The sequence below is a fragment of the Channa argus genome, chromosome 2, assembly GCF_033026475.1.
Source record: "Channa argus isolate prfri chromosome 2, Channa argus male v1.0, whole genome shotgun sequence".
Taxonomy (NCBI): domain Eukaryota; kingdom Metazoa; phylum Chordata; class Actinopteri; order Anabantiformes; family Channidae; genus Channa; species Channa argus.
The window spans coordinates 9,871,371-9,991,046 of NC_090198.1; the positions used below are offsets into that span (position 1 = coordinate 9,871,371).

Below are 119,676 nucleotides of genomic sequence, written 5' to 3' on the forward strand. Positions count from 1 at the left end.
TGCTGTGTAAACTGATTAGATATTGATTTGGACGCACATCTGCTGCACAATCTACATCTTCACCCTGACGAGTTTACTTTGCAAACGGTGTGGCAAGATTTCGTCTCTCTGAAACTAGTGTGAAGCTGTTTTTTACTAATATATGTTTTTTATTATATTACATAAATAGGTCATTCAATGTTTTAGTGAGGGCCCATTTTGTTTTCTTTTTCACCTGACCTCCTGTCCTAATTTATAAAAGCATGAGCAAACTGAATTATTATAACTCTAGCAGGAAAAGATTTAGATTTTCTGACTAAATTTAAATCCGGACCACCACTAAAACAATACCTGAAAATAGTAGACAGACGCACAAAACGTCATTTCAGGTCGTATTTGTGGGATTATGCTTGTAATAAAAGTCGAAATGAGGGCAACTCAGGTTGAATTGTGAGGCCCTGTGGTCATTCTGTGTCATTGGCCATAAGCAAAGCTGTCAGTAATGCTTCAAGCCTGGTAAATCCAGGATGAGGATGAGGAAGGTCAGAAATAAAAATTCAGACCTGTTTAGTTTTTTTTCTAGATCATTTTACTTCCTTTGTTGTTAATCCGATGTCTAATAAATCGCCTGCAATGGGCAGAGGGCAAAACTAATGTAAACTTACTAAAGGCAATAACACCTGAATGGCCTCGGCTTTTCAAATGTCCAAATGTTGTGGCAATAACACATAAAGGTAATTCTGTACTAACAGCAACACTGGGAAGTTATTTAGAAAAAGGGAACAAAATATGTGCAGGAACATAAAGTGGACTCCCCCACATGTGTAGCAAGAACAGCAGCTCTTAATGGTGTTTCCAAGTCATGATCACTCAGTCGAACAATACTGCAACAGTCCACCTGATAATGACAAGCGGCTAACAGGGAGACTCACTCTTCCTCCTCAGCCGTAATCAGTCCTGACGACTGACCCGTTGCTCTGTACATTAAAATGTAGGGTAGGTGTGTATCCAATACAACCAGATTTAAATAAATTGGGGGCTGTAAAGAAAAGCTGCCTTATGCTCTTGAAGCTAATGATTCGTTAACAATGGGATTACCAGCATGCCCACATATACCTGGGGGAAAGCACTGATAATGGCCATGGTGGGCTCATATAACAATGTATGCCTGAAGCTGCTAACAGGTCAATTAGTGTTATTGTGGTCCTATACACAGTGTGATACATATGGCTAAAGCCTCAGCACGGAGGAGACACAGTCGACAGCCAGATGTAAATGTAAGCTGATGTTTACGCTATGGATCAGAAACCCCGTTATTGATATTCACATCTATTGCACAGGGAAAATAAACACTTCGATCAATTCAATAAAATAATCTAAAGTGAAAGTAAGGATAAACACATTTGACGGTTTTGATGGTGGTGGACATTTGGGGAGGGGATAGATAAGATATTTTGCTTGTTTTACATGTTTAATCTGCAGCCAGACATGAAATCTGTGGCAAACGTTACTCAATAATAAGTTTCTTATAGGTGGCATATATATACACGCAACTAAATCTCCCTAATACACGTCTTCTTCTTGGTAAATTACATTTTTCATTAGGGAGGGGGGTAGGGGGGTGGGGCATGCCAATGAGAGCATGTTTGCATAATCCGAAACAGATTTTAGATAATCTGTGAATGACGCACAAATATGCCACAAAAAAAAAAAAAAAACAAGCAATGGTAAACATGTGTACTTAAATAGGTTTGACATGATTAATGTGTGCAGCCCTTGAATGAAAGCAGAAGGTGTCTTTTATGTGTCTGTTATTACTTCGCACCTCCATAAATGTACATTCATCCCCAAACCCCTCCTCTGCTGTCATGGCTCATTGACCCTTTCTGGGCCAAGTTGTTGCGTTCACCCTATGCTCTTTTCCAGTCAATACGCCAGCTGACTGTCAGAAATAACAGGTGTTTAGTAAAGCCCATATTTGGAACACATAACACTCAGACACGTACAGTATATAAACAAGACAATATTAATCAGGATCATGTAACCTGCAGCTCCACTCTGAAACAAAGGGTAAATACTGTGTAACATTTTACAGAAAATACATAAGTAAATCATTTGATGAGCGAGAGTGAGGGATTAATAGTGTGCCTGCTTTTCTCTTTATTTTTTTTGTCTTTGAGAGAAAAAAAATCAGATATCAGAATTACATTTAACACAAATAATTTATTAGTTGTAGCTTAATAAAAGTGACAGTGTTCTTTCATGCTGCAGTATTTAAAATATCTCAGCTTCTATAAATGTATTCAGGCCTTTTTAAAATGCAGTCATTTGCCAATGCACTGTCAAGCCAGTTTTTAATAACTCCAAAGACACTTGTTACTAGTTTGTATGTTATACATGAAACATTTAAACATTATAGCTTCATGACTTTTGAATGCCGGAGGAAAATAATTACTTTGCAGTAGAGTGGGCTTGTTGTTCCTCAACTTTTTGGAACTGGAGAAAAGTTCTTTATTCACACATTAAAATGGGAAATAAACTCGTACTGCACATTTTAAAAGGAACGTGGATCAGAGGTAAGTACGTGTGTTGGCTCTCAGTGGAATGAGAGTGAGCTACACATTTAATATTGTATTTCTCTTAACCACGGGCTTTAAGGGGCTGAGAATGCTTCAACAATGACTGTTATTGTGGTATGTTGTGTAATATAATGCTTTAGGTCAATGAGGGGTTAACCTCTGACAAAGCACTGTCAGGGACATCCATCACAAGTGCACTTTGGGCCCCCACTTAATGAGCATGTGCCTGCAACGTAAAAGAATATGAATTATTCTGACACGATAGCAATGACCTCTTTGTATAAATAGGAGCCACAACAACAACAACAACAACAACAAGAATAACAACGCCAACAACATCTGAAACAATAATTTGCCCTCTAGTCTGACAAAAGAGCCAGCATGGAGGTGCCATTTGATGTGTCCCACAATGTCAGCTATGGCTCATAAAACAAAGTCTGTACCAATGGCTCAGGGTTCAGATGAGGGGGACAATATGCACACTTCATTACATTTTGTCAAAAGGCGCAATGAAATGTGTGTGGGACATTGTTTCTGTGCATGTCTCCCTCCATGGAATTTCAGATTGCCGATGTTGCTACAAGGTCTCCGCTAATGAGTTTTGTCAAAGACAATTATGGACTTGGTGGAATGGTCAGAGAAGGGATGAAAAGCTGGCTTTGTGTAGTTTGGGTGGATGTTGCATTGCGACCCCTGCTTCTTTCTATACCCTGTGTTTGACCTGTGCTTCATGTCCAAAATAGAAAAAGAAAAATCCAGGCCTCTGTTTCATTATCAGTGCTGTACTCGAGGCAGAGTGATCTGCTCCAGATCTCTTTATTCTTCATGTCCCCATGTCCTCAACCTGATCCCAGTGTCCTAGGCAGGCATTTCCCAGTCTTCTGTAGACCTCAGACTTTTTAGAGTAAGCTGGGTCTTGATGTCTTCACGCCTGTTGAGTAAAGACTTGTGACTCAAAGGTTTCACCTCACGTCATCATGTTTTGTCTCACTAATGCTAAGCTAAACGTTGCACACTCCTGTTTATTCTTTACCTCGTCCTGCTGGACTTGCAGTTCTGACCAATAATCTTTGCCATTTTGATGCCCTTTAATAATCCCCTGAATCTCGTTTTTACCCCCACAGCTTTTAAACAGGACATATCTTATCATTGTGTGACTACAAAAAGTTTATAAACCACAAATTCTACACGCTACAAGGCATGTAGCTGCTGAATATCATAAAACAAATTCTTGTAATGAAACAAAAAATGTCATGCTGTAACATGAATCACATTAAGGAGAGGGCAGAGATTGTGTATAGGCCCTGTCTGGATATTAGCCATCTGTGTAGTCGATGAGCACTTGCTCCAATTCATTTCACATCTCACATATACTTTCTACTAGAGAAATTTATTTTATCAAAATCATGTGGACAGAAACTCGATTACTCGATTTAAGTGATAATTTGGTATCATGTCTGACATTGTATTTACTAATACAGCCAAAACTGTTCATAGATGGAAAGTAACTAAGTAAAATTACTCAAGTACTGACTTGAGTACGATTTGAGGTACTTACATAGGATTCACATTTAATGTCGCTTTCACTTTTATTTCTCTACAATTCAGAGGAAATTCTTAAACTTGCTCTGCTAATTTTATTTTACAACTTTAGTTAGTAGTTATTTTATGAAGATTTTGATTCTTATAAAACTAACAATTAAACAATATTGATGTGTCATTATGGGTTAACACCGTCAGCACATAAAGTTAAGTCCACTCCACCTTTACCTACTTATGTTTTTGTAGGTGTTTTGTAGTGTGTAGGTCACAAAGGTTTTTGACACAATTTTCTTAAATTAATTAGTATACTATTTTTTGCCATAATTTTCACCCTTTTAGAATTTGTTGAACAAATCCAGACTAGACATGGATGCTTATGTTATCAACAGCATCAATTACAGTATGTTTAAAATATTTTGCTTTCTTTGTGGAATACTTTGAATAAAATTTAGAATGTGTACTTACTTTGACTTGAGTAAAAAAAGTTGTACCGTTAGCAGGGTACATGTTTAGGCCAATATTGCCCTGTACTTGAGTGCTGTGTAATTTTACCACCTCCACCACCACTGTTTATCAGTTGGATTCTAATTTGAACTTTGTGTGAGAGCGACAGCCACTGATGTAAGGAAGCTGGGTGTCTGCAGAGCGGTGTGCAGGATGAAATAATTCTCCACTGTTTGAGTTTTTTCAGATTATAGATATTTATGAGAACAAGGCCCTACATTAAAATACATAAAGTTCTGTCACTTTTCATAGTATTGTAATGTTTTTACAAAAATTAAACTTCTGAAGCTATAAAAATTAGTAGATATGTGAAAAGCAAAGATTTAAAATATCTGTAATGCATGTAATGAGCCATACACACAAACACGGACACACACACACACACACACACACACACACACACACACACACACACACACACACACACACACACACACACACACACACACATAATTTTAACTCCACAGTACATGGACAAAAATCACATTCAAGGTTGAACTTTTGGTTTACACTGATTTAGGATGATTTTTGTGGAGTTGTATAAGTGACAGCTTGTGGAGTGGTTCATTTGGACTGCAGACAATAACAATGTTCAGCAACAGCACTCTGCAAAGCAGCAGCAGGACTATCAATTCTCTTCAATTTATGTCTCCAATTTCCTGAGTTCAGCCGGTGCCAGCACCACTGCAGATTTGACAGATGATGTCCAGCATATGAATCCAGCAGCTTGTCTCTCTTGGAGACTCTACACCTTTCTTTCCCCTTCATCACGGACATACAGTACAATGAGTAGCAGTAGCAGTAGCACCTATAATGAACAGCCTCCTGCACCTGAACATAGTATTTCCACTACATTAGTTTCATTGGCATCATGCAGACAAGAGGAAAACTCACAGCAGTGCTCTGTAACAGTATGGTGTCGACAGCACTCTTCTCCACTGGGCTCTGCTTGGGGGCCTGCCTCTCTGTGTGCCGCTCCGGTGTAGGATTAGACACCGGTGTGCAAGTCAAATGATTGCTAGCTTTAATGGAGTCTCCACACCTGCCTGATGTCTACATCGGCTCTGCTCACTGTTACTCATAGCCCTCGTATATCAAGCAGACACACCAAGGAATGCAGAGGCATTTCCAAGAACGGTATATCCATGATTACAGAACTTATCATTACTTTGACAACACTGACCTCAAAAACCTCTGCATGCAAAGTGACTAAAAATGACTGAAGTGCACCTTGAAGCAATTATGTCATGTCGAATACTTGCAGAAGGCATGTGATCAAAAACAGAACTAATTTATGGCACTGGAGATAGCCTTTAGCCTGTAAATCAAACTGCATGCTTTAAATACATTGTATGGATGCCACGAAAAGTGAAAAATGGTTTTGTTTGTCACAAACAAACTGAATGGGCCCTCATCAAGAGACATCGGTGCACATAGGCTGTAAAGCGTTCCACAACAAGCAAGCGGGGTGGCTGAAAACAAGGTGAGGTTGTTGTGGTGTCATGCCAGTCATGATGTGGCTTTGATATAGCGAAGCAATAAGAGGCATCAAAGAGGGGCAGTAACAACACGCTCCACATTCTACAGCAGCAAGGTAAACAGCTGAGGGGAGAGGAGGAGGAGAAGAAAGGAGGTGGCGGGAAAGCAGGGGGGGGGTGGACACAGACCACACATTTTCAAAGTTCACTCTTCACTCACAGTGTGCTCATAAAAGTACTGGTCCCATTATTCACGGGTGGGATTTCGCTCTCTCTCCCTTAGCATGCATGCAAATATTCCAAACCTTGAAGCTGTGTCAAATGATGGAGCATCATAATTACGCCCTTTTTATTGGCCATCTTATTCCAGCCATGACTGATGCAGCTCCCAACCCTAAGTGTTTCCATTTGCACTTTCATGTGGCAAACAGGCAGAGAAGCCACGGCTCGCCTGTCTTTCAAAGGTGGGCTGACAAATATTTATGAGCTGATGTGAAGGTACATTTAATCAGGGTCGGTGGCCTGTTCCTGAGGTATCTGGCCGCTGGAAAATGCTTATCTTCTGTAATACATGAGCCTTCAGAAAGCCGACTGTGCTTACATTATGTGGTTGTCTAAAAATAATAACTGACACGTTTCTTTAGAATCACTCATGATCAGGAACCCAGAGGAGTCGAATACAGGTCCCTGCTGTAGCACGACAGAAATAAATGAGTGACCTCCCTCTACTGGTCAGAGGTTAAACTACAGTAGAGTGATTTACCAGCCCTCTGACTGTCTGCTTTTATGACCAGAGGAGAAAAATGCAGGTGACACTGTGGTCATCAATCAAGCATTCTGTTGACATTAAATGGGCCCGATAATATCTGTTTTTCTTTAACTATATTTGTTTAAAATATTGCATTTGTTTTGTGAGGCTATTTAAGGAAATTGAAATTGCACAAAAGTACATCAACACACAACAGGAAGAAGGATGAAAACCAGTGTCATATATTTAATGGACAAATTATCTGCAGCCTGTGAAGCTAAATCCTTTTAAAACCTACGGGTTAACCTGAATTCCACAGAGCTGGTCGAAAATGAAGACAAGTCCTATAAATTTCTAAAATATGTTATAAATCTTCTGAATAATTCTGTGGGCGACTGGGGATGTGATAGAGAGAAACGGAAGCCATGAAGAGATCTGCTGATGAGGAGCTAATAATAGAAATCACCTTAAACGTTGAAACTTCATATCCAAGCTAGTCGAGATGTTCTGTAATCCTTTGCTTTGGTTTAACTTCTCCTCTATTGTACCCATCTGTAATTCTGCTCTATGTTTTAAGCTGTCTAGTTTGAAATCTAGATTTATGACACCAATATGTTCTTTTCCATGCTTTAACAGCCTATAAGGCATTATGGGAGGGCTCCCTTAGTGAAAACAGATATTTTTCTCCATATTAGGAGTTATGGGGAGAGTGATCCTTAAAAATGAAAGCCATAAATCATTTCCCTCTACGATTATGCCATTAACAGGAGCATGGTTTTGTCGTTTAGGTCATGCTAATAGTTTGGGCTTGAGGTTGTGGCCGTGGGGAAGGAGCACAGTGCATTGCGAGTTCTCCTTTGCCAGCAAGAGGGGGGTGATGCAAGCGCCGAGTTTGTCTTGGTGGTCCCGTGTTAGTGCCTCAGCTTTCGTAGCCCGATTCACTGCAGACATTATCCGCATCTGCTCTGGATTTTGTCTTTCTTTTGCCTCAGTCTTCCAACTGAAGTTTCTATATTGGGCCTGATTGTGGTCTTCCAGAGAGACCCCATGACAAACTATCAGAGCATTTTGCTCTCTGCAAAAGGCACTGGATGCCAGCAGAGTACATATTAAATTTGTTACTAATTTTAAACTTGGCATTGTGGATCATGTAGCTGCCACTAGTTTGCTGGAAGCAGGCGGATTCAGCCCCACTGTGACCACAACCACAATACAAACAAAGCATATGGAACAGCAGCTCCCAGTGTACTACCGACAGTAAATGTTTAGAAAAGGAACTTTTAAAAATAACCCAGTGTAATAGAATTAGTGGCAGAGAGGCGCCTGGCAGCGTGTTTTTCCCTATGTTGACTCTTGTACCAGATTAAAATAATGGTTTGAGGAGTATGACCAAACCTAAAGAAAGGATGAAAAAGCCTTTGTGTTTTTGGGATCATGTATACGGACTTAGATGTCCTTGGGCATCTTTTTTTTTATCCTATTTTTGTGTTTCCAGCCCTCCCAAGAGACCATCTGAAAATATAAAAAAACTGTTTTTAAGAATTAATTTAACATCGGCCTGAATTGTATCGTAAAAGGTAATGACAGCGAAAAGGGTATTAAATAATTGCAGTGAAGGTACAGTATGAGAAGCAGGGGGACACGTTTTATTTTCTACTATGTCCAGCAGCAGATATGTGGGTTGCAGCCACGGAGCCTTCAGTGTCAGTGTGAAATCGCTGCTCTTAGCACCCAACACAGTCTCACTTCAATTTAGATCCGCGGCTTTTGGTAACACGGTTGCAAAGGTTTGTTTTGTTGGTGCATTTGTGTCTGTGTGTGGCTATTTGACAGTGTGAAACTCGCAGGGATATTCTCGGGTTTCTTCCAGCTTTTCCCTCTTCCCTCCGGTTCATGCTTATTGTCTAAGTGGCTGTGTTAAACAGGATATTGTTGCTGGTCCCAGCTTCATCTGTCACCCATGGAACTGCAGTGACCTCTAGAGACAGTTCTCTCCACATACAGTAAGGAGGCAACCTGAGATGTTTTGCCACAAAATTTATCGAGCTCAAAATGTGTGTACGCGTGTGTGGTCACAGGCTACAGCAGACAGTGATCGACTCAGGGTGTGCACAGACTGACACACACGTTAGAAGTGAATTGCATGCATGCAAAACCAACGCACACTATCGTGCACGCCCATCATTAAAGGTGCATACCAGCAGTCACACAGTTAAACAAACACAAACAGACGAGACCCAGGGCTACGTCGCAGATCATGGAGATCAGTGTGAGAGCCGTGTCTTCTCTGATCTAATATGTTTAGCAAACATTCATTTATTCTCCCCAATCAATAACACAGAGCAGCTTGTGTTTATGACTCTGCCTTTACTCACTCAGTTCATCAGCAGTTCAGCTGAGCTGAAACACTGATCTGCCCTCTAACTCCCTGTCTCTTCTATTTTTCCAGTCAATTATTATGTCACTCACTTATTACTCTTTCTCTCATACGCATATGCACATCTAATTAATTGATTATAATTCTAAACTGCACATTTGTGTTTTACATAAACAAATGCTCCAATATAGCTGGAGACACAAATTGAGTAAAATTGTGGGAAAACACTTATTATGTAGAGAGCTGCAAGTTAAAATAGTTGACATAAGTAGTATTTTACGGTTCCTCTTAGCAAATAGAAAATGTTTTGATAAGGAAACAGATGGAGACATACACATTTCCAGCTCATTTTGATGTGCAAAACTGCCATACCAAGAGAGAGTGTATAACCTTCAGTTGCACTATGAAAGTAGACACACTCTAGCTTAAAAAAACGATTATACGGCATCTTCAAACATGCTGAACGATTCGCCATGGAGCCTTTACACTTTAAAATTCCCAAGGTAGAAAATTATCCTCAATAAAACGTAGCTGTGAATCAATATCAGATGCAAGCTGAGTTTCATTTGAGGGAAACCGGTGCTTGCTTTGACTCTCCACCACGGAACATCGTGTATCTCGGAAAGAATAGAGCTCATTCATACCCCCAAGTGCAGTAAAGGAATTTTATATGGGTAGTTATTATTGTTATCATAATTATCATTCTGTGTGTACCATAAAAGCGGATGATGGAGGATATATGGATGGCTGAGGCTGTAAATAATGGTTGTGGTGGAGAGCTATAAAACTGTCCGCTCTTTTCTGTGGCAAAATAAATAACGTGTGCATCTGCTCACTGCACATCCCCACTCGTCTGAAATCTGCTTGGTTCTGGGAAGTCAGTACTGTAGTGCTACACTGTGTTCTACTGTACATAGAACTGTTTTGTAGATGTGTAGCTTAAATTATTAAAAGCTTTAGGATGTATGTGAACTGGGTATTTGTCTTTGTGCGTGGACATGAAGTAGGTAAATGCATCTAAAGTACACAAATACAGAACATTCCCTGTATTTGTGTGTATTTACAGTTCAGTGTATGCTTCCCATTAGCCACGTACAGTACCGGGGCCGATGCACAGATGCCCTGAGTGGTGCCATACGGCCGTCGGCTCATTAGAGCTCAGATGGAAGACATGAATCAAAGGAGGAAACTAGAGGAAACAATCAATCTGCCTAATGGGAATCCCCTCTGAGGAGTGTGGGCCATCCGTCCCAGTGCAGCTGTAGCCGTTTTTATATGTGACCTCCCAGCTTAAATAGCCCACAAAAATGTCCCCGCTGCTGCCATTGCCACCACCACTGGAGAGCAGAGGACACCCACCGAAAGACACCAAAGACCCACAACAAGCTGTTACTGCAGGGGCCTCCCACAGAGTATGTGGGCGCCGCTTGGTGGTGACGTGGTTTTACAAAGCCTGGGAGACCTGATGTTCCCATGCATCTATGGCAGTCCCCTGCACATGTGTCGTCCATACCAAGGAATAACACCCGAATTTATGTTGGGGGGGGGGGGGGGGGGGGAGGAGGAGGGGCTGTTTGTTTACTGGGAACGTCTGAGGCTGCAGTGAAAGGTAAAAGCATCGTTATCATCTGTGGCACAGAGTAACTAGCACTTCATGGGGTCAAGGTAGGGTTTCATCCCACAGATTACCTGAACTTTCTCCCCTCCCACTTTAGTCCTGAGACAGCTTTTATAAGCTTTGTTCTGCTGCACACTGCATACTCTCTGCCTGCAGAGGACTACTTATCTATTCAGCATAGGGTTGCCAACAGCCCTTTAAGAATCGAGTTATGCTAAACAGAGGTTGATTTAAACCAGAAGTTGACCTCTGACCTGGGCTTAGAGGATAATGTCCCAGGCAAGGAGAGCAAAGTCTTGTTACCGTCCATGAATCAGGCCCCCACTGACATTATTTCAAAATTGCTTAGTTGCATGGAACTCCCTTTAGTGCTGAACGGACTTTCATAAAATTGATTTTCTGAGTACACCCTTTTAGCAGCTATAAGCTTGAAATATGAACCCTTCATTGCTGAAAGCATTTCATTTTTTGCCCCTGTGACTAATGATCCAGGGAAGAAGTGTGTTTGAAATTCTCCTCGGCAGCTATTTCCATAATTAAACACAGCTAATTATAGAGCTTTGGCTGACTTTAAACAAACAGGCACAGTTGCCGAGCATGCTTTCACGCCTTCTATTTGGAAATTTATGCAAATCGTGCCCGTATCATTTGTTTTCTAGGATGAAACTGACAACATTAAGACACATTGCTCATGCTCACAAAGATCAGACAGTAACGCTGAGAGGAGAAAATGACAAGCCATTAGTGGTTTGGAGGAAATACCCTGCACAGGTATGATATTCTGTACAATAAGGATCAAAGCTTTGCACTGCAAGAGTATCAGATGATTGAATGTATTCACATCCACGTGTGTATGCGTGTTTGTGCAAACATGAATATGCATTCATTCATTACCAGGAGTGCCCTATGGTAAAAAATAGCCCCTGTCTTGGACAACAAACACTCCCGCATTGTTGATTCTAGTGCTATGATAGTGCTTGTCAATTTATCAGCCTTTGACAGCAAGCCACTAGAAGCCATTATATCAGACAAATGAAAATTATATATGAAGATTAACATCAAGTAATTTGTTGGGGAGAAAATAATACTGCTAGGAAATAAACAGGGCACAGGACTGTGAGCTATGCTGCCAGTAATTCACATATCAACAGCATTTAAATTATTAAAAAGATTGGGAATCATAATTGGCCATATATTTTTCCCATTCTTCTCCTCACAAATGGCTCGCCTGGGGTACTTGACATTCACCAGTGGTTTGTAATGTAAATGACAGAACGTATTTTCTCCATATCTTAACAGCGGATGGAGTGATTGACTACTGAATATAAGCAAGCTACAGGTGGGGGTCAATTATCATTTGAATAATCGAGCATCAGTGGCTGCCTAGCTTGGCTGCGAAGTGTGACACATTTTTATCTCTATGCATTTCAATGAAGTCAGACTGGTACATAAAAGGTTATCACCTAGGAAACATATTTGCCTAGGCGCAAGTTAAACAGGCAAGTGAGATCAGCATAGATATTCAATTTAACCAGTCAACCCTGACCTATAAATATTTCAACAAAACCCAATGAGGACCCCTCCCTCCAACCCTACCCCCTCCTCTCCTTCTTTGATCCAATTCCATTTCGGCAGCAGGAGATATGAGGGAAGAGAGGGAGGAAGGACAAGGGGGAAAGAGGGGAGGCTGCGAGAAAAGAAAGTCAAGCATACTGTAGCTTATCTATTAAGTGGATTGTTTAATGCATCTGCCATCTTTTCACCCAAGGGACGAGTGCAGATTGAGCAGGGAAAGAGGGGGCAGATTCACACTACAGGGCACTGGTGGCTCCAAAGTTGAGGAGGAGACATAGACTAATCTATAGCTGTGAGCTGACAAATCTGGCCTGACATGGTGCTCTATAGCCGGTAGACTCAAGAGATGGGCATTAATCACAGCGTGTGCTCTGCTGAGAGCACAGGCACACTGGGTACACCTCAAAGTGAGCTGGAGGTTGTACAGGCGAGCGGATTAATCAATACAGCCTCATAGTAACAGACAACCACCAGCACTTAAAGCCGCATCGAGTCCGAAGCACAGCACACTCACCCCGGCCAACTCGCACAGACGTGCACTCAATGATACACAGAGGCAGAGTTAGGTGCACACACCTGCGCATTTTCCATTCAAGGCTGAAAGGCATTCTGTAGAGACCTCAGGCAAAAAGGAGGACCCAACACACAACACAAAGACATTCACTTCCTTTTTTTTTTTATCAGGAAGGGATAATTATATTTTGTGAAAGTGTCAGTAAACCTAAGCAACTTGTGATAATTACAAGTATTACAAGAGAGGTGACAATAAAAAAAACACTTTTAGTCTGAACGAGGACGACATTTCTCTCTCATGAGTGTGGCCTTTCAGGCGAAGAAATTCCCACTGAAGATTTGATTAACATATCTCAAACTGTAGTGTATTTAATAGGCTTAGACCCTTCAACGTGCGATCACCTCCATCTCAGTGACCACACCTCGTCTGAAAATTGGGCACAGACGGTACAATCCCACGCTGTGCTGGGATCACACCGCTGCCTCGCCATCACTAAATGACAAGCCCTCTCAGCTGGGAGTACATGGGGGACAGGGTTAGTGGGAGCTGGAGTGGGGCAGGGTGTGAGATAACTGCAGTCACCAGTGTGCAAGGAGGACCGAAAACTGGCTCGAATGTCCTGTCAGTGGGCAGTGCCACCCCACCTTCATTGTAGAATTCTGCCACCCACAGAGACCTCGATCAGCAGCCCCCAGCCTGACAGCAGATCTGTCAGCCCCCACCCCACCCCTCCTCCACTTCATACAGTTAGAGTAGGAAGCAGACAATATAGCAGGAGGTGAAACTCCAGCTATTTGTCAATGTGGCGCCCATGTCAAAATGTCAGGCCAGACCATGGACATTCCCCATGCAGCTGGCCTGTTAGCTGAGGAGACAGGCCGTATGGTCGCAGTAGGAGCATGCTGTCACCAACCAGTCAAACTGCCTGAGAACGGCAATCAAGAGGCTTTTTCCCCCTCTCAGTCTCCCTCTTTATCTATCACAGCTCTCTTCCGTGTGCTCACTCTGACTTTATCCTTTTTTTTCCCACTCTCTCAACCTGTCGGCCTATTCAATCTCACTCATTGTCATGCTCAATTTTGTTTCCTGCAGGTTTTCCCCCCTTGTTTATTATTCATCAGCTCCTCAGTGTCTCTTTTTTACCACTTTCATCCTACCAAACAGAAATTTTATTATAATTTTGAAATGATATTATTATCAGAGTGATTGAGCAGTATATCGTTCTTTCCCTCGGCCTTGTGTGTTTTCACAACTGAAAAAGAAAAATCTGTGCAAGAAAAAACAAGTGCAGAAGGACTTTCCAGAGCCGCATGTATTAAGATTCAGCCAATCACTGAGAGGGAGCTGTTATTTGAAAATATTATGCTTCCATTTTGAATTTTGTTGTTTGTGGCAGATTGATAGGTTGTCAAAAACAACGATTCCCATTAAAATCTCACATAGCAAAACATCTTAGGATTTGCTTGAAGTGCCAGGTCTAGTGGTAATTTCATTGTCTATCTGCCGAGCTAAGATACACTCACTGGAGACTTCCAATCCTAGAAGATTAAGAGCTGAAATAACAATAACAGAAAATCAAATCAAGTAACATATGAAACGTAAAAAAACAACATTAACTGTATTCATGAGCGACACATTCATTGCTCTATCTTTTCTTAAGCTTCTTTGACTTGGCATTTACTAAGAGAGGGTGGAGGATTTACTGTGGCAAATGCAAACAGGATATTTATGGGTCAAACACAGCCTAGCTGGCTTTATGGCAGATTATGCCCCTTTTCCAGAGGAGAACACAAATTCAGTCTGATGGTGGTTTGATAATATTTTACAGCTTTTAATTCTGAATCTCATTAGGTCATATAGCTATAATGCTACATGATCGAAGCAGGGCAGGGGAGATGGAGGATGGTGTTGGATGATCTTTCATGAGATTTGACAGGGCTGGAAGTCTTTGTGTGTAGATGTGCATGTGTTTTGTCTTTCTTTTCGGCTTGTCTGTTTCTCTCCTCTTCTGTCCATTTGTTTTTGTTATCTTTACACCCCTGCCTGAGTCCATCTGGTACCTTTGCTCCCCCTTTAGAATGTGGGGCTGTGGAATTCCCTGGCCTAATTAATGAGGAGACACTCACAGACGGCCCAAGGCTCACATGTCTGTCTCTGTGCACCACCTTGCCTCAGGAGGCCTTTTATTGAAAAGGGAAATAAATTTGATTAACTGGACAGAATGCACCAGCCAACAGCGTGACATATCACATATTGCAGTTTTTGACCAATGCACAGTTTTACAAGGTGCTTTTAAAGTTGCTGATACTCACCACTATGTGACTGTAGCAAATAATTTGAAATTGAAAAATTTCCATTTGCACCAGAGAAAAGGTTTGTGTGTTTTGCCCAATAATCCATAAAAATGTTACACATAAGTTAGTTTAATGCATGATTCCATCAGCAAATACCGTGTAACAAACGCGCAACATATCCAGTGAGTTCAACTATGGTGACAGCCATCATACTGACATCATGAGCCACACTGTGAAGTTGCATGAACTCATGTCTCCTTAGGTTTTCTCCAGGTTTCCATCAATACACCAAAAACAAATCTAACACACCTATTCTGTAGATGTAAATTTGAATGTGCATCTTTGTAGGTTTGTCTAGTGATGGACTGGAGACTTCTTCATTGTGTTTTCCTTGGGGAGAGGGTGCAGTCAACCCTCCATTCTGGGTTGAATAAGTGGCTATAAAAGATGGATGGGTAGGTAAGAAATTATAAATCAATCAATCAATTTATTTCATATTTATTTTGATGTACAACTCTGAGTGACAAAAAAGCAGGCTGAGCCTCGCCACCCAGAGAGCCACATTGGGATCCAAAAATCGGAGCAATGATTTGAAATGTTTCCATTGCACTCTCCCTTCGCATATACTAAACAAATCCTGGATCGTTCACAAAACATGAGGAGAAGAGTCGCAAAAGAGAGACAGAAATCTCTCTTGCACTATGTCTGGATGGGTGCAAATGGGTAAGAAATCATACATTTGAAAATATTTGCCTTTTAGTTGTCTTCTTTTGAGTTGTGACATTATTAGTCAGATGGGACATCAGTCATGCAGTTTGTTAATGACACGTCCAGCCTATGAATCTTTCAGTTCCTCTCCCCAGTCTCAACAAGACATGCTGGGGCTGTTCCTGTTCAGAATCTGCTGGAGAAAGGCTGCGCCGGAGCCTGGGCACATTTGCCAGCACCGATACTTTGATCTCAGCTTGTGGAACAGATAGCTGAGAGGCTGGGCCTGGATCTGACTAGGCTGGTGTCTGGATGCTACACTGCGAAGTGCACAAACACATGCACAGTGGCGCAAATCCCAAAGCCTCTACTCCCTATTCCTCTTCTAGGACCCTAGAATATGACCAAAAACTTTTTGCTTAGTGCTGCGATTATGATAATTTTTAAATATATGCAGAAAGCTAAATGTTTTCCTTTTTCATGCTTAAAAATACAAAGAAATACCATGTTGTTAAAGTAATTAAAAAACTGCAGCAGTCAATATTTTCTTGTTTTTATAATTAACTGCACAGCCCTACTTCCTATCTATTTTGCTCCTAGGGAACCAAAATTCAGGAACAGCCTGCTCCATTCACACTCCCTGGGCAGCTCCACTGACATACTTTTCCTGCTAATGGGGCCACCTGGAGGTCTGTTCAGGGCCTCGTTCGGACAGTGTCAGAGGGGAATGCAGACAGAGCATGCGGTGTTGGGGGTGTGTGGTGGTGCTGGGCATCTGTGACTGGCACCAGCATAAGAGTTCTTTCATTTCCCCCTGTTCTGCTGAGTGCCAGAGGCACACACACAGAGTCGGGCACGAGTACAGGCCAAGGCACCAACACATGTCAGGAAATACTGTCTTTGTGATCTGAGTGAGCGGGGCCCAACACATAATGCTCCCCTGACAATTGGACAGTGCTTTGAAAGCTGCAGAGAGTGCAAGGAGAAAGGCGTCAATTAGAAATGTCGGAGGAAAAGACAATTTATTTAAAAAATAATTTCATTTTCAAATACTATCTAATCTCTTATTGTAGCTTAATTATATTTTACCCTTAAGTATACTGTAAGACACAATTATCAGTTATATACCAGAATTTATTACAAAACTACACCATCATACAATACCATATGGTATAAGATGTTACTGTATTGAATACTGCCTCAAAATGACAAAACATAATACAAATAATTTGATGTGACACAATATTGTAAAATACAGAACACTATAGTATGATGCAGCACCAACCGAAAAAACTACATTCAATTTGTGAAAGAGCTGGAACACCGTGTAAAAAAACTGAACAGAATGTAATAATCTGCAAATTACTTAAAATCTATATTTTATTTAAGATGGTAAAACTTTTCAAATGAACTGAAACTGAAAAATCTGATTCTTAATTTTATGAAACATATATAAAATTGATGGCAGCAAGACATTTCAAAACTACACAGGGGAAAAAAATAATATGTGAGGGAACCTGTCAAAACTAGTTAAAGAGAATAAAGAGAAAAAAAACAATATTCAGCAGTTCAACAGTTCATTGTTGTATTTTCAAATACATGGTAAAGTCCTACCATGCAAAGAAACAACCTTGATCCAAACACCCTGCCACCTTCTTCTCAAGTGGTCTCTCAGAGATGATGCAACATGCCCTTGTCCAAACTTTGAGAAGCGTTTGCTGGCATCAAGTTCAAAATGAGCCTATATTTAAAAAAACAAACAAACAAAAATCAAACTCAACATTTCAACATTTGAGATAACTTTCAATCAAATATAGTTTGAAGTGAAGTTGTAGTTGTTGTATAAGTTAGGTTGTAATATAAGTGCAACACAACATGAAACTACATTACACTGTCCTTATCTGTAAATGTATAATCTGACATAATTGTAGAACATTCTAAAATTAAACCAAAACCAGTAGATCACCCCGTCTTTAATTAAATAACACGCTCCAAACTGTACAACTCATCAACAATATAAACATCTTTAACCTTCTTATCTCACTCCCACATTGACAATAGAGCCTTGTAATTATTACCTCTAACACTCCACACAGCTGCACTTGTATAGCAATGAGTCATTTAACTGCCGTATGAATAAATGCTAACAACGTAACGTTTTTATGCCTAGGTATTCTACTGGAGGATAAAGGCCACATTCAAAGCACAAGATTCAACAGTGTGTTTCAACCTTTGTAATTACACACACACACCCTATATAATAATTGGATTTTAATTTGTGTATTTAAAGCAACAATTATGAAAACAAGACTCACAGTAGAAACTTGTTGGACAACAGTGATAAAAAAAAAGGGCATTCAGTTAACAAAGGCTGGGAGTGGCCGCTACCTGGGGTGTAATTTCCTTAACCAGCACTCTCAGCAGTGAAAGAGAGGCATTTGGGAGATGAAACACTGCACAAATAAAACACTGGACCCTGCCCTGAGGCAGGCGTGCAAATTAATAAGTGCACCTTGCTCATTACACCAGATAGTTATCAACCTTTCAATGCAAACCCATAATTTTCTGGGCCTCTTAAATTCACAAGTTTCCTCATGTTATTTAGCTACTCCATTCTGTGCATTTTAAACGCAACCACACTACTCTCTCCTTCTAAATATGTCCCCTGTAAGCCAAGTATTGCTTATTGCATCAATGTATGTAGAATAAATTATATATCACTGTTGTTTTGTGTTTGCAACAGAAATAAATGAATGAAAAATAAATAAATAAAAAACAGACTTCTACAAGGTTTTACTTGATCATTTGTGACACAACTGATCACAACCACGTGCAAAAGTAATGTGGACAACTGATCAAACATGTGTGTGATACTCCGCTCACAAACCGTAGGAACTGTGAACTTTATAATGTTTACATTCATAAGCACATACAAATAACAATATCATTCATGCTGTATCTTCACAGCAATAACCTGCTTTAAATATCTCATCGCTGAGCCATAATTCTTGTCGACAGACTACTAAACACAAACAGAGCCATACACAGTTCACCTAACACTCCATCACTGGGAGCAGAAACCTGACTCTCCATTCAGAACAAAGTGGAAAAACACAGGCTGAGTTAAGAGGGAATCAAAAGGAGAACGATTTAGAAATTCAAGGGGATCAAATGGTAGCTTTATTAGGACCTGAAGCCGCAGGGCTGGGTGGAATGAAAGCCTGTTCTGTGCTAGTCCTAACTGGCCAGGTCAGAGGAGACACTCAGTGAGAGAGAGAGCACTCAGGCCTGGAGGAGCCTTCACACCATCAACCAAAGCCTTATGGGTCATCCCAGCCTCTTGCCTTAGCATATCACTGCTCTAATGGCTTTCTCAACAGGTACAGTGAATAGTGGGGCAGCCAGGTAACCTAATGCTGATGGGATGAGTCAGCCTCTGTGCGGGCAGGGCGGTCATCTTTTTGTGATCATGGTGTTAACACGGCCGCTTATGAGATGGCAAGCTTTTAAGTGAATGGGCTAAATGAAAGGAGAAGGGATTGCTCTGAGCAGCCAATGCAGGTGATGACAATTCAGGTCAAAGATTATCTTGTGTCTTGCAGGGGTGTGTGGAACAAATCCAATTTTTACAGCAGGGACAAAAAGTAAAGCAGGCCAAAAAGGATATCATTCATAATTACAAGGCTTAGCCAAAGTAAATGCTCCCCCACAGAGAACTGCAACAATGGCCTTAATTACATTTTTTCCTCCAACCCCACCTCAAAGTAAAAACATGGATGACAAATTTGGCATTGGGATTCCCGCTCATGGCTACTCTCTGTGCCAATTTCACTTTTTGCTTGTTGCCAAGACAAATCATATTAACATGTTACTAAAGAATGCTAAAACCTTTTGGCTACACACCAGCTTACCGGTGCCAGTAAACTTCATTAAAGCGAAAAATGCTTTTAGGAAACCTTTCCTCAGCGGCAATTATAAATAAGTTCCTTCATGGAGCCCCCGTCATGGGTGGGCTAGCAGCCCAGGGGCCACTGGCGTGCAGACAAGTGATCAGTAGCCCGAAAAGAAAGCAAGCCCGGGGAGCCAGCTCAAGTAACTGCTTTGTTACTGAATAAATGTCGCTAGCAACAAAGTTTACAAAGGGGCATTTGTCAACATGTTTATGCAGTAAAGGTCTATAACTATAGTGACTAGAGCCAAAAAAAGTGTCTGAGCCCATCAAGGAGAGGAAAGTAGCCTGTTCTGACGCAACACCAAACAACCTTGATGGGTAATAGTGCCAAAAGAGCACAAAAGACTCGATCCAGTGTGAATGTGTAAGGTGAGATGACTTCTACAATACAGGAGACGCTTACATATTCCTGCCAAAGGCCTCTGTGTCTGCCTGCCATCACTGCTGTTAAAAAGAACAAAATCCTCCCTGAGTTGCTTTCTCTAATTAAATCCAACTCAAAAACAGTGAATGTGCAATTCATTAGACCTGTTTTACAAATCTGGAAACGCTAACAGTTTTTAGTCTCCTTTTAGGCCCCAGAGGTATGTGCAGGCACATTGTAACATATTCATTTAGTCTTAAAAAGACGTAGTATTACCTCATTTATCTGCTCGTATGCATTTAAAACCTGGACCTGCATGTTGCATCCTGTCTGTTAACAAACAATGCATTGAGAAGAACATTTTCCAAGCAAAAAAAAAAAAAAGAAACAAAAACACAAATAAAATTACTGAACGTTTTCTGATTGCAGTGGAACTACAGTAGTTAAAATACTCTTCGAAACGTCTGAGATCAATTTTCTGTTTTTCTGTTGGCCTCAATCTGCCCTAACATGATATGCTATTTAGCAGAAAATTAGTCATAATTATTAGACATTTGGGAGTGTGGTGAATGTGGTGTTGTGAAGACGTCAACAAGATCAAGTCTTGTGTGTCAACATGTTTCCACGTTTCACAAATTGTTCAGCATGGCGTTTCGTTTAATTTTCAAACGAGCAGCAGAAAAAGAAGTGGGGGTTTAGTTCTATTCAAACTGGTGTCTCCATATCCTCATTAGGTAAGGAGAGCTACTGAGAGTTGAGACCTACTGACAACCTGTTAGAACCTTTTCATCTGCAGCTGGCCTCACGAGACTTGCTAGAGTCAGGACTATGAATGAAGGAGCTGTTTGAAGAGGCCAGCCAAAGGCAGTCTGCTGTCCTCTCGGCACTCCATCACTCAGTGACCTCCTCCACGGGACATGCCAAACCAATCAACAGAGAGGCCTTAAAAAAACCCTACCTGTCCCAGGCGATCCCTGGTCAGTTAGTGCAACCCTCCCTGATAGGCAGTGTCGGGGCAACAGGAGGAAGGCCTTCATTTGAGAGAGGCCATTAATCTTTCTTTCTTTCTCCTTCTGACACCTGAATCAGTCCCACTCAGCACCCAGCCACTTCACAAGAGCTTCCTCTCTGAGCTCGATAAGATCTGATCAGAGCCGTACAGGGCGCCGCCTGCAGAGAACCAACACCACCATGCTACCTCCAAACACATGTATGAACACACACCGTGTAAAAAAAAAACATACCATACAGTATATACTCATTCAAACATGCACTTTTTCTCAGCTTGCTAACAGGAAACCATCTGGGACTGACACTGACAGCGAGCTGATCCCTTCCTCTTATCTCTCCCACACTCACGCTCACACAAACACATCTCTGCCTGACAATTTCTCTCATTGTAGTCAGACGCCAAACGGAAGGGAGTTGAGGGGTTTTAGAGATGACTTCCGACACTCGCTGCAAACGAGGCCCCTTAAAGATGCTCTTGAGGATGGGGTTTTTGCCTAAATGCACGTTTGTTTGAACACACACAGGTACACTCACACCCAGATGTTATTGCTGTGTTACTGACACTAAAATGATGTTTCTCACGGAAACCCCTGATACTGATGCTTCCTCGTGAACTGGGTGGATGATGTGGTGACAGTAAGTTCAGAGGATGCCAATGATGCACAGTGATACGACAGCTTACAGCTGTGATACCTGTTTAGACAAACCCTCTGACAACAACATGTGTCACTAAGCAAGGCTTTAGCACAGCAGATTCCCTCATAACAAGATGCGGATTTGTTTGCCTTAGAAGTATGGAGACGAGTTTCGAAGCTTCTCATATGACAGTTAGCACTAAGCCACAATGTTTACACAGCCCATTGGGGCTATTTCACTTTCCAGCTCCAAAATAGCAGTCATCTCTCAAATCTTCTTGTGATGAGAAAAAGTCTCATCGGTGGGGATAAGAGGAGAAAGGGACAAGACAAGCTTGGGGATTAGTGGCCTTAAACTCCTGCACAGCACACTCCACCGTCTGGTAGTGCGCATTGAGCCGTCTTGACAGGAGGGGGCCGTATGGCATTTGAGGAGGTTAGACGGGGTCACGGAGCCTTGCTCAGCAGGGATTAGGAGGCGTGTGGCCCCCTTCGCTTTTAATCAAACCCTTCCAATCAGTTCAGATTACAATGGGATAAGCAGCATTGTGTGGTTAATACTCGTCTCTTGACGGGTCTCACAAAGTCTCACCTCTGTGCAACTACAGCAGGTCTGCATTAAACCAAGAGAATGTGAATCATTTTCACAATTGCTTTTTAAAAAGTCTAATCATATTGTTACATAGGATTTCTATGATTTTTGTAAAACCTTTTTTGTCTTACATAACTTTTTTCCTAGGGCTTACAGAGCATGTCTCCAGTCCTTCTACACCCTTGCTGTTTTTACACTAGTGTACCTCGGGGCAAATGCTCTGCCCTTCAATGCTGCCCTTGTGTTGCGTGTTTGATTGAATCTGAAGCAGCTTCATAGGCCAGTTAGCCATAACTAGTCTTATTTGCTGTTCATAAACAACAAAGATCTTCTTGTCAGCTAGGACAAAATCTCTACAGCTTTTATTGGTAAAGAAAAGTAACTCGGTTATTGTCTTAGACGTGTGAAGCTGCTGGTTTGATTCACGTGCATCTCTTTAGATCCACATACGGCAGATCACAAAGGCGTTTTGTCACAGCTGACTGTTTTACCAGTTGTTTCAACTTTGCAGAGCTTTTCTGAAGAGTTAGGTAAACAGTGTTAACAAGGTAAAGGTTTTCATGGTCTGACTGAACAAAAGCCACAGACGAGGAATTTTACCCGCACTACCATCCAGCATGATCAGTATCCTTAATCTGAGAGTCAGGCTGCATAGCTTCTGATTTCTCTGTTGGAGAGAAGAGCAGTGCATGGAACTTCAAAGGGGCAAGGAGACGCACATGGCTGCTAATTTTTCAGACTGGGCATATGTGGCGGAGAGCTTGGATTTGAGGCTCTCCTCTCACTTCAAAGCCAGGCGCCTTAAAAGGTCTGGCTGTGTTTTGACGTGGATCTGCAGAGGTGAATGAGAATCAAGCACCCGCTGCAGACCCTTCAGAAGTCAAGCTCACTCTGTTTAACCCCCCCCCCCCCATTCTGCCTCTGCACACGCTCTCTCCTCCCCGTCTTGACAAAGAGAAGAAGAAAAACAAGAAAATTCAATAATGCCTTTGAGAGGCAGGATTACCTGAGGAGACGCCTGCGCTGCTATGCCGCGAGTGAAATCTCATGTGCCCTCCTCTCCTTCTGCTCTCACCACATTCCCTCCCTCCTTTCGCTCCTCTCTCCCTTCTACTCCCCAGCTTGGCTAAAGACAGCCCTCAAAAAGCACATCAAAACTCTCCTTTGATGCCATGGCAGGCAATTAACCCCTCGAGTCCAAAATTACAGATTGCTGGGGATGTGACACATTTTGGATGGGTGGGGTGGCAAGTGTGCACGTGCCTGCTCAGGAGGGTTGTGGGATTGGGATGGCTGGGCGTATTGTTTGTTTGTTGTAAAGCAGGCTACTTCTTTAATGAAGCGATGCCGTGGCAGACTTGATACAACCCATTTCTGTCAGTTTGAAAAGTAAAGTAGGGTAAACCTCTAGAGAAAGGGCTGGCCTCACCGGAGGAAGTGTTTGCACTCGATTATTTGTACTCCTGCTCACTTCTGATGAACAATGCTGCAATAGAGCGGGAACAAAGGAGCCAGGCTCTTTGCGAATTTTAATTAAGTTGTGGGCGCAGCCAAACAATGATGAGGTCTATCCCAATTTCAACTGTGTTTTTGTGTCACTTGCTCCTCTTGTGCTGTCTTGCACAAAAAATAATTAGCCCGAGCAGAAGCAGGAGTGTTGGATGGAGACAGCAGATAAAGCTCTGTGTTCCCCTGACTGATGTTTGTAATGAAGTACATTATACGTCACTGGGTATTAATCACAGATTGAATGCCATGTGCAAACAATTTATGAAATGACTCTATTCTGCTGGAGGCTTGTTGGTCGCAGGACAGCTACGTAACAAGGCTTGCCAAGTAATGCAATGGCACTGTGGTGGAGGTTGGCGGGAACTACACGAAGACACAAAAACGGCCAAGTGAGAGTCCAGTCATCAGGTTTGCCGTGACTTGTGACCCCTGGCAACAGTGTCTGTCTGTCTTGTAAAACGTTATGGCTGTAGCTGTCCACAGCGCTGACATTAAACACATCAAAACAAGTGACACCTTCATTGCATGGCATTCAGCCCAAGCAGTCTGTGCACCCCAGATAAAACAAAGCACAGGCCAAATAACACTGGTGCAGCTGAAATCAATGACCGATGAAGATGTGTACACACACAGCTTTCTTTTTTACTTGGACATGTTATTATTCATGCCAGCGAGGACCTATCACAGTTTTTTCTCATGAGAAATTGTGGCTTGTACCCATGGGTCTTTAACCTGCTAGCTTGAGAATTAGTGACGCTGTCAGTCACAGCAGTGGGTGTCCTCAACTCTATTGCACACACGGGGCCTTGGGTCTCTCTGTGCACTGCCAGGCACTCGCTCGCACGATAACCTAAGTTCAAGCAAACACGCAACACTATGATCTAGACAATTAGCACATATCACAGCGGTTGGGTACACAGCGTCAATCTGCAGTTTTTCTCTGTTGACGACCAGGGAGACACTTTTCCTCCCTCGCTGCCTCTTTATCCTGCCAGATACAGGGAAAGGCTTCTGATCTCCTCAAGACATTGTTTTATTGTAGGATTTCGCGCCGCCCTCCCCTGGCAGACAGTGAGATTACACAGTGATTATAAGCAACTCAATATTGTATGACAGCCTCTTCCACGTGAGGGACTTACAATCATGTTTCATTACTTCAGCTTGAATGAAGCCTCATTTCAAGCATAGAGGAGCTTAAGATTTATGTGAAATTAATAACATAACAGATGTCTTTAGAATATCGGAGCTCTGGCATAATAAGGGAAATCAATTTTTTTAAAAGCACATAAATAAATATAAACTGCAGACGTGCATGAAGCCGGGCTTTGAGAGGTAGCACTTAGGAGTTCAAGAGTTTTCACTTACATCATGTACTGTAAGGTATCACGGGAGGTGTCGAGTGACAGATTCGTATCAAATGGCCTTAACACTACCTCTTGGCTTTAATTCTAGCAAGCCATAGCAAGTATTCTGTTAGAGGATGTAATCACCCAGGGATCTTGTTGAAACATGCTATGCATCAGAGCTTTCCTTTTTTAATTTTTATGAGTTGCCATTACTTCTCATCTATTCTTCTGTAACAAAATGCATCTGTGTTTCAAAAATGTCTCACGCACTTTGTTGAAGCTCAGGGAGCCCTACACAAGATAGCCCGAGGCCAGAACTGCTGTACTCCCTTTTCTTTTTGTATGCCGTCTCTCTGCATAGACTAAATATGGGGACAAGAGCTTCACAGCTGACTGTCTTGCATGGTGTTGCCTTCCCCAGGTACTCCACCAGCGGAGCTCAAACACCGGCTGTAGGGAGACAGAATTTCTCTGCGTCAAAGACGGGAAAAAGATAAATCATTCAGGTTGGGCTTTTGTTCCAATATGCCACGGAGCTGCGATCACAATCCCTTTATCCACTCTCTTTGTTTCTCAGACCAAAGCATCTGGATATGACAGTGAATCTGACTTCCTCTGCAGGTTGTTTATGCAGCTCAATCACTATAATTCTTCAAATTTAAAATGACATTGCTGACAGACTCGTTTTTAGAAAAGCGGAGCTCTGAGATCTTTCCGGGCAAAGATTGGCCACTTGACAGTTAAAAAAAAAAGGATATACACACATACTGTACCATGTGTACTTCAAAATACTTATAGCTATATACTCTAGACAAACTACCTGCTACTTCAAACTCCACAAAAAAATCCAACAGAGTCAGAGAACAATGGGTGCAAGATCTAAGATGAAGTGTGTTAAACCGAAAAACTGACAATGATCACAGTTATATCTGAAGCTATTTGAGCTCTGTAATTAATAATTAATTTAATCACATTTATTCTGCTCCACTAAGTCACTTCAACCACAAATTCAACTTTATGTCATCCACACTGAAGAGGCCCTGTATTTATTCATACTCTCAGTCCGTGATGTGAGCCCTGTGTACCTCTTTGTCATGGGAAGCTGCAGAACTCCCGTCTATGCCAGCCTTCCATGCAGCCTGGTTAAGTCGTTTAAAGGAATACAATGCAAACAGAAAAAACAATAAAGGAAAATCAGAGTTATTAAATTGGATATTGCGGTAATGCATAATCTAACTTCATCTCAACGAATCCGATGGAAAGTCTTTGTTTAGCCAGAGAGAGCTGAGGCACTCTAATAATTGAAAAACCAATTCAAATTTATATGAGCCGGGTCTATGCAAAAGTGGGCGGATGGAAGAATGAGGTGTAGGGGTGCATTAATCTTTATAACATTATTATTTTTTCTTCATTTCTAGAATAACAATTGTCTGCTGTATAATAGGATCAAAGTGAGTTTGCTAATAATGTCTGAAGAAGAAGAGGCTTACAGTATGTCAGTCAAACACTTTCTAATGGTGTCTAATTCAGTCTGAACTCAGCAACCCTTTGCTCTGCTTTACACATCAATGGGCACACTGGCCTCCAGCTCCTACCGTGAACACAGTTGGGCAGAATAAAACAACGCATTGTGCTAAACTGTCTTTAATCATGAGCTCGGCTAATGTTCACTGCGTCTGTTTTATAATTACATCCTGACAACAACGAGTACAACTCTTCACATTCATCATACATTATTGCTACATCGCACCATCAGGCCATGGAAGTTGTAAAAAAAACCTTTTCAAAGAGCCAAGAGAAGCCATTTTTCTTTGATTGACATCCAGATACTTCAGATCGAGGAGGTAAGGTTGGAGTTTTGAGGGCAGGTGGTGGGGGACATGAAAGTCTAGCAGTGTGACATAGTGTTAACTCACTAATAAATAGGGAAGAGGTGTGTGTGTGACAGCAGGTCCAGAAGAGGGAATGTACTTCTGCTTCTGGCCCCTGGGGTGATGCGTGGACAGACATCGAATGCAGAAGCTCTGGATACTTGCCAGCACTAACTGTACTTCTGCCACCCCTCCCTGCTGAGAGAACATCCATCTCCTCTCTGAGCCTGACACTCCGTTTATTCCCACATTCATTTGTCATGTCCTCGATCAGCTGGTTGAATAGAAATGCTGTGACCATGATGGATGGTGATTGTAATTAAGACCAAACTTGAGATGCAGTTTTCCCCTTTTCCACCATCCCTGTTCATCTAATAAGAGGATACCCCCCTCCCAATTTTTTGCTGCTGGTGGCGATGGCCTTCACCGTCACTGTCAGTCAGCTGTAGGTCAACTGACAGCGGAAAAAGAGAGAGACAGAGAGAGGTAGGATGCGGAGCAGGGGGGCAGCTAAAGTAACTCTGGACCCAGGATGCTTTTGTTTGTTTGTTTGCAGTGTTTAAAAAAAAGAGTGCATGGCATTGAGAATTCCATCTGAAGGAACTCCCCTCAGAGATTAGTTATTCAAAGGCATGCAAATGACATTGCCATGTGCTGGTTTACAAGGGGGCTGTGTTCATTTTGGATCTGCCTAATTGCTTCATTTCTAAAATAACTTCTCTGTTGTTTACCAGTAAAATACCGATAAAGGCTGTGTACAGCAGAGCCTTAGCACATTTGATGAATATATTTTTTTGCATTGTTTGTGCACAAGTTGGTCTCCAGTTCAGCAACAATCCGTAGGCTGCTTTTTAAAAGAATGATGGGATCGAGGTCATTTTGACAGCAATGTTGCAATATACAAAACAGTGGAAATGCATAAATTACTAATGACATAATTAAATTAGTTGAGAAACATCTTTAGCTTTTAAAAATTGTGTTGATTATTTTACTTATAGAACCACTGTGATAACAACATCTTAAAATGTATACACTCTATGCTGCCTCTGTGGACTAACATTTTGTTTCACTTAGTGCTTAGTAAAATTGTTATTTACACATTAAACATGTTAATATGTGTCAAGATGTTTAAAAAGATTTGGGTTAAAAATCGGACAGCTAAGTACAAAAAGGCAACAACTGAATAATATCCACATTCCCAAAGCCAAGTTAGGATAAAATCAAATAAAAAATCTATCCACACTCTGTGGCATTATGCATGACATTACACTGAGAGTGCGAAAATGGGCATAATCCAGGGGAGGAAGTCCAGCAACACTTGTGGCCAGAGGAGTTAATCATCTTGGTTTGGTGCAGAAAGGCCAGATTGTATTACAAGGCAGCATCATATCTATGGAGGCAAGCCATGCGTGACATGCCTGCACTTCTTTAAACATGCAATTCCAGCAGGAGCCTCAGCATTTTCAAATCATTGAAAAGAATCAATTACTGTAAATGCAACAGGGGCAGTCAAGCATGTAACACTTGACATATCTTCACAGTTCAGTTTGGGAGCTTGAAGCAGCATTTAGACTATCTTTTGTTGGACTCTGTACGATAACAATCACTATTCTACACTAATACCCATAATTTATGGCACATACAGCCCCCAAGAATGATGGATACATTTGTAATGCATCCAATATTCCTCGACAAAGAGAGTCTGATTTCAAATATCAGATAACAAATGAAAATGTTTTTGCTGACAATAAATCAAACCAGGTTAAATTTCCTAATAAAAGAAAATTTTATAAACAGAAAACTGAAAGTTACAAGTAGTATCACAAATTTCTATGGTCAATAATTGGATTTAAACCTTCCTACACATTGTGAAAGGTAGTAGCTATTTTCATTTTGATCTTTGAATGAGACATTGCAACGTGTCTTCAAACCTAAGCCCCTAGAGAGAAGTAATGTAAAATCAGTGCTTTGCTGCCCTCGTCTAAACCTTTCAAAATAACCCCAATATTGCCTAAATATTCCTATTATGTACATCACATAACCTGCTTTACTTCCAATCAGCCCAGAAGACTTACTTCAGCTTTAGATCAGCAGTAACATGACTAATCCCATGTTAAAGAGAATGACACAAAATAAAATGAAAAAAAAACAAAAAAAAAACATCATCCTATGATCAAGGCCTAAATCTGTTTTCCATGTCCATCCTGAGTGGACAAGCAGTGTTATTTATTGTGAAACAAGGTGGGGACAAGGATCAGAGCTCCTCTTTTGGCTCCATGTGAAGACTGAACCACTGTTTTGGGATCATATCCCAGTGTATACAAGCTGTAAATCCACACTGGTATGGTCTAGTCCCTTTGTTAACACTTGTTTATTGGTCCTTCTCTTGATCAGACACACTCACAAATATTGATCGCTACAAATTTCTGACATTGTCGCCATTGCCAGAACAGCAACCTTGGAAAAAATATGGGGTAATGCCGAAGAGGATTGCCTGTCAAGCTCTGTTTGTGTCGTGGAATGACAACCCCCCCCCCCTCTTCAGTGACCATGCATGCTTATTCTGGTTGTTCCTGTTTGAGGGGCATTGCTTGATCATTCATTATTAGCTCACATCTGTCAAACAAACAATGAATAGACTACTCAAAATTGATGACTTTATAGAAGTGCATATGAGCAAAAAACCTTTCATTTAGTGCCCTACTCTCCATGTAAGCGGTGACAGCCATGATGGATATGACACTGTACACCAGATTTATCTTGGAAATGGAATAATTATGCACTTAATGCATGACTGGTGGTCTGCATTTATACTGATAGCTAACAGGGCAGGCAGCAGGATAAGCAGAGGGGGTTGGACAGTAAAATCCCTGAGGCCATATAGCCTTGGGCCCCATTGGAAATCTTTAACTACTGAAAAAATACATCTTCTTTGGTCAAGGTTAAGATACAAGTCCACATATGCCAAGTGACACTCTGACAGTGTCACCGCCACAGGGATGGTCAGCTCATTACAAGGTGACCTTAGAACAGCTAATGGTGACTAATACCCCTCTAGAAGAAAGTTAAGGGTCGTAACACGCCACACCACTTACAGGCGAACCATACAGAGGCATCAGCAAACATCGATCAATACGCCGCAATATCAATTCCTCCATCCTTCTTTGTTCCTCTCCACAAGATCAGACATGGAGACACATAATGTAGAAATAATGTAGATTTCAATCCAATCTCTTCTGAAGGCAGAACATAAACACCTGGCATGTAAATGCTCACTGTTTCAAGAGAACGACTTTCCATTACAAGTTCTCACTTTGGCTGTTCTGCTCAGGGAACTGAACAAACAGCTTTACATGCAGCACTGCCTTTATAATTGAAAGTGCATCTCCCAGACATCAAAATGATCTGAATGTGGCAGTGGAGGCCTTTCTCTTCATTTTACTTCAGCCTAACTTCAGACAGGCTTTCTCTTCTTATACCTTGGGGAGAGGATGGAATCCCTCAGTAATGGAGCTGAGTGTTTTGTGTAACACTAGACACATAATCCTTCCTTCTTATTTTACAGGTATCCGTCATTCAAATGTCAATCCTGCTGGCAGATTTCACACGCCACTGGCACCACTGCACCTCTGCACCTCTGCCTGTTTACTTCCTGATTGCATAAATACTCTGAGTGACACAGTGGGCTGCATCCAATTCTGCACCCGCTCAGACATTGCAGGCAAGTACATGCACAAGTCATAGGGGGGAAGGAAAAAAAGCAAAATTAACTTATAAGGACAGAAAGCTTAAGAACAGGGTGAGGCTGTGGTCTGTACGACTAACTCAACTTCTTTCTTTCTCTCCCTCTCTTTATATATATACACACTCACACACACACTTTGTACATATATGTTACTCTACGCCTCATAGACAAATACTCTTTGATTGCTCTACTTGTAGTTGTTAGTATTGTATTTTTAAATAATATATTTCCAAAAGGTTTCGTATGATTACATTGTTCTGCCAAGGCCTTTTTAAAGCCACAAATCCACCTTGGCGCTAAGCTATGTATAACAAATGTTAGAATTCCAAATTTCAGGTAAAGGATGACGAACACCAGCTGAATGGGAATGGGAGCTCAAATCCAGGCAGGGATCCTATTCATTTCTGTTCCTGTGGTTTTAGAAATGTTTGGTGGTAGTGCTGTGCCTTTGATCAGCTGATGGAGACAATGCAGCTCTCCTCAGCCTCGTGGCACGAGGTTTACCTGCTGCTAAGTCAGGTATCACAGCCTGGGACCGTGCACCTTAAAGAGGCTTTAACCCTCTGCTGGATGAGGCTGACAAGATTCATGTGGGCTGGGTGTGGATTTGAGTCCCTGCTGTTCCACAGCGTCTTTCATGTCAGGCTGTTTATGAGAATATGGAGATGGGTTTTGCGTGCTTGCGGGTGTTCCTTAAAGCAGCGATACGACCTCAGGCTGGGCTTGATCCCTGACGAGTCAGAATCTACCTCTCGATGAATCTCTTGTAGCACACTTAATACCCATAAGAACATGGTGTACGAGGCCCCTCATCTTGGTAACAGAAAGGAATTTGAGAGCAGATTAATATTATGAACAGTAATATTCCCCCGGTGGCATATGCATGCGCCAGGGATTACAGGGCTCTGGGGTGATTACCAGCGGGGAAAGAGGGGTTACAAGTCCAAAAACTTTTCATCTTCACCCAGGGCACAAGAGAACACACATAGAAATACATAACAATAGAGCTTATGTTGTGTGTGCGTCCACTTAAACCTATGCTTTGTGACGTTCACAGTGATCCACTGTGCTGCATGTTTTTTTCAGATCGGTACTGAGTCATGTTGTTTGGATCACATTTTCCTCCAATATACAGTTTGATATATCAGCGTGTGTGTCTTTTGATACGGTGCAAAACTAGTTACAAAATAAGAAAGACACTCAGATTTATCAATATACAGGAATGCACCTCTAAATTATATTAATTCAAAATAAGCTAATTGTAAAGAGTTAAATGTAGAAGTACAAAAGTCGTGTTAATACCACATTAATATAATTAGAGGAGACGCTGTTTTTTGTGGAGGGAGGTTTTGTTCCCTCTGGAGTAATCTACAGTTTACCCTCACATTTTAGCTATTATTTAAGATGGAAACCCAAGGTCTCTAGTCCTGAAAGCAGACTCATACTTTAATAAGCATACCAGAAGGAGTGCATGAGCTCACTGAGCCTAGGCTGAATTCCATCACCAGGCCTCTCATTGACCACATAAAGTAACCACAACACATCAAATCTTTACAACTGCTTGGGTTCTCTCGCTGATGTGTGAGAACACTATTAGCTTAGAGAATTAAGAAAGGAAGCATACAAGGTGAAGGGTAGCAGTGCTAATCTCCCAAAGGACAGCATGAGAGATCCCTCAGGGCTCTGTGTCCGGCCCTCTGTAGATATCAGTTTTCAGTGAGGCGTGAGGACCTGCAAAGCTTAAGGCCCTGGTCACGCTAAGCCTCATTATTCCCCTTGCCACCGGGCTGACGCCAGGCCACGCGTGCAAAGCAAGCCAAGGAAATCTCCTTCAGGGCTTGTCTTATGATAGAACACTCAGCAATTTCCTCAGGTCTATTTGCATGAGGATAACACACAGTCCACGTTGGCCATGTGCAACCAATGAGTCATCCTAATGAAGGCCAGGCTGTGCAGGCAAAGAGGAAAGAAAGACAGGGCTGAAACGGGCCTCTCATGTCTGAAATTATCTAGAGGAAAGAGGTCACGCCATTCGGCTGCTAGGTAGTGGTGTGAAAGAAAGGAAACAACACTGTTTCCATTTAGAGATAAGTTAGAATCACAGAGTGCCAGAGATTGCACATGTTTCAGAGGGTAAACAGTAGGATATTTCCCGTCCTTAGACTCCAGTATTGACTTTGTAGATTCCACAAGGTCTCTAGGATTGAGCAGAGGAAGGAAGGCAAGGGGCACGGGAGTACGCCACCACGCAGAGTCAGAGTTTGTCAGCAGCATGTGAGCCTGGAGTTCAAAGAGCAATCTGATAGAAAAGCTGTCTTGGCAGCGGTTTCCTCCTGTGTGTTTGCCAGTAGACTGCTTCTGTTCGACTGCACCCAGTAGTCATCAATTAGAAAACTGAAGGGTGCCTTCTACACACAAGCACAGCCACTGTGTGGATGTGAGTTCAGCTGACAGCAATGGTGAAGCGATTTCAGACAGGACCACTAAACAGCGATGTTCCTCGATAGGGGCTTTTACCACTCGACAGTCTTTTTTTTGTCTGAGCTTCTCTGCTGATATAAGATAATAGTCTATGCTATGTTAAAGAATTACAGTTACAATTACTTTATTATTTAAAAAGAGTACATCACTAAAAGTTATTATACCTGTAAAAACTCAACATATTTTCAAGGGAGATAAGGAAACTTGAAATAGATTTTCATGTAACATATTATTTTTCTTACCAACTTTTGAGATTTTGATCTCATAAGTCTCATCATTTTTAATAGCACATTTTTTTTTGCCCACAAAAAAAAAAAAAGTTTTGGAAAAATAGAAAACTAGCGAAGGCCACCCAGCACCAAACAGCAGAGGGACAAAGTCAGCAGCTAGCTGGAGAGTAGTGGAACATGAAGCAGCCAAAGGGTCTAATTTTCCCTCAGCAACTGATGGAAACCAAACCAGAACCAAACAGAAATCTAGTACTGGACATTTAGGGTCATTCTGCAAGTGACTCCAAATAAATATCCTTCAGCATTTGCAGAAGAATAAAGAAGAAATGATTTGTGAAGAGTTGTATCAGTGAAAGGTGGTCAATTGTCTGTGTCTTGCTCCTAGCTTGTTTCTTCTGCCCCTAAGTGGACAAAATATTTATTGCAAATCCAAGGACCTCATTATTGGTGACATTTAAACTAGTTATTGTTGTTTCATGTAAGGGAAAAAAAAGAAGACCCATTACGTAAATATCATTTAAAGTCTTTTATGGGCAAATATCCAGATTCATAATGCTTGAAATTTATCACTACTAGGACAAAGCATGAGATGAATTACTTTGCATATGGCAGGTGCCTGGAGGGTGACCTGAGACAATTCACCTTTTCAAGCTGAAGAAATCCATTTTCCTCTCTCAGACGGTGTCTTAATCACCATGTCTTACATTGTTTTTTTTTGCTGCTGCCCAGTACAATTTTTAATAACATCAAATAAAACATAATAACGTGTCTTTTGTTAAACACCCAACAAACAACAGCTTTTAACATTCACTAAAACACAGGAAAGACCATCGTTGCTGTTGTGTGTTGCCTTAATGACAAATCTGGGATTAGATTTGCTAATGGAAACTGTGGGTAGCAGTAAAAAGACTGATATAAGAGCAAGAGCATGGTTGCTCTAGAAATCAATACCTCATTGCATTTGCATGACTTTGATCATGTACAGCAGGACCAGGAGATTAAGTAATACAGATTCTGGCTGACAGGGCGATCATTAACAACAGTTTGCAATCTGCCTGTGCATTCACTCGTCCTGTCTAACATCTTGGGAAAGACAAGTGTTCTACATAAGTGAATTTAGGAGGGCACATGTAAGACAGTGGCTATAACAGGCTGAGCAATGTGCTAGGTGAACGGTGTCTATGTAAATCACACCAGTATAGTAACAGGTGTAGGTAGGAATTTCTTGGAAATTCCTGGAATTTTTCCTGGAAATTTTTGCTGTGGATGCCTGGTATATACTGACAGTGACCATGTCAGGGGGCAACCTGTCTCTACAGCCATATGGGTCTCAGCATCCCCCTGGTTCACCCTCTTCCCTTTAATCCAGTCAAGGGATATTCTGCTTAAGTTCTTTAACACGCTGATTCCAGCACACAAAGTGCAAATCCATATGCCAGCGATATTCAAATTGCATGACATATGACTTTTCTGGTGCCTGGTCTGCCCCATACCCCCTTTTGCTTAGTTACAACACTCACACACAACCACATGAAATGCTAATACAGAATAAATCAGGTCTCAATATGTTGTGGAAATTACAGTCCCTGATACATTACAAAGACCTAAAATATAATATAATGGATTATGCTTTGATATCAGCTCGAACTTACTATTGTGTGTTAGGGAAAAAAAACACCTGCCCTCTATCCGAGTAGGATCAGCAGATTAATCTTGGTAAGACGTAACACACACAGATGGTCAGACAGGAAAAATTAGAAAAATATGCAATGTGAATACATTTGTCCTGTGTAATATTGGATATGATTCATCTATCACCGAGATAATGGCTTGATGCATTGGTGTACTTAGCAAAGAGACAAAGTTAATTTCTTTATAGGCCAAATATGCCTACCAATATCCCCAGTAATAAAAATGATTCTTCAGGGAATATTATATAAATTAAATGTAAGCCATCTATCTGGTGTGCATAGTAACAGCAGCAGGGCTACCTTGTGCATTGATTCATTTCTAGTCCCATTTCAGTGCTTCACACATTACATGCATTCATGTTGCTGCCTGCCATGTGTAGTATATAACTTTTTATAGCAAAGACACTCCTATGAAAACAGAGATGACTTGTCTGTTTCTACTTCTTAAAAGAATTCCCTTTAAAGAAAAACAGCTTGTTGATTGAGTATCACCCCTCAGATGGATGACTTTTTTGATTATGAGAATGAAGAAAGAAAGGTGATATAGTCATTTACAGCAGCACGATCACTGCTCCCCAAAGGCCAGTGGGCCTCTGCTTCCTGAGAAAGGTCTTTTTCAATATCCTGTAAACATGAATGGTAGCATGCGTGCTAACAGGTACTTAAAACACTGGGGACCTAAGGGGTGTAGACACAGCCCGACAACAAGGATCACAGATCATAGGTAGTGGCAATGGGAGGAAGCACAGCATCCGTGTGCAGAACACTGGCTCATACACCAACGCACCTCCGCTTCTACGTCACACAACAAGGCTGTTTTTATCACAGTCTAGGCGCTAGACATGTACTTTAAAAAAAAACATTACTGTTGCTGGGACTGTGAAAACAGTACAGGATACACAACATACTGAAATCCATGGAAGGACTGTAGTATAGAAAAGAGGAGAGTCACACTAAGAATATTTGTCTTAAACACTTGCTTTCTGCATGGCTCAGGCCAGGAACTGACTTTTAAAGGCAGACTGATCAATTGTTTTTGTAAATAACCCAAATCAATCCTTACATATATCTTTTATATTTTGGGGCAGTAAAATTGACTTTGAGTGATGTTAACAGAGGTCTAGTTTACATGTAGTTAGTCTGGTGTGTTTCTCAGAAGCCAGTGTGGTAATTTCACAAGAAAGAAAAACTGTGATTCAACTCTCTTACTAACAAAGTTTCCTGGGGTCAAACAGAAAAAGGAAAAACTTGATTGAATCACGCTCCCTCACCTTCAGAAGTGACATTGAGTTTGTTATTGGCAGGGAATAGGAAATTCACTTTTGTCTGGAATTTGTGATGCTGGGCCCAAACCGTAATAATGAATGACCTATTGAGCTTTGAATGCATTACTATTTTCCTCCAGGAAGCAGGGTCAGAAAGGTGACAGCGGGGATTTGCTTGAGCCACTTCAAATATGACTGAAGTTTGAATATGGGGGAGGAAAAACAAAATGAAAATGATTAAGTCCATCTGTTGAAATTTGCTGCTTTACGTAGGCATGCTTGAAGATACACATCAAATCAAATAAAAATTCAATCTGTTAGTCTGTTTGGGTGCTCTAATCACATTAAAGCTTCTTACCTGGGTGTGTTACACTTTCTCTGAATGAAGACCCCCTGAGCTGAGTGTGTAACGTCTTCTCAGTACAGAAAAAGATGAATATGAAACTGTGCTGGTCTGACAAGTGAGGACGCTGCATTGCACTGAATAATGTCAAAAGTAGGCCATTTTAAAGCCGACGGAGCCAGGGAGGATGTTTCCAGGCCTGGCCTTCTTCACTTATAATGAGTGAGAGGAAATGATGGTGAATCTGATTTCCCAAAGGCTCTCTGTTGTTTCTGAATCACTATTCTCATTTTCTTTTAATGGACGATTACTTATGTTCTGATTGTTGTTTCAGTCCTAATTACACTCCGAGGAGAAAAGAAATAACATTAGCATAAAAAACTGGCGTGAATGTATAAACTATGGCTGGGCTGGGACTCTCATATTACGAGCTAAAAAGTGTTCAGATGAAAAAACAGTAAAGTAATGATTATCATGAAGTTCTCAGTTAGTTCATATTTGATGGCAGTAGACAGACCAAAGCTTTCGAAGCTTTCGAAGCTGACATGTGCAAACAACATAATAGCTAATCTGTGGCACTGGTCTCAGAAGTGATAGAGCACCTGACAGACGGGAGCTTTTCAACACTCCTTTCACTCAATTGCATCATGCGGTATTTGATTTTCATCCAACAATCTGGGTAGCAGTGTTCCTGACTTATCAACGCTATCCATTTACTGTGACGGCCCAATCAGATCCCCGCTGAAAAATTCATCCCCATGTGTCAGCCTGCGTACAACAGCATCCAAAAATACCTCTTTGAATATTTCACAATTACTAAAAGCAATCCAAGGTAAACATTCATATTTTATCTGCCTGTCCACGTACCTCAAGATATCTCTGAAAGTAATTTGTCTTTGATGTGAGAAAGGCATCAATATTTGAATTTTTTTAAAAAAAAAACCCCACACACACACACACACACACACACTCACAAACAGGCCGATACTGTCTCCATCAGGAAACACAGGATTAACAAACAGGCTGTTTAGTTGGCCTGTGATAAGTAAAGCTCACATTATATCAGAGGATCCTGAGACTATGGGTGTAAAAGCTGAGGATATACCAGCACAGAGAACTTATTTTAAAATGTCTTAGATAAATGAAAAGTGAGAACACAGGATACAGGACATAGGAATAAAAAAAAAATAAAAAAAAAACTATCAAAGAAATAAACAAGGCTTAAACAGAGACAGCTGGTGAGAGGAATAAGAAAGCAAATTATTCCGCTGAAAGAGAGTACAAACTGCAAAGTGCTGCTGCAGGGTCAGCCCTCCCCTCTGTTGCTTATTTCCATCTGCTGTTTCCAGCCTCTGCCACATAGTGGTGCCGACTCCGCTGTCTTGGAGTGAGGCAGGGCCAGCCCCGTGTCCTATAAACACACACAAATCATTTACATGCTGTACTCATCAAAGGCAACTCTTCCTCATCTCCATCGAGATTTGCTGTTGATCTGAGCTTCCAATATTGCATCTCAGAGTGTAGCGGCTAACCTTTGCAACTGCCAAGAATGTGATTAATTTTTTAAATACAGCTGTTGACCTATTATTGAGATGAAGAGGAGCCACAGGAGACACTCATCTCCTCTCCTCTGTATAATGGAATGCATTATTGCATCAGTGTTTACAAGACATGCTAAAAGAGAAACAGAATGAGGGAGAAAACATTAAATAAAGCAATTGGACTAATGTTGCTCTGGGCCTTGTGCATACACAAGATGTCAATCAAAAGTCGCAATTCTTTGATTCATTGCAGTTTGCACTGGCAGTTGCATCTGAGAGAAAAGTGACACAGTGTGGAGCAATAATTACCCTGCAGTGTTAAAGTCCTCCAGTGTCTTGGTGCAATCATAAATAAAATATGTTCGAGATAATGGATTTATGTTCAATAATTCATCATCAGAATGTTTCAAACCATGTGATATAATATGTGTCACAGTGTTCTGTAACACAGTGCTTAGCCAAATTAAGTTATCTTGAAACAGATTTATTGACAGAGCTGCTGCTGCATTCATTTACTCAGCAACCATTGCCTAATTACTCCTGCAAAGCACATAAAACAAACAATGACTACGGTCTGATTCTAAACCACTCAGTGTCACTATTACTGTAACTACACACCCAGGCAAGCCATGCATTGCAGCTTGGACAGAACCACACTGAGCACTCTGAGCCAGTCCGATCTGGAGTGGGACTGCGAGATTTGTCATTCATGACATTGGTGCTAGCCAGCCGCACAGGCAGTTTGTTTTGATGACCCATCAGAGAATCTGTCTCAGTCCCTGCAAGAGTCTAGTGAGGGAAGAGGGTGACACCCAGGGCTGCAGTCTGTTCAGCTGGACCGGGGTCAATCAGCGGGCCCAATGACCCAGAGCCAGCTGGAGGGCTATGATACGATTGGCCTTCGTGTCCAGACTGTCCCATTCCCAGGCGCAAGAGGAGGCCATGCTGGCACGCTGAGGGAAGCCACTCATACTCATAATTAATTACGAGAGTGTACGGTGTAGGACCAGAGAAAACACATGTTGAAATCCTCAGTCAGACTAAAAAGAAACTGTTGATGTTGTGATTTATATGTTGCAGTGTAAATGCTGAAATACAAATCAACTCTACTATTGCAATGCAATAAATAAAGCCATGACTGTGTTTACGAATACAAATGGAAGAGATACATTTGCAATCAACAACAGCAAGACACATTTTTTTCTAAAACGGCAAAAGCATTTCATCAAAAAACATGCGCACATAATAAGATGTTTCACTGGAGAAGTTTAAACATACAACAGAGGCGAAACAAGGGAAAACAATTTACATGCAAATCAAACCTTATCATCTCAATCTCTATGCCACTTTCGCCTGCAAAATTGCATTCATATGCACAAAGACATTCAATTACTGTAGCTGTGGTTCAAGTTTTCACATCTCAGCATTTTCTATTTGGAGAGGCAGACCCATGTACATTTAATAGGTAGCCATTCTGCTCCCTAGCTCTGCAAGAGATCACTGTGAGTGTGTGTCAGTTAGAGGAGATGGCAGCATGTATCAGTGCATGAAATAAAGCTTCTGCTCCAAAGTGACAGGCCATGGATATTGTTGGCAAATGGATGTTAAATTCACTCTGCAACCACCAACAGCAGCCCCGGCAATGAAAAATTAACTGTACTCTGGCTAAAGGGAAGGGAAATTGCTTTGCTAGATATACCACAAAATCCTGTTTGTGAGCTATCCATCTGTCAGATCTCTTTGCAACAAAAGTCCTTCAGCTCTCTCTATTAAACTCTCATATGTGGTTCAGAGTAATCCAGTATGAGAGCGGAAACAAAGAGATGTCAAAGAGAGTTAGGGTAAATCCTACATCCATGCCCTAGACTATGAGCCAGTAAAGGAGACTGGCTCCAAGGGCCTCAGAGAAGACACAGATGCTATGCTTAGATCAGCCACCGGAGGGCAGTGATGCTGCCGGGTGCGCAAAGGCAGCTCTGTTCATTTTGTGGGATTTGTCCCAGCAGCTCTGAGTCAGTGCTCGGTGACCTGAATTTGAGTGCGTGATCTGTAACATGGCTTCATGCAGCACATGACAATTAGCCCACTGCAACGTAACATACACCCATCAGGCATAATTTTATGACAACCTCTGCAATTTCAACCAGCCTATTTCAAATAAATGCGGTAGCCAAAACATTAGAACCCCTTCTCCTTATAATGTACTCCACTACCCACTTTGACCTTTAAAATTAACACATGGTAGAAATATAACTTTTCTGACAGTTTCAACCTAAAAACTCAGAAAATATAACTTTGGAAAAGTAGAATTTATGGCAGTCACTGTACTGGATTGCATTCAAATGTACAGGTGGTCATATTGTTATGCCTGATCGGCGAACAGCATCTGCAGTCACATGAGATAAGGTAAAACTATATTAAATGGGAGTTGAATTTGGGTTAGCTGATGAACAAAGGTGACAGTAGATTACAGAAATATTCCTAGAATGAGTTTTCATGATTTTTCACATCCTGCCACCAGGTGTCAACATAGGACTTAAAATAAGCAGCTTGGCGGCGCTGTGGTTGTGGCTACACCCTGACATGGACTGCGTCACATATTTTAAGTGCGTATGTCTAAAAGTCAGGTAAAAATGATTAATTGTTCGCTTTGGACAGTCCTGAAGCTCAGCTGATGCAGCATGTAAAACGTGCAGCCACAGTGCACGTAAAATAACCTAAATCTGCAACTCTCACCTGTTAGTCATGTACTTTAGTTCAGTCATATCCAAACAGCGGGATGCAAATGACCCAATAAAGACCAAAACGTTTCTAGCTATATTTTCATTATTGTTTTTTTGAATTAATTAACTTAAATGTGCGCAAAAACATACCTTTTATTACCAATCTGCAAAACATCAGTTAGAACTGGAGGACAGGCCGGAATCTTTGGACAGAGAGCTTTTAATAAAACATACCTAGAACATCAAAAGACCAACAAAGACCAGAGTTCATTCCTAAAATTTAATGACACGGGGCAAAAGTACAAATATCTAATGAGGTCATTAACTCTAAATTCCGGTAAAGGGTCATCGACCACCGTTGTTTACCCTCCATCAGTACCAATCAGTATCAGTCAGATGACATGTCTGCACATTAAAAAAATAAAAATAAAGCCCTTATACTCCCGTAAAAAGAAGGAGTAAGAAACCCAACCATGTGAGTAATTGTGAAATTATTTTGTGGGCTCTGTTTCTCAACCTGGAGACTGCGCAGAAGCGTAGTCTCCAAAAAGTGCATGTGCAAGCAGAAGGGAGAAAGTTGATAGAGCCGAAGTGCAGGATGTCCCGTTAGGGAGGAAAAAAAAATTCTCCAGAGGAGCAGAAGCAACACAAGCTGACGGACTGAAACGACTGCAGCCCGGAAAGAGCAACACTCACTGCAGCTGAGATAGTGTTAACCTGGGAAAATGGGATTTCCGACGATATTTAGTTGTCGTCGGGTTGTTGTCAAAGTGTTTTTGATTCAGTTCGTTGCACTTCAAGCAACAAACGCTGCCCCTTCGCCCATTATCAGGTTTCCTGGAGACGACTCCCCCAAAACAGACAAAGAAGTTGCTCTGGTAAGTTTATGGTTGTTTTTGTCAGCTGTGAATGAGCTGTTTTACTTAAGAAGTATAAAAACCGAACCGCAGGAGGAATTTTTGTTGTTGTTGTTGTTTATTCATATATTTATGAAACTTACCGAACCGTTTTGTGTATTTTCTCCTGTAGCACTATCTCAATAAATTCTATGGATGCCCACAAGACAGATGTAACCTCATGGTCCTCAAGGACACATTGAAGAAAATGCAGAAGTTCTTCTCTCTGCAAGAAACTGGGGAGGTGGATTCCAAAACTGTGGAGATCATGAAAAAGCCCCGCTGCGGCGTCCCAGATGTGGCCAATTACAATTTCTTTCACAGGAAACCCATGTGGCAGAAGACCGACGTCACCTACAGGTCAGACCCTTACATTAGCTGCACATTTCAGAAGAGCCATTGGCTCATCCTGCATTTCAAGGGTTAATTTATTATGATTCTGAGTCAGTGATGCTCACATAAAGACATCATGGATGTTTTAAGGCAGCACGACCCCAAATTATGTATGTACTTCAGGACATTTTAAGCTGTACAATGACACTGAAAGGTACAATAACCTCACCCAACTACTGAGAAGAGCACAGTCTTCCAGTTTGATTGTAATTCCCAAAGCAGTGCTTGTAGAGGGCATAAAAGTATAAGCACAAAAGGCAGAGACTGTTTGCTTCGAGAGATGGATGACAGCTTGGCCCAACCACCCTATCCTCAACTTCCAGTCCACCCCACCCCCATCCACACAGTCCCTAAGTGCTTGCATCTTGTGTCTTGCTAAGACCAGCATTCTTACACAGTATGTGTCAGGTCTTTTGTTTTCATTGCGTTTGAGGTTTACAACAATGTGGAATTGGTTTATTTATATCAGCGGTTTTGTGTGCCCTGATCATCCCAGCCAGTCTTTGCTTGTAAGAAAGACTGCAAGCCAAAGACAATAACAACCGAGAGATGTTAGACTGTTTTTAGTAAAAGCATGTTTTGAAGGGAGGCATTTCACAGAGATGGTGGAAGGCAAATATGTTTCAGAAAGAATTTGTACCAGATGACTCATCGACTGTTAGTGACTGGCTTCAACTGGATTCTTTTTCATGATCTTAAGTGGAGAAAAGGTGCTAGTAAAAAGTCTACAAGCCTTTCACGATGTGACACCAAAACACTAAAATGAAATTGCTCTTTTTTTTTTACTCTGCAGAATTCTTGGATACAGTCTTGATCTGGATGAGGAAGTCATTAATGATGCTTTCTTCAGAGCCTTCAAAGTATGGAGTGATGTTACCCCACTGTCATTCACCCGCATCATGGACGGAGAGGCTGATATCATGATAAATTTTGGCCGTAATGGTAAGGCCCTATAGAAGGATAATACTGCGGATGCTGTATTTGATATTTGCAGGATACTGTGCTTAAAGGACTGCTGCAGTCAGACTGCATGCCTGTCTGCTATAATTTTATTAAACAATAAAATAAATTCTACTGCAAAAAAAAAGTCCCCATGTGCCCTAAAAACATTTACTGGAGCTGCCACATCCCTATTCTTGTCTTAGGAAATGAGAAACTTTTACGGTTTTCTTCACAATCTCAGATAAATGTTAATTGGGGCACAGCAAACATACGTCAAGGATTTTCTCCACAATAACTACTTAAAAAGTTTAATATCCGAGTTGGGATTAGGTGCAGCTGCCTTCCACTTCCCAGAGGACAAATAGATCCAGAGGTTGCATAGAGTTGAACAGGAGGTCACTGCCTTGTTGACTAATAGTGGAGAAGCACTAACACACGTTATTACAGTGATTGTGCAGCCTCCCAACCTGTATTTTAGGACTACCTCATAAATGTTTGGGAACTGTGGCCCTAACACTGGTCATTCCAGTCATTTTGACTAAGAAAATAACCACTTGATATTTACTCAGTGTTTAGAAAATCGTTTATTCAAGGATTTCTCGAATTATAGTGGGACACAAACAAAAACCTGCCACCTCAGAAGACTTGAAATTGTTGTTTTAGAAACAAAAATATGAAGGAATAGTGTCTGTAGTATTTTCTAGACACTTGCTTACCGGTGAGCTAATGGCTGCACCATTTGCTGCCAGATCAATAAAGAAAAATTACTTCTGATATTGGGAAAGTTTTTATTAAATGATTTCATTAACAGAGCACGGAGATGGTTACCCTTTCGACGGCAAAGATGGCCTCTTGGCTCACGCCTTCGCTCCAGGGCCAGGAATTGGGGGAGACTCCCACTTTGATGATGATGAGCAGTGGACACTGGGAGAAGGCCAAGGTACATTGCACGATTGTTTTTCACTACAACTCTGTCTTTTGCAAAGAACATGCAAAAAAAAAAAAAACAGATGTTGTTGGGAGAAAATAGTAAAGTTTACTTGCAGCAGGACTTTAAAACCTGCTGATCAACATGTTGCCTTTATTTGGATTTTAAAAAGTGCATTAAAGATTTCCATAGTAAAAGCATTGGTGTGGACATTTGTCTTTTTAACAGTGGTGAAGGTGAAGTTTGGAAATGCAGATGGAGAGTTCTGTAAATTCCCCTTTTTGTTCATGGGCACTGAGTATAACAGCTGTACAGCCCAGGGCCGTGATGATGGCTTCCTGTGGTGCTCCACCACTTACAACTTTGATGAAGATGGCAAATATGGATTCTGCCCTCATGAATGTAAGTTTGTCTTATGATTCTCCGTTCTTTATTTGTGTTAGGCCCTACTTGCTTGTTGCTGAACCACAAAACCATTTAGTAGTTTGGTAACTGAAAGTAGTGGTATCAATAGGGAAAAAGTAATTCACCCTACAGAGTGTTGCTATATTCAAAGCCATTGTGCTGATTTTAGACTAAAAGTGTGATTTTGGACTGAAAGAAACTAGGTTGGACTGTATGCCAGGAAAGTATTGTTTTTTTTTTTGTTTGTTTGTTTTGTTTGGAGTGGATTTATGGATGTTTTCTTTTCCAAATTACTGCCCCACTTTAGAACACTGGGCTTTGTCAAACATTTTGTTTATCTGTGTTATGCTGCTGTCCATGGTACTAACACAATCGTATGCTCGTTACAAGAAACTGCCAATGTACACATGTACTAAGTTGTTTTATATGACAAGAGAATGAGTGCGGTCCTTTTGTTCTGGAGCCATCTCTTCTGTCAAGTATTATTGTAAATCAGTTCCATTCCACATGTTTCCTAAATATAGTTTATCTTCCAATTGAATTTTCTTTTGGTCCAAAATCATCATTCATCCGTCACTGGGTTTTTTTTCCTTGCAATGATCATGTAACAAATGGAGCGTATTCTTTGCAAGCAATTTAAAATAATGATGGATATTATTATTACGTTCTTTATAATAGCTATAATGTGTATTTGTCTTTGTTGATTCTTTTCTACAGTACTGTTCACTGTGGCTGGAAACGCAGAAGGGGCGCCATGTAAATTCCCCTTCACCTTTCAGGGTGAAAAGTATGACAGCTGCACAACTCAGGGCAGAGATGATGGTTACCGCTGGTGTGCCACTACTGAGGACTATGACCGTGACAAAACCTACGGGTTCTGCCCTGAAACTGGTTGGTGGTGTCATACATTGCTTCCCTTTGTAATGAGATACTAGCTGGTCTACTAGAATTTACCAAGTAAAAGCTTAATTTCCTTTTCTGTCAGACAAATGCAAACGTAGTGTATGAGTGGTGGGTGTGTTGGCTTCAGCATATTGCTTTGCTCACCAAGTGCATTTAGCTGTTTATTGTTATCTGTGCATTGCGCCCTCCCATGAACTGGTCCATAGGAATGCTCCAGTTGAGGTTTTTGGTCTTGCCTGTGGTGTGCTGAATGGTTGTAAAAGTATTTTAATGTGCAGTGGCAGGGTTTATTTTCCATTCTGTCAGTAGGACTGGTTTTAGGGTTGAGGTAATGTAGTAGGGAGTCAGAGAGATAGTGTGATAAACAGCAAGAGGTACAGCCACTGAGGGTTTCATCTGGTTCTAATTGATTAGGCATGTGGCTGTGTGGTAAAGCCCTATGAGATACCTTGTGCTGAATAACAAATTATTTATTTCAAAAACAGAACAAACGCAGTCTTGGCAGATTAAAAATGATCTCTCTTTGAAAGAAAGTCAATCTTGGGGGGGGGGGGCGGTTTTTGGTTTTGTGCCTAGTGGATGAGTTACAATACTGTGTGCATTGTGCCAGTTGCCTTCATCATGCTGTTTTCAACATTATTGTGCCAGTTTCAACATTATAACACATTATAACAAAACCAAACTGTTCTGGGAAGTGTTTGGCATATGAATATGTGCAATGAAAGGAAGAACATCAACAGTTTTTGTTGTCCAACAGCCATGTCAACAGTGGGAGGAAACGGAGATGGGAGTCCCTGCGTCTTCCCATTCACCTTCCTGGGAAACACCTATGATTCCTGCACCTCGTCTGGGCGCAGCGACGGGAAGATGTGGTGCGCTACCACCAAGAGCTACGATGATGATCGCAAATGGGGTTTCTGTCCTGATCAAGGTGTGACAGCACGGCTCAGCGACTTTTCTCGCTGCATACAAGGACAGAAGCACAGACAGGAAATGCATTAAAGAAAACAATCTGTTGCATTCACTTGAAGCACAGTAACATTAAATCAGGAAGTGTAAAGATTCATCCATTATATAAGTTGACTTTTTGCACCTTCAAATGGACTGTTTTTTATGACAAGACGCTCCATCATCTTTGTGTTACATGATTCCAGGCTACAGTTTGTTCCTGGTGGCAGCCCATGAGTTTGGTCACGCCCTTGGCTTGGAGCACTCTCAGGACCCTGGAGCACTGATGGCCCCGATTTACACCTTCACTAAAGACTTCAGACTTTCGCAGGATGACATCAAAGGCATCCAGGAACTCTATGGTGAGATGTCACACGTTCTGCACAGAGAGAACCAAACTTTTCTTTTCCTTTTATGGAAGCCAGGGTTGTAATCATTTCCTCAAAGTTTAAATATTCTGCTAAATCTCTTAAATGCAGGTGTGCCCACAGACAAACCTTTGCCACCAACCCAAGGCCCAGTCACCCCAATGGACATCTGTAATGAGCCAGTTGTCTTTGATGCTGTAGCTCAAATTAGGGGAGAAACTTTCTTCTTCAAAGACAGGTAATCAACAATTAAAATCAAGTCCTAATTGCACCTGATTTAGACTTCACTAAGTGTAATTAGATAAATTAAGGCCAAATAAGGAAGGGGCTCTCAAAGGTAATCTATGCAAAATCAGAGTGTTAGTGTTCCTGACCTTGTTGTTTGAACTTGCTTGCTGAAATATTTTCATTCCCTCTCTGACTGATAAAGGTGATGTGAAGTCCATATTTGACTCTCCTGAAACCTACAGTGTAAGCACTGCCAAAGTCTGGCTGAATTTCCTGTCTGTGATCTATTGGAAGACAACAAACAAAAACCAACAGCCTACTTCTGGCTGCACGGCTTGAAGGGAAATACAGCAGCGTACACAAGCAGGATTTTAACATAATTTTCCCACAAACAATGTGCAGTTAAAGACAATAGTTCTTGTTAATCACTGTGTCTGATATTGGGGTCTTGAAGATTGTAATTTAGATGCCTCTATGTGACCATGTGACAATTAGTAAGAGGCAAAAACAAACTATTCCTCTGCTCATGCAGTGACAACCGAAACAGTCATCTGGAATAAACACAGTTTACACTCCCTTCCTCTGCTGGCGCCAGGCAACCCAGAGTTTTTTAAGATAACTGTGCGTCTGCTTGTTGACCCTGTGTATGAGAGGAGTTGTGGTTTGGTAAACAGTCTTTGTGAGTCAGTGGATTTTCCCGTAGGAAGGTGAATATTTTCATCAAAACAGCTGAAATTTGTTACAGTTAACTTTTCCTGACAGGCACTTGGAACAACAAAGTGATCCAAGAAAAGAGAGGCCTACGAACGCAAGCAGCTTCCTTGATAGTTATGATATGTTAATAACTCTTGCTACAGTATGCTGTGTAATAGCAACTCTTTGCCATTTTGGAGTTATGTCCAAAGTAAACAGGCCAGTAGACCTTGGCGTACCAAAGGATGTAGTCTTCCTCCCCTAAAAACCCTGAGTTAGAAAGCAGAAGAAACAAGCGTTCTCACAATTCTACTTTAATGCAGAATTGCTTTTCACTTTGCTCTGTGGCTCTTCCTTGCATTCACAGTGATCGACAGAGCAGCACATGAACTGTGCTCTGTGGACCATGAAACTTTGGCCCAATTGTTGGAAATCAAGCTGGGTTGAAACTTTATTCCCTTCAAAGCTCACGGTGCTTTGGCAGTCCAAAGATTCAGAGTGAATTAGAATAATAAAACAGATGCTGACAAGACCCCTGTGGGGTATCAGTAGAAATAATACTCATTATATTTCCTGTGTTCTATTTGAGCAATTGGACTCTGTCACTCAGGTTATTTGCAGCTTGGCCTTTTTAACAGAATTTTAAACCATAGCTAGTTGGAAAACCCAATGAGACATTAATCTACTAAAACATATCAAAAATCACAGTTAAAGCTGCTTACAGACATACTACAACCCCTGCCAGAACCCAAAAACAAATGGAGGAGCATTTGACAACTAATTATGTTAATTGGTAACAGGTGAGTAACATAAGTGAGTATACAAGGAGCATTTCAGAGAGGCAGAGCCTCTCAAATGTAAAGATGTTCAGAGGTTCAACAATCTGTGACAAACGCCATCTAAAAATTGTGGAACAATTTCAGAAAGATTTTTCTGTATGTTAAATTGTGAAGACTTTGAAGATCCAAACATCTACAGTATATAATATCATCAAAAGATTCAGAGAATCAGGAAGAATCTCTGTGTGCAAGAGACAAGGTCGAAGGTCAAAACTGGATGCATGTGATCTTCGGCCCCTCAGGAGGCACTGCATTAAAAACAGACATGATTCTCTACTGGACATCACTGCATGGGCTCAGGAACACTTCCAGAAATCACTGTCTGTGAAGACAGTTCGCTGTGCAATACACAAATATAAGTTAAGCTGTATCATGCAAAGAAGAAGTCACATGTGAAAACTATCCAGAAACGCCGCCTTGTTCTCTGGGCCAAAGCTCCTTTAAAATGGTCTGAGTTAAAATGGAAAACTGTTCTGTAGTCAGATGAATCAAATTTTTTAATTCTTTTTGGAAACCATGAATAAAGAGGAACAGGACCATCCAGCTTGTTATCAGTGGCCAGTTCAAAAGCCTGCATCTCTGATGGTGTGGGCAGCTTACACATCTGGAAAGGCTCCATCAATGCTGGTTTTAGGTTTTAGAGCAACATATGCTCCCATACAGACAACGTCTCTTTCAGGGAAGGTCTTGCACATTTCAGTAAGACAATACTACATACTGCATCCATCACAACAGCACAGCTTCAGAGGAGAAGAGTCCTGTAGCTGAACTGGCCTGACTGTAGTCCAGACCTTTCACCTGTAGAAAACATTTGGCACATTGTAAAATAAACAGTTGTTAAAAGAAGAGGGGACGGTACACAATGGTAAACTTCACCATCTTCCAACTTTTTTGTGATGTGTTGCTGCCGTCAAATTCAAAATGAGCTAATATTTTCCATGATATGTTACAATTTCTCAGTTTAGACATCCATGATATGTGGTTTATGTTCTATTGTGAATACAATATGGGACATTTGCAAATCATTTTTTTTTTTTACATATTACACATCTTTCCAACTTTTTTGGAATTGGGGTTGTACATTACTTAAGTGAGACTCACTAGACATATTGTAGATTTTTAACATTTTGCCCCCTGTTCAGCAGCTCACCGTGTTTGTCAGCGTTCTTGTTTAGCTAATGTATGCTATTTTTAAGCAGCTCAATTTTAGTTACCAAGTGAAAATTTCACCATGATCAAGACTGTGAGGTAAAGGAGAGATTGTACTTTTATCTTTCCCAAGTCTGAGATCAGCTAAGTTTCAGTATGTAACTGTAGTTCTGACTTTCACAGAGACTTAATGAGTTGCCTGAAGGCCATGCCAGGTTTGAAAGCTGCAGACCTTGAGTACAAGCTAAGTTTCACAGCTTCAAAGAAACAGAGCTGTGCACTTTGGGCTACGGTCCTAATGTTCACTTTATGCAGCCAATGTATGTGTGGGATTCCCCTGTTTTCTCCTGGCTCAGCATATTTATGATGTAGGACAAATCTTGACACGACGCAATGAGTAACACTCTCAGCACTCTCTGACCTCAGCATATGAGTGAGTCTGTCTGCCTGGAGGCATAAGAAGTAGGCAATTATACAGTCTGTCTCTTAGAAACAGTTAAGCCAACCTAATTATTAGGTTCATTGTGTATTTATGGCTGTAACCCTGCAGGACAAAATGCAAAAAATAACAATTCTTTTTTTTTTAGATGCAGTTGTGATTAACAGTCACAGTTGGTGCTAACTGCATTGACAAACATTGCATTTTTTGTGGCGGTTTCACAATAAGACTGTGTTTGAGCCAAATATTTAATAGAAATTAGTGACAATCGGCAATGTTGTATTTGCATTAGCAGTACCTTAATGCATCTCTACTGGTGTTTAGACTTTAACAGACTTTAAAGATGGGCAGTTTGACTTCAGCACAGGAATGGCAGACTCCACCACTACCATTATAAAAACTTTGACCCAAGCTGGTTTCCACTGGACAGTGAAGTTTGAGCTGTTTTCCTAATTTAACACCTTGACAATTCCACTATACACTATTCAGAACTGATATGACATCAATGTATGTTAGTAAGGTTTTATTCTCTTTCTTCTTTAACATTATCCCAACTCATTATTTTTTAGAAATAGGTCAGTGGAAAAGAGTTTTGGAAGCTGTCGTTGTTGTGCAGCTGTGTATTGGAAATCTGGGCAAGATGGGTCTTGTTCTGCTGGCGTCTGCAGCCTTAGTCCTAACGAGAACCAGATGCTCATGAATCAGGCCATTGTGGCTGGCTCGGCCAGTGAAGCACTTGCACTCAAACCTCTCTCTTTCTTCCTGTCCCTCTCTCTCTCACAAACACACACTCTCACCCCCTACCCCCACCCACTCCCTCCACATCAACCCCCTCTGCCCCTCTTTCACTCTCATTTTATCTTAATCTCATGTGCCTTACGATCACTCACCCACTCGTTCTCTCTCTCTGCCAGGTTCTTGTTCAGGTCAGTGAACTTCAGAAGCAAACCCAACGGTCCTTTGCTAGTGGCCACCTACTGGCCTGACCTGCCTTCCAAGATAGATGCTGCTTATGAGGACCCAGTGGAGGAAAAAACGGTCTTTTTCTCAGGTATGCTGAAGAAAAAAAAACAGCTCAGAGGAAACATTACATGAACTGTACACAGAGTTCACATCGTCCCTGTGCTTCTGTGCTAATCAGAGTCAGTTCCATGAGTAAAAAAAAAAGGTCTTCACAGTTTTACCATTTGAATTCTTTTCCCCTAACAGTCAGGGAGAAGCAGGAATGCATCTTCTATGCAGTATGCACATTTGGACACCGTGATATTCCCCCATAGTTATTAGTGGTTTATGAGGCATTCCTTGCATTTTCCAAATATGACGATCTTCCTGAATACTGATGAGATTTACATAATGTGTTTGTAAATTTTGAAGACATTATTAGGAGACTTAGTTTGGCTTTGAGAGAAAACCAGCTAACCTAGTTGCAATGAGCTGATCTAGTGTATTTGGGTAATCGATTTGAATGAGACTGAGATTTGATAGTGTCGTGTTAAAATCATTATCCTCCTTCAGAGTTATTATAGCTATGGTTCTGCTTCACCACTTACTTTTCCATCCCAGGAAACGAGTTATGGGTATACAGAGCCGATCAGTTGGAGAGAGGTTATCCAAAGAGGCTCACCAGCCTTGATCTCCCCTCTGACCTCCAGCATATTGATGCTGCCTTCAACTTTGGGAAGAACAGGAAGACCTATCTATTTGCTGGGGAAAAATTCTGGAGGTGAGTCTTAAGCAACCCTCTGTGAGCCTTAAACCCTTGTGTGACACACGCTAGTTTGTGCTGCTGATGTCGTCACCTCTCATTGCACCACGGAGATACGACTGGATCTAGTTAGTGACCTAAACTGCACTGTAAACCACAGCTGCTCTGTTATCCGTTGCACAACAGGAGAATTTACTGTGTTGATGAACTGTCTCCTTGGAAAAGTGTGTAATGTGTCTGTTTTGTGTATGTGAGAGAACTCTGAAGCACTTCTACTGGTATGTGTGCACAGATACGATGAAGATAAGAAGAATATGGATCCTGGCTTCCCTAAACTTATTGCTGAATCCTGGAACGGCATCCCAGATGGCATAGACTCTGCATTCAGTCTTAATGGCATTGGTAAAACCTCATGTTTTTTTCATTATTTGTGTAACAATCAGCTTGTTGATTTGAAGAGTCAAGATGTGACCAAATATTAGTTGCAGAAGCTACAAAATTATACGTACAGTGCATGCATTTTCCAAAGTATACGGTGACACACATTCAGGCTAAATCTCTACTTTATTTTACAATCAGCCATATTGCCAGTATTAATAATTACAGGAGATCTCTAAATTCATGGATACAATGGGACTGTGGATAGCTACACCAAACTTTAGACCAACCACTAGCTGCCGAGGCACATCCCTAAAAATGCTAATGTCACGGCGATGCCAGAAGAAAAGTCAGATAGTAAAACGGATGAGTAAGAGTAGTCCTGAAGGGGGTCATCTGTAGTCTGATGTAGATGGAAGACAGTCAGTGGGAATGCAGTTGCCTGATGTCTCGAAACTCACTGTCAATGAGTAACAGGATGGCTTGTGTTAAGCACTGCTTGTTAGTGAGTAGGGCATCACAAGTAGAGTCCTAGAACTACATGGTGGTAAATACTGGTGAACTCTGTCTGAGACTATCGCTGGGGAGATCTTTCTCTGGCAAGCAACCAGGGGTTTTTCCATTAGTGTTTTCTGAACATGTACACAGCACTGTAAACATCACATAGCCCCTTCCCACAGTTAACAAACACATTCCTATAAAGCAGGTCTGTGCCCCTCCACAGAGGTGCCTCTGTATCCCTCCTCATAGAGAGGCAGGCTTGACTGGCTCCAGCAGAACCTTATTAGATGTCCCAAAGCCTGTTAGCTTGATTGAGACTGATTACTCTCTAAGTCAGTATGATTTCACATAACCTTGCTTATTTTACTGTTATAACAAATTGGTTTTTCTGTGTCTTTGCCAGATTACAGCTATTTCTTCAAAGGCAACCACTATTTCAAACTGGAAGACAGCAGCTTGAAGATTGTCAAGTTGGGTGAAGTCACAAAGGACTGGCTCGGTTGTTGAGCATTTCCAAAATGTCCCACAGCTGGCTGGTTCTGTAATGACGTCTGGCCTCACGAGGACATTGCCACAGTATCGTACACAGCTTGAGGTCACCGCAGTGCACACCGTTGTAAGTTTTTATCATGGCAACTCTGCACGCTTGTGTGGCACGCGTGTCCCTTCTAGCCTGTATAACCAGCCTCCAGCTTTGTAGAAAGGCACCTCAGTACCGTCTACACAAGCAACACATAGGAAACTGGATATTTGCTATATTACTGTGTGATATTGACATTTTCTTTGTTTTGCTAATGCAGATTTATTACAATATGTACTCCCTGTTTTATAGTTTTTTACTATGTTTGTTTGTTTTTTAACTCAGACATCAGGTATGTCCACACTGCATGGAACACAGTGCTCGACTGTGCTGTGAGATATTACCATTTTATACTAATTTGATTCTGAAAGACTGTTTTACACCATAAGGAATTCATCTTGACTTAGAATTACATGTTTGTCCAGTGTACTAAGTGCAGTTTTTAAATGTATCAGTTTTGATTAATTTCCTCATTGTTGTGCAATACATTTGAAAGAATGAATTTTCACAATGTGTCTGACCGAAAATGGTGCTTTAGAGATTGCTTTTTTGCATATAGTCCTACATATGTATACAGTATCTATACACATTTTATATTCAGTGTAACTATGTTTAATGATAATACTTAGTGTCCTCTGGATTTAAAAAAGTAGTACTTGCTGGCGCACATTATTCCTTTGGTTAGCACTTTTTTTTATAGGACTATACTAGGAAACTGCACAGTATGGAGGCCAAAAGTGTTGTGGCAAGTCCATGCTGCATTTTCTAATGGTACAGAGAGATTAAAGGCACAGGTTGCCTCTACCACAGTAGTATTGTTTAATTATCTTGTTATATTCTCTTTTCTTTCCTGGGTTTTAACAATACAGTCATCGTGTTTTGGGTTGTTTGTAAAGCTTGTGCACTTTGTTACTGTTGTCAATAAAGATGGTCTATATATAGATAGATATATATAAATAATGTGTATCGCAAAGAAACAGAAGATAAGCTATATTAACTTTGTCAAAAGTTGGCGCAATTATAGGCTTTCACAATCAGGCTTAGCATTTTACTAAAAACTGGGTTGGCACAGGTTTTTGGATCATTTGTTTAATCCTATGTAGTAATGTGTATTTTTCCAAAAAACTGAACAAGGGCTGGTATAGTGAGATAACCCCATTATTTGTTTATGAAGGCTGATACTTTTATCTGGAAATACCTTTTTAATGTAGATTGTCTTTTTGGAGCAACATTCAACTACTGTACTGACTAACTTTTATCACATTTTATAAGTTGACCATATCTTTTAAATGGAAAAACTGAGGAACCAAGGAGGTAACTGTAAAATAAATGAGATATAAAAAAAATAAAATGCAGCATTACCATTAAAGTATAGTTCTACACTTATGTACAGTCACTTTCCACAGTAGCTAAATAAAAAGGGACAGAAATTCTTTTAAAGACATGGCGAAATGACATAGTTTAATGAAATAGCGCCATCTCGTGGACATTCAGGAAAGGTGGTAACGTTTTAATTACATTGTGTCCCGTGATTTCAAAAAATATTTGCTATTCATCCTTTGCATCTTTATTTTACAATTTAATTTCTGTGTTTATTTTCAATAAACGTTTCGTCAGTGCCCCCCCCCCCCACCACCACTGTGCGGCTCTAGTTCATCTCAGAGGTGGAGCCTGAAACGCTGCCCCGTTCCGCTCTGTGGTCTGTGGCTTGTGCGCTCGCCTCTCTAAGGTCCTGTGATACAATCAAAATGAGAGAGGTGGGTCACCGCTGAGGAAGTGACATGATAACATAACAGCTCTAGACTGACACATTTGTGTGCTTCTCCACGCTTGCGATGCCTCCACAGCGAGTCTTCGCCCTCCCGAGGCAAAAGTCTCTGTTCTTGCCTGCGATCATCAACCCATTCGTGCAGGACACCGAGCTGAGCAAAGCCGCTGTCATTAAAGTGAGTATGGTGTTTGTGTTCAGTGCCCATCTAAAGAACATAATCATAGTTTTTTGCTGCACGGATCACGCCGGGTTTCATCTGATGTGTGAGGTGATACACACAGGCTGCAGTGTATTAGCGGGGCCTATAATCCTCTCAAAGCGGCCATAACAATGGTGTTGTAGAGCCTAGTTATATGCACAACAAACAATGAGGGCAGTTGTTTGCTTTCCAGAAAGTTGTGTTATTATGCGGTTTTTCTAGACTCCTGCGTGTTTCTGCTCTGTGAAATGTCAAGACCCAGGTCGGAGTTAACCCTGAAAGCATCTTCACTTTGTGGAATAGGCCTGCTCCGACTTATGGTGCATATGTGCCCTTTCTCTATGCAGTGTGTCCTCCTGGGAATCTTCCTGGTCCCTCTTCGTGCCATCCTTATGTCCCTGGTTCTCATGGTGACATGGCCAGTGAGTGTAATAATAACATTCAGGTACCCACTGAAAGGAGCTGTGGAGCCAATGACAGGCTGGAGACGGTAACTAGGATACACACTCCATCTCTCTGCATCACAATATCCCACAGAGCTGCCCCAGGCCTCATTGGTGTCAGTTCACAGACTGCTATCAAAGGCTGTGGCCTTTTACATCTAAGGCTCACTGTATCACTTAGAAAACCACATATGATGACAACTGGACATGGTAACTAGGACACACAGAGCATCCCACTGCATTGGCCAGGCACAGTGTGTACATGGTTTCTACCAAAACATTTAGTTATCATCCACATTGAATTCATTTTTTCATTACCTGGTTGCTCAAATCCGGTTTGGGGTACTTTATGTTGATATAACAAGGTTAAGGCATCAGAAACCTACTTGGGCATTATTTTTTAAATTTTACTTCACACAGTACGAGCTTTCCTTCAACTAATTTATTTTTTCTCTTCACTTCCTACTATTCATCTGAATTTCGCACATCATAATAGTTCCAGTTGGGCTGAGCTCGTACAGTAGGCACAACCTCTGCAACAGATCAGTTAGTCATTCGTTATCTTATTTAAATATAAATAGCAACGCATCACCCAACAGTTCACACATACAGCATAGTTAAGAAACTGTGGTTAGTTTTCATGAGATGGTGATGTGCAACTTCCTGATTCAAAGACACTTGTCTTAAGATTAGGCTCTGCCTTAACATGTCATGCGACATGTAGCATTATGCTAAATAATAATTTCATGAGACTTTTGCAAAAGCAAAAACCACTCTGGACTCAAACCCTGGTTTCCTCTTTAAAGTCTCTAAATAGTACGTCATGGAACATAAGTACCAGCAGTTTGCTAAGCGCTTCCAACAGATGTCACCTTATTTCTTATCATTTGATTCTATTGCCTTAATTATTATATAGAGTAAAAGTAATAGACCGACTTTGGACTCAGTGTATGGACATACTTCAGCTAACACTGTTCCTTTTTTCATATGAACCATCGTGTTAGAGAGTCAACATAACATATATAATAAGCTTCAATTAATAGCAGGGTGAGTGTGTTTCCTGGACACAGTAACAGCAGCATATCCTCAAAATAATAGTTTGAGCCTGACTTGAAGAATGTGCTACTGCTCCCACTTATGCAGAATCATGCTTATCTACACCCGATCTGCAGCACAAGCATTCAGCTCTCTTCCTCTTAGTTCTCAGAAACAAAAAGAGTATTAGTGTGGCCCTTGAGCACAACTGAAAAAAGGTCATGTCTCCTTTTATAAACCAACCAAATGTTCATTATGTACTAGATACTATTCTTACTATGTGTAAAATGGCATTAATAGTTTTGCAACTATGTTTCACCTGCTATTTATATTATGAGGAAGTAACTAGTGTCGGGAAAATTCCTTTTTAGGGTTGCACAAAAGTACAAAATGATGCAATTCTTCCTGTAGCGAAAATGCTTTCATTCAGTCAATTTGGTAATTTTCACTACAGTCACAATCAGTTGTACCCGAAGTTTAGAAACATGCTGGCAATTTATCAAAAACTAATGAGCAAATGCATTTGGATTTTATGTAGTTCTAATTTATAAACTTCTTTCCAACTACTCATTTAATTTGTCATTGAGCAAATGAAATCTTAAAAAATCTAAACTGTCGTGCTCAAATCTAGGTTCATGTGTAGGAGCGTGATGGCTGCCTTGGGGAGGGCTTACTACTTCTGCATGGGCTTCAGAGTGGTGGTCAAGGGCAAGCAGGTCGGCAGCAGTGAGGCCCCCATCCTAGCTGTGGCCCCGCACTCCACATTTTTCGACGGGATTGTGTGCGTCGTGGCGGGGCTGCCCTCCACTGTGTCCCGTGTTGAGAACCTGGCTACACCCATCTTTGGCAGTGAGACACTTTTCTTTTGCTTTGTTGTTTCAGCAGAGGGAAGTAGGTGTGTGGTATCTGTAGAGGATTTCTGGTTCTCTCGTCATCCGTTATGTGCGATTGAGACTGTTGTGATTTTTACAGGCCTCACAACATGCGTAATGGTTTTAATGGAAAGTTATTATCTTGTGCTGCCTGTCAGTTAAACACGTTTGAAATCTCATAGATAGGGATCTTTGCCAAGCAGATACAGATATACAGTGCTATTTAAGAATTTCCTATGTGTTTTACCCACTCTGCAGGGTTTCTGCGCTGTCTTCAGCCTGTGCTGGTGTCCAGAAAGGACCCAGACTCCAGGAAAAATACAATACAAGAGATCGAAAGCAGAGCCAAGTCAGGAGGCCGGTGGCCACAGGTTTGTTACAACACGGCAAAAGAAAATCCCCACAAACAAATATTTAGAAATGTCGTATTAGTATAATTATAGTTGCTGAGGAAACTTTGAGTCTATGACTTAAGAAAATCAAAAAGCCATAATTTAGGATGTTGGTTTTGTTACACAGTTTATTTTGTCAGTTTCATATGATGATTCACATTCCCATGTTCAATATATAATTAGCTGAAAGAATGACTTTGCCTATTTGGGGAAAAAAGTACATTATTTAACTAATGATGCTTTGCTTCTCCTAAGGTCCTGATATTTCCAGAAGGAACCTGTACAAATCGCTCATGTCTTATCACTTTCAAACAGGGTAAGATATACAATTAAATGAATTTGAATGTAATACACTGCAGTGGTTTGCAACAGAGGACATTATTGACAGGAAATGATAATAGAGTTTTGAATACAGTCATACAGCTATTCCTCTTTTGTATCAGTTGTGAAGTGAAATCTAGTCTCCCTGTTTTTTTCATACTTTGTTTTCCCACACGTCTTTCAGGTGCCTTTATCCCAGGTGTCCCTGTGCAGCCTGTGCTGATAAGATACCCAAACACACTGGTGAGTGACTGTGATTATCACAGAGGATTTATTTATTATCCCTCACTTCCTGATAACCAGCTAAGCAGATGCCAGCTTGTGCTCTACTAGTTTGCCAGAAGATTAATATTCAGCCAAAGATAAATGATACTATAGGACTGATCGACTGAAACACAAAAAGCTGAACTTCCTCAGACACCTAACAACAAATGACGGTAAAATCCTCTCCCGGTTTGATGTATTTCTTTCTTGTTGTTCACCAGGATACGGTGACATGGACTTGGCAGGGTTTCAGCTTGTAAGTATGTTTTTTTTACATTCATGCATTTTACAAGGTTTCTCATGTTTCACCTGCAGACCACATGTTTGGTGAAGGTGCTGCTGCTTTTTCTCCACCTATTCGACAAACAATGTTAAAACGCAGTAACAGTGCATTTATTGGCTTCATGTAGCTTTATGTACTGCAACAGCTGGTGGTATTATTGAATCAATAAACGTGTAACTAACTGCCCTGCTTGTGTTACGTGCAGGAAGACGCTGCTGCTTCTAACACTGTGCCAGCTGTACACCACGGTAGAGATAGAGGTAACAGGCATCCTCACATAATGGTGAAAATGTACAATAGCAAACATGTTTTTGTTCTTTTCAGTACATATTATTTTATGTTTCATGTTATTCACTGTTATTGATGAAGTGCAACTGGATCTAAATTTCCAAGCTTTACACAGCATCTCTTTTAGACCATTTGGCTTGAGTTCTAATGATAATGAGTTCTAGCACTGCGTGTAACCCTTTTTGTTTTGTTGTAATTGCTTTGTAGGCTTTATTTAATGGATGGACCTAATGTTTTTTTTCTGCAGGAGGTCTTTCCATGCAAAGCTTTAGGAGTTTCCCTTTTCCTTGACCTTTCATGTGATCTTTTTGTCTGTTTACTCTGTTTTACAGTTCATGCCAGTGCATGTTCCCACAGAGGAGGAAAAGAAAAGTCCAGCTCTGTTTGCCAGCAGAGTGCGAGAAACTATGGCCAAGTAAGTGTAATAGAAAAGTAGAAGTATACTGTATATGTTTGTATAGTGTAACAAACACCATTTTTAAAAACACTGGAGAACACAATTGATGATAAGAGAAAAAGAAATAGTCAGAGTAAAGTTTTTATTATAATGTCCCGTAATTCTGAAACCAATAATTCTGGATTTTAATAACATCACATACAAATTAGTGTACAGTAAGTTTTGTTATTGCATTTACTGGCCCTTGCAAAACAATCTTAACCTGAAGCATTAAGCTCTTTACAAACATCACAAGCATGTGTGCTTTCCACTACATGCTGATCAGCCAACATTAATACTACCTAGAGATTTTAATGCTGCGTTGGAAAGTGGATCAGCGTGGACACTCTTACCTTTCTGCAGCTACGTAGCCTCATGCACAGCAAGCTGTAATGCACTGTGTCTAATGATGCCTGATGATCATGACCAGGAGGTGGTTTGATACATGGTGATAAGTTCAAATGCTGTTAATGTTTGATATTTGTAAAGAGCTGGACATGCAATGTATGGAGGATCTCACTGATCTGCAGGACAAAAGAACCAAACCTCTGGGTTTGTTTGCAGGGCTCTGGGTGTTCCAGTGACTGACCACACATATGAAGACTGCCGTCTGATGATTTCAGCTGGAGAGTTAACACTACCAATGGAGGCCGGCCTGGTCGAGTTCACCAAAATCAGCCGCAAACTTCAGTAAGAACATTTGATTTAAGTATCCAGCTCTCAGATTAACACTAATAAACATTGATTAAAAGATTTGTTTGTTTCTGTTGAATATGACACACCTAATTTGTCCCACTCACTCACTCAGTCTGAAGTGGGACAATGTAAGGAAGGAGCTGGAGGGCTTTGCATCCATGGCGAGCGACTGTAGGGGAGGACGGATCACCATTGAGGAGTTTGCCAGATTCCTGAAACTGCCTGTCAACCCAGCACTCGAGGAGCTGTTCGAACTATTTGACAGGGTGAGAAACATGTACATCAATAGTTAGCTTTAACGTCTGTACGCAGTAACCAGAGCAAGATAAGCCACTTGGTGATACCAAATGAGCAATGGTCCCAACACATCCTGCAGAAAACACATCACAAATATACTGGTTAACAACATAATGTGCAACAATCTTGATAAAAATGCAATATTGTATTTACAGAGATGTATGAGATTTAGGCATAAAACTGACACTTAACATTTCAGTGATTGGAAAATGACATATTTGGTCTCTTGTTCTGTAAATCCGCTGCGCTCCCTTTAACCGTGAATACTGTTCATTCTAGGCAAATGATTGGGTTTGTTAACTGTAAAGGACAGTATCCTTCATATTAATCTGCGTTTACAAACCTTTGGCCCTGTCTAGAATGGAGATGGCACCATAGACTTCAGAGAGTATGTTATCGGTGTGACCATCTTGTGTCGACCAGCAAACACTGAAGAAGTTCTTCGAATGGCTTTTAAGGTATGAATAAATTATTCTCACACTGTGGGACACAAATGCGGTCCAGAGGAGCTATAGCTGAATGTGAGATGATTGTAGAAAGAAATGTGCACGGGCCTCCTTAGCTAGTGCACCTTTTGGAGCCTGAAGTCTTCAAGGTACATATTGAGCACAGTATCATGTTTCACTTTCACTGTGTTGATTCCACTGAGCACTAATTTAAAAAAATCTCCCTCCACCAAAAGCTCGGTCATCAAGTTGAGAGTTGTGGCTCACCACTTGGAGCCCAAATGAGTGAGATCATTGTCAATTATTTAAAAAGAATATTTCTCAATGCAGGATTGCAAAGAATTTACTTATTTCAACATCTACATTACATAATCTTTTGAGAAAATTCAGGAAATCCATGGGAACTCTTGAAAGTCAAGGGCAGAAACGAGTGTTGAATGTGGAGGACCTTTGATCCTCGACATTTAATGAGAAACAGTAATGCTACATGGTTAATATAGCACTTATCTGGGAACCGTTGTCACCTACACTAACGCAGTCTGCTGCTGCGTTTAGAAAGGTAACCTGAAACACTCTGGACCTAAGCTCATGTCAGATGAACAGAAAAAGAGTGGAAAACCTCTTTGATTAGATAAGTCCACGTTTTTGCAGCAGAAGTCACTTATCCAGCAAGAGTCCCCAAATATTCCTCTGGCAAAACTACAAGTAGAATCCTCAGTTGCCATATGTATAAAAAGACAAATAATGTAACATAGTGGTAAACAAGCCTCTGTGCTTACTTTTTACTGTGCTGCTACCATGCTCCTCTTAATTCACTAATATTTACAAAATATTGGTTGGTAAAAAACAGTAAAAAGTTTTTTTTGTGCATTTGTCGACCAGTACTGATTATCAGAGATTTTAGTTTTTGTTGCATTTTAGAAAAAGTCCAAAATGTGATTTGTATAAATCTAACTTTTTATTCTAGAAAAGGAAAAGATAAATATCATAATAAGCAGAATGCAGCAAAGTAGTAATAAGATAAACTGCTCATCCCTGTCTATTGACAGTAGCAGCAGTAGTGTAGGAAGAACAGAAGCAGTGGTTAGAAAGCTTGGATAATGTCAAGTTAACAATGTGTGTCTGTTCTAGACAGCGTGGAGTCATTTTGCCGGGCAAAAGGTCAAATGTGGCTTTGGACAAACAGTTCAGCTGTTTATGTAACATAACTGACAAGTTATATTATCCAAATAATTTATCCAAATTAGTTTTCCCACTTTGTGGAAATCTTTTTCTTAACCAATAATTCGTGATCAAATCGAAACCTTTGATTTTGTCCTTTTTCAGCTATTTGACACAGATGAGGATGAGAAAATCACACATGAGGAGTTCACTGCCCTGATGCGGTCTGCTCTGGGTGTGTCAGATCTGAACACGACCAAGCTCTTCAAGGAGATTGATGCTGACGGCTCAGGTTTCATCACATTCGGTGAGTACACCGTGCCTGAAGGCAAAGCTCCAAACATAAGCTAGTCTTTGCGTTGTTTTGTAGTTCCACCACATTATGAAGTGGGAATATGTACACCCCTGCATTTTATGTCATTAATTTTACTTACTTTTTCACAAATTGCACTCTATCCTGATGCCTTTCTCTGTACTGGTTATTATTCAGGCGAATTTCAAGCCTTTGCCTCGAGCCACCCAGAGTACGCCAAGCTCTTCACCACCTACCTGGAGCTTCAGAGATACCAAGCAATCCAGGAGGTGACGCCAGGTGATCTGGAATTGGCTGGTCAGACCAGCTCAGGGGAAAAACAGGAAGACAGCAACTCTGACAAGAAAGATGATTGAGGCATAATACTACTGTTAATGCTGCTTGTCTGCACTGAGAGACAGAACAGTATATCTGTTGCACTGAGTAGGAGAAGGCAAAGTGTCCAATGAGATTCGGCAAATTCGGTTACTTGCCACAGCAGAGCCATATTATAGGTCATGTGCTTTTGCGTTTATAGATATGTTTTTAGAGTGCTTCTATTTTGAATTTTAGTGCCTTATAGCAACAAAAGAACAACTGCAAGTGACTGCATATGAAGTTTGTCATAGCAGATTTTGTTTGCGTGTGTGTGTGTGTATGTGTGTGTGCGCACCAGTCATAGGATAAAAATGTTAGAAAACTCATCAGTGTTTCCATTAACTTTCTACAGTCTATATGTCAGTGTTTTATGATAAACCTTATAACTTTCCAGAGTCACTGTAATCGGCCTCACAGCCTGAGTTTATTCTCGCTGGAACTTGTACTTGATCATAGCTTTGTATATGTTCTCTATTGTGTTCTTGGTCTTGGTCTGTAAATAAGTCCAAAAATTGCCAAATCAACACCTTTTTGGATAATAATGACTATTCTGTGCTTTTTGTGTTACACTATAATTAGTGCAAAGTAAACATTATTGAGATCTATCCATTCAGAAAACCTGCAAATGTTGTGTATTATTGCTATGTCTACGAAGAGCAAACATGCTTTGCATTACACATTTTTCCAGCGCTCAGGGACACAGACGTTGTAAGACAGTTGTATAATTAGACAGAGGTTTGCTTTGCATGTGTATCTATTTGCATTTCTACTGAAGGTTGTTGTTGCTGAGACAGCAGCATGTCTACGCAGCTTTAGGTTTACTAAAGCAAATGAACTACTGAAAATAGAGCAATTTGTGAGCAAAAAGGCAACAGTGCTTCTTCACAACAACATATTCCAGTGGGGTATGCTTTCAGATTAACCAGCATCTCTGTTATTTATTTAGCAGGGTACAGTGCAATTAAGAGTTTTTCCCCCCTTTTTTGTTAACACTGCTAGTTTGCTTTTTGAAATAAAACAAAAGAGCAAGTGTAATTATTGTCTGACTTGTGTTCTTATGTTCACCTTAGAGGAAACTTCTGACTTGTGCACTGAGACATGCACTAACTACAATAAATAGGTTGTGTTTTTTAGCTTCTCTAATCCACCACCAGGTGCCAGCACTTACCTATTGCAATTATTTTGTGTGTGTCTGTAAGAGTTTGAATTTAAACCTTTTGTTGTTTTTTGGCCAGAAAAGAGTGTGTATGCGTATGTGTAATACACAAGACTGTTGGTGTTTTTTGAGCAGTGGGCATCCACATTGTACGTAGATAGTCTGCATATCTGGTTTGGTAACTTTTGCCTGATTTGACTGTTAAATAATTTTGATAATTGTGCAAAGTAAACATTAACAATGCAGCAAATTTTGCATTCAGTCATAAGGGAACAGAGACATGACATGATATTTATTGCTTTTGTTGTCATCTTCATAATTTAATTCTAGCAGAAAATAAAATTAATCTTTGAATTTAACATAAAGGAATGTGTCTTTTTTGTTGTTCAAAGACCAGAAAACCCTTGTGATGTCTTAAGGGAAATATGCGTTATTATGACTTATGTTCTATAGTTGCTCAACTTGTGTGTCCCACTCCTTCATTTGGCCTTTCTATGACCCGACCTCTTTCCACTGTGAGGTGGGAATAAGACTATATCATAAACAGATAGAGTTTCTCCGCACAAAATGAACCTTTTCTCATAAAAGGACTTGAAAGACTAGAAAAACTGCCTCGTTTATGTGTGGATGAACACATTTTGTAGGATTTTCTACGATGTGATTTTTTTTATAATTTCTTCCTTTTCTAATATAGTCATTCATTGTCTGTTGGTCAAAACATGTCTTTTACTGTAGTACTGGGACCAGGAATCCATTTTTGGGGCAATTACTGTTTATCTGCAGGTGATTTGTAAAACTGCCAAATCAACATGCGGGCAATGATCCGCTGTGGCGACCCGCTGTGGCGACCCTGAACTCACGGGATAAGCCGAAAGGAAAAAAAAAATATTCTGTAAGAGGGGCCTGATGCCAGTACAAACCTAATATATATGCACTCACACACACAAATGCACATTTAGTTCCATATATACAGTACTTTAGAAGGCTGAAATGAGTGATGGTGAGCCGCTTGTTTCATTAAAAGCCCGCTGTTAGACAAACTGTGATTACCAGCTGTGATTTCCACCTTCAATTTGTTTTAACCTTTTCAAACATACAGGGGCTCATTTTATTTTAATCAAAATTGATGAGATGGCATGGAATCAATTAAGTCACATTGCTGCTGCGATGCAGCGGTGTAACTCCTTCCCTACCCGCACAGCTCTCCCGTTTGGCCCCACACCCCTCCATCCTCCCTCTTTCCACTGCATGGCTGTTGTATATTGCGGTTTCCATTTCAGCCCTGCCTGCGGGGTGATCCTGTCGCAGTAGATTGTGGGAGATATGTGTTGGTAATCTGATTTAGTCTCCTTAAGACCTGAGTGAGTGTGCTGCCTGTGTTTGTGAACCAAAGCTGGACACAGGCCTCATATGGATGGGGAATTGACTGTGCCAGGCTGAAAGGAAAGGTCAGAGCCGACAGGCCTCGCTGGTAAATTGATGTGACACTATTGTGTGCTTCAATATTAACCAGGTAGCTGAGCCTTTCTAGGCAAAATTTATTTTTCTACAAACTTTTAAGTTGTTTAGTGATTGTGATATGGTTTTGCCTATAGAGCCTAAATATGAAATATTCAATTACAACTCTGGGTAGCACATTTCATGTCCCCCATATTTGGGATTCGCAGACCTCACCCAAGTTTAATGTTCATCACATGTACAAAAAACTAAAACGCAGCAGACTGTGTCGCTGTCAGTGCAAAAGTTCAACAGACAATTTAAAAAAAAGGGGGCTGTATGAGCCAACCAGGGTTTCCTCTGTTTTTGTTTATGTTGTGTATTGTAAGGTTAATTAGATTAAGAAGTATACGTATAAGTGTACTGATGATGTCATTAATGACAAGGCAGACAGTAACTGGAGCTAAAGGAACTGACTTCAAGATAGTGTGGACTGCAATAATGTAGAATTGAAAGATTCAGTGTGTAGCTGTGGAGGCACACGGTTTCTTAACGTGTTCTGTGGATTTAGAAGTCACTTTGAGAAACTTGTTTGATGGAATTGATTCATGAACGTATTTATGAAGTATTTATTTATGAAGTATTTGACGTATTTATTTTTAAGGTTGGACCAGCTGATGAAATAAAACAACAAGATACTTTGTTTAATGGAGGATGAATGCGTGGTGCTGGTGGACACCAAACTGATGACAGAGCTCAACCAACTGTTTGGTGAGTTTTGTGATATAAATACCTCAGTCAAAGAAATACTCCATAAGCTTAGATCCAAAGAGGAATTCAATAGTGATCAGCAAGGCTGGTTTGAGCCAAGAGCAAGTTCACTCAGAACATTTTGTGACGATGCTGCCCGTTGGATTAAAGAGGCACATCAGCACATTGAGGAAGCGAGTAAGGCAAAGTCCTGAAGACAGTGTGTCTGTGGTGTCCTAAAGGAGATCTAGGAAAATCCAAAACAAGTTCTGTTCGCTGTGTAGCATCTTCAGCTTCAAACTTATGCCTTAAGGTTCAACTAGAAAAAGTGGCTTTATTATTGAAGGATGAAGCATAAGACAGAAAGGGAGCAGCAGGAAGCTAAGCTTAAAGCAGAAAAGGAGAAAATTAGTGCAAAAAATGAACAATTGGAAATTAATGCTGCTCTTGCTGCTGTTTACACTCAAATTCAGATCTTAAGGAAACATGAAGGCTCCGTTGTGATGTCTGAAACATCAGCAATGACAACCTCAAGCTTAATCAGACACATACAACAAATGCAAGGGATAATGCCAGTGTGGCTGAACAGTGTGGGGAAGCAAGAGATGAACCTGTTATGGGGTGTTTTGGTGCTGGATACAGTGGGAATGCAAAGGTGGAGACATGGGACTGATTTCCAAGCAAGTGCTGTCAGGCACCTTCATTTAGGGATAATCAGTGTCAGAACAATATTACTAAAATTCTGGATAAACACCACAAGTTTTCTACTCTACCTCTTCAAAAATTCCTACCTTAGTGGAGATCCTCTGGACTATAGAGTCTTCATCAAAGCATTGGAACACACGGTGGAGAGTAAAACTGGGGATGACAGCGATCTGCACTGGACAACCCAGTGAGGTGGTGCGAAGTTGTCTTCACATGGAACAGAGCCAAGGATATTAAAAACACCAAGAAACTTTTAAAGGAGCGTTTTGGCAATGAATATAAAATGTCTCTAGCCTACATGGAGAAGGACCTTAAGTCGGCAGACAATTAAGGCTGAGGATAGTAGAGAGCTGAAGTCAGTCGCTCTTTTCCGGACCAATTGTAAATCTAATGACAGATTTGGAATATATGGAGGAGCTTAATGCTGCATCCAATATGCGGGCGATTGTTTCTAAGTTTCCATATAATTTGAAAGAGAGGTTGAGTAATGTGGCTTGTGACATTTATGAGAATAGCGAACGTAAGGCTATGTTTAAAGACCTAGTGGACTTTGTGAACAAACATCCCAGGTTGCACTGCACCCTTACTATGGGGACATAATAGAAAAATGTAAAGATCACATAAAGTGCCCTTCAAGTTTTAAGCCAAGCAGGGCAGGTGGTAGTAAAAAGAGCTTCATTACCACTGCAAAGCAAGTAAATATTCAAAAGGATGTGAGAGTAGAGCCCAGCTCTAACAAGAAAGGTACTTCTAGTATCATTGAAGCCCCGGCTAAATTTTGTCCTTTTTGCCATGAAGAACATACCTTTGAACACTGTAAAAAAAAATCCATAATTCTTCTCACAAGGATAAGATTGACTTTGTCAAGGGCAAAGGCATATGATTCAGGACATATGAGTAAACGCTGTCAGGAGGAAGTAAACTCCCAGATCTGCTCAAGAACACACCCTACTTTGCTGCATATGAAAGTCAAGGAAAACACACCTGTTAAGGATGAACAGGCAGTGATCAGTGGATTTGTGAACAGCAGACGTGACCAACATTTCAATGCTGGGTCTGGGAGCATTGAGGAGCATCTGAGGGCATTCTTGTCATAGTTCCTGTCTGAAAATATGCAAAAAAGGGCAACAAAGTAATTACTTCGTATGCATTTTTGCGAAATGTTTATGTTGACGACTCCCTAAAATCAGATGGGATCAGATGTCAGATGGGTGGCTTTAGGTTATATAAATAAATCTGCAACAACCAAATGGTGTTAGCAGCCATTCCAGAGGAGGAGAAGGCGATTGAAATAATGGACCTAGATCTGGATTAAAATGCACTTCTAATGGAAAGGCTATTGGGAGTGAAATGTTGCATTCAGTGAGATCACTTCAAGTTCAGAGTAGTTACCCATAGTAATCCCCCCACCAGTAGAGGGATTCTATCCATCCTGAGCTTAGTGTATGATCCATTGGGAATACTCGCACCTGTGGATTTATATGCCAGGAAAAATATGCAGAAGCTTTGCAAGATGAGATTGGGATGGGATGAGACTGTGCCTGAACATCTTGCCCAAAGGTGGTCTCATTGGATACAAAGTCAAGAGCAGTTAAATTACTTTGGAATTGATAGATGTTTCAAACCAAAAAAAACAAATTTAAGTCTTACCAGCAGAAATAGTAGCATTCATTTCCTCTGCTTTAAGAACAACTTGGTCTAGTCCGTCAGGTTCGTATCAAGACGAGGACCAATAAGTTTAATAGACCCATAACCAACGTCTGTCTTGGTATCAGAATCCGAATGAGACAGTGGTAAAGACTGATCTCCTACAGTGTGTTAAATGCTGGTAACCTGTGACACCAGAGGAAAGAAGAGAGAACACCACAGAAGAATAGTCATGATGTTTATAGGTTATTGCATGATGTGTTTTGTGTTTTTTTGTGCAGAAGTAATTTAGTAATTGTTTCATATATTATGTTTGTAAATGTTTGTAATATTGGAGCACAATTAGGGCAACCAGGGTTTCCTGTGCTTTTGTTTATGTTATACATGTTTAATTAGATTAAAAAGTATACGTATAAGAGTACTGATGATGTCATTAATGACAAGGCATAAGAATGGCTTTGTTATTAGAGAGTTCAGTTCAACTCAGATATTGAACGGAACAGACGTGGACAACAAGAGAGACAGTAACTGGAGGAAAAGGAACTGACTTCCAGGTAGTGGGGACCGCAACAATGTAGAAGTGAAAGGTTCAGTGTGTAGCTGTGGAGGCACACGGTTTCTTAACGTGTTGTGTGGATTTAGGACTCACGTTGAGAAATGTATTTATGAAATTACTATTCGTAAACGTGTATCGTAGAATTTGTTGGTTATCGGCTAAGTTGAGAAAAGTGGAATAAAATAAATGTTCCATGTTCATCATACAACTATCCCTGGAGTGGAAAAGATCGACTCTATAGGGGCCTTAGTACAAACATATTTTAGCAATGTTACACAAGGAGAAAAAAAGTTTAGAAATATTTTGGCTTTATATTCCTATAGAATACCTTCCTGCTTATAATACAGGATACCTGGGTGTGTGTATATACATTCATGTGACCCCTTCTTTGTCCTGCTTTACAAATATGGAAACGAAGATGCAGCAAAGTGCCCATAAACATTAGCCTTCATGTTACATTCTGGTGCATTTTGAGTGAGCAAAAACTAAATAAATAAATATGAAATATACCTAAATGCATTCTCTTCTCTACTTTGCACATGACTGAGACAGTGCCTTTGATAGATGACGAATAATCTATGGCACTCACAGAATTCAAGGCTCACACTAAGATGCCATGCTTTTTTGTGACTAAAAAGAAACATTGACAATTTGTATTCGCGTGAAGGTGTAAAGGGCATTTTGGCAACATTCAGGAAGCATAATGTACACAAAAATTCTCTGCAATTGAACAATGCTTGGCAGCATAATGTAAATTTGTAAGGAAGGATGAAAGAAGATGAAAGATGGACCCGCTGCTTTGTCCGCTCTCAGAGCAGACGTGGCTACGATCCAGCCACTCAATGCAACGATTTAATTAAATTCTGATGGGTGTTTCCTTCTCTAGACACTGGCATGATGTGGATGCCTTCACATCCACACACAACAGGCATTTCTTGCATCACCCTTGACTCCTGCAGGCTTAGGCCTGGCAATCTGTCCCCTTCAGCTCTTTGGGGAGTTCCTCCAAACCTCATTGTTACATTTCCTTATCGCACCAGATGATACCTTGTTGATTTTGTCTCTCCAATTATTTTCCCAGGAAAAGTGATTGTTCCTCATTTCCCCTGTGATGGTTTATATGAAGAGTGAAGGTCTTGATGAGGGCAGGGCTTGGAACAGTATGAAACATCAGCGGCCCAGTAGCTGGACTGTATCTACACCATAGGTTTGTTTTCTTGCTCAGTGTTTAGGGTGTTTCGGATCTCAGTATTTGATTCTTTTCCAGATGGATTTTGGATGAGGGGCAACAACTTTTCCTGCGTAATTTTCGAGGATGGGTCTTCGTGAAGGTTGTGGAAAAAACATTTGTCCTCACGTGTCAGCTATAGAAACATTTATAAGTTTCAAACAAACTCACAAACACACTGAGATTCAAGGAAAAACATCTTCAGCCTCTGTACCAATATTTCTACAATATATTTTATGCAACAACTTCATAAGAAAACATGATAAATATCCGTATGGAAATACTACTTTTTTGTGCCATCTATTCAAACTCAACTTGTATATAGTCACCAGGTGCACGAGGATTTGTGCAAGAGACTGCCAGCAACTTTTAAAACATTTTTTTTAAGCATTTAAGGACTATGATAACACAGTCTTGCAGGTTCATTTATAACTGCACTGTGGGTGCTGGTTTAAGCATGAGATGCTGCTAAAGAGTTTAGTACACAGGCCTGCACCTTTTGGTACCACACTCTCTTTCCCACATGTGCTGAGCGCTTACGGTTACTGACTAACACTGCTATTTCCTCTCACTGAATGTATGCAGTTTGTAGGGAAAAAAAAAGACTTGACATTAGTGAGGTACTTAAGACCTTGCAGATACTATTAAAGCCCAGACGGAGAAACCTAATTACACAATGCCTTTCATGACGTCTGGTGAGAATTAAAGCAGAGAATTTTAAAAAGGTTTAGAACAAAACAAACTACACTCATTGCATGACCTGATAATCATGTGGTAATGATCTTGTATTTTAAGTCTAAGGAACAACGAATTTGCTTTTTTTTTTCATTTGTGAGAAAAAAGGCCCAAAATGTCAGAAACTTTTTCCTTCTATGTATATGTGTAAAGACAGCATTGTGGTGGAGTGGTTAGTGCTGCCACCTCACAGCTAGAAGGTTGAGGGTTTGCCTCATTGGCCAACTCTGGCCTTTCTGTGTGGAGCTTGCATGTGCTTGTGTGGGTTTCCTCCTTCCTCCACAGTCCAAAAACATGCATGTTAGGTTAACTGGTGATTATAAAATTGCAAAATAGATGTGAATGGTTGTCTGTCTGTGTATGTCTCTCGGTGTTGGCCCTGAGATGGACTGGTGGCCTGTCCGGTGTGTACACCACCTGCCACCATATGACAGCTGGGATAGGCTCCATCCCCCCAGAAATGCACAATAAAACAGTAGCAGTGGCTGTCTGAACACATTAAAAGAAATTTAGAAGCAAAAGGACAAAAAAAATAATAACGAAGTCTACGATTGCTGCTGTCCACCCAACCAAATGCCTGGGTTAACTCCATAGGTTCATACTGTGGCTGTAGAGCTTGCGTCTGGACACGCGAGAACCCAAACCTTTAGAGAGAGCAAGAGGTGATGTCTCTACTATGGCTCAGTCAGAAGAGGGGATCTAAGGTAATAGGTGAAGGATGATACCATTTTGCCTAGAGCAGTTCTGTTCCCCTCAGTGCTCACAGCATGATGGTCGAGGTTTCAGGTTGAGATTCTACTTGCCACTCAATATACATAAAGTGCAATATACACATGCGTTTGAGGGATAGTTACCATCAAGTTGTTTATGCTACTGTTCACTAACCATCTCTTGGGTTTTAAAGAAACCCTGTTGTTGAATGCACAACATCACATCACAAATTCATGCCATTGCATGCTGCCCAGTCATCAAAACAACACAAAACATTTTGACTATTGGCTATGCATAATACAAAACAAAGTGCAAAAGAATATAACAAATTTAGGGGGAAACAACAATGATAGCACATTTCCCTTCCTTGCTACCTGGTCCTTTGATTTACCATCACTGCAGTTATTCAATCTTCACAAACAAAATGCCCAAAACCAGCCCCATTAGGGTTTTATAAAAACAAGCACTGGATAGCAAAGGGGACATTCATTGACTTTAATGGGATGAACTGATCAACCATATCTAATAGAAATCATTGCCCCGGGCAAAAGCTGCTGTAGAATTGAATTACACATGGAGCACAATGCTTTTACGGGTTCTTAGAAAACTGTAATTCAATCAGTTTAGTACAGAGAAGAAACAGATAAAGTCCAAATTAAAAGATTAAAAAAAAGTTTTGTTGTGTGACATTTTAGCACTAATGTGAAGCTTAAGGTAAAGTGTTCCTATGACACCTGTAAAATGTTAAATCCAAACACCAGTCTGAGACCCAAAGACATGGTCTGTCTTTACCTTGATGTGAAAAAAAAAAAAAAAACGAAGCTCGAGAAATTGTTCCTGATCAAAATTGATTTATGGAAAAGCTAAATCGCTACAACATGTCTTAAGACCTCTGTGTTCTCCGCTCTGATGCAGGTCAAGTCAGAAGCAAATGCACAAGTTTATGGGAACTTGAGCCACGACATAAACCGTACATGCCAAGTTGACATCAAACTGGAGAGAAAGTGTTCAATTATAAAATATCACGTGGAAGAGAGAGAGGAAACAGATTTAAAAGCTCGCATTTAATATCGCCTGTGCTGGAGAAGGCGAGTCTTCTAGATGCCTCAGAATGGGCAGTCGTTCCTCAGATGCATCTGGACAACAGCAGCATCGACTCATGGAGAGGTGTCCCTAGCTTTACCAAGTACGGAGGGAAGCCTTTCAGTTCAGTGCTTTAAAAAAGCTTTAGCAGCGGCGACAGTATTCAAATAGACATTTATCTTTGTCGTTACCCTTATGAGTAATGTTTTAAGTAATTGTTTGATTGAGTCGCACAGTGCGCTCAGTTACGTAGAGGCGGAATCGTGAAGAGTGTTTCACTTGACACCTGTTGTGCCGCTGTTCATCCGTCTACAAATACTATGTTTTATCTCAATGCTGTACTGCTAGTGGCACACAAACATTATGTCTGTCTGCTGCTGGACGAATAATGTCACTTATTATCCCCTGGCAGTCCTGACCTGTATATGTCGCTGTGCGTAATTGTACTGCAACTTTACGCACGAACACCAAACCTGCCAAACTCTTTGTTTCTCTTCCTCTCCTCCAGCTCATGTAGGCTGAATTGTGTGCTGTAGTTTCCGTGGAGAACACTGGCTTATTCGTTTGTTGTCAGCGGGATTTCCGTCCTCGTCCAAGCTTACCGACCACCAGCTCCGCCAGAACCCGCAGGGGGCCGTAAGAGCCAGCGTGGGTTTCATACGCACCGCAGAGAAGATGAATATCCAGGTCATGCCAGAACACAAACTCTCGTCGGTGGCCCCGCTGAAACAGTGCAATCTGGAGAAAAAAGAGGTCGAGCTGATTCTGGTGAAGGACCAGAATGGCGTCCAGTACACCAGCTCCTCCATCATTCCCACGCCCGGCCACTGCGCAGGTCATCCCGGATCCACCTCTGAGGAAGAACGGGAAACTTGGGGCAAGAAAATAGACTTTCTTCTGTCGGTCATTGGATTCGCGGTGGACCTGGCCAATGTTTGGAGATTTCCATATTTGTGCTACAAAAATGGAGGAGGTGAGTAAAATACGGATTTACGATCAAAGAACGTGTACTTACGGATACTTTAATGAAGTTACAAAACTTGTGGCGCGTCAAAATCCTCAAAGCAAAAAAAGATAGTTGGTTATTTCTTCACTGTTGCTCCGTGTCCTCTTTCTTTTAGGGGGTCAGGTGCCGATGCGTTTCGGTTTTTACATTCACACTCTTTCGAAATGTGTCTTGACAAAGTACAGTTCATACGGCACTGTTGTTCTGTTAGACTATTTTATTTTCAGCTCCTTTAATGTCATTCAATACACTTTTTTTTAATAGTCCCGCGGGTGCGTTTGATTTGCACGATAAAGGAAATACCTCATTAAACCAAGCCATGCGCATACAGAAACATCACTAACTTAACTGTATAATGTGAGACTGATAAGTGACAGTATCTCTTTGCACAGTTACAACAAACTGTCAAATATATTTTTAAACAAACAGGTTTCCATACAAGATCTAAACTATATGAAACTATTTCAACTATTAAAAAGGGGCTTTGTACGCAGTGGCACTTCAGTATGTGTGTAGCTAAACCACCAAGAGGTTGGTTTAAACAATTTCAACTGGGTTCTTTCCTTTCATATTGTCAAAAACAGGCAACATTTTCTTCAAACTACATAGTTTTAAAGGTAGTTTATTGTTGCCACATTCAGTTGTAATAAAAAATGTAAAAGTGACTAAGAAAAGATTTTAACTTGCTTAGTGAAGCAAATGTCTCCTTTCCTACAGACATTAGTGGAGCCCGTTTTAAATATAATTTAAAACATATTGTGAGGTTTATGTCCCTAGACCAAAGGAAATGTGTAAATGGGTCTGAGCTCAAAAAGTGTGAATAAAGTGACAAATTGCCAACTTGCAGTGTTTTCAAAACCGAACTCTGAAAACTGCCCTGTGGCGAGTAAAATAAAAATACAGTGTGTGTGGTTGAATCAACAAAGGACTGTTTTAGATACTGTTGTTTTACCTTCAACACTCAGGACAACAGAGTGCTCACTAGAAGGTGTGCTCTGTCCTGTTTGCCTGCGTGTCTATTCACGCGGCAAACGTGTTGTGCTCAGTGGCTTAAAGGGTCAACTCCATCACTGCCCTGTCAATCACGCTGGCCCACAGCACGATTTCTTCATCACTGTAGATAATTTGTCATGTGTGATGGACAGTGTCAATAGCAAATTAATGATGAGAGGTCATTTTCTTGTTGTGGATGTGCACAGCATGAAAATAGCCGTGAGAGCTCCCTGCTTTTGTGATATAGTGTGTTATTTTTACAAGAATGCCAAGGCCTTCAACACCACTTCTTCTCTTTTTTTTTTGATTTATTTTTATCTAGCACTTAGTTCCATATCGAGCATCTATCCTTTTTACTGTAAGAAAAAAAGAAGTCACACTATCAGGGAGGAAAACACTTCAAATGTAAAGTGTCAAATCTTTCTATTACTTTCTTTCAGGTGCCTTTTTGATCCCCTATATTCTTTTCTTGGTCATTGCGGGTATGCCACTGTTCTACATGGAACTTGCCTTGGGCCAGTACAACAGGGAAGGGGCAGCTACAGTTTGGAAAATATGCCCCATCTTTAAAGGTGACTTGTTATGCACACACAAATATATGAACCTGCGTGTCTATTTACCTCAGTCTTTCTCTAACCTATTATTCTGTGCTAAATGTTACTCCGTCATGCTCTATTTTGCTTCTCTTCAGTGTCTTGCCCTTTCATTTAATTCCTTTGTTCTTCCTTTGTTCCTTTGCCCTCTCCGCTTCAAAGGTCCTTAAGAGTCACTTGCACAGTATCTAATCTTTATCACTTCCCATCTTTCTGTGTTTTATCACTCTGTATTTGTTCTCTCTCTCCACATTTGTACTCGCAACCTTAAAGCCCATCTGTGTTTGTGCAAATGTTTCTTTCTAATGCTAAGCATGCTAAGAATTATAGTTGAAAACCACATACATCAAATAAAGCAAGATCTATTATTACCAGAAAGCTTCATGCAGACTATAAAAAAACTGACTGATTGCAAATGATATTGTGTAAACATAAGATTAAGCTTGCATTGAGTTAATTACAGCATCTCTGTATTAACAAAACAATCAAACAAAACCTTTCCCCCCTTTCGCATGCACTTTGCTGTAAAGAAAAAGTTGGCACACTGTTCTCAGTAACATTAGTTTTTTGTGTAAATCAGCAAGAATGTACAATCATGCATCTTATAAACTGCAACTGTAAATATTGTTAGACATGATTTCTTCCTTTTGTAGTTTCTTACTCAATAGATTATTATTTGATACCGTTGGATAAACACATTTGCCTGCACTATTGAATCAGCCCCAGCTTTCGCTTTTATTGGTTTCAGCCCTAAGGAGGGTTTGTTATTTTCCTGCCTAGAATGAGTGGGTGATGACTTTATGGACTTCTCTGTTTTCGTGTACAGTAAGGGACATCACATTCCAGCGGAGGCAAAACAGCTCATCCCAGAATTGATTAAAAAAAGTATGCTTTATCACCTAGTGGATGTGTGTGAATTTTGAGAGGCTGGCTTAATACTGTTTATAGGCCTGCGCCCTCCACAACATCGCTGGGGAAATGATATGTTTACCTTTTGAAAAATAGATAGAATTATTGCATATTGTACATAGTCAAAGATAAGGCAAAGCTTTTTTGAATAAACATTTTACAAAGAAAATCTTGGTAATGACGAATGATATTTTAGCATCAGCTTTCGGGTTGCAGTGTGTATTGGTGCAAATTATTTGGAAATTAGTCACATTATAAAACTTACTATCATCCAACGTTGCACAGAAATTTGTGTAAGACAACAGCAATGAGAAAAAAAATGTTACTACATTAATAACCATATCATATCTTCCTCACTAATAAGCCTGTGTTCTTTAGGTGTGGGCTACACTGTGATCCTCATTGCCCTGTACGTTGGCTTCTACTACAATGTCATCATTGCATGGTCTCTCCACTACCTGTTCTCCTCCATGACCAGTGAGCTACCATGGCTCAACTGTGGCAACATCTGGAACAGCCAGAACTGCACTGACCCCAAACACTTCAACAAATCAGTGAACATCAGTGGAATTTACACCAAACACAAGACCACTCCAGCAGCAGAGTACTATGAGTAAGTGACTTTGAATTGCATTATTTAGATTGCATGAAATTATAGGTATACGTGTAGCTTATCTACTCTGTGGTAACATTAATTTTTCAAAGTATTAACAGAAATGCAATGCTGCATTTTAGTCACCACAACAATCCAACGACCAGAATCAATTACATTTCTTGAGAACAGCCTAGTTTTCATTTATTTTTAATAACAAAACAAAACAAGCACTATCTAAATTCAGTTTGCTTAACTGCAGGTTTCAGGCAGTATTAGTATTAAGACCTGATAGCAGAATCTAAACAGATGATTTTGGAATCAAAAGTCAAGTTATTTATTAAATGTCAAAATACAGTGATACAACTCACAGAAGGATTTTGTTGAAAGACTGAGGCGTCTGTTAAAACTGCACCTCTTTTGGTGCCAGGCAGAAAAAAGGTGGATGCAGTCTCTTGACACACTGTTTTTTGCACTAAACTCTCAAAAATACCCGTTATTCATATCACAGGTCATGTGATAACAGTAGTTGTAGATTCACACTAGACTCGAACAGGGGTCTCCCCTGTGAATATCCTGTGTTTTGTGATGCATCCAACCACCCTAGCCTTAACCTGACAAACAAAGGGTCTAAGTGTCGGGAGTTTGTCATAAATTCACTACAGGCACTCGATGATGCCCAATGGTAACGTTTGAAGGCTGATACAAAACTTAGTAGTATTTTACAGGAGAACAGTCTCTTTTTTCCTGGTACTTCTGGGACTGCAGAAATGTCAAAGCTTTTTTCTGCAAGTAAATGCAGTCGGCCTTCGTGAGACTATCTTTGGATGTTTTTTCCGTCTACAGTATTTGTGGATACAGTACTTGTTTTATTTGGACAGTTATTGCCAGCACAATTTGGAATCACTAATGAGTACAATCCACAAAACAACAGCACCACATGGAAGTGATTACGTTTTTGCTTCGTGAATGATGTCAGAACAGTCTGAGTACAGTTTGACATCCCCATGGATGTACACCAACCTTTCACCATCCCTGTGAAGCACGTGACCAGTGACTAAAACGTGAGAAGGGAACTCCAAATTTATCCAGCCAGAAATGTTTGCACTCTCAAAGGTGTATACATAAGTTCAACTTAACTCTTTGAAGTGCATGGAAAAAGCCTCATCTGTTTATACTTCAAAGACAGCCAGTTCTTCCTCGGCTTCTGTGAAGTCTGACTGTGCAGCCCAGAGGAAGTCTGTGAAATGACTTGGACAATAAAAGGGACCCATGCTAAGAGTGACGCACAGAATATATTGAGCATGATATTGAGCTTGTTGGAATTCCACTCCCACTTTGCAGGACTATGGATATCATTCAACATCCATCAATCTTGAAACTTGATATATTCAGAGTAGTCAAATGCTCGTACCGTCCATTAGGAGGTCAGTATTCACACAAAAGCTCCAGCCTCTTGAATTACTACAGACCTTCCAAAAAGCAATGCTATATTGCTCGAACCAGGTTTAGAAAGTCAGACAACCAAGCATATGTTCCAGGTGGAATATTACACTTCACTTATAGGAAATTAAAAAAAAAAAAAAAATCAGTAAATCTAAATGTAGACAGGCTGCCAACAATAAGGTACTTCAAGACAGATCTTGCAAGGCATTGGGCTCCATAGGGGATAACAAATCCTTCTGATTACAGCTAGCTTTGCGCACAGGAACAATGCCAAAGCACAGCATGGAAGAGTGAGGCCAACTGAGTCAACAGTTCTCTTGCTTCACCTCTCACACACTCTTCTATATGCACAATCCCTCTTGATCCCCCCGTCTTCTGCTGTCATGAGCATTTGTTGTGAAATTCTACCACAATACAAATTGTAGTATTCTGTAAGAGAATACACAAAGTTCTGTAATACAATAACAGAATATTGTGTCTGTTTTAGTTAATGCCACCAGGTGTGCTTCTCTAGTTAGTGGAGCTCGGATTGACTAACTAATGTGATTAATCCAGTATATACAGTATTATTAAGTTCATATTCTACCACTTTGTGTATTTTAACAAACTGAATCATTACATCAATGACCACGATAATAAATGACCACAAAATAAGACTCCATTTGAATACATTTCCTTATTAGAAATACAAGGTTCTCAAACTGTAGACAAGCTTATCATCTTAACAAAACAATATATAATTAATATGAGGACACCTCAGCCCTTAGCAATACCACTCGAATGTTAAATAGTTACAGCTGCTCTCAATTCAAGGTGATTTCAGTGGTTTTAGGCAAAGTGTATGACCAAAGAAAGAAGTTTGAAATACAAAATTGTTTGACTGCACTAACTAAATCAAAAGTCAATAGACTTTCATTACTGTGATACTATTCTCTATTTAAGCTTTTATTTTTGATGACATTTTGATCTGATTTTGATGACTGCTTTAAACTTTAAACTAATAGTTATACTGGATTAAAGTTAAGCACTTGGTCAGGCCAGTTTTCACATTTTTCTGCTTTAACAATATTTTATTTCTAGTTGTTGAATTGTGTTTAGAATCACTGTCTTGTTAAACAATTCCTCTCCAGTGATCCTTTCAGCCCAATATCAGCAAACTATGTAATCACTATTTAATCACTGAAGTCATCTTGGCTATATCTGTGCCAAACTGGACCCCATTTGATTTTGGTTTAATTTGACCAAAGAACGTCCTGGCAATATTCATCAAGCTTCTCAGTTTCAAGTTGAACAGAGAAGCTCCAAGTTTTAGTGCTTTACACCTTCCTGCTGCACAAAGACAATGCTAAATGTCTATCATAGATAATATAAGGTGATTCTTTACTGTCACTGTGCATTTCTGTACAGCAAAATTCTTCTTTAGGCAATCCGTTCACAGAAGCATATGTAATTCCTTTAAGGATAAACAAAGTAGTTAAGGGAAAAAGGGATAAGATAAAGAAGTAAAAAAGGGAGGAATAAAAAGGATGGAGTGTCCAGGTGCAAAGTACAGTTCATGCTTCCATCAGAGTTTTCACTGCTCTGGGGAAGAAGTTTTTTCCCCCCTTTTTTAACGTCTTAGTGAGTGTAGCGTTTTTAAGGTCTTGGTGAGTGTAGCGCTAACATGAGATTGAAAGGGAAAATGCAAAAGATTTTGAGGAGATTCAGTTTGGGGAGAAAACAAAACTATTAAAATTAACCACAGTATATGTGGTATCTGAACATAGTAATGCTGCATAGAGTAATTAGTAATTACGCTATGTAAAAAGAAAATTGTTAATGGTGTAATTTTTTGATGATAACATTCTTTCTGTCTCATGTTGGCTCCTCCCATACGTCGTAACCACTGCTGTAGTTGTGGTTGTTCAGTAGCCTACCATGACTATGAAGCCTGTTTTTTACTTGTTCAGCTAATTGCTAAGACTGTGAGTTTTGCATTACAGACAACCATCTAAATCTACAGTGACTTTTTATTTTTTCTAGTAGAGATACACTCATAATAATGTGAAGAAGTGCTGTCTATGCCTCCCAAGACAATAAAAAAAGCCAGCACTGACCGCAGTACAGAGATATTCCCTTCTAAAAGTTTTTGAGCGAGCTCTGCCTTTCCAGGCAAACTTCAAAACCTATGCATTACCTACGGATGAAAAAGTTACCTTGCACATATCAAAAATGACCACAGACACCACCAATTCTGGTCATTAGCATGTACTCATATCCTTTGTGTATATATCTAGTCTGAAGCATGTGATCTGTCGAGGATAACTAGGCTTGATAAATAGCCCTCATTTAAACAAAAAGATCTAATTACAAAGACACTTGAGAAGATTGCTTTGACTTCAATCTCACACACGATTTAGCATATTAGCATCCTTTCAAAATAACAAGGTCAGAACCATTTATTATTAATCAAATAAACCAGGTGGAGCTCACATAGAACCCCTCAGCTGTGTTTTGATACCCCTTTTAATTTTTTCTTCTCGTGCTCCGTTTCTCGCCCTGTAACCAACATAAAGACTGGTCTGCATGCAATGGTGTGCCAGCGTCAAGTATACACTGACCGAATAATGGCAACATTGGATGTTAGAAGAACCTATAAAGAGCCTGGTGAGAGACGATAAGAATAAATTTGTTTAGAGTAACTGGGCCAAAGGAAGCTGAACTGATGTTAAAAAGAGCATTTACTGGCAGTGCACCATCAATGCAATCTGATGAACAAAGAGGCCTTGGGCAATTACAACACAACACCCAATCTCTAGGTCAGACTTTAAACTCTAACTTCTTTCCCCAAACAAACTGATGCATTTACAGTGCTATCTGCCTCCCCAAAGACCTTACTACCTTGAACGTATTATCTGTCAAAGATAAACTAATGCTGAGGATTTGCACAGATCCTTCCATTCCTTTTGGATTACGTGTCTGGATGTACTTAGTTTGTGTGTTTCTGACATTTTTGTGTAACTCTGTTGCGCAAATAACCTGCGTATCAGATCCAAATCCAGTTTTGCTGTTTATCAACCCATCACATTATACATGCCAACTAAAACTATTAAAAACTAAGCTTTGGATCAATGATTTGCTTTAAATGATTTGCTGCAGCATACAGATACCCAAATTAAATACACCCTGCTTCCACTCCCTGTCACTTCTTGGAAGACACCTACAGTAACAATTTGTTGTTGGACTCATGTCTCCCCTCATGAGTTCTGCACTGGAATCTTTTTATCTGCTGATGCCTTGTGAACCGTGTTATACAGTATTGTACCTTCTTATAAAACATCTTTATTCCTTGAAAGAGCTTTAATCAGTGTTTAAGCAGTAAATAGCGGAAAAAGTTGTAAGTAGAACCTTAAAGTTAATTCTAAAACCAACAGGGAGCCGATGATAGTTAGTAGGCTAAATAAGCTACTCTATGCAATTTAAGGGCACTTTATCATATTGATATCCAATGCCCCAGTAATAGGCCAGAGGTTGGGACACTTGCAGTGCGATTACATGCATTTAAAGGAACCAGGTCACAGCTTCTTTGGGAAAGCTGATGTATTTAGGGTCATGTAAAAGGGAAAGCTGGTTTGGGCAATTGGAGTAGGGGAATAGAGAAACCTGATCTCCTCAGGTAGATTTCTTCTAGAGACAACATTAATGAAGCAATGTCACCTCGTTTTCTGCCTCTCCATTCTACAGGGATATGCCCAGAAAAAAAAAAACTATAATAAAAAACAACTACCCAAGACTGCCCCTATGTGAAATGAGTATGTTCTTTAATAAAATGACGAAGAGATGTGTCTTACCGGTCGCCCAAATTTAGTAGCAGTAGTCAATGAGCCACCATCACATAATATTTAGAGCCTTGTCAGGTTTGTCAGAAACCAGTTGTAGGTGATAGATGGTTTTCAAAACACAGGACAACTCCGGGATTTGGCTGCGGTGCAATGTGGTGTACGCTATGTGGTAGCGCTATTACAACAAAACGGTTCATTAACCCATATGAAAGGGTAGGACATCTTTGGGTGTTAAAGTTGGAGGACTTGCAACAATGCAGTCATAAACTGTGAGACACGCTTCCAAAATATGTCAGAGTTGAAGGAAAAAACTGATAACTCGTCTACTGCATGTATGTGTGGATTTCCAGCTATATACCAATATGTCCCAACAAACTCACAGGGAACTTTACAATCTAAAGCTAGACCTTACAGAATTACAGAAGCAGTCATGTGATTCTTTCCCAGTACTCTGAGCAGACATTAAAGGAATGAACTCAGTTGAAAACATTTTTTTTTTCATCTAGGGGAGGAAGACACATTTATCTCACAGTCTTATTATTTCATGATAAAACACTCAAACCTTTGAATGCTCACCTTGATCTGACAAAACAATAACAGAGGTCTTTACTGAACTTTATTCTGAGTTTGGTAAGAAAAAGCTGTATAAAACTAAAAGCCAAACAAAAGAGGCCTATTTCATACAGCTTTCATAAAGATGGATAACTTTACATGAGATATTTCATCTACGTTAGTTTGGAATAACAGTTAACCTTTTTCAAAGTCTTTTGAACCTAAAGCTAAAAATAATAATAATAAAACATGACATCAGGTTGTAGATTATGGGTTAAGGCGGAGTATTGTAATGCATGTCCTTAGAGAACCCCTGTCCACTACTACATTGCTTACCTCTATCTCATGTACCTACACCTGTACCCGGTTTTGTTTAGACTTGCCCGTCTGCTGTAAATCCTAGGTGGGCCTGCTCAACAAAAACACATCTGTTATGATGTAGCCAAAAAAATACCACTGCATTGTGTCGGCTGAGCCGTTTTCTACTTTAAAAGATAACTATACAAAAAAAGAATATATAGTAAGATTACTACTTTTTCTGAAATACTGATGTCGGCGGAAAATGAAAAAACATTTTATGTGTCTGTACTTATGTAGAAGGGGTGTGCTGCATCTTCATGAGAGCAAGGGTATCCAGGACCTGGGTCTGCCTCGCTGGGAGCTGACCTTATGTCTGGTTGTGGTGGTCTTCATCCTTTACTTCAGCCTTTGGAAAGGTGTCAAGTCCTCAGGAAAGGTATGGAGTTAGATCAGCAAACAACTGATGCTTTCCCGTTTTTGTTTTTTTTTAACACACACACACACACACACACACACACACACACACACACACACCACTAAATACTGATTTTGTTACAGACAAATTGCGCTGAAATACTGTAGGTGCGCTTATTATAAGCTACTGGTACTGGTCAATAATGTTCAGTCAAGAGGCTGTGATAAAAATGGCCAGGTTTAGAGAAATGCTCTCATATTTACACTTTGCATTAATTCTTTACATTTAAAATGCCATATTAGTTGTACTCAAGAAAAATAGCATGTACAGTACTTGTTCCTACAGTAGTTTTACATGCTCTTTGGCATATCACATAATCTTACAATTCCTGGCAATGAGTGAGGGAAGTAGGATTTTTCTTTTTTCTAAATACACACTGTCAACCACATCCTTTATAAACAGAGGATGTGGATTACAGTGTCGACTGCCAACCACATCCTCTATTTATTGAATGCTTCAATGAAAAAGGGGGATTATATGATGTATTTCTTTTACCTTCTACCTGTATGTTCTGTGGGTGTATTCAGGTGGTGTACATTACAGCTACAATGCCCTACGTGGTCCTTTTTGTGTTGTTGATTCGGGGCATAACTCTACCAGGGTCCATGGATGGTATCAGGGCCTACCTCTACATTGACTTCAAGCAGCTCCACAATCTAGAGGTTAGCCACAATCTATTCATGAGCATTGGAAATAATCTGACTAGATCATAGGATCAGTAAAGGGAAAAAGAAAACCATTGTTGCTTTGAGTGTGAAATTCTAGTTTAATGCTGGACCTTGAGTTTTTTATTATTTGATGAACTGTGTTTTTGTGTTAACCTCAGATCTATGACTTTATCTATTTCATTAGTAGCATGTTCTTGAGGCTATGTGCATTTAGAGAGCTCTCTTCCTGTACTACTATATCTTACTGGCTAGAGTGTCTTAAAGTATGAGGGGGTGGGCATTGTGTTTATTAATTAAGACATTTTTTACGTTTTGCAGAATATTTGTGGTACTTGATTTAATTAGTACTTAGATCATATAGTGGAATGTAGTTTTTAAATAAATTGAAGAAAATGTCTTTGAATTTAAAGCTTTTCTTATTTCCATGGTAGGTGTGGATTGATGCTGCCACCCAGATATTCTACTCACTAGGAGCAGGATTTGGTGTGCTTATTGCATTTGCCAGTTATAACAAATTTGACAACAACTGCTACAGGTAAGAACTTGAATTGTATGCCGGATTTTTGATAGTCCAAAGCAACAAAACACCCTGCTGTTTGTGCTGTTGGTGAGTCATGAGCCAAGCTACAACAGAAGCCGAAGTGTAGAAAAATCGCTCAGTTCTGAAAACTGAGGATTTTAGAAATGGAAAACTTATTGTATAACTTTCTTTTTTTAATCTTCCTCTAGGGATGCTCTCTTGACTAGCACTGTGAACTGCATCACTAGTTTCATCTCAGGGTTTGCCATTTTTTCTGTGCTTGGGTACATGGCTCAGAAACAAGGCGTGAAAATAAAGGATGTGGCAACAGAAGGTAAATACGTTTTTGTTTACATATTGAAATGATTGGGGATGAAGAGTATTCGGCCATGAATACAAATTGCACTGTGTAGACATATTGTTTATGAAAGCCATATTTTTTGTGTGAGCACATTTCTGTGTTTGTACGTGCAGGGGCAGGATTGGTGTTTATAATCTACCCTGAGGCCATTTCTACACTGCCTGGCTCAACATTTTGGGCTTTTGTGTTCTTCATCATGTTGCTGACTCTGGGCATAGACAGCTCGGTGAGTCCCAACAACCACTCAGAAAGCTTTATAGATACAAAATATACAAGTATGTGGCAAATAACCATTTCAAGTCTTAGTTTTTACATGTATTAAAGAGCACATAAAAGAGTGAGACAGGTGAATATTTTACCTGTAAATATAAGGTAAATATAATATAGAGCTTAGGCCTGTAGGGTTGTGCAGAGATTGGTAAAATGTCTTTGTATGAACTTTCTCCGTCTCAAACAAGGCATGCTTTTCCATAGTTTTTTTTTTTTTTGGTTTGCTAAGAACAATTGTGCTACCTTAAAGGTGCATGCACAGACAAGAGCAAACACACTGAATTTAAACCCCTCCAGCAAACTATTCCCATGTATCATGCTGTAGCAGTTGTTGACTTCCTTTATTGAGTTGCCCATTAAACCTGACATTTATCAGAAGCACCGGTGTTTAATGAATATTGAGCCTTGACGATGCTTTGTACTGTGACCAGTTCGTGTGCTATGATGTGGAAATAACATACTAGGATATATCATGAATAATGTTAACTTAATATATATTTTTTGTCATTTATATCTAATACAGTATTTTGCCCATGAAGCAAACTTTAATAAAGTTAATAAGTAATAATTAAGTATCACCTATTAGGTTTTATACCAAATGAGAATACTATTGACTTTGATTACTCTACCCTACTGTTCAATGAGCAGGGCAAATAATAGTGTGGAGGTGGGTGGACCTCCTTGATAAACAATTTGTAATAAATCATAAAGTAAACAGTGTTTTGATATGGTCAGCATGACTTTTTTTATGGTTGTCTTAGAGTGTACATATGCACAGATACTGCCATACTCCCTAAATTATAAGAAAAATGTACAGTTACTTTTGCTAACACAGTGAAGTATCAAAACACTTTATAATATACTGTGCAGGCATAAAAAGCACATAAAGTCTATGTCTATGAACAAAAGTCTAGATACCCCCACCTGTCTTTCATTGCAATATTAGGCTTGAAATTATTTCCTAGAACTTTTTTGCTGACATAAGGCCAATCCAAAAGCTTGGTTTATCCATTTCACAAGAAGCTTTGGTGTGTGTAAAAAACCCAAGTTTTGACCATCCAGCTTGTAGTTTGAGGTTATGTAAAAACCCTTAATGTACAGTGTTCTTGTGGTTTTTGTTAGTAATGAAAAGCTAATTGTGATCACTAACACAAAGATATCTTGCCCATTGAAAAAACTTTTTTTCCTTTGTTGATGGCTACTCTTTTTTCTTCACAGAAAATTTATCAGAAAAAAAAAATCAATAGGTGGAATAATAAGCAGAATTGATAACGGCACTAGCATCAATACAATCTTGTCAATTCCCACCCCTAGTTGTCAAAATATATAACTCACCAACATAAAGTCAGCTGAATCCTCACAACTTGGCAAACCAAAACAAAAATGGATAAAGGTAGCTCCTGAAAAATAAGTCGTGGTTGATTATTCAGTTTTTTAGTTAAATGTGTCAGCTACATTTTTAATTAACTTTCACTGTTGAAATAAATATTACATCAGCCTGAATCAGAAGATAACTAACTTTAAAGGAATCCGATTTGGATTGGGATTTCCCCAATTACTACATAAAGTGTTCTCTTTAATATTACTGTATGTATAAGCATACTGAAGGAGAATTTTGAAGAGGTGTAGCGATAACACATAAATGAACATCCTTGTTTGTTCAAGCTCAAAAGGGATCAAGGGGACTGTCTACCTGAGTGTCATGTCTATGTCTCCGTATGTTTCCACCAGATGGGTGGCATGGAGGCAGTCATCACAGGCTTGATGGATGACTACAAGATCCTCAAGAGAAACCGGAAGCTCTTCGTTTTCCTCACAGCCTTTGGAACATTTCTGGTTGCCTTGCTCTGTGTCACTAATGTCAGTATAATTTTCACACTGAAATAAATTTACACTGAATACTTGTAAAAAGTATGTGTTAAAGCCACACATTCAACATAACAGTTGCTCATGCAGTTTGACTTATTTAAGAAATAGCTAGCTGTATAACATATGTACAGTGTACAACAACAACAAACTTGGCAGTTTGACAGTAAATACTAATAAAATACTTAAAGATATTAGTTACAATACTCACGTATTTTGAGTAGCTATGTAGTGTAAAAACATTAAAAACAATAGGTTCTAATTGCGTTCCATCAATGTCTGGAAGGACAGACTGATTCTCAGAAGTTTTATCAAAGAGCAACTGGATCGATACATTATAATTTAACTAAATCTTCTAGGATGCAAACTTAGGCCTAGCTCACATGTTCATATTTTGCTTCATTTGAAAAAAAAAAAAAACAAGAAAAAAACAACACAACTATCTTAAAGTTAGCTTTTTAAATGGTTAATTTACAGGAACCTAAAACTGAGTTTTGTGTGAATGAAAGTACAAAGTGCACAGAAATTTTTATTTTTTTTTTTAAATATCTCTAAACAAGGTGTTTGTTTTCTTTGTAGTCCTTTGTCTTTCATATTGTATAAATACCGAGGGTAAAGACTTACTGAAACATGACCTTTGAAGACAGCAAGGTATTATGTTAGTGATTCACATGGTTTCCCTTAAGCAAATCAATAAAATTGGCAAAATGAATTATGCCTTTCCCATGCTAGTTCTCTGACAAGATACAGATTGTGTTATTCAGGATAAATCAAAGATAAATTGTAAGTCCACTTCCTTATCCAGTTCACCTCAAATTCAAAACAAGCACATACAGTGCATTGTATCAAGTCTCTGAGACTAAAGGTTCAAATTTATACACAACATATATAGTCAGTCATTCTAGGTTTTCAATTTTCTTTCCTCTCTATAGGGTGGGATCTATGTGCTGACCTTATTAGACAAGTATGCAGCTGGAACTTCTATACTATTTGCTGTGTTGATCGAGGCCATTGGAGTGTCATGGTTCTATGGTAAGAAACGTAGTAGTTTGGTGTTGAATTTCTTTTGTCACATTTGCATCAATAATGACAAGTGAAACTAAGAAATGAAAACCCTTATACTAATTCCCACATATTAACTTGCCAAATGTTAATCAGTATATACCAGGAGGATCGAAATAAGTGGTCATCCCACGATAGAATATTTTTTCCACGTTTCTGATATACATCACGTAACACTTGTGCAACACACAATATATAGCCAAAAAAATTAAAATGTCACAATATCTGCGAATTAAGAGAAGCATGTATTTAAAACACATTGACTTAAAAGAAAAAAAATCGAATTGGTGAGAAAATCTACATATATGTAATGCAGCCTACAAGTTTGCATTTGCCTTTGCATGTGTTTCATAAAGCATGTGCAGTATAAGCCCAAACAGCTGTCGAAACACCTTAAAACTGAATTGTGAATCACTGAATGGTGATTTGCAAGAAAGAGAGTCAAACTTTTGCTTTACAAGACACTGATGGATGACTGATTTGTTTTTGTTCTGGCATGTTGTTTCCTACATCACACACAGTTGCAGCTGCTGTTCTTATACTGTAACTGTCTCCAATCAGTTGAGCACCACAAAAAGATAGTAAAATTATGACAGGCATAATTATTTTTTTTGTCCCAGCTCTATTATATGCTATAAAATAAAAATCTATCCACAGATTAACATCAGACTCCCCTTGTTGACAGAGTAAGTAACCAGTAACCAGTTTGTTAAGCAAGGTAAAAACTATAAATATAAAATTATACAAAAAAGACCCAAGGAAAAATGTGTAGAAGAGCACTTACATGCTTAGGCTTACAACATCAAACCTATAAAGGTCTCCAGTATGTCCTAATGATCTGTAGACGATCAGGAAAGGGGTAGTGAAAGTACAGAAAAGCCGTTTCAGAAAGCTGCTGGGGTCAATCTCAAATGGAATCCCATGGCAAAGCAATTGTGCAACCAGAGCAAAAAACTTAAAACTAAAATGGAAAGCAGCATGGAAAACTTGATGAGTTAATCCACTAAATAAGTGAAAGACACATGATGTGTAAGGTCAACTAAGGTCAGCCCTGATCAGACTGCAAGGGAGTAACTCATCTTGTGTTGTGTCACATCCTATTGTGCACAATTAGGCTGCATACTTGGCACAAAAAGCTTGCTATAGTTTACACTGCCTAAATGTTGAATATGCATGACTTCACTTCCCACAGTAACCCGTGTGGTGTAACCTTTCATGCTTTCCCCAGGTGTGGACCGCTTCAGTGAAGACATTGAGCGCATGGTGGGCTTTAAGCCAGGCCTCTACTGGAGACTGTGCTGGAAATTTGTCAGCCCAGCTTTCCTGTTGGTAAGAGAAATTTTAACTATTTTAATTTTGTGCTTGTTTTTCTGGACAGCAATAACGTCTAATTCTAAACCCAAGGCGATCCTATCAAAAAAATTAACAATTAAAATTGTTTAATGGTTGACAAACTGAAATATTTCCCATATATGTATTAAACAGTAGTGTTCTGGTGCTGCTAAATGGATGAGCACAGCTGCACAAAATTCACATGCTTAATGTCATTACAATTTAACAAAACTTACACTTTCTGCGCTACACCACCTGTGTAACTTCAAAATTGTGCTCAGCCCACTGCACATTAACACATGTTAACAGATTTTAAAATGTGTGAGACCACAGACATTAAGACATTCACCAATTTTAATCTTGAGAATGCACACAGTAGTGAGTCTCGACCTGGACCCCAAATTATCCTGTAGAGTGGGCCACGCCCCAATGCACTAAACTGTGATCCTGCTCTACCTCTTCTGAACACTGTAGGAGTGCTTGTTTTTTGTAATATTACTGTACATCCCCACTTCAGAACCATGTGCCCTATTATCACAAACTATCAATCACATTCCTAATGCTTAAGCTAGCAGACCGTAAACACAGGGGGTCCACTTTCTTAAAGTAAACAAAGTCAACCTGTTTACTGGAAAGAAACATCTTAACCAAAACTGGAAGCAGAGACATCATAACATAATTAGTCAGTCATGAGTCCTTCAGTGAGTGTGAAGTGATCCCACATAATGTTTCAACCATTCAGTTTTTCCTATTGTTCATAACGCAATAGCTCTTAACCTGTTTCCACACATTAGCTTGTCACAGTTACTGTAATTTACACTGTGCACATCTGACATTTAATTACAGTCACAGGTCGTCCCCCAAATTGATGAAAAATTGTTTTTTCGCCACAACGGACTAACTGTATTGCACTTAATTCAGACAAAGGTTAGTATGCATGGCCAGTGTTACAACTAGGGGTTAGGCAACACGTCAATGTAATCGATTATGTAAATGTGTCAACTTGTGTTACATGTATTGATGAATTGCAAGCAGAGCTCAGAGTGTCCCAAGAGACAGTAACAATTGCAAATATAAATATTTCTGTTCTGAAATCAAAGGGATATGAATTCTTCAAGACACCACTGAGATTAGCGCATAGGAAAATAAACTTTTGGAGCAGCTTCTTCTCTCTGTGTATGAGTGAGTTAGATGTTACAAATCCTAGTTACAACGTTGAACAATGTGTGAATGCAGTAGACATAACTTTGACTACATTTTAGAAAAGAAAACCTCAAGACACAGTGTAATGCACAGTGTAATGTTTCTTCTCTTCGTTCTAGCGCAAATTTGCTCACTACTGCCATCTATAGTCTGGTTATGAGGGGTACTTAGTTATGTGGCATTGCACATTTTCACCAGACTGAGAAACAGGAACAACAACAATAAAGAATAGATGTTTTTGCTATTAAAACATTTTTTGGACATAGCATTTTTCTGGAGGTTTGAAATAGGACTGACAAACGTAAAGTCCAACTTGTTGATTTTAAAAGCACCACTTGATTCTTACACCTAATCCAACCAAGATTGGTTAGAAACTAGAATATTTTCTTCAAACTCCAGGTGTCAAAGCTGACATTTTAATGTACAAATACTATGTAGAGTTCTTTAATCTTAAAATAAGGATGAGAAAAGGATGAGAATCCTGCCTTCTCCATGATATACAACTGCAGATGTTACAAGGGACAGACTGCACATACTATTGCAGAGTCATGAATTAGTACAGAATTAGTGAATCAGGTTACACAGAGGAAATAAACGTTGTTACAGTGACACAGATGTCCAACTCAATTCAGTTTCAAGAATAAGAACTTTAAATGGAAATGCAGAGGGACTTTACTAAGGGTTTCCTGTCTGGATAAAGATGCTTCAGCTCTCTACTAGTGTCTATTTTATTCTTTTCTCCATTTTCCCCCAGCTTCTTTCACATCTCATGTTTTATTCCACAAACAATAACCATATAAATGAATTTAATACTGCTAATGTGTGTTTCTCTTTTCTTTCTTCTCTCTTTCATAGTTTGTGGTAATAGCCAGTACTCTGAACTCATCAGGCCTAAAGTATGATGACTACGCCTTCCCATACTGGTCCAATGTAGTTGGCTGGGGTGTGGCCATGTCTTCCATGCTGTTTGTGCCCTTATACGCAATCTATAAAATTGTCACCACACCAGGAACATTCAAAGAGGTCAGTATCAAAATATGTAATTGTAATCTGCTTTCTAAGACCTAAGTGCCTTTTTTTCTAGGCATCTGAATAGTTACTGCCTTAAATGTCTTTCAAGATGGTTGCTGAAAAGGATGGAATTATAGTATCAAAAAAACTGACACTTTGCGAGAAGAGTTTGCACTCGCACATAATACAAATAAAATAGGATACATACTAAAACACGCCGAATGTAATCAGTGGTAAAGGCAGTGCATTTGTGACAATAGTACAGATAGTATTATCTTCTTTATAGCAAAACTTGAAAACAATCTGATTTAGAAATAAATGTTTCCTTCAGCTCAACACTGACCCTGAGATGACACGCTCGCTTCAAAGCTATTAACTGCACCACAGAGTCTTTCATCACTTAACAGCCGACCAGTGCTGCACTCATCTAAAAGTCAGGGTTGATTCCTCTCAGTTCACAGGGCACAGGCTCTTCTTGATAACTCCTATCACTGCCTATCATGTTTTAGCTGCATCATCCTTATTGTAACTATAATAAACATCTCCAGAGTTCTTCATAAAGCGCTGATAGTGCTAATGAGATAAAGTCTGTAACAATGACTAGTACAACCAGCCAAAAAGTAAAAGTAAATTGAGAAGGCAATCCTTTACCTATCAATCAATTAAAAAGAATACATACTGAGTTGCATTACAAGGTTGGTGTGTTTTATGACTGCCTGTATATGCCTTAAATATTGTGTTGGGGATGATTAAAAATATTGTTTTACAGAGGATAGCCTATGGGATCACTCCAGAACACGAGCATCATTTGGTGGCAGAAGGAAATGTACGGCAATTCAAAGTAAGGAGAAAATTTCTACTTTTTTCCAACAATATACACTTAGCTAGAGGGGTAAAATTATTCTGTATTTAAATAGAGTAATTACAAAAATGTAAAATTTTAAGAGTATGTAAAAGAAAAAGTATTTGATACTAAAAGGTGTAAACCTTCAGAATGCAGAAAATAACCAGTGCCTAGTTAAGTAGGCCTGAAAAGCAACATACAGTCAAGTCAGTTAAACATAAAATGTAGGACATCAAGTCACAAACAAGGATGCAACCACAAGTTGTCTAAACAAACCTAATATTTTCTGTTTTCTAGCTCAAACACTGGTTGGCCATCTGATGACAAATACCCAGAATTCCCTAATCCATCCTTACATATAGTGTTTTGACTTCCTGTGTGCCATACTGGTTGGACAGACAAGGAGAGCAACGGGCTCCAACCTCTCTTAGCAGCCTCCCTCTCCTGTGCATTTACCACCCAGGGCCTTTGTTTTCAAGAAAATCAAGCACTTTGATTTCAGGGTCATGCCTGGTAACATCTGAAACCATTCTACAGATTCAGCTCATAAGAAACAGACATGCAATGGTGGAAAATAACGGTTGTTTGCCTATAGGCATGATTGTGTTCTTTAATGTATAGTACCTTTAAAGCTTATCATGACATTTGTTATGATTTTCTATAGTTTGTGATGAGACTGTTATGTCCTGTAAGGGATAGATACTAAAACGAAAATAAAAAAAACTCCATGTTCCTGTGTAACACTAAACATGGATTAAAAGGTTTCCTTTTTTTAATTATCTGTATACGCTTATCATTAATTACAATACTTTTATTACTGTTACCTATCTACCTGTGTCAGTGCCTTATCAAACAGGACACTATATGACTCCATAAAGGACAAGTTAAAATAAACTGTGTTGACTCAGGAACCCACTAAACAAAACCACAGTTTGTGGATGGCAATCTCAATGTTTGACCCAGTCCTTTGATATTTGGGTCAAAGAACTGACGGTCAAAAATGCATCAAGGTCAAGTTCCTTAGCAACAAGAAAAAAAGGCCCGATATCATGCTTTTGTGTCACATTGTGTTACAGAAAGGAGGAAAATACATGCTGCACTCCAAAGATTGGAGTCTTTGAAAGGCCGGACTCACAACTAGGCTTTATTTGTTCAAGAAAAACTTTTAACCTGGTTAGTGCTTGGCTGCTCACTTAAGGTGAAAGGGACAACGAAAAAAAAAATATATATAAAAAAAAAATCATCAAACAAAAATTGCTTAAGTGATCCATTTTTGTAATTTTTGTCTGTTCAGTACTTCAAAAAGGATGGCTGTGGCTTTTCTTTTGAAGAGGCAGGGAGAGAAGGACAGAGTGTGTGCTTCTGTGTGTGTTTGTGAGTGAGAGCATGTGTGCGCACAGGGCGATTGACATTTTGTTTGGCTGCAGTATTGTTAGGGTTTATTACATGAATGAGAGACAACTTTCATATGCCTCTTTTACTGCAGTGTATTTTAATTCATATGTTAAGTGCATGACAACTTATATTTTGATATCCTGTGATGTTATTTTTTCATTACTATAGAAGTGCCAATGTGTTCCTTCAGAAATATCTTTTCTTTATTTTATTTATTGGAATGGATTTGAAGTTGAACTTTAACCTTGAATCATTACACCTTAAGTGAAAGGCAAAAAGCCGCAATGAAAGAAAATATCAAATATGTGTGGAATATATAAGATTAAAAAGTATAAAAGTATATTCTTTTGTTATATCTAATCTTGTACTTATCAAATTGTTTATAACAAAACGTGAATGTAAAGTATTTTAAACGTAACCGTCCACAGTAATAACATGGTGTTTGATGTATAGCTAATGAAATGAAATATTTCAAAAAGTATTCCTTATTATAATTGTGGGTTACTTTGTCACTTATGAATGTGAACAAATTAACCCTGACTTTCCTGGACTATGTTTACAAAAATACTGTGTACAACACCAATGTCCTGTTGAACGTGAGTGACAAACATCTATAAAGAAATAAATTACACTATGATAATAAAAAAAGTTTCTTCTACTCACAAACCTGGAGGACAAGTGCTATGATTTATTGTCAGCTTACTGAGAATTGAAGCACAATACAGTATGTAATACACAACAAATCTCAATGTGGATCTCAATTTGCTGTCAAAGCCTTCTATCATGCCCACGCTTCGAAGAGCAAAATTAACTGTGCATGTTTACTTTTTAATGTTTTTGAGACTAGCCCTTCTAACAGACAATTTCAATAATTTCTTCTTGATAAGTTTTGCTGCATTATTATTTGATAAAATCTGATAATTATTAATATCTCAAGGACAGGAGAGTAGACAGTAGTAGTAGTAGACAGGAGAGTGTAGTGAGCAGGAGAAGGGAAGGCTCAGTGAAGCAGAGTGGATTGATGATGCTAGCACTATGGTAAATTGGACATTGTAGCTTAAAATTGTCAAAAACATTCGTGCTAAATATCTACAAAACAATCAATAAACTTTAGAAAACAAAAAACAACTTTTTTTAAATTGTAGTATAGCATCTCTACTGCAGTTTGTCATATTTGCTGTCTCTCTGAAAAGTTTGGTTGGCTCAGTGTGTTTGTCTACTTTATTCGTGTCTATGTGCTCAGCATCATCTTTCTCATGCTGATGCAGTGAAAAGACAAGTAGGAAACCTCAAATATCTGGTACAGCTCAAAGAAAATGATAGAGGCAGCACACGTGAGTGTACGCACACAGGCACACTCACACGCATCATTATGCGTGTATGTTGAGAAGCTGAATTTTAGTGTTGTTGTAGGCTACTGAAATCTAAAGCAGCACTAACCTCACATTATGAACTCTACCTTTGTTAGTCTAACCAAGCTAATGTTAACCTCACTGCCCGGGCCTTCCCGACCACATGTTGAAGTGTCACTGGGCAAGATACTGATCCCCCAACAGCCCATTCCCATCCCCAGCCGTGCACTGGTCCCAGGTCTGGGAGACATTGGGGAGGGTTGCATCAGGAAAAGCACCGGTGTAATACATGTGCCAAACTAATGATCCAGTGAGGCTAAACTTACAGGATAAGCTGAAAGGACAAATAAAAACAAAAAGTTTAAAAAGTTAATAACTAGTAACATATATCCCCATCTACGACTTTTCTCTCTCGAGTTGCAGTGGAACTGTAACTCCACCTGCTGACAAGGATCAACTAATGTTCTGCTTGTTTTTAACGTCGGACTACAATTTTAAGGTCATTATCCTGCCTCAAAGTCAGAGAAATCACACACCTATTCATCTCCAGCACCTAGGACAGCTACTATGGTACTTCGAGTAGTACCACAGAAAACAAGTACTGTCACATTTCCAGAGTCTTGTCAGCTAGTGTCATATTCAAAGCTTTATACATTCTCAGACTATTCAAACTTTTTTATAATCCGGACTGACTGATATTTCAACAACATGAAACCAAATGGTGAACCACACCTCAACCAGTCAGAGGACTAAGAACCCACACAGCTTACTGGGTTCATCATCAATGCTATTACACATGCGAATGAGCAGCAGGTGAAGACAGCACAAGATACTCATCCAGATCTAGTTGATCATCTTCTGTACTACACCACCTGTGCTCCCAGGTCCTGCAGGTCACTACTCTTGCTTGGCATTTTCATCTGGCCTACAATGGGTATAGCTAGCCACCTGGCCTGTCGACTCATGCCGATACTCAGTGGGATGCTTCGGCGGCTCCATCCTATCCTGTCTCTGGTAAAACAAGAAGAAAAGGGTTTTGGAAAAAGTTTTGCAGGTTGCTAAGCCAGGCTCTCTCGCTTCTATCCACTATCAGTTGAACACCTTTAAACGCCATTAAAGTAAGAGGATGAAAACTTCTAAACCCTAATCCCTAAAAATAAAAAAATAGGGAAATAATAAAAGTTATAGTAGTGCAAAAGTGTAAACATTAAACTAATTGAAGTTAAAACTTATTTAATTGAATTATTTTCCAATAAAGGAACTTTTGTACTAGTTCAATGTGCATTAAATTATGACAAAAAAGATTCCAAAATAAAGGGATGCAAACTTTTGCACCCAACTGCATGTAATTTGCAGGTGGAGTGCACACACCTCTTCATAGCTTCTTTTTAATTACTCTTTTTACAGCCTATATTAAACCATTTACATTTGAAATAAGGAAGTTTACATTTCTGCTTTTCCTTTTGTAAAGTGAAAAGAACTATATAACAACATTAAAATCCTAAAGTCTGCTTTCACTGGGAATATACACTCACTGGCCACTTTATTAAGTACACCTTTCTAGAACTGGGTTGGACCACCTTCTGACTTCAGAACTGTCGTACTTATCTTTGGCAACAAGGTGCTGTAAACATTCCTTAGAGATTTTACTGTCATGATAACATCACACAATTGCTGCAGATAAGTCGGCTGCACATCCTTGATGCCAATCGCCTTGATGCTAATCGCCAACACATTCCAAAGGTGCTTTATTGGATTTAGATCTGGTGACTGAGGAGCCCATTTGACGACAGTGAACTCATTGTCATGCTCAAGAAACCAATTTGAGATTATTTTAGCTTTGTGAGATGACACATTATCCTGCTGGAAAGAGCCATTTAAAGATACATATAGTGATCAGAAGGGATAGACATGATCGGCTACAATACTGAGGTAGGCCGTGGTATTTAAACCATGCTCAATTGGTACTAAGGGGCCCAGAAAATAACGCCCCACATTTACACAACTACCAGCAGCCTAAATAGTTGATACAAGGTAGAACTGATCCATGCTTTCATGTTGTTTACACCAAATTCTGACACACCCATAAGAATGTTGCAGCAGAAATCGAGACTCATCAGACCAGGCAACGTTTTGGCCTTCTGCTGCTGTCGCCCATCTGCTTCAAAGATCAACGTTTTGCAGAGATGCTTTTCTGCATACCTTGGTTGTAATGCTTAGTTGAGATATTGTTGCCTTTCTGTCACCTTAAACCAGTCTGATTAGTCTGTTGTATAATTTTAAGGTTTTCTTTGGCAGGTACAGTATGTCAATACTAATTTCAGGGTTTCAAGGAAATTGGATTCGACAGATCTGTAAATCTACAATTTGGTTCAAAGCAGTGTCGGACTTGGAGGTAGTTAAATACTCAAATTATTTTGCAATGAGTAAAAAAATTTGAATATCTTTTAATGTGTAATGTTAATTATGTTTTTAGTCTTCTTCCAATTCAAGATTCAAATCTTTCATCTCCTCTCTTTGGGAGAATGCCTCTATCATAAGCACGCCGCCTGAACCTTTCTAAACTATTATAGGTTCCAGATGCCTTAACAACCCTCTCCCATATCTTTAGTGTGAGATTTATCCAGGGTCTGACTCTGTACTTTATATTGCAACAATATATCAGGGGGATTGGCTGGGAGGCACAGCAATAATTTCTTAGATCGTTTTTAAGTTGTAAGGACTTGTATCAAATTCCAGGTTTCTTCTTTGACAAATAAATCAGGAAATTAATTTATTTTATAGACTGGTGTAATTCAGCTCTACTAGTAGAGTTAGAAAAAGCAAAGCAATTGAGGGAAGATTTTCATTTTAACTTTGGCTATCCTTACATTTAGGCTTAAACAGGAGATCAGATCCCATCTATGCATGTTTTCCTTTAGTTTCGAGGAGAGGGGCCCGTAGTTTACTTATGACACTTTTGAGTGTTCCTTTTGTTTAAATTATTCCTGAGTCCACTTGCCAGTGGGGGTTACAGGTTTTTAAAACATGTTAAGTTTGTATCCTGATATTTTCCCAAATTTGGCCAGCAGTACCATCAGTCCTAAAAAATATTTTTTCAGCTCTTTAAAAGCAGACAAGGAACTCTTCTGCAAACAGTGACACCATCTACTTAGTCCATGCCACCTTGTTGGTTGTTACCACTTCGGTCGGTCTGGTTAGGAGGCTCAAGGTTAAAAAACTATTGCAGTCTGTCAGTCTGTTAAAAATGGACAAGTTCAGGTCCAAACTCTTCCAGGCTAGGAGCTAGAAAAGGTGTGGATAATTTCTCATTTCTATTAAGAAACCTAAAGCATAGAACAAATAAATGAAGTTAAAAAATAAGTCATGGCATTTTTTTTCTACAATGTAAATCAAATGTTCTTCAGAAAGTTCTTACCAACTCTCTGCAGAAGTTGGAGAGTAGGCTTCTTAAGCAGTGGGATGACCCGAGACCATTTAAATGTTTTGGGTAAGTTACCTACTGAAAGATGTATTAACAATTTGTTTAATAGGATTAGTGGAGGCACAGTACTTGTAGGACCTGTGGTGGGAGTAGGGTTTTAAAGACCCAGTGAACAAACTGCTCAGGATCAAGAGACCTGAGGTCACAGCAGTAAGTCGGGTAGAAGTATTTGAGGGTCCAGGGAGAAAAATATTTAGTGAGGCGACTGAGGTGAATGAAGACCATCCACTGAATACCACAATAAGGGAGCCAGAACCTGAGGTTCCATTAACACAATGTGCTGCAGAACAGAGAAGCAATCACAGAAATATGCTCGGGCAAAGATGGTGAGAAAGCCACTGGAGACCATTGTCTTCACCAATCCAAACACATCTTTCTTAGAACTTGAAGACGAGTCATGATGTGATTCTAAATATTATAGTTTACACACCATTAATTTGCTGAATACATTTCTATTGTTTCATGATTTTATTTTGATAGTTGCCTGCTTATTTTACTTTGCTTTCTGTTATATAGTTTTACATTTTTCAAAATCCGCAAAGTTTTAGATTATTTGAAGGTTGAGCTAAAAATATCAAATGTAGTCTCATACTTTTGGACCCAACTGAGTTACGCTAGATTGTCAACATAAACAATACATCAGCATTACTGGGGAAGCAGCTGCCACAGCAGCTGTCTAAAAAGATCACCGGGGCGTTTTCTGTTGGCTTTGTTGGGTTTAGTGTAAATAAGACACGAGAGGGCCTGCACATCCAAACAAACTTCTTGCAATGGTCTGTTTTTTTTTTTTTGTTTGTTTGTTTTTTTTTAGTCCAGCACCTCCAGAAGTTTGTTTAGATGTGGGGCCCTCTCTTCTGTCTACTTCAAAAATTATTTTGCTGCAGAACTCCTTTTTTATAGGTTTGCTTATACAAAGAATGTTTACTAAAATGGCTTCTTAAATGTAACACTTCTGAATTTTCAAAAAGATTATGAAAAAAAATGTATACTATTTGAAATCTGAGGATATCACCACATTCTCACACTTGGGTATAAGGAATATTTTTTTAAATGTAAATGATTTTTTTTTCCTGTATGCTTTTATTTCAAGTCACAATTGGGTTCCCTACGGAATGCTAGACAGAGTGAAGAGAAGTAGTTTTTATGAAAATTGACTATTCAGTTATACCAGTTGGCTATAACATAATCAGTAAAATGAAAAACAAACTTGGAAAAACTGCCTGGCAGACTCATTATAGCTGGCATTGGTTCACAGAGAGAAAATTATAACATTTGTTGACTATTTGTAACGATTCCTTGTTACTGATTTTTCATCATATGTAAAACACACCACAGTTATCAAGATTTGATGGACATCTCTACAGTGTTGACTTTATTCTGTAAAGTGCCTTGAGATGACTTGGCACTATATAAATAAAGTTGAATTGAATTCATATGTTCCATACTTTTTCTCTGTTCATTTATGGACATCTATGGGTTTGATTTCTTTCTATGTTTGGATTGCATGGAGTTATCAACATCTGGTGAACATTTCATGTCAACAGGACCTTTAGAAATATATTTCTTGAGAAAAATGGTGATGTGCTTAATACTTATTGTACCTGCTGTATCCTAGTTTTGCTGTATTAACGCTCTGAAGTCGATGGATGTGCCGGTGCATCCAACTCACGCGCTCTCTTTAAGATAACTTGGCAGGAAGATGAAGAGCTGCAAATGTCAGAGTTTACGATGTCGATAGGCCAACTAAAACTAGAGTTATGATAAATGGTTCATGTGTGTTCAATTGCACAAATTAGGACAGATCTAGCGATGTTTTGTCTCAAATATTCACTTTTTAAAATGTTTTTATTTTGCTAAAACACGAAGATGTTGGCATAGTAAACAATTTTAAGGTAAAATATAAAGGTAAAATCTAAAATATCCAAACACGACCAGATATACCCTAGACTTCAGGGATTTAAAGAGCTAACCAAATGCTCTGCACAAAGTTTTACTTAAAACTAGGGACACAGCCATGGGTGGTGCCAGAGCCAAACTATAATTTTGGACAACAATGTGTGCTTAATCACTCCTTTAACCCTTTTATCATCCAATAGGGTTTTAGTGAAGATACACTGATGATATATTTCTCCTTTTGTCAAGCACTTCTAAATTATTGAAGGTTATGTTTTTGAAATGCAAGCAATCATTATCTTAAAATTACAAAAAGTTACAATTACCTACAAATACATTTTATGGGCCTGTTAATCATTAAAGAAAATGACATATTGGTAACAGATCTTTACAAGGAATCGCCTCACTTGTATTTTGAACTCTAATCTTAAACCAATATAAAGATCGCCCACATATTGTCTAGAATTGTGTCACTAATACAGGAATCTTACAGTTAGAGTTTGACCTTCTACCAGCGTGACCTACCAGCTTTTTGTCAGCCATTTCAGATTGCAATTACATATGTGCATAGTGCAAATGGTGTTGCCTTACATATAAATGTCTCAATTCTTTTATCCATCCTCAATCTACTAAAAAATAGAAATTTAAAAAGTTATTATTACATGTTCAAAAAAATATGTTATTGAATTTAAATGTGGCTCAGTTGGTAGAGTGGCCGACTAACGACCATAGGGTCGGAGATTTGCGTCCGGCTCTTCCTGACCACATGTGAAAGTGTCTCTGGGCAAGACATTGAGTGCAGTGCTGGTCCAAAGCCCAGTAGAAATTGGAGAGGGTTGCATCAGGAAGGACATCCAGCGTAAAAACTGTGCCAAATCAGCATGCAGATAAATGGTCTGCTGTGGCGACCCTGAACTCACAAAATAAGCTGAAAGGACATTAAAAAAAACAAAAAACTAACTGTATATGTTTAAATTCTCAACATTGTGGATGTAGAGTTACATTTATTTAAACACGATCCATTATCCCGGCTTCTACCTTACCGACCTGCTGCAACTGTCCTCCCCATGCTTGCGTGCATTTCCTATGGGTACTGCAGTGTTCTCCCACAGTCCAAAGACATACACCTTAGGTTAATTGGTGACTCTAAATTGTCAGTAATTGGTTGCCTGCCTGTGTATGTCTCTGTTGGTACTGAGATAGACAGGTGACCTGTACAGGTTCTACCCTGCCTCTCGCCCAATGACAGCTAGAATAGGGTCTAGCCCCCTGTGACCCTGTGCAGGATAGGCAGTTACAGATAATGGATGGATGAATAGATGGTAATCTAACTACACTGAAATACATGGTGGTTAGACATGTGTAAACTTCTAATTACTCTCATCACCTCGGGGTTTAAATTTAGATTATAATCTTACATTTTTGCAAATAATAGACTAAGACTATGATACCATAGTTGTTGGTTATCATGTTGGAGCAGGAATCCAGTCTAAAGTGTTCTGTTAGTACTCACAGTTCCTTGGATTTCAGAAAGCTATGATGTCCAGTCGGTTTAGTGTACTGACACAGAGGCTGCATCCATGTGCGAGGTCACCAAGGAGTCCCAACCCCTAAAACTGCAGCAGTGCGTTCTGGGCAGCAACAAAATCCACCAACACTATTAAACATTCTTTGTGTTAGCTACACCTGCCCAAACAGTTCCAAACACAGTCATCATGCTCACTCAAAAACTTACCCTGCTACTACGGGCCGAGGTTTTATTGGCAAGGGTTCACAAAGCTCCTAGTGCTAACCACGGTAAATACTATTACTGACAGATAACAGTTCTTAATGCGGTTCAAACTTTCTTTTGTTATTTCACTTATTTAACACACTGAATACTTACAATACCCAATGTAAAGCTAGCTTATTTTATCATCCGTCAACTCCGCGCCATTCGCTCTTAGTCCCGCCCACCTAGAAACGATTGCACTTACCTTTGCAATCATTGATTGGCTAACATCAGACTGACACCTGCTTCGCTCATTTACAATGCAAAATATACCCAATGATGGATTCAAGGGCTTTTCCAGACATAGAAAAATCCAGTACCATAACAAAACATTATTTTTACCCAAACAATATACAAATAATATATTATTGAAGCACCAAAGATAAATAAGTCCAACAAACCTAAACAAGGTGGGTTCTTACAGAGGAACACTTTGAGGATCACTTTGTTGTTTCTTCTATTTTCTCACCCTTCATATTATAGTCACAGGTTCTTTTAATCACATATATATCCCTTTTCTGTCTGGGTGCTCATATGTTCCTTTCTGGATTATTGGTTAGTGGTATGTATGTGCATATAGTCATGCTTCAAGTCTATTTGGTTGTATTTACATGTGCAACCATGTTTACGTAACCTTTAGTGATCACATTACTGTAATCCAACATTTTTGGATGGCAGGAGCAAAACAAATGCCTTAAGTTTGACTAAAACTGAAAACTGACTGAAACTAACACAAAGTGGCGTACAGAACTCTAAATAAGTTACACATATTTTTCAATTTAGTTTGCACTACCTAGTTTTTTTACTAGGTCATCCATTATGTCTGTTTTCCTGTCTTCTCCCACTCCAGTGTCAATGTGTTCCAACACGCACACACACATAAACACAGAAGCAGCAATCATTTAAATTCTCTGATTTGTTAGAAGGTCAATCCATGCTCAAAGGCTTTAAAATATCTCTTCCCTGGCAGTACTTGTCTGAGTCTAGGTTGCAGGCTTGGACATAAATAAGATGTTTAGCACATTTCTATTAAAAACACAGTATTTTAAAACAATTACATATTGTATCTTGAATGGAGAACAAAGGTCAAAACCACAAGCTTACATCAAAATAATTTAGTCAGTGAAAGCCTTTATCTTAAGATCTGTACCCCACTAATGTGACTGGGACAAAGAGAAGCCTAGTAAACGGAGGACTTGTTCTGAACTCATAATCCAATTGCCCAGGAATATTCCATTTGCCTGAGCAGTAAAATCCATTTGTGGTTGGCAAGAACCCATGGAAAAAACTCGAGGACACGAGGAGAGAAGTGAAGATACCATTGTGAAAGCTTTAGTTACATGATTCAGTTCTTCCTGTAACCAGACTGTTTTATTATGCTTATGAAATTGTTATTTTAAAAAAGTTGTTATTAATAGTAGACATGGGCCAGATCTATTCCAACTTATCCAGGATCAGCTCTCTAATTGTGGCCTGTGAGATCAGTCTTCATTATAAACAGTTCTGTATGGTGAGCAGTCTTCTTTGTTACAAAACCAACATAGTGTTTTTCTTGGACATAGTGAAACTCAGTGAGCAATGAACTTTTTCCACCATGATGTTTAGTGATCAAATTAATTTCATTGTGTGTTATTCTACATAAAGTCCTTATATCTCTTACAGGTGAGGGACTTATACAGAAGTTATATTAAACTCTTTTTACGGGTAGAGTCTGTGACGTCTTGACAGTCTTTAACGTGGGCATTTAGCAACCACAGACCTGATATGCACATGGCACGGTGGTCAGCATTCCTTACAGGCAGGAAACACCTCTCTGCTCCCATGGGCACACTGTGTAGATGATCCTGTTTATTTTTGAACTACCCCTATAACCTCCTAATACCACAAACATCTTGGAGTCCAAATTGTCTTCACAAGAACGTGATAACTGTTCCACGCTTTGCAGCACATTTGTAGGTTCAGTCCAATCTTTTACCATAGGTTTGGATTATTATATATAATATAATTATATATGATGTGGAAATTCCCACAGTTAATACAAATATTGTTTTGATGACTTCATAATATTTATTTAATAATATTTGGAATGTGTACCATATTTGACCACTTTGACAATATTGTTTTAGTTCATCAATATCTGCAGTAATCCTGATGATTTCAAAAGTATGAGTGAAAGGATCATAGTCAGAATGCATCGCCCAGAACACACATATTTACGTGCATGTATGCATATGCCTAATAGTCCAAGAATAAAGGGGCCCACAAACATACATGCTGTACACACAGACATGCATGCACACATACTTACATTGCAGACCATAAGAATCTGATATAAATCTTTCAGGGAGGTCAACAAAGTTCACTTTTAAAAATAGTTACATTCTTGGTTTACAGAAAGAAAGAAAAAAAAAACAACTTGGTGGAAAATTACTTGAAATACTGTTCTGCACATGCATATGGTTCTGTCTATTAATTTTCACACTAATTATACTAGTTATTTGGTCTGTTTAAATAAAAACCTATGCTGATTTGAATATGTTTTCCTATTGTTATTGCTCTTATGTTGTCTCATGCTATAGCTAATATAATTCATTGTGGTATTATGGAACAGACTTGCATGTAATATTATAAATAAATTTACTGGTAGTGGGGGTAATTTCTTGTGAACCTCATAATTCAAGCAAGCTGATTTAGCAATTTACTGTGGGTCCTTTCATGTGTTCACAGTGAGGAGAAGACTGTCGTTCTACTGTATTTTCAGTCTGCTTTGCATGATGTCAGGAAAATAGGTCTGCTTTTGACACAGAGGGTATTTTCTTTATTCAAATAAGGGGAAAAACAGATTAGTGAGACTGAATTATGCTGACTTCAAAGTTCACATTCCTTCTAAAGTTCATGTCCATGTAAGTATTTTTAGGAATTGTTCTCTATTTATCTGTCTTGCCTTGACAAAAAATGAATGCCTCAAATCAGAACCAGGTTCAGATGCACCTGAACAAAGAGCAGAGGGAAATAAAATAAAAAATAAATAAATTTGATATGTTATATATTATTATATAAAAGGCTTTATATTGACATAGGAATAGCGTGTCCTATGGTTTATGGGGTTAAAGTTCAAAATGCACCTGCTTGTGTATGCAAGGATGTTTTACAGTATGTGTGCATTTAGATTAAGAGAGAAAATATTAATATTATCCAATTACAACACACAGCAACATGTGAAGGAGTATTACTGCATTATAAATCCAATGTATTCAAGCAAGTGTTTATGTTTGAGCATGCATTTTAGAGTTAGTATGTTAGACCGTTGGCAGCTCACATTCCATTAGGCCACAGCAGTTGTGTTTCATAGCTTACATATGTAGGACTGAAAACTGGAAAACACTCCCAGCTTGATGGAAAGGTAAAAATGAGCAAACATGACTTCAGACCTAAAGGAAATCGATAATTGTAGTAAAGAAAGCAATAGATAGGTAGAGTTGTTGGACTCCATCAAGGTGAAGCACTATCATTAAGATTAGGCCTAAGAGAAGAAAAGAGAGAGTGAAGTTACAGTCAGCTTTCTCAGGAAAGCTCATTTCCCAACAAGTCAATGTCATGTCAATGGGAAAGCTGGTTTCCGAAAACGTGGTAGGGAATCAAGGAAATCTGGTTTCGCCAGGTAGATTTTTGTTGGAGAAGGTGGATCTCTCTCCCATGTAAACACGTAACCAGGTTTCTATTCAGGTTTCTGCAACTGCACTTGTGTAAAAAAAAAAGCTGTGGATGGGAACTTGCAGCTGAGTAAAAGGGTGAATGAAAGGTTAATGGTGAAATGAAATCATTAATTGGGGGATGCTGCCTCATTTTTCAAACAAAGTCTGAGAGAAAGCGTAACCAATGTAGAGTGTTTGAGTCAGGTTTGACATAAGGACCTCGACACTGTGACAGGTGATAAGAGAAATGAAGAGCAAATGGAAATTGTTGTAATCATATTACTTATATACTACGTGTTTGGAATCTATAATTTTGTCATCCTGGTTGTCTGTGAATTAATATGTACTCTATTCTGCACATGACATCAATTACATGCAAATTATTTATATTACAAACTAGAGTTAAAGGGCAATTGCATATTGGAGTGAGACAGCAAAAACAGCCCTAAAATCCATGTATTTCTATGGCAGCTAGATGTGCAGCTACAGACAATTAGTCATAACTAATTGCTAAGCTGATAAAGCCATATATCATGGCTGCATTTGTGAATTGTTGGCTTTGTTTGTGATGAACAAAATTGAAAATACACTTGGTTGTCTTAAATTGATGTGTTTATTCTGGAACACAGAAGTCCACACATAAAAACAAATGCTGAATTATTCCTTCCCCACCAGCTTAATGAACCAAAGTGCAATAAGTACATAGCTGTCTTTTCTTCGGAAAACGAATTCTAGTAAGAACAGGTTAGGATAAGCATATGCAAAAATGTAACACTACAATCTTCACTGCTTGGCGTTTGGTTCTTATCACAGTACAGTGGTATAAAATCCCCAAATGGATCTTCATGGAAACCAAAAGTTTAGGGAGACGGTGGTTACATCTAATGGCAAACTGTTATGAAACTTCTCAGTGAGTTGAGCTCTTGAACTAGAACAGAGCATTACAATGTGCTCTTAGGTGGAATGAGGAATGTAGAAGCCTACTCTCCAACTCCTAAAGAAAGATACTTCATAGTTGCTGTAGAAATTGCTCTTGTACTTTTAATCCATCCTCATGCGGAACATCTTGTAAAGTGGTATTTATTTGCAATTCTTTTTTGAATTTGTATAGTCAAGAATTAAGTTAAACTAAATTAAGTGAAACTAAAACATAAAACTACTCTTTAGCCTTTAAATCAGATCCAGAGCCATTAAATCACAAATCCATTAAAAACAAAAAGAAACTTACAGTACAGTAAGTTGCATGTAAGTTAGACTTTTTTCGATAAAAAAAAATCTATTTTATTGTCAGTGGTCAGCTCCAGTTATTTTTCTTTATGAATTCAGACGTACAGTGACAAAAATGACAGGATTAGATGGTGTGCAGTGGCTGACCACACAAACAAAGCAAGGCAGGATAGGGCAGTCACAAACATGAAGGGTGGTGAGTGAGGAAAATGTTTTCACTCAGCTCTGGATTAGTCACTCTGCCTCTGTGATTGTCTGGTTCCTAATTCAGCCTCAGTTTTTTCCACTCTCTCTTCTATAGTCTTTTTTATTTTTTTCAATTTTTACCTCCCTCCTCTTCGTATCTCTTCTACCCTCCCATTTGTAATCCTGTTTGAGCTGGTTCATAGTCTGCAAACCGTCACAGGAGTATGGTCCTGATGTTATCAGATCCATCAGCAGTAGATTTCCTAGAAGGAGAGGAACGTCTGTTTTGTCTTTATGTGTGCGTCCATGCATGCTTGTGTTAGTGTGTGTGTGTGTGTGTGTGTTTGCGTGTGTTGTTGAAATTTAAGGGATACACCCAAAGTGTAAAAACACATGTATGTCTTTTGTTCCTACCCTCAGATGCCCATACAGTGTGTGTGTACCAGCTCCTAACAAATACATAAATACATAACTCCAGTATTCGCACTTAGGAACAATACTTACTAGTCTAGCCTCAAAAAGTACTGTTATATTTAGGCAAACATTCGACATGTTTAGATTTAAAAAAAGAAAAACACCTTTCCCAAGACCAGAGGAGCTGCTTACTTCTCACTGTTTGCATTTATAGCTAGTAGACTGGATTTTGTTTCCTACTACATCACATCAGTTTCTTGATCCAAGAATCCAAGAAAAATGACAACTGCTATATGCTGCTAGAGTTATATATATGAGCATTGCCTTTGGATAACATGGGCTTTCTAAAGCATTTTTATTTTGAAGGCTACTGGCTTTAATATTGTACTTCTTGCTTGACCAGCCATGCTGCATTCAAGCAAACACTATAAATAGCTTTTGCCCATTATGACCAACAACGGGCCTTTTATTCAAAGCAGTTAGAGTAGTGAAAATGGAAATTAACAGGTCTTACAAATAACAATAACTTCTGTGCTCTTCACTGTCCAACTTACAGGTTTTTTTACTGTGCGATACAGACACCTGTGTGATATTTATGATCTTATTTTTTGGTAGGGATAAGGCCTTCTCCTAGTTTAAGCATTAAGAGTGATGCAGACTGAAACTACCTGAAGTTGCTTTTAGTGTAGCTGTACAAACTGCTTTGGAGATGATATGTTACAGTGGCCAACATATATCAGTTAGCAGAGCAGCCAGACTTTGTGGTATTCATTGTCCACAGATCCAGATCTTCAGTGCTGGAGACAAAGCGAAAAGGACCCTGGGGGCATGTCAAGCTAATGTTGGCAGCCAAAGGTAGCAAATTGGATCGGCTAAAGTCCCCTAAGGCACAGAATTAGACAATTCTAATCAATGTCCCTGGTAGAAAGACAAGGGGTGCTTAGTTTTCACAATCAATTAGATTTAGCCATACAGCTAATCAGCTAAGCATCATTCATCCAAACAACAGAGAATATACCCTGAACACACACACACACACACATACACATACATATACACACAGACAGATTATGGTCTAAAGTTATTCTTTATTTCAGAAACTATGATGATTGTATGAAAAAAATTATCAAAGTTGGATAATAATTTGACTTCTCTAATGCACTATGCACTATCCACTATGCGCTATTTGTTTTCAATTTCACAATGACATTCAGACAGCCACCACACTTAAACACTAGATATAATCCTGAACACATGAGGAAATCAAGCTTGTTTTTGTATTCAAATGTCTGTTCAAAAACATTAAATATTACTTTTTCCTAAAAGGTGGGTTGCCTTTGGAGGAAAGTGTGACTGTGTCCTTATTTTTTCAACTATTGTGAGATTTACTATTGTTGAATGTTTGCCAAGTTAAATATTGTGAGGTTGTCTTGGAATATACAGCATCACCCCAAGGCTGGAGAGAGGAAAATCTAGAGAGGTGGAGGTCTGCTCTGGAAAGCAGGGGAATAAAGGTTAGCTGCAGCAAGACAGAATACATGTGTGTGAATGGAAGGTTACAGGGAGCAGAGGTGAAGAAGGTGCAGAACTTTAAGTACTTAGGGTCAATGTTTTAGAGCAACGGAGTGTGTGGAAAAGAGGTGAAGATCCGAGTGCAAGCAGGATTGAACAGGTGGAGAAAAGTGTCAGGTGTGTTCTTGACAACTGCTAAATAAAACATTATCAGCAAGAATGAAAGTAAAGGTGTTCAAGACGGTGGTGAGACCAGCGATGTTGTTCGGCTTAGAGACGGTGGCAGTGAAGAAAAGAGGTAGCAGAGCTTAAGATGTTGAGGTTCTCTTTGGTAATGACGAGGATGGACAGGATCAGGAATGAGGACATCAGAGGGACAGCTCATGTTAGATGTTCTGGAGATAAAGTCAGACAGGCCAGATTGAGGTGGTTTGGACATGTTCAGAGAAAACATTGTGAATATATCAGTAAAGGGATGCTGAGGTTGGAGCTGCCAGGCAGGAGGTCTAAAGGACAACCAAAGATGAGATTTATGGATGTAGTGAGAGAGGACATGAAGTTAGTTGGTGTGAGAGAAGAGGAGGCAGAGGACAGAGTTAGAACAAGGCACATGGTTCGCTGTGGCGACTCCTGAAAGGGAACAGCCGAGAGGAAAAGAAGAAAGAAGACCCCACAGCTGGAGAGTGAGACTGGAAAACAAAATGCATGTGCAGGATGTTTGACGTGTTCAAGGGCTGCCATCTAGTGGTTGATAGCTATCATCTCAAGTCAGAGAAGCAGGTAAAAATACAACATTGGGGAGGGGTGAAGGTTAAAAATGATCGGGTCATTCTGATAAACAAGCTGTTCAAAGGTAACACAGAAACATTAGGAGAAAGCACATATGGCCAGGAGTATCCAGTTTATTGTATTTACAAATTAACTTAAGCCTGACAAGCAAACTTGAAAGTAAAAGTCTCAGCGTGTGCCCTCTTTGACCTGGGGCAGTTTTCAACAATAAACAGGGTCTCAAAATGAAAGCAGGAATCTCTGACTGAATCACTGTGAGCAGACATCATCATAGCACTTTCTCACTTCACAGTACATTTTCCCCTCCAGATTCTTAAGTCTCTCTCTGTGTAAACAGGCCGACCCTTGTGGGCTTCATATTTGGAGGCACTTGCCCCACCTGCTTACATATCTTTCCACAAGACAGAGTAATGGCGGTGGAAGAAAAGCTTGTGTCAAGCCCTGACTGCTGCTCACTGACCCTCACTGGCACAACGCACTGCACGAGTTCGTCTATTTAGAAAATAACCTTATATGGTTGATTGCTTCCCATGTATTTTTTTGCAAAGCCAGTCCTAAGAAGAATTTACACATACTACATCAAAGCTGAAGATTGACTGGACAAAAAAAGAAAGCAGGTAGTAAAAGTTCAAAGCAACCAAGTAACTACCAGAGTCTTTGCAAACAGAGGTGGTAAGTAAAATGTACTCACGTACTGTAGTGAAGTACAGTTTTGAGCATGTCCAGAGTACCTGGAGGAAACACAACTGTGGACCTTCTAGCTTTGAGGCAGCAGTACTAATGACTCCACTCCTATTGAACCTTATTTTTTACCACTACTTAAATTTATGTGCATTTTATTTTAGATTATTTCAAAAAAACATTTGAGAATTTGTCAGATGAATTTGTCAGGGAGGATGGAAACACATTATTTTACATAACATTTTTTTAATACACACTCCTTGACCATTTTTGTTACTTCAGATGAGAAAAGAACATTTGTACTATCTGAATGTGTATTTGAATAATGTTAGATTATTTAGACATTGTAAGAGGATGGAAACCCAACTGTACATCTAAGTGTTGTATGCCTGAAAAAGCCCTATTATTGGAAGCTTGTCATGTACAGCTCCCAATCAACACATGTCTTCTAGATTGTACATACACATTACCCTCACCCAAGTTAGAGAAATACACTATAACTCTTTTGCAGAAAATTTCCAAGTGTTTTACAAACAAGGTTTAGAAACAACTGAGCAACAAACAAAGATGCACAAATTCTACAAAGAAGCAAGATGTATAACTGCCAGGTCATCTAATAACACCTTTCCTAGAGAGTTTTTATCTGCTGCGTTCATGGTTTTAGAGGAGCTACGATTCTTAGAAAGTGGGGGGTAAAGTTTACCCTCCTTCAAACTCTGTGAGTGATGGTACTGTAACCAATGAGCCTTTCCTCAGTCTAACCTTAACAGCTGTACCCTCTTTTTGTTTAATGAACAATAAAGCAAAGAAAATGCTTCAATTGGTGATTTAGCACTGACTCAAAGACTGCTGAGCTGTTTAATTAGAATACGTTGGTCCGCTGTTTCCTTTCTTTGTGAAAGATTTTTTCCTATCCCCTCCTTCCATTGATTTTCTTTTCCTCTTCACTAATGTAGTGTGATTATTTTCCAAAGTGCCACGTCACTGTCTGTGTGTCCTGGGAAAGGCCCACATCCACAGAAATCTGGCTGTCTGAACCCTGGGCAGACAAGGCTAGCTCTGTTGATTGTCAGCTTGACAAACAGCAGAAGGGGCTCACACTCTCTGGAGTCTTTTCCCCCCCAACTCTGTGTTACTGATGACAACCTTAACTCTCCAATCAGAAGTGAATCCCAGAGGCCACTTCTTCTTCTTCTTGTCGGGGGTATCTTTCCAAATGCCTCCATACCCTCTCTCTTCACACAAAAAGCCCAGGAGGGGCTGGCCTGTGGGCGGGGAGTATGATAATACACTCCAGAGGAAGTGAGCGCAGTGTAGTGGAATGTAGTTGCCATTAGTGGGAGGTGAGCTAGCAGTTAGCCTACTATGTTAAGTCAGAGCTGGAGACGCACAGAAGAGTGATGAAAACATGCCTCACTTCACAGTAGTACCCGTGAAGGACCAAGCTCAGTCTAGCTACGACAGCCTAGAGGGGATTAACTGGGTGGATTACAGGGACACTGGACAGAATTACCCTGATCATCAAGATACAGTCAGTTCTGATGGTAAGCTTTTTACAACTTTTACTCAGACTTTTCTTTTCCTCAGCTTGGACCTTCGAAATTTGACGAAAGAAAGTGTCCTGAAAGTGCTGCTTCATGACTTGGGACCACTATAGCATCGGAAAGCCTTTGCTTTGTCCTGGGTGGCCTCTGAACAGCTGGTTGTATGGTTACCATGGCAATTCTTCAGGCCTAGAAAGTAGTTTTCCTGCGGCATACATGTCTGTTTTTGACAGTTCACTTTCGGCAAAGACGACACTTCTTATATTACTTTGTGGGAGTTTTTGTACATGGCCTTTTCAAATAAACTCAGGGACAGACAAGTAACAAAGGAAAAACAATGAAAGGGGTGAGGACCATGGGGGAAAACACAGCGAGGGCAGGGTTTTGTGTGTGTGTGTGTGTGTGTGTGTGTGTGTGTGTGTGTGTGTGTGTGTGTGTGTGTGTGTGTGTGTTGTGTGTGGTAGGGGGCAATACTGCTGCTAAAAGAAAAAGGCCACAAGTGCTTCCTCACACAAAGGATGGAGCTTTCTTTGTGCCAGGGGAGAAGTTCCCTTCACAGGGATTGGCTGCTTAACAACAGAGGAGCAGATCTCTCCTCGCTTCTCTGCCTTGGTTTGTCTCTCACTTGTCACTCACTTGTTTCTCCACTGTATCAACACAAGAAGGAGGGCGACGGGTTCTAGACAGAAGAGGGAAAACAAGGAGAGCAGTGAGGAGTTTGTAGCCTCTGGGTAGGATTATGTGAAAGCAGCACTGATTTGTGAGGGCTGAGAGAATGATCCAACTTGGGAACAGAGCTTTTTTAAAAGACACACACAGGCGTGGCCTTCAAATTAAGCACCCACGCTTACCAAAAGGACCCAGAAGGCTGGGCCGGGCACAATCCTACACACTGACTGCCCATCCATTTATATAACAGTCTCTCTGACAGTACACATAACACTGGCTGTGAGCTTACTGTTACTGAATAATATCATGAGGGTCAGAGTTCAAGGCTGAAGATCATCTACCTTTGTTATTAAGTTAATGAGCAGCCAGTGAGTAAGATCGCACCATGTAAAAAGAAACAGAAGAAGTTTCTTTGTGCTCCGCTTCAGTGTGTGCATATGTGAATGCAGCCCTGCAAGGCTCAAGTAGACTGATATGTAAAGCATAACAAGAAGGAATCTGAGCACATGTTGACCCGCAGTAGCAGCTGGCCTGTATGTTTCTGGAATGCATGAAGTCAGCATTTGGATGATTGTCTCCCAAAGCAGGAATGCAAGTTAATACATGCAAGATAACTTTATTGGTGTCTAAAAGTAGTGCCTTAAAGTCAGTAGTTTGGTCAAAGTAGGATGTTGTACTATACCTGCAAAACACAAACCAACCCTGAAATAAAAGTTGTTGGTTCATTCTGAGTTAAATGGCTACTACCTGCTGTCAATCTTTCTAATTCAAAACGAGCTAAGGCAGGCAGAGAACACATCCAATAAACAGAGGGGACATCTGAAACAATTACTACATGCTAGGCAGGAGAAGAAGGAAGTAAAACTGTGATAAACGATGAGATGGACTGTGTTGCACACAATTTCTAACAGGCCAGTTGGGTTGGGTTGACTGCAAGTAATTTTAGGGCATGTATGTATTCAATGCGACTCCACCTTTAGTTTTGTATGGCATATGAAGTAGTCAGTGTGGAAAAAACCTTTCAAACGTTTCTGCATGTGCTGGATAATTATATCCAGGGAGTGGTGGGCCTGGGTATGGTACATGCTGCGTTTCTGAGCCACACTGTGACGTCTGAAGAATGGAGGAAGTGATACAGTGCAGACTCTGTTTCAGAGTGTGAACTCAGCTCTAACAGGATCAGCATTAACACTGTGACCACTGTAATGGTGCTGTGCTCCTGAGCAAGAACTACCCTGAAACAGGCTTCATGGTTTGGGGAGAAAGGTTTGTTGCTGTTCTTTTTTGTTTTGCTCGTCTTTGTTTTTTGGTGAAGAATGACAAGGGGAGAAAAAGATATGTTTGGAAAAGTACCATGTCTCCCAAAAGTTGTCTAAATCTTCTTTCATATCCTTGTTTATAAAAGTCAAAGTACTTCCAGGTTTGTATTTGGAAAGTACACATTTCAGAGCTGGTAACTGCAAATCTAGCATTGACATGCAGTACATTTGTTGCAGCAAATGTTACAGTCAACATTACAGTTTAGCATTCACACATCCAGCAATGTTGTATTGTTATTGTTATATATTATTATTGTATATATAATATTGTTATTTCTGATGTCTTTATGCTCTTTGACACTGGAGACGTACATGTAGCACCCCCTTTTTGTTTTTAGATCTGATAATGGCTTCTTGCTGTAGCTATAAATGATACAGATAACATCAAAAAGTTAACCAAAATAGCTGCGTGTCGAAGAACCACACTGAGGTACTAATCTCTTTAGTACTAAGGCAGTTGCATTTGTGATTATGTTCTGTGCACTAGAACTTTCAAATTACACACTGTAACTTGATCCACTCTTAATATTAAGCTCTGTTTCCTATTTATTATTGGTCACTGTGCCAACGGGCATAAGAAATGATATAAACTAACCATAGAATGCTATAATTTTGTCCTTACTTGTATTTACCTCAAAGCAAACAGGTCCTGAGGATCAGGACAAAGGCTTTGGGGAATGCTGCTGTGTTCTTTTCTGATCCAAAACAATGAGAAGGCCAATCCAGTCATGCTGCCTGGCATTTCAATCACATGTCCCTTAGAGATACAAAAACACTGTGCCAGAGCAGATATGTGGAGCTGAGGACAGAGAAGAAATTCAAATGCACAGGCCAACTCTGACTTTATAGTGATTTGTCATAAACTTTAAAGCTCATCATAAGTGATAAAGAAGTTCACTGAATTATTTGTCATTTCCTATGATATAACTCCCCTGCTCTCCATTCGTCTGCCACCTTTATTCAGTCTACTCATTTGCATCAAACTGACAACAAGGCAAGTGGAGCAGCTGAGGCTTTTTCACCCCAGTGTTTACCTCCAGGTGTTTCTGAGGTTCCCAACATTCAGTGCATTTCTGTCTTCCTCCTACTGGGGACTTCTTCACTGTCAGCAGAGATCTGTCCAAAACAAATACAGTACTTCACAAGAAGTACTGTATTTGTTGAGAGAAAAGAAGAAAAAAGTCTCTCCTGTAATGATGTTTCCTGTGCTTTTCTAGCACATATGCAGAATGTGAAACATGAAACTGGTAGAAAATCGAACAGCACTTTCAGTTCCTGAAGCTTGAGGGGCTTTTAGACAAAACTGTGCCCAAGCATGCAGCATAAAAATATTGCCAAAATGTCTGCTGTCAAAATTCTAGCTTCTCCTATAAATTTCCTAATTTTTCCGCCACACCCATGATTTGTAACACAGGGGAAGTAACATCAGACAGAGAGGCAACATGATGCCACTTTTAAAATGTTTAAAACCCTGTACCTAAAGTGTTTGTCCTGCTTGAGATTTATTGCTGGTCACAACAATAATAAAATAAATTACAAACTTACAAAAAAGTACTTCAGTCATTATTTGGGACTATGCTATAATGTTGCAAACAGTGATCAAGGAGTAAAATCATTACATTTCCATCTGCTTTGTGGATATCTCTGGCACTTTATTGTAATGTAGTACAGTTTATAGATTAAAAACAATGTAATTTTTGATCAGGAACTTAAGTTACTAAGACACAAACATTTACCACTGTGCTGACAGTCTATGATAGGAACATGCAGTGAATGATGTGTACTGTTGTACAGTTTCAAAAGTGCATGAAATAATTTTGTACATAACCTCCACAAACACACAATCCTTCTGTACAGTCAACACTTCAGGTTTGTTTGGTCATTAATTCTACACCCATTGACATCCCCACTTAGTTCATTTGTGTCTTTGCTGTGTGGACGCGTGCACCCCCTGAGGTAATCAGACTGTGCTGACATCCTGTTGTCATCATTAGCGCACATCAAAGCTAATGTGTTTTGCTGTACGGCTCAGCAGGTTAGCGCTCATCAGCTTCGTTCAGATGCCGCACGGCATGAAACACGGTCATTACAGCTAACATTGGCCTTTAGGTTTATCAGAATTACATTGTTCCTCACCACAGGCTAGTCAAGAAAAACCTAAAACATAACAATTTAATCTAGAATAATTTTTACCTTCCTGATTGTCTGTATGTCATGACCACTTGCATATTGCTTTGCATAAAGTTCTATACATTTTGTGGACTAATGCACCTGTGTAGCAATCTTACTTTAGTGCATGTACAAAGTAAAAACTGGAAATAGGTTGGGTTTATTTGCCTATAATAAACCTATGCAAGTAGCCTACACATTTATGAGCATTTCTACTTGGTGACTCTGCTCCACTCTGCAATCATACTGCTAAAGTAGTTAGAGACAGTGTGATGCTGGGATGTTGTACAGGCCCAATTCATATATTCCCAATTCATATATTGACATGAAAGTGAAGTAAATCCTTTAAATATTTGAGCAGCAGCCATGCATCAGTAGTTCTTGTTAGTTTTGCCCAAACCAGGGGCCCATTCACTCAAGCTATGCTTGGAAGACATTGTAGTCAAATCAGCAGTGTGATGTAAGTTATTTAGTGCTGTTGCTTTAAAGCTACAATTTTGCCAGTTTAAGTCGGCCTGCCTGCTGTAGTTTAGCAGTTCGTACGTTCTCTCTGTGCTTGCATGGGATTTCTTCAGGTACTCTGATTTCCTTCCACAAGAAATGCAGTTAGGTTGAAGGGGAGTCTAAATTGCCTGCATGTGTGAAAGTGAATGTTTGCATAGCCCTGTGACAGAGAAGGATGGGAAAAGATCAGATTTTATAAATACCAATGTCATTGTTGATTGAAAAAAAAGTAGGTTTTCAGTATGAGTGCAGCTGTTTTAGCTCCGACTCTGAATATTGTTCCCTCCACCTTGACTCATTCTTGTTCAACATTTTCCAGCAGCAAAGATGCAGAGTTTGAGTTCAAATATACTGCAAGTAAGTATTTGCTACTGTATCTGCAAATGTCAGAAAAACATGCTGGCACCGATAACCAGCATGATAAGAACTGATAACCTTAGAGGAAAATGGTTTTGAAGCACTAGAAAACTTGAAACCAGTTGCCAATTGGAACTAGTTCACTATTTCCTTCCTTAGTGATAGACCTTATGCCCACTGACTTCTGGGATTGACACCAGTCCAGCTTCAAACCTTAACAGGATCAGAAGACGGGCAAGAAAAAAGGAGTAAAGTATATGTACATATGCTCTTATTCACCGTCTATCTTTCCCCCTCACATGTATACTTACATAAACACACTCTGGACACTCTGCCTGTAAACACCGTAATCAGGAGTCAAACAATTTTGCCCACTAACTGCCCAAAGTAGAAGGGGCTAAGCTGCCCATTTCTCTGCCCCTAAGCCTTAAGCCTTAAATATTTATTAAAGAGGAAATTTAACAAAGAGGCTTTTCCAAACCCTAAGAAGCTAATGGACAGTGATATTGTTTTCCATGTCTAATCAGCTTAAAAATGTGATGCTGATGACTGTAAACTTTCTTTTTAATTTAAAATTTTATATTTTTAAAAGGTCTTTCCATGTGCACTGTGAAATTAAGAAAACATTTTTAAAGATTTTTTTGTTAAGACATTTTTTTCATAACTTATGGATTTTGCACTTTGAGAGGACATCTTCTGATCTGGCTGAGGATGCACATCCTGGCAAATATGCAGACTGTCTAAAAAATTGCTGTAAACCTTTTTTTCTCTTTGTGTTTGAGTTGGGAAAACAGTGTATTAATAAGAGTCAAGCCACTTATTCAGTGTCTCACCACCCTGCAAGAGCTGTTGCCAGTGACAGACTTTAAACACTTCTAAAGAAATCAAACCTGGTGTTTCCAACACTAAGACAGAAAAGGGTTAATAACTTCACGTGAAACCTGTAAAAAAGCAAAATTCAAATACAACATCTCTCGACGGGTTCTTTTATTACATGCACTCTTCTGGAAAAATTGTCTTTCTGACAGTCGACACAGTTTCCTTCTGATCTTCGTGCTTTGACTGTGAGCTGTTTTGGTACCGATCTGTTCAGGTGACTTGTTGGTACATGCTGTTAAAAATCCTGTTCTGTGCTCACAGCAGGACGCTTGTGGGCCTTCATAACAGGCCAGTTAATCTCTAGTCTTTTAAATTAGACATTTAATGTGAGGTTATTAACAACAGACCCCCACTGTCACCTTGCTGTTAAAGTGAGTTTTTAATGGTCTATCTAAAAGAGGCCATTTAAATCAATTTTAGGCTTTGTATTAGGATAGTCCTGCCACATTTTGGACAGCACCTGCCAGCAAACAGTTGACACTGTCTCACTGTATTGTGATGACCATATAAATGTACAGAAAACACCAGTTGTATCTACAGTTTAAATGTGCAGCACTCTCCCTTCACTGACGCTTGTCCGACTGGTTACACTCCAGTTGTGTACTCATCAGGGTTTGGTAAGACAGACGGTTAGGAATTTGGCCTTCATGTTTCCACTGATCACCTTGTTTTATAGGTAAAATGAAAGGTTGAGGATTTAAAGAAGCTACTTTAATTGATATGTATGTGAACTCTGAGGGGTTTACATCCTTTAGGCCTCTGTATCATATAGGAGTTAATGTCATTGTTTGGCTGAATTCTTGAGAGAACAGCTAGGCTTCAGATATCCAGACTGACCGCTGGCATTGCACCACCCCAAGCCTCTCATATGCCCATGAGCAGACATGTACCGTGAGCGAATTTCCACTTTCCATTCTCCA

General features: G+C 39.7%; 4 protein-coding genes and 1 long non-coding RNA gene across 6 annotated transcripts in view; 4 read left to right on the top strand and 1 right to left on the bottom strand.

Annotated features, from left to right (window-relative positions):
* Positions 1-17,035: 17,035 nt before the first annotated feature.
* On the bottom strand, positions 17,036-41,602 carry LOC137112853 (uncharacterized). 2 transcript variants are annotated; one of them, XR_010912349.1, is made up of 3 exons: positions 41,366-41,602; positions 38,238-38,362; positions 17,036-17,657 (listed from the first exon to the last, which is right to left on the bottom strand). It is a non-coding gene; the product is annotated as an uncharacterized lncRNA (long non-coding RNA). The 2 variants fall into 2 exon arrangements; XR_010912348.1 differs by having other exon boundaries at positions 38,234-38,362; positions 41,366-41,601.
* A 157-nt stretch (positions 41,603-41,759) lies between these two features.
* On the top strand, positions 41,760-54,451 carry mmp2 (matrix metallopeptidase 2). Its single transcript, XM_067495211.1, has 13 exons — positions 41,760-42,093; positions 42,245-42,471; positions 43,298-43,446; positions 44,258-44,386; positions 44,603-44,776; positions 45,497-45,670; positions 46,440-46,613; positions 46,837-46,992; positions 47,110-47,236; positions 51,261-51,397; positions 51,910-52,069; positions 52,344-52,453; positions 53,334-54,451. Exons 1-13 carry the CDS (start codon positions 41,941-41,943, stop codon positions 53,435-53,437), a joined length of 1,974 nt encoding a protein of 657 aa, XP_067351312.1. The 5' UTR covers positions 41,760-41,940; the 3' UTR covers positions 53,438-54,451.
* Positions 54,452-54,598: 147 nt separating this feature from the next.
* Positions 54,599-64,605, top strand: lpcat2 (lysophosphatidylcholine acyltransferase 2). The gene is made up of 14 exons (XM_067495212.1): positions 54,599-55,456; positions 55,828-55,970; positions 57,590-57,807; positions 58,089-58,201; positions 58,478-58,538; positions 58,728-58,786; positions 59,029-59,063; positions 59,296-59,350; positions 59,711-59,793; positions 60,379-60,504; positions 60,623-60,776; positions 61,167-61,265; positions 62,580-62,721; positions 62,905-64,605. Exons 1-14 carry the CDS (start codon positions 55,346-55,348, stop codon positions 63,081-63,083), a joined length of 1,578 nt encoding a protein of 525 aa, XP_067351313.1. The 5' UTR covers positions 54,599-55,345; the 3' UTR covers positions 63,084-64,605.
* Positions 64,606-73,052: 8,447 nt separating this feature from the next.
* slc6a2 (solute carrier family 6 member 2) lies at positions 73,053-94,459 on the top strand. The gene is made up of 15 exons (XM_067495217.1): positions 73,053-73,195; positions 73,601-74,065; positions 75,532-75,663; positions 76,972-77,206; positions 83,602-83,740; positions 84,307-84,441; positions 84,879-84,982; positions 85,177-85,301; positions 85,442-85,554; positions 87,330-87,458; positions 88,397-88,496; positions 89,755-89,855; positions 91,917-92,084; positions 92,842-92,913; positions 93,214-94,459. Exons 2-15 carry the CDS (start codon positions 73,768-73,770, stop codon positions 93,235-93,237), a joined length of 1,875 nt encoding a protein of 624 aa, XP_067351318.1. The 5' UTR covers positions 73,053-73,195; positions 73,601-73,767; the 3' UTR covers positions 93,238-94,459.
* An 18,165-nt stretch (positions 94,460-112,624) lies between these two features.
* slc12a4 (solute carrier family 12 member 4) overlaps positions 112,625-119,676 on the top strand; it is a 17,706-nt gene continuing 10,654 nt past the window's right edge. The window contains exon 1 of the mRNA XM_067495218.1: positions 112,625-112,859. Coding sequence (XP_067351319.1) covers positions 112,724-112,859 — 136 coding nt within the window. The 5' untranslated portion in view covers positions 112,625-112,723. The remainder of the gene's footprint in view (positions 112,860-119,676) is intronic.

Excerpts from the sequence above, each read along its gene's own strand:
- mmp2 (XM_067495211.1), top strand. The coding sequence starts at position 41,941 with ATGGGATTTCCGACGATATTTAGTTGTCGTCGGGTTGTTGTCAAAGTG. Across the intron at positions 43,447-44,257 it reads GATAAATTTTGGCCGTAATG|AGCACGGAGATGGTTACCCT; the intron begins GTAAGGCCCTAT and ends TTTCATTAACAG. Across the intron at positions 45,671-46,439 it reads CGGGTTCTGCCCTGAAACTG|CCATGTCAACAGTGGGAGGA; the intron begins GTTGGTGGTGTC and ends GTTGTCCAACAG.
- lpcat2 (XM_067495212.1), top strand. The coding sequence starts at position 55,346 with ATGCCTCCACAGCGAGTCTTCGCCCTCCCGAGGCAAAAGTCTCTGTTC. Across the intron at positions 58,539-58,727 it reads TCTTATCACTTTCAAACAGG|GTGCCTTTATCCCAGGTGTC; the intron begins GTAAGATATACA and ends CACGTCTTTCAG. Across the intron at positions 62,722-62,904 it reads CTCAGGTTTCATCACATTCG|GCGAATTTCAAGCCTTTGCC; the intron begins GTGAGTACACCG and ends GTTATTATTCAG.
- slc6a2 (XM_067495217.1), top strand. The coding sequence starts at position 73,768 with ATGAATATCCAGGTCATGCCAGAACACAAACTCTCGTCGGTGGCCCCG. Across the intron at positions 77,207-83,601 it reads CCAGCAGCAGAGTACTATGA|AAGGGGTGTGCTGCATCTTC; the intron begins GTAAGTGACTTT and ends GTACTTATGTAG. Across the intron at positions 85,555-87,329 it reads CTCTGGGCATAGACAGCTCG|ATGGGTGGCATGGAGGCAGT; the intron begins GTGAGTCCCAAC and ends TGTTTCCACCAG.